We start from the raw sequence: 130,649 nt of genomic DNA, 5'->3' as shown, positions 1-130,649 counted from the left end.
CTGTCGGGATCTGTGACCTCAGCGCAGCTGCGGGACACTTGTCTGTTTCGCTCTGCAGGGCCCGGGCGGCCCCTTTGGATCTGACCCAGGTGGGTCTTGCTTCCCCCCTCCCTGAATGTTTTGCTTGGAGCGTACGGGGTCTGAGCCAACCCAGAAACGCCGAGTGAAACCCGTTTGTCATTGCAGCCGTCAGGTGGCTTTTGATGTGAACAGTCAGCTGAGAGTCCCTCCTTAGGGCCATGGCCTCTAGGGGGACCTTACCAGGGACCTGCTCTGACATCTTGTAATGAAACTTGAAACAAGGCAAGTCCGGGGTGGAGGGCGTGGTGAGACAGGGACGCACCTGCCCACTCACCTGCGATGGGAGGGACTCCGACTGCATCTCCTCCCTCCCCTTCGACTGACCCTAGGCCCCACCCCCTTCCCTCCATCCTCTCACTGAAATGACTGGCTGCCTTCGCTCTCAGAGGGTCACTTGGATCTGCTCCATCTAGATTGGTGCCAAGCGACCTGCTGTGAGCGTCACATGTATCCAGTCAATGGGCCGTTGTTCCCATGCGAGCCCCCGAGTCCAGGGTTACCCCAGATCCTCACTGATTGGATCAGCCCTTCTCTAAATTCATTGTTAGGTTAGCGTGGGATCCCTCTCATCGAGTGGGAGAAGCCCCAAGTGCCACAGGCTGGGCTGGGTCCCCTCAGAGACCAACTGCCCCGCCCCTTCTCCTTCCATGGTAGATTCTGGGAACAGTGGATGAAATCTGGGATTGCCAAGGTAGCGTAAGAGAATTCTGAGTGCGCTGTGCCTTGTGAAAACCAAGCCGTTAACTTCCACTGTGCTTCCTGTGAGGTGGGACTAATACCCGCTTCCATGCCGTGCTTTGGGATCATCTGACGGGCAGGGTCTTAGCGGTGAGATCTGGACCATTATCCATGGCGCTTGGTTTCCAGGATGTGCCCATGGCTTGCAGACCACTCTGGTTCACCAATGTTGCGGTGCTGGTCGCTTATTGACTTGCTGCTTTCTGATTGGCTTGGCGCATATCATGCTTCAGCCAATCAGAGACCAATCATCTGCACACTGTGAAACATACAAATTTTCAGCTGTAATTTAAACTTAAACCTGCTAGTCGGGCACTTAGTGTGAAAATTGTCAAACTTGGGTGCCTAGCGCTGCGCGCCTAAATGAATATTTATGCAGCTAATGGTGGCTTGATTTTTTTGTTTTTGTTTCAGATGTTGAGTGTGCCCCGCACCCTCTTTGAAGTGAAAATCAAGCCACTCATAGGTGCCTAAAAATGTGGATTTGGGTGGCAAACCTGAGCTACCAGAGTTCAGAAATTTTGATCTAATCTTACTTTATTTTTACTCATAGTAAGATTTTCAAAATCTGGCAAGGTGTGCTTATCTGCATTTTTAGGGACCTAAATACCTCTGAAAATTTGGCCTATAATAACTAGTGGCTCTGCCATGTAGCAACCTTGTTAGCCGCAGATTCCTGTGTGTGTGTGTGTGTGTGTGTACGCGCGCAAAATTCCAGAGGGGAAGGGGAAAGTAACTTTTTATTTCAATCTGTCCAAAATTCATCTCCCCCCCCCCCCCCCGCCCCCCCTGCAGAAAGGCTTGTTTGGATATCCAAGTTTTCAATATTTGCAGAACAGCTGTTGGTCAACGGGTGGAGAATTTTGTCATGTGCCATCCCATTACATTCTCTCTTAAAAATGGAAACAAGCACATTTTCTTAACCCCTTCTTGAATGCAGCTTCTCCCTGCCCGGTGAGAATGCCAGACGGAGCCTGCAACGGATGCTGGGTAGGTAGAGTCCTGTTCACATCTGCCCAGGTGGCTCTCCTTGCAGGACTGGAGCCTGAGGTATCGTAGCCAAAATGTCCACTAATGTTAACATTAAACACTTTTTGTTGGCTTTTAATCTAGCAAAGGGGTTTAATGCTGCCCAGATACTACGGTGATGGGCGGCACCTTCCACATAAAATCGATAGTAGTAGCTAAGTCCTTAATGGACCTTGTGGAGTCTCTGATTCTTCTCCCTTTTTGGGGGTGAAAACTCTGCTAGGGGGAAAGGTTTTGATTTTGTTAATTTGCCCCCTTTTTGTGTGTGTTTGGGCATTTAGGGGTGGAAGAGGGATGTCCGTGTACAGTCATTCTCGTGGTCAGACGCTGGATTCGGCTGATCTCCTTTCTTACCAGCCCTGCCTTGGAGCTCCCACATCTAGTGTCCCCGTCTAGGGGAGCGCGCAAAAGTGGGAACTCTCCAAAACGGGGTGTGACGAGCTGGGGGTGGCTTTGCTTGAGACGGAGAAAGGGTGGGCTGGCTCATTCGAGCCCCTTCTGGACAGGCGTCTGATTTAACCAAAGGGATGAGGTTTTCTGGCATCTCAATCCACAACTGTCCCGGGGAGCTTGGCCTCCATCTGGAGGTGGCGGTTGTGTATCTAAACACTGTTGCTCTGGCAGGGGCTCTGTAGACCTGGTTATTCAGGGAGCATCTGTGAAGAGGAGAGACTGAGCAGCATTCGTGTGTTCTCTAGAACAGTCGGTTTTCCTAATGCAACCATGTGCTATGGGGATCTCCCCCGCTGAATAATCCAAGTCCCACCCTGCTGTAAAAGTGACTGTCAAACCAGCATTGGAAGCGGCATGGCTGCGTCTCGAACGTGCTCCTTGGGCGAGTAAAGATACGGCTCTTTGAACTGCAAGCTCCCCCTGGCATTGGAGAGGCCAACTGGGTTCTCTCCTTGCACGTCCTCCCCGGTAAGAGAGGTTCTGCTGGCCAGGTGAGGCCCACGCCACCCCGTTGTCCTGTGGGTTTGTACGGGGGTCACTGAAGGGCTGAGCTGCCTTGTCTGCAGCGGGGGGGTTGCCCCAATTCCAGCCACCTGTGACTAGCAATTGGTGTAGCAGCACCATGTGCGCGCCCTTGCTGGAAGCTGGGGTGGGGTGTGCTAGTGCCAATGGAAGCTGGTAGCAGTTGGCCTATCGACGAGGAATTTGCAGGCAGTGCAGCTGAATTGGGGGCAAATCCAGTGCGCACAGGTCCTTCGTTAGCCGCTCTGATGCACAAGGGAGACTAGAATCCAGCTTCCCCCTCTCAGAGCAGCACTGGGAGCGGGGCAAATAGGAGTGAAGTGTGGTCAGATCTAGGTCACAAGGTGTTGCGTGGGTTGAATTGACAGAGGTGATGTCAATTGGATCAAGCCAGCGACCAGCTTCCAATACTCTAGACAAGGCCAGCTGTATTTTAGCATGTGCTAAGTGGGCAGAGTTAAGGGTAGATTGAACTAGCTAACACCATCTTAAAAACCATTGCTAAATCCTCCTCTAGACAAAGCCAAAATGGAAGACACAAGACTCCGGTCAGGTCTATGCTAAGCACTTCTGCTGGCCTAGCTTTGCCACTAGACGCCTCGAACGTAGAAGCAGCGATACTAGCGAAGTTTCTCTTTTACGGGTATAGTTTCACTCAGGGTGGTGTGATTTCACAATACCGGTGCAGAGCACAGCTTTGCCAGTGTAGCTGTATCCACATTAGGAGCCCTTTGCTCGTATGGTAATGCTGGTTTGCCGTAAAGCACTCTTAGCATAGACATGTGTCCAAGGAGGAAACCTGATGTCTAAAAGGCATCACTGGAAAATAGTTCACTTTCATGGCAGAGCAGCCTGAGAGGTGTGTTTCTGTACCAGTTGAGAATAAGCTCTTTTTTTGAAATAGTCAGGGGTATTTTGTTTCTGTTTTGTTTTTTTAAAGTCTGATCCTGAACTTGCTTTGTACATAAACCGGAAGTGTCTGTGGGTTGAGACCAGTATATCGCTGCCTGCTTTCTATAGAGTTAAACATTAACCTAATCATTTGGGTTTGGAATCCTGTCTGTTGTGGAACAATTCTCATGCCGGTTGGTGGCTTGACCTGGCTTCCCAGGTGAGGCTGTTAACGGGAGATGAGTCTAGGCCAAAAATCTCTGATCTGTACTTTGCAGCTCGGTCTTGTTGTGAGTCTTAACAGAGCATGCTCAGAAAGAGCACGTCTACATGGGGAAGCCATTCTGGAGTAAGCTAGGATCTGAATTTAAAGCCCTAGAGCTGTCCTGGGATAGCTACTCTGGTCAGTTTCCCCACATAGAGAAGCCCTAAGAGAAGTACCTGGGAGGCCGTCTTGAATCTTCAAATCTCTTTTGTGACTTGCATATGAAATCCTTCAAAGCTACTCGCTCTGGGTGTGCCGCTGGCTTTTGTCTTAACCTTGTAAAATTGTACAGAATTATTGCACTGTATTTATAATGGGAGCCACCTTTTTACACTTTTATTATTTTTTTTTTTAAGTGAGTGTATTTAAATCATTCCTGGGGTGGTTCTCCTGAAGTCCAGCTTGGCGGTGGTGTGGGTGTGAATGTGTTTCTTTTGTAAACTTGCGGCACTTGAAGGTTTGTGAGCAAAAAGAAATGAATAAAAATGCTTTTTTGAGCCGCTGTTCTCTGTAAAGCAACCAAGCCAGTTGCATTTGGGTTTGGGTTTTCCCCCCCCCTGCTGTTCTTGATGTGAAACTCATCTGTTTCCAGCCCCCCAGGCTGGCAGAGATCGAGGACGCTGCAGATTCAGTGTGGCCTTCAGGTGAGGGTGGAGAGAAGGTTGGGCTACTGGGGGCTTTCGAAGGATGCTGCTAAGAAGTGGAGTTGAGCTCCAAGGCCCACCTGTTTCAACCCAGCCAGAGAGAGGGCCTTGTCAAAGTCAGATTCAGGGCTCACAATTTGTTAGACCACTCTTTATTAGCACAGAGCTCTGCTAATACACCCAGATAATGTGAGCACCATGCAAGACCCACACTACCTTATTTTATACAGATAAAAAGGGTGTGAACTTAACAAGAGGACAAAGAAAGCAGAACTGACCAGTTTACCTGAGGCTAGACATACATATTTAATTTCCTTACTAACTTTTACCGATCTCCGGTTAATGTTCCAACATTAGCTTAAGTGGACTCATTGTTTATGCCTTAATGTTTCTTTTCCTGACACCTGTATTTCAACATTCCTTATTTCTGCTTAAAGGTACATACAGCATTTCTTTAATCCATTCTATTTTTACAATATAATTAATTCTACTTTCACAGCCTGGCAATGAATAGATGGTGGGAGAGGGGAATAGAATGGGGCAGGGTTGGGGGGTGACTGTCCCTTCTCTTCCTAGATTCGGTCGTTCACGATTCCAGGGTGATCTGTGCTTCTTGCGAGCAATCCACTCCACACAAAGCACCATACGAGCTCCTTCATTGACAAGAGAGATCTGGCTCATGGAGAGTGTGTGTTTCCCACCTCCGACGGTCTGGGGGATGGGGCACCCCATTGTCTCCCTGGGCTAGGACTCCACTGCAATGGGGTGATTCTAGCTCCCCCTAGGTTGCAGTTGGTGGGTTGAAGCAATGGCCAGAGCTGAGGTGGAGAAAGGATTGTCTCCTTTTTCCAGCTCCTTGCCTGGGCTGGTGGCAGGCTTCACAATCACCTTCCGAGGGGAATAACCACCCTGGTGCATCACCAGAGATTGCAGGGAAACATTGGCGTTAAAGCCATCCGTCCTTCCTCCCTGACTCCGTTCATGCCTTGCTCAGGGCAGGACCCGGAATCCTGAGTTGCTAGGCTTAGGGTATGTCTACACTACGGGATTATTCCGAATTTACAGAATTTGGTTTTTGGCAACCGATTGTATAAAGTCGAGTGCATGCGGCCACACTAAGCACATTAATTCGGCGGTGTGCGTCCATGTACCGAGGCTAGCGTCGACTTCCGGAGCGTTGCACTGTGGTAGCTATCCCATAGGTCCCGCAGTCTCCCCCGCCCATTGGAATTCTGGGTTGAGATCCCAATGCCTGATGGGGCCAAAACTTTGTCGCGGGTGGTTATGGGTAAATGTCGTCAGTCAATCCTCCCTCCGTGAAAGCAACGGCAGACAATCGTTTCGCGCCCTTTTCCCTGGATTGCCCGGGCAGACGCCATAGCACGGCAACCATGGAGCCCGTTCAGCCTTTTTTCACTGTCACCGGATGCTGCTGACAGACGCGGTACTGCAGCGCTACACAGCAGCATCCCCTTGCCTTTGCAAGTTAGCAAAGACGGTTACCAGCCATACTGAGCCATCTGCTGCTTTGCAAGTTGGCAAAGACAGTTACCAACCATACTGTACCATCTGCTGCTGTCATGGGTGCTCCTGACGGTCTCGGTGAGGTCAGTCGGGGGCGCCTGGACAAAAATGGGAATGACTCCCCAGGTCATTCTCTTCAAGTTTTGTCTAATGGAGAGTCAGTGCTGCCTAGAATATCAGGCAAGTCTACTAAAGAACCAGAGGCAAACGGCCGTTCCGGGTCAGAGCCCCAGACATCCCACGGAAATGATGAGCTGCATGCCATTGTAGGGGGTGCCCCTACAACAACCCCACCCGTTGCTTCCCTCCTCCCCCACCCCTCCTGGGCTACCTTGGCAGTTATCCCCCCATTTGTGTGATGAAGTAATAAAGAATGCATGAATTTGAAACAACACTGACTTTATTGCCTCTGCAAGCAGAGATCAAAGGGGGGAGGGGAGGGCGGTTGGCTTACAGCGAAGTCGAGTGAACCACCATTCTGCACTTGCTCAGCCTATAGCTGAAAATGGGACTCGGTGATGAGCACTAGGATAGAAGCACAGGCAGGACTGAATCTCCATTACACAAAACTTAAAGAAGAGAGTGACCTGCAGTCATTCCCTTTTCTATCCAGGCGCCCCCGAGCGACCTCATCAACGCCAGCCGGGAGCACACCCATGTCTGCCCAGGCACCCCCGACCGACCTCACCGAGGCCAGCCAGGAGCACCCACGGGACAACGATGACGGTTACCAGTCATACTGCACTGTCTGCCATCCGCAAGGCAAGGGGATGCCACTGTGTAGCGCTGCAGCACCGCGTCTGGTCTGCCAGCAGCATCCAGTAGACATACGGTGACCGTGAAAAAAGGCGAGAAACGATTTTTTCCCTTTTGCTTTCACGGGGGGGGGGCCTGACGACATATACCCTGAATCACCCGTGACAATGTTTTTGACCCTTCAGGCATTGGGAGCTCAACCCAGAATTCAAATGGTTTTCGGAGAGTGCAGGAACTGTGGGATAGCTACAGTCGTCAGTCGCCCCTCCCTCCGTGAGCGTCCATTTGATTCTGTGGCTTTCTGGTATGCTTGTCTCAGCTCCTTAAATTTCACACACCACTGTGTTGAGTCCCTGTTGTGGCCTCTGTCCAACATGGCCTTGGAGATTTTTTTTTCAAATGTTTTGGCATTTCGTCTTTTGGAACGGAGTTCTGATCGAACAGATTCATCTCCCCCTACAGAGATCAGATTCAGTATCTCCCGTACGGTCCATGCTGGAGCTCTGTTTTGATTCTGGCTGTGCTGATGAGCTCTGCATGGTCACCTGTGCTGATCAGCGCTCCACGCTGGGTAAACAGGAAATGAAATTCAAAAGTTCACGGGGCTTTTCCTGTCTACCTGGCCAGTGCATCCAAGTTCAGATTGCTGTCCAGAGCGGTCACAATGGTGCACTGTGGGATAGCTCCCGGAGGCCAATACCGTCGAATTGCGGCCACACTAACCCTAATTTGAAATGGCAATGTCGATTTCGGCGCTACTCCGCTCGTCGGGGAGGAGTACAGAAATCGATTTTAAGAGCCCTTTATGTCGAAGTAAATGGCTTCGTTGTGTGGACAGGTGCAGGGTTAATTCGATTTAACGCTGCTAAATTCAAACTAAACTCCTAGTGTAGACCAGGCCTTAGGGACATAGGAATGGTCAGATCTCTCTCCAACAGTGGCTGGTACCAGCTGCTCCAGAGGACGGTGCCATAGCACTTACGGTAAGAGTTATGGGAAGCTTTTTCCCTGATCCCAATAGTTAGAGATCGCCTCGCCCAGAAGGCTGGAAGGATAAATTCCTTGCTTTGAACCCCAGCGCTTTTCATCGGTTGATGGCCGAGTGCTTTATAAAGGTGGTTAGTAGCATTATCCCTGTTTTACAGATGGGGAAACTGAGGCACGGGGAGGCGCCGCGACTTGCCGAAGGTCACCCAGCTGGCCCGCGGCGGAGCTGGGAGTAGAGCCCAGGCACAGTCAGATGGGCCACGGCAGCTTCTTACCACGGGGTGTGGATTCTGTGACAACCAGCCCCGCATGTGTCTCCGCGTTAAGCTGCGTGTGGAGGGCTGGGATTAGGAATTGGCAGGGAGGGTGCAGCGGCTCTAAGGAACCTGGTTCTGGTCCAATCTCTGGGCTGGCGTGAGGGTGGGACGGCTGAGCCCTTGGACTGCAGTGGGACCTCCCCTAGGAACCTTGACCTTAGGGTGGGTGGACTAACAATAGAAACCCCCGTTCCTATGGGTGCGGCTCCCGCCCCAGGGCTAGGGTTCCTATGAGTAGGGCACTTGGAGTTTGCTCAGTACCTCCGGAAATCAGGCTATGTGCTTTAGGCCAGGGGTTCTCAAACTGGGGGTCGGGACCCCTCAGGGGGTCGTGAGGTTATTACATGGGGGGTCACGAGCTGTCAGCTTCCACCCCAAACCCCACTTTGCCTCCTGCGTTTATAATGGTGTTAAATACATTTAAAAGTGTTTAATTTATAAGGTGGGGGTGGCACTCAGAGGCTTGCTGTCTGAAAGGGTCACCCGGACAAAAGTTTGAGACCCACTGCTTTAGGTTTGAATAAAGTTTGAGTCAGAGGTTTTTTTTTTGCTTTGGTGGTTTAGCCCCTAGCGCCACCTAGTGGCTAACCGCTGAAATTGCAAGGGGGGGGCAGAGGAACAAAACAGATTCTGAGCCCTAGCAGACTGTGGTGGCATTTGGAGCTGAGTTTCTCCAACTCTTCAACCCAGGCAGGGAGAGAGACACATGCCCCCTGCAGCGCCAGCGTCCAGCACGTGCTCGCGCCAGCTGCGTTCTGGCAGAAAGGCCTGGAAGCTACTCTTTTTAAGGCCTTGTCTTTACGCTTTCAACAGAGACCTGCCGTTAGCGCTGGGCCGGCATGGGCAGCAGCAGGGCAAGTTCCTCCACCCTGCCTGGCTGCCTGACCTCTGTGCTCAAGTGGCCCCCCACTGACGTGAGAGGGGTCCTGTGTCTCCATGCCCCACCCCGCTGCTGAGAGCCCCTGTAGAGGGCAGCCAGTGGCAGGAAGGGCTGAGCCCCGGCACCTCCGGGCCTGGCAGTTCAGAGCCCCGGCACCTGTGGGCTTCCTGCATCAGTTATGAATGTCAAATAATTGCTTGAGCCTCGGCACCTCTTTCATTACAAATTAAGCACTGAGTAAGGGTCTCTCTCCCCACAGAGCACCCCCCAACCACCTTCCCCAAGAGAGAGTTTACATGGATGAGTGACTTAGAGGGGAAAGGCAAAATGCCCCATTCTCAGTCCTTCTCTCAGCCCAGTTAACCCCATGAAGCCTGCGATGTTCTCTAACTGGACACCCTGGTGTCTTATTGCTGGGCGGAGGAGTGGGGGGGAAAACCTAGGGCCCGTTTAATCAATGTCAGGGGCTGAGCTCCCTTCCAGGCAACTTAAACATGCCACAGGTAATGAGGTGGTTAAACTGCTGAAGGCTTCCTGCCTCTGTTGTGTGTGGGATTGTAGTTCTGAAAAATCTAGGAGTTATTGTACCCTTTTTCTCCCTCCACCCGACTGCTCCCAGTAATCCCGGTGAATGGGCTGGAACAGTTGGGGGGGGCCAAGATCCCTTATAGGATATGTTTGCCTGAGACCATCTTGAGAGAGCAGGGGAATTTGATCCTGCCTGTTGTAAAGGACGTGCACTTGGAGGGCAGCGTAGCAGCAGCAGGGCCAGGTCCTAGCAGGAACTGCTACAAACTCTGATTTGTACCAGTGCAGCCAGCCATAGTTTTAAGGATGGTTCCTTTGCTCTGTGGTGCAAATCACAGCAGTATCTGTGCTGGGAGTTTGCATCCATGCAGATGGCTGGATGCTCTAGTGTGGCCACAGCATCTAGTGTCCTTATGCTGTGGATGGGACTACTAGAAAGAATCCAACAGTAGAGGAAATGGCTCATTAACATAACCCTTCCCATGAGGCAAAGTACTGGCTAGCTCCATTTTACAGATGGGGAAAACTGAGGCCCGAGGTGAAATGAGTCAGCCTGCGTGTCTCAGAGAATCAGCAGCAGGGTTAGGAATAGAATCCCAGAGTCCTGACTCCCAGTCCAATGCTCTCTCCACTAGACTCTCATTGCTCCAATTTATTTTGAATCTTGCCATTCCACAGCAAGCATTGGATCCCAGAGCGAGTCAGTAGCAGAATCCAGGGCCCCGACGCCTGGCCTAAAGCTCCCCTGTGGATGAGATACCTTATGCTTATCAGTAGATGGCAAAGCCCTTTACAAAGAGGGTGGGTGTCATTATCCTTGTTTTACAGATGGAGAAACTGAGGCACAGAGAAGGGAAATGGCTCACCCAGGGTCACCCCCACAGGCCAACAGCAGAGCTGGGACTAGAACCCATGTTTTCTGAGGCCCAGGCCAGTACGCTATCCATTAGGCCAAACACTGCCTCCCCAATTGGCTCCTGTCTTACTGATGGTGGCACCCGGGGATGGAGATGCTTTAGTCGAGCGAGAGGCATTTGGCGCGTGTGAGGGAGGATGGGCGTGAAACCCTCTCCCCCCATTCCTGCACTGCCTGCCTCTGCCCGCACTCCCAGTGGTGGTGGAGGGCGGCCTAAGTGGTCCCCAGGAGAAGCTGGAATTTCCCTCCATTGCTCCCTGCTGGGGAGCATGCAACATTCCCGGGGGCGGGAGGGGCAGGGGGCGGGGCTCAGCATTTGGGCACCTCCCCTTCAGGCTGTTTTGAGGTAATTTTATGCATGAATCCAGGAGAGCCCTTGACCACTCCTAACCCTCCTTCCCCCCCCCGCCAGCTTCAAATCCTGCCTGGAAAGGCCCTGCCATAGGGGGTGGGAGGGCAGCGTTGCCTAGAGGTTAGGCGCCTCTGTTCTGCTGCTCCCTGTGCCTCATTTACCCATCTGCAAATTGGTGCGATGCTAGTGCTTGACAGTGGGGGAGGGGGGCCTGTGCTGGCAGGCGTAATACATGCCTGTGAAGTGCTCATGGTCAAGGTGCGATTTGGGTTCCCCTGCAGGCCCTGCCACTGGCTGGTGAGGTCAGTCCCCTGCCTGTGGGCGTTCTCCTGGCAGAGCAAGAAGCCGCTGGGCTCTGCTGCCGCATGCGGGCGTCTGAAGACCGGGGACAAAGTCAATGTTGGGAAAGCGTGGGGTATGCGGGGGTGGGGTGGGGGTGTAACTCCGCACAGGGAGGCCAGGGCTGGAATAACCGGGGAGCGGGGGGGCTGCAGGTCAGCCATGAGGTGCATTGGCAGAGTTGGATTGGAGGCTCCGGGTCTGGAAGAACAGGGACTGCAAATACAGCTTAGCAGGGCTGTGTTGTGCGAGGTGCCTGGGGCTGTGAGTTGGAATTGAGGGACATCAGCAGATCCGTGTGCGCTTGGGGGCCATGGTGGGGCGGATCAGGAGTATCAGGACTGGCTGGGGTTGGCAGAGCCCCGGGTGGGCCCCATGTCTAGAAGAGCAGGGAACACCACAGATTGGGATTGAGGGGCATGCTGGAAAACTGCTCAAACTCTTGGGCTCCGCTGATTCCAGAATTGAAGGCTGGCACTCAAATGGCCCCCAGCCCTCGCTGCTCTTTACCCTGCGTGCTCCATTGCGGGACACCTCCCAGGGGAGCTGGGTGGGAACCGGTTTTCTCCTCCTGTGAAAACTGAGACTTTGAACAATTTTCCCATCTCACAGCCGGATGGAAAGTAGAAATCTTGAATATGTTCAGGAACCAAAAATCGGGGGGGGGGCGCAGTTCTGGTCAATTGAAACGTTTTGTTTCACTTTTGACTTTTTTATTTGTGATTTCTTTTGCTCTAATGAGCTGAAATTAGCTTAATGTAATGAGCTGAAATTAGCCAGAGCCTTTCATTCAGAAAATGTCCAGATGGGACAATTGGCCAAGCTTCGGGGGGGAAAATTCCAAAATTTTCAAGTCAAGAAATCTGTCGAAGCCGCCCCTCTCTCGGGGATAGGTTTGGTTTTGACAAATCACCTTTTTTTTTTTTTGATGGAAACACCTTTAGTGGACAAGCTCCCAACCAGCTCTATGCCGGGCCTCCTTCTGGCCTGGCCTGGGGTGGAGACCACCGGTGTCTCTTGCTCCTGGGTGATGCAGGGAGAGTGGCTACTGCTTCCTGTGTATTATTCCAATCCTTTCTGCCTCTGGCAATTGACAGCTCTGAGCGACTCCCACCCTGTAGCCTCCCTCTCCTGCCCCAAAGAGCTTGTAGGGGAAAAATCAAGTCCCCTGATTGCCTGTTCTGGACTTTGCTGACTATTGGCAGCTGCAGGAGGAAATACTTTGTCAGATGGCCCTTGCAGGGGGTAAAAGCAGCCATGCATCCTACCAGTGAGTCTCAAACTTTTGTACTGGGGACCCCTTTCACATAGCAAGCCTCTGAGTGTGGACCCCACCCTTATAAATTAAAAACACTTTTTTTATATATTTAGCACCATTATAAATGCTGGAGGCAAAGCAGGGTTTGGGGTGGAGGCCGACAGCTCGCGACCCCCTGAAGGGTCCCGACCCCCAGTTTGAGAACCCCTGGCCTAGACCCTTAAATAGCTGTAACTCCGACCTGCCGGAGGGAGAAGGCTGCCTACACCCAACCACAAGCTGATGTTCCCCCTGTTCCATTAAGATCAGAGATCTTTTTCTAATGGGGCAGCATTAGCTGCACTATCGTTAAAGTTACAGAGTTCAGCTTTAGCTCTTTCTTCTGTACAAATCTCACTGAAATGGCAAAACCCGAGGCACAGACCATAAACTCTGCGGCCGGTTTGAAGTGCTTACGGCACAGGGGTTCGATGAGACACACACTTTTGGTCGCGAGCACTTTGGAGGACAGGATTAGAAATCGAAACGACCTTGACATGCTGGAGAATTGGTCTGAATTCCACAAGCTGCAATTCAGTAAAGACAAGGGCCAAGTCCAGCACTTGGAAAGGAAAACGCAAATGCACAACGACAAACTGGGGACTCACTGGCTGGGGGTGCTACGGCTGAAAAGGATCTGGGGGTTCTACTGGAACGCCCGCTGAATATGAGTCAACAATGGGACGCAGTTGCAAAAAAGGCTAATATCCTTCTGGGTGTATTAACAGCAGCGTCCTGCTTTGTCCAAAATGTTTGTTTTGTCCAAATATTTCAATTTTTTATTTTTTTTTTGGAATTGCAGAAAACTAGAAAAATGTGTTATTCACTCAGCACTAACCATGAGTTCAAATCTCACCTCTTCGAAGCGCTGTTTCAATTCCCGCCTCTTTCGCAGTTCCTATGAACTAAGACCATGAACCCCACCTCGAAGACTGTTAGGGAAGAGCTCCTGACCAATCCTCTCCTTCCATTTTTTAAATAAGCTAGCAGAGAGTTTACGCAAGGTCATGGCAGGCCCACGACCCAGTGCTCTAAGAGGAGACCTCCAGTGTTATCTGCTGCACCATGCTGCCTTTCAGAGCATTGGTTGCCCTATCTCTACCCACACGTCTTCCCCCTAAGCCAAGAGCACCAGAAGTTGACTGCTGCCTACGAAATGATGGTGTAACCCGTGAGTAATATGTGGGTTACATCCTCCTCCAGCTGCTGGTCTGGAAAGGGGCTAACTGCTACTTCTATAGCTCAAGTGGTAAGGGTCAAAGCCAGGGAATGGACAGGCAAGGGGGTTAAATCTTGCTGCTGATCTACAGGGCGGGGGGGGGGAGGAGGGTTGTATCTGATACCGCTTAAAAACAGACTTTAGCCTGAAAAATGACAATCTGTAAATTACGGGGTGCATCACTCTCAGGCCCACATTTCAGTTTTTGTCACACATTTTGCTTGTGTGATCCACCGGGTTGCGGGGGGGTCGGATGATTATCTACGGAGGATGTGAGTCTGTGACACCTCTCGGCTTGAGAGCCTGACTCTTTTGTACAAGCTGTACAGACGCGTGCTGTTCGCTCAGGAGGTCATTGGTTTGCTCCCTGCTGCTGGCCAAGAAGGCAGCTGCCTGTGTCCTACTGGGACGTGGTTGAAGGCGCAGGGAGACGGCTCATAGGGGTAGGGAAGGAGGCGCGCGATAGGCTGAGCTGCTCCTGCCTGGGCCCAGTCCAGGGGAGGCCGTGGAGTATTTTGGAAGATGAGTGCTGACGGGCTCCTTCAGGGACGTTTCCTCCAGCGGATGTTCTCCCTGCTAGCCGTGAAGGGCTGGTCTTACTTCCAGTCATTTTTAAACGGGGCTAACACGTTACAGACGCACAGATCGGTCAGCAGGGCTGTTTCACCTGCTAATCCCCAGGCCGGTGCAGCTCCCCTTTCTCCTGGCCCCAGGGGAGCCGTGCACGGAGGGGCACCGAAGCAGGATAAAAAACTCAGATGTTTGCTGATGACGACTGGGTTTAGTGATGCTGCCGCTGGCAGGGACACGCCCCACTCGCCCCCTGACCTTTAAAGAATGGAAATAAGCCGTTAAAGTCTCATGTACTTCTTTTCCCGGCTGCAACGCTGGTGCCAGCCGGCTCCAACCCTCCATCGCCAACAGCCATCCAAAATATTCCCCCCCAGCCCTCCAGCTTTGCAATCTTGAATTCTTAATGCAAAGCCCTAATGCCACGGGTCAGGCGGACTAGCCACCCACCTGCATGGAGTGCGGGAGGAGCAGGACGTCACTGACAGACAAGCCGATGAGGAAAGACGCCTACCTGGCAGTTTGCCTCCTGCTAAGGTGCTTACTCAGTTCCCTGACCAGCAGGTGGCAGTGCTGAGGTTAGAAATCAGGAGTTCCTGGCTCCGTCCGCTAGACTTGGCTGAATTTTTAGCCCCTGGAGTGATGAGTTGAACTGGATGCTCTGGGTTAGTTGTGCTGAGGTGATGCTGAGGATCCTTTAGTGGGTGCTTCCTCCCCATCTCCACTCATGCTCTTCCCCCGCCCTGGTGTCCAACCCACCTCTGCTAATGGAGGCTGGCAGAACAGGCCAGACTGGCAGCGCGGGTTCCTATCCGGCCTGGCTTTCGGGACGGGGATGGGGCTGCCGGGCTGGATTCCATGTGGTGACGGCTTACAGCAATTACGGCGCAAAGCCGGTCTGGAAACCCTCGATTCATCACATTCTTCTGGTAGCAGCGAAGGGGCTGGAGAAGAATCCCTTCCCCAAACGCATTCCTGCCAGAGAGCGAGCCCGTTAACCCCGTGGCTGCCGGGCTGCACTGCAGCGCTGGGGGGAAGGCAGGGGGCTGGGGGAGGGGGGTTTATCAGACGTTCCAGTGGGCAGTGCCATCCCAGTGTTTCTAGGTGACTGTGTGTGGTGCAGGCACTAGGGATTCATTACGAACTCCTGGACCAGCTCCATTAGGCAGCACCCCAAGGGTTAACTTGAGCGTCCTGACATCCCTAAACTGTAATAGGGAGACTTCCCTCTCCAGCAAATTAGAAGGAAAATGTGGTTTGATTTTTCCAGCTGCTGGGCTAACCCCCTAGTCTAATCGCTAGCAGGCCCAGCGACCCTGCCTTGACTTCTTCCTCTGTTTGGGGAAGGGTTTGTTCAGACTTGGGGCCCTGGTCCGAAGTCACTCGGCGTCCTTCCGCCGACTCTGGGGGGCTTTCGCTCGGGCTGGGAAGTTGCAAGGGTCAGAAAGCTGGTGGGGGGAGAAAGCGGCTGCGAGGGCAGACGTATTTCACACCCCAAAGAATAAACATAGGAGTTAATGCTGCCGATTAAAAGCCACAACAGTGGGTCCTATAAACAGGATAGAGTTAGTCATCTCCACGCAGGAGAAAGAGAGCAGATGGGCCAGGGGTTGGGGACTGGAGTGGGAGGAGACCATGCTCTGCTGTGGGGTTCGTTCTGCTCTTAAAGTGGAAGCAACTTGGCTGTTTGAGGCTGAAAGAGCTGAGACTTAGGCCAAATCTCTGAAACCTGGAGGCCAGCAGTTTGGCTAAGGCTACAATTTCCAAAATGCGGCTAAGTCCCACTGACTTTCAGTGGGAGGTGGGCTGCTGGGGCCAAATTTTGACAGGTATTTAGATGCCTAAAGATGCAACTTGCCACCTGGGGGATAGGGGATTCACAAAGGTATTTGGGTGCCCAACCCCCTCTGAGTTCAGAGTTAGGCAGCCAGCCACTTCTGAAAATCCCATTAGGTGCACAACTGCATCTTCGGGTCCCTAAATACCTTGGGAAATCTGTCCCTAGGCTTCTAATTCACTTAGGGTAATTTTTTCAAAAGTTCCTAAGTCCGGGGTTTGGCAGCTAAATCGGCAGCCTGATTTTCCGAGATGCTGGCCCCACCGCTCCCAGGGCTACGCTTTGAAAATCAAGTTGTTATTTAGGTGGCTAAATATGAATGATGGGGCTTAATTTGAGATAGAGTCCTTGCTGTGCTGGGTGTAAGAGACGGTCCTGGCCACAGAGCGCTCACTGGCTAACTAGACGAGACGAACAAAGGGTGGGAGAAAGGAAGTTGAACGATCCCCATTTTACAGATTGGGAAACTGAGGCAAAAAGTGACTGGCCCGAAGGAATTTGTGACCGAAGCAAAACTTGACCCCATCTATCCTGAGTGCTAGGCGAATACCTTAATCACACAACCATCTTTCTGCTTTGAAAATCTGCGGCTGTAGGTGAGGAGACACCCCGAGTTTCTACCCGTGCCAAGGCATGGCGTAACATCCTTCCAGCACGAGGCAACAGATATTGTGGGGTGGCAGTTGTTTATTGTTTTAACCAATCCTGCGACTTTAAGAATGGCCCGGTCAAAATCAGGGCATTGGCAGCTTTGCCAACTCTTCCAATTAGTTTTTGGGCTTGCCGAAAAGAAAAAATGGCTGGAGTCTGTGTTCTAGTCTCATGACGCTGCCATTTAAGCCTGTGTTAAAACCGGTGCATGAATGAATCATAGAATATCAGGGTTGGAAGGGACCTCAGGAGGTCAGCTAGTCTAACCCCCTGCTCAAAGCAGGGCCAATCCCCAGACAGATTTTTGCCCCAGATCCCTAAATGGCCCCCTCAAGGATTGAACTCACAACCCTGGGTTTAGCAGGCCAATGCTCAAACCACTGAGCTATCCCACCTCCCTGACAAGCTCCCCCTGCGCTCCTGAGGGGAAGAACCCATGTACCGCCGGTGTAATGAACAAGCTTAGCTGGAGTGTGTGAGGATCCATGAATAGCACCTGCTCCCATGTGTGCAACAGAGCCTAACTCAGGGGCCTGGCCCGCGGTTGTGACTATCCCGCCTGGGTTTGACACGGGCCCTTTGGCTGCTGTGGTTTATCGGGTTTACGACTCTGTGCTGAAGGAAGAGACTCAAGGAGCCTAGCGAGTGACTCAACCCAGAGGAGGGCTAGGAGCCCGGAGAACGTTCTGGGGTTGGAACCAGCTCCCCACGGGCAGGAGGAAAACCTTGCTGGGGGTGTGGGCTGGGCTCGCTGCTTTGACTGATGTTTCTCCAGGGATCCTATGGGAGGTAGGCGGGGGCCTGATTCTAACAGAGGTGGCCTCTGATTTGCAAATGAAGCATGCAGGGCGGAGGTGATGGGGGCCAGGTTTGTGCTGCAGCACGTGGGTCCACACCCGGGCACCCCCCTTCTCCTTAACATGCAGCACAGGTCCCTTGGCACTGTCCTGCTCCTTTCATCCCTTGGGGCAGGTCGGCGTGCACACTGCAGGGTGTTCTACACCTAGGAGATGGAATGCAGGTGTTAGGGTCCGAGCAGCCCCATGGAGCTGTGACCAGCCAGGAATCCAGGCTGGGGGGCAGGGAAGAACAGCCAGGGGCTCAGTGGGGCTGGAAGGAAGAGGCAGTGCTGGGTGGGGAAGAGAAGAGTTGTGATTTTGATTTTGTTGTGGAAGGCTTGGTGGATCTGGGCCCTGCATAGTCTAAACAGCCCCTGCCCATCCTCCAGTGGAAATGACCAGGCAGTGCTGGGTGAATGATGTCGGCCCAGCTCTCTAATGATCCTCAGGGCGGTCGGGCAAAAAATACCAACTGGCGTGACCACAGTGGCGTCAGAATCCTTGGACACTTCTGCTGCCTTCAGGGGCCACGTCAGCCACACCAAACCTGGATGTTCGCTTCCTTGGTGGGGAAGGATGGAGGGAGGCACCTACTGGAGAACCCAGAGCGAGGGCTGGGGGCACTTTCTCTGCATGGTCTTAGCCCCGTGGGCCAATGGCCAGCCATGTCGTCTCTGAGATACGCTGCTGGAACACCGTGAATTGCACTGGTGTAGCTGAGATCAGATTCTGGCCCGAAGGGAGGAGACCGGCTGCTTTGTATTTTCTATGCATCCTACAGCAAAGGACACTGGCTGGACCCCCGAGTCAAGGAGAAGATGGGTGGAATTTAATGATTACGTGCTGCATGCCAGACACCAGACTAGCTCTCAGCCTGCAAGTGTCCTGTGGATACTGCATGGAACTGAGACCCGGGTTCTAATTCTGTGTCTGCTACTGACTTGCTTGTGACCCGGGGCCAGTCACTTCCCCTCTCTGAGCCTCAGTTTCCCCACCCTCGTGCATTTATCTTATTACATTGTAACTTTTTCAGGGTGTATGCCCTGCAGCCTGAAGCCTAGTGTGTAGGGAGCTTGCTATTGCCACCTGTTGGTGAACAGGCAGAAGAGCGGCTCAGAGCTGCTTGAGAACTCCAGGTGGACAGAGGCGCCACAGGAGAGGGTGCTCTCTGCTGCCATCTATTGGTGAGCAAGGGGAGATGTGACTGGGCCAGGCTTCATTTGCATTTGTTATGTGGCCGAATGGGGCATTTTGATCAAAATACAGTTAAATGTTGAGTTTGGGGGCAACATAATGTTATTGTCCATCTTTGGGAATGACAGGACAAAAGAACTGCACCGAACGTGAGTGGGGTGAGAGGTCACCCCAAGAGAGAGCATGGTCCAGCACAAATGGGTAGTAGTGCCTAGACAAAGCCCCAGTAAGGAGAGGAGAATGGGGCTGTATCTCTTTCTGGAAGTGCCATTGCTTCCCTACGGACAAGGACTCTGTTAAGCATTCTATGGGCCACTGAGTTCTCTCCAAGACTTTGCAGGGGTAGCTCTAAAGTAGCATGTGGTTTGGAAGCTGGAGGCAGAGCTCAGGCAGGTGACGGTGCTAAGGAAGCCGGAGAGAGCAGCATGAGCTTAGCTGAGGGACGCTGGTGTGGGCCTCCCAACCCAGCAAGTACAGCTGCAATCACGTCCCTGGTGCCAAGTGGGAGAGCTCTCCAAGCAGCATTTCCCTTCAGGTCTGGACCCTGAACTACCAGAGTTCTTGGGCCCTGGCCGACCAAACCGTGAGTGGGGAGCTGGTGAGGAGGGAAATGGCTAAAAGGCAGTAGCCTCTCCAAACCACCAGAGAAGGACTCGGATTGAGGCTATTGCAAAGATACCCCGGGTTGTGTGTGGGGAGGGTCCTACCTAATAGGTGTTGCTCATTTATTAATTGCTGGCTTTCCACAATTTATCCTGTATCCTCCCCCCCCCCCAATAAAGTTCTTTGTTTTTAAACCCCTTGCAAGGGGGGAGGTATTGCCGGGCTATCCCAGTGTGGTATAGATCGTTTCCCAGGTTTCTGGGTGTTTAAGTTTTCAGAAGCGACACCTAGGAAATTCATCCCGGCCCTTTTTGCTGCCAGCAACCCCTGGCAGAAGGATTCCAGGGGCAGGGACTGTCTCTTGGGCACGGGCAAGGCCTGGCCCAACGGGACCCTGTTCTCAGTTGGGGTTCCTAGGCGTTGCCATAATACAAATAGCTACTGAAGCAGGATGAGCCAGCAAGCAGAGAAGGGGTGAGAGAGCACTGGAAGCCCGTGGGCAAGCGGAGGAAAGCAGAAGCGGGAACAAAACCCCTTCTTCAAACACAAACATGCTCAGGGAAAGCAGAGAAATCACAGGGAAATCAATCCAGCCCTCGTCAGTTTCTTGCTCTATAAACATTCTCTCCTTCCAAGTTGGCTTCACTCAGAGCAGCCTGTTCTGCTTGCCCGGACAGGGACCCGAGGCCTGGTCATTTGAAAAGGGAGGGAGAAATACCTGGTCTTGGGACATCTCGCTGATTACAGTCCCCCATTTCACAACCCTTCGCGTCCCATGATCCCTTCCCAGAAAGCTGGTGAGTCAGGGCGAGAAAGCTGCAGGCCGTTGCCAGTGCAGCTAGAAAGTGATTCAGCAGGATTTGCTGCGGACAGTGTCTTCCTCCCCGCAGTATGGAACTCGCTGGCAGGGAGCCCAGTTCTCCTGTGGGCTGCAGCAGGGACATTTGGTTCATTAACATACAAATGTCAGAGCTCTGAGTCCTTCCTCCTTGGCTCTGCTGGGTGGGAGGAACACACGCTACACAGCTCCCTCGTGCCCTCTGATCCCGCCAAACGACTCCCCGACGCCGGGTCCCTCCACCCCCTTTTGATAGCCTCAGGGGGCAGCAGGCTCCTCAAAATGGGGCAGGCAGGGGGGGAACCAGTGCTCGTTAATAACACACCCCCCCCCCCGGGCTGGATCCACAGCAGATGAGGCCCAAGATGAAGGACAGAAGCAGGACCTTCTGCCTGGCTCTATCTTGCTCATGTGTGGTTGTTTTTATTAAGGGGTGGGGCTCCTTTGTTCCAAACTGGGGGACCTCTTTGGGTGCACAGGGCCCCATTAATTCACGCATTCGATCTCGCCACATAAATCGCTGGGATTAACCTGACTTTAGAAGCTTTGTAGAGGGGAATGGGGCAAATTCAGCCGTGGTGCAACTCCATTGGTTTCAAGGGGAGCTACCCCAGAGGTGAATTTGGTCATCTGCCCTCCTCTTCCCTCCCCTCCCCTCCCTCTGGCCCACCAACATTCCTGTGCTGCTGATCAGGATCAGCAACCTGTTTGCTTGCTGATGGCAGCATTGCGTCCCCAGCTCTCCGCGGCTGGGGCCCAGAGAGGTCACCGTGAAAAGAACAAAAAGTCACAGCAAAGGGCAGAGAGAACCCATTTAACCACCAGTTATTGCTCAACGCAACACGGGCTATCCAGACCACTCGGCACTTCCAGGCAGCAGTGGGGTAAGAACTCACATCCTCCTGCTCTAAAACCAGAGTGTGCTTCTACTTGAGCTAAAGGAGAATCCTCACTAGCCAGCTTGGGTCTTTGATGCACATGTAAGCAGTCCTGATTCTCGCCAGTAGAGGGCAGTGGTGTACACACACCCTAACCAGCTCATCATCCTGTTATTGTCATTGCCACCTTGCAGGTGAGGGAATGCAGGCAGACAGGAGAAGTGACTTCCAGAGGGAGTTGGAATCAGCATTAGGATTCACACTCAGGACTTCCTGGCTCCTAGCCCTGGGCTCAGACCATGTGCCTTTCTCATATGGACCAGGACATCACTGCTCACTCTCTGGAGGCTGGGCACAGATGGGAACTACCCTGAGAACGGAGGTCACCGGGGTCCAATGGCTTATCCCCTACCACATAGCTTGGCAGCACGTTCTAGCACTGGGCTTGCTGCTCCCCTGCTAATGGTCACGAGCCACGTCAGGTTCAAGTCTTTGGAACTGTTTTCTATTGATTTTAAACTTCCTGAACAGTGTGTGTCTCCCTGCACTCCCGGTTTTCTGACTGTACGGTGCGTGTGGGTATCAGAATGACTTTTTGATCCGTTCTAACAACTCTGACTCCCATTATAAAACAAAGGTCCTGTCCGTTCACGGCCAGTGAAGCACTTTTCCTAGGAGCAAAGGTGTTAACCCTGGTGTCTCAGCCAATACCAACATGGGTAATTACATCCTTGATTTCTCCACTGCAGTTTCTTCTGGAGATGGGCTCCTCCTTCATTTCCTGACCCAAATTGCTGTGTAGCCCTGGTGCAGGCTGTTAAACGGCTGCCGTGCTCCACTCCAGAGATGGCTGCATTTTTGCAATGTTCTGTATTCCTAAAGCATTTATGTGGGGCCATATCCCTTCCCCCCTCAGCGGGGTATTGTGAGACTTGATTAGTTAACTGCTGCCCACGGTGGGGCAGTGCAAAATACTGTCGAAGTACTAGGCCCTTCCAGGCCCATTTCTGTGGCCAAGGGGACCGGTGAGACCCAGGGCTGAAGGGTCTGAAGACATACGGGGTGGAGCAGCCCGTCCTTCTGGAACCACAGCTGCTGCCACCGCTATGTGATTCCACATCTTGGTTCGATTTCCACAGCGGGGCTCCGTGTTGCGACATTGTGGCTTGAAATGAGCTCTGGCTATAAGGTGGCTCCTATTCGCCTCGGCCCAGATCCACAAAGGGAATTAGGCTCAGCTGAAGTTAGGAGCCTAAATAGCTTTGGATCTGGGCCGTCCTGCCCTTTGGTTCCTAACACTGCTGAAGTCCTTTATAAACTTCTTCTTTATAAGATTGCAGGTTCCATAGCAGTGGTTTCATCAGACTTGGGGTCTAGGGCTGGCTCTGCCACTGACTTCCTGGGTCATCTTGGTGGGGGGGGGCTCTCTTTGCCTCAGTTTCCCCCTCTGTACAGTGTGGATAATGATATTGACCTTCCTTTATAAGGGCTTAGCTGCACAAGGAAGTTACTCTGAAATAAGGTAGGGCGTGAATTTAAAGCGCTAGAGTTATTCCAGAATAAGTGTCCATAGAGGGCGCTTCTCTGGTCAATTTCCCCGTGTAGCTAAGCCCTTCAAATGAAGGGTTATTATTCCTCTCCTCCTGCTGTTGTCTTCGTGCCTGGCTCATGCTGTCCCTTGTGGTCTGGGCCCTCTTCTCCTTTTTATACCCCAAGCAACCCCTGCTTTCATCATTCAAATCCCACCTTGAATCTCACTTCTCCGGTGGCTCTTTTCAAAGTTAAACCGCCAAGTATAGCATTAAAACACACAACACAGCCATAAAAAGCTGCTTTCGCTTTGGGCCGTCAGCATGGGTCTCCGATAAACCAGATCTCTGCCATCTGTATTTGATTTAGACTCTGACCTCCCAGGGGCAGAGAGTGCCTGCGTACAGAGCCGAGCATAAAGTCATTGCTTATCATATCCCAAGGAGAGGAAGGACCAGCCGGTGGTTCAGGGCTGCGGATTCAACTCCTTGTTCTTCCACAGACTTCCTGTGTGGCTTGAGGAAGTCACTTGATCTGTCTGTGCCTCACTTCCCTAGCTATGAAATGGGGTAATAGTCCTCTCTTTCTCACATCCCCTGTCTTCTCTATTAATCTTGCAAACTCTTTGGGGCAGGGACTTTCTCACCAGGACCCCATGCGTGTAAAGAATCACTTGTTCTCACAGCAAGTACAGTAGAACCTCAGTTACGAACCCCTCGGGAATGAAGGTTGTCTGTAACCCTGAACAAAACATTATGGTTGTTCTTTCAAAAGTTTACAACTGAACAGTGACAGTACAGCTTTGAACCATCTTAATTTAAATGAAGCAAGCACAGAAACAGGTTCATTGCCTTGTCAAATCTTTTTTTTTTTTAAACTGTCCCTTTATGTTTTTAGTATTTTATGTTTAATACCATAGTGTGCTGTACAGTATTTGCTTTTTGGGGGTCTCTGCTGCTGCCTGATTTGTGTACTTCCAGTTCCAAATGAGGTGCGTGGTTGACCAGTCAGTCCGTACCTCTGGTGTTCCTACCTCTGAGGTTCTACTGTACTGTTGCATCTGAAGAAGTGAGGTTTTTACCCACGAAAGCTTATGCCCAAATAAATCTTTAAGGTGCCACCAGACTCCTTGTTGTTACTGTACTATTGTTGACTTCTGTGGGACTACTCGCAGTGTATGAAATTAAGCATGTGTGTCACTAAGCCTTTGCAGGCTTCAGGCCTACGTGTATAGATGGGACCCTGATCGCAGCTGGAGTGGGGGGGTACCCTAATATAAATAAACAATCATAAAATGTTGGAAAGAGCCTTAGAGAAAGAGTAATACTATGGTGTTAAAGCACTGCAAATTACTCCAGGACCTGGCCAGCAATCTCTCCGATCAGTGACTCAGCCCTGTCATATGCAACGTAATGAGAAGTCCATAACAGCCGCCTTAGTGCCTGACCTGGGCTGTTTCTTTTCCCACACTCAGCCGAGTGTAACATGCTCTGTCTTTGAGGGGAGGAGTCAAAAAGTGTTTTCTCTCCGGAGTCTGGCTTCTTTCAACTGGTCCTGGGTTAGTGCTCTCCCCTCCTGGCCCCTCACCCAACTTTATCTGTTTAACAGCAGTTGAGATCAAAAGCTTTAAGGCAACTTTGTGCAGGGCGGAAGAGAGACATTTGACTGGGGAGAGAAAGGATTCTAGCTTCTTCCTACAGGAAGGGCAGGCGAGAATGGGGATTCTGCTGTACATAATGACTGATCGTTAACAGACGCTTAGCGAGGCAAGCAGCATCTTTCAATGGGTAGGGAATGCATGACACCTATACAAGGCAGGAAAAGCAGAGATAACAGCCATCGCTCCAGGCCCCCCATGCGAACAGCAGTTTGCATTGATGCGGGGGGAGACCCAAGGGGGGGGGGGGGAATTGGATGCACTTTGCCTTTAACAGGCTCTTGGCCAAAAATCCGAGCTTGCAGGCGCATATATGCATTGGCTGTGTAACAATATCCCCACGTGATTGCAATGAAAGCCTCTGCAGGGAGGGAGGGAGCAGGAGAGAGAAACTTGCAAGAGAGCTCCTGGGCGTCTCTAGTCAATTGCGCAGAGAGAGCAGCAGCTGCGATGTGAAATTGACCAAAGTGGTGCAAGACTCTCTCTCTGCCCGTCCCGTCCCCCCCCGTTCTGCCCCTCAGTCCTTCTCGCCCGTTCCCTTTGCCATCGGATGAGTTTCCAGTCACCCCCGGTCGCAGGGCAACATCCCCCAACATGCCTGAGCAGATCAGCGTCTCGGAGTTCCTGGCGGTGACTTCTGAAGACCTGAACTCCCCGGCGGCTTCTACCTTCTCCTCCAAAATGCAGAAGTGCCGGGGGGCAGTGGCGGTGCTGGAAGAGGTGAGTGAGGGGCAGCAGCAGAAGAGGGGGAGATGGGGAGAGTGGTGTCCTGCCGGGGTTCTCTCTCTTGAAACTGGGCATTAGGCGCTTCTTCACCTTTTGTTGATGGGGGTGTCTCCCTTTGTTTTGTGGTAGGTATTGTTACTGTAGGAGGCAGCTTGGATCTGTTCCTTGTGCCTCGTTTATTCCCCCCCCCCCCTTGACCCTTTTCTTGCCATCTTTCCTAAAATCCGACGTGATTTCTCTTAAAGAAAAGGCGCTTTGTAGCACGCGTGCAAAGGGCGGAAGAGTCGGTTAAGATCTTGCTAAATTGTTTAACAACCTGGCCGGCTGAGTAAGTTACTTGCCTCTCATTGTGTAACCGATCCTGTCCATGCTCTGTAGTTCATTTCCTTATTCTGGATCCGGACACTCTTTATATAGCTGGGAGCCCAGCAGGGTTGTGAAAGATGCTCTTGGTTGAAAAACAAAACTCCACACTTAAAACAAATGCATTTCCTTATGTTGACTACTAACAACGCCTTCGATTATTGAAAAGTAATTTACAGTCTATTGTGGTTTTCACTGTTTATGCTGTGGTTTCTGTACCTCCAATTTGGACAATGGGAAATGAATTATCTGTATAACAGCAGCACACAGAGATCCCAACCACCCTCTTTTCGTGGATATACTGTACATAAGTCTAAAAAGACACTGCCTTCTCTGAAGAGCATATACAAGGCCCCGATCCTGCAAAACACTTATGCACGTGCTTAACTGTAGGCTTGCGAGTAATCCCGTTGATTTTTCAATGGAGATGTTTATACGTTCAAAGTTAAGCATGTGGGTTGAAAGAGTTCAGGCCGAAATAGACAAAATCAGGGAAGTATCTTCTGTTTATAGTCAGTTTCATTTTCTGGTTCTTAATGCCATAAAGTGTGTGGGTTGTGGTGTCTGCAGAGACGCTCTGCTTGTTTTGAAAGTATCATTTCCCTGGGAATTTTAAGAAATAAAATCACAGAAATGTTTCAAATCCTGTTGGTTTTTTTGTAAAAGCTTTTTTGTACCAAATGGAGTCATAGACTTCAAGGACAGAAGGGACCATTAGGATCATCTAGTCTGACCTCCTGCACAACGCAGGCCCCAGAACTGCACCCACCCACTCCTGTAACAAACCCCTGACCTATGTCTGAGCTATTGAAGTCCTCAAATCGTGGTTTAAAGACGTCAAGGTGCAGAGAATCCTCCAGCAAGTGACCCGTGCCCCCACGCTGCAGAGGAAGGCGAAAACCCCCCAGGGCCTCTGCCAATCTGCCCTGGAGGAAAATTCCTTCCCGACCCCAAATATGGTGATCAGCTAAACCCTGAGCATGTGGGCAAGACTCACCAGCCAGACATCCAGGAAAGAAGTCTCTGATACTCAGATCCCACCCCATCTAACATCCCATCACAGGTCATTGGGCATATTTACCGCTAGTCGTCAAAGATCAATTAATTGCCAAAATTAGGCTATCCCATCATATCATCCTCTCTATAAACTTATCACAGTTCTGGGGCAGAATTTGAGTTGATATTGTATCTTTCGGGTTAGTAAGAACCAGACAGAATTCTGCTACAATAACCGTTCCAACTGCTGGAAGCTGCAGTGTGTTGCACCATCCCCGTGAATACTGTAGTGTATATGTTTTGAATAAGGGCAATTAGCAAAATACACCGGACCAGCTGCAGAGTCCTCATGGCAGAAGGAATGGACTTGAGGAACTGGGGCTAGATCCTGCAACTGGATCAGTGTAGGGATTACTTCAGACCCTCTTCCTCTCTCTGTATGATAGATCAGACCTATTGCATCTGAAACTAGGATGGTGGAGGATCAGGCTGGCATCCCAAGTGCATACCCAGAGGGCATGGGCGAGTTTGTATTCAGGTGGCTAGCCCGAGCTGGCATCCATCCTACCCCGAGCTATGCTGCTATTTGGAGCACGGGAGCTTGGAGCAGACCTACCGCGTGTCTGTCTGCCCGAGCCGGGAAGCACGCTCCCAGCTGCAGTGTAGACGTACCCTTTGTGGGCACTGCCTGGCGCAGTCTGACTTCTCCAACAGTTCTGAAGGATCCCACAGCTCTTCCTTTGAGGCCTGAGCCGACTCTCATTAAAGTCAATGGCAAGACTGTCATTGACTTCAACGGGACTTGGATCAAGCCCTGTGGGGAGAAGAGGATCCCATTTCCCTGCCATGTCTTGGTGGTATAAGTGACACCACGGAGGCTGAGATGGGTGCTGCCACGTGGCTTGTCTGGCCAGGAGGCATTGAATGGCCGTTTTCCTTGCTTCCTCAAGTCCTGTTACTTTCAGAGACAATATCTTATGGTATCTGGTGCCTTTTGCCCACAAGTAGTGCTTTAACAATCTTTATGGGGGTGGGGGTGTGTGTGGATTCGTTGAATTCATTGATTGTAAGCTCTCCGGGGCGGGGATCGTCTGTTCGGTGTTTGTGCAGCACCTAGCCCAGGGATGACCAGGGTTCCTAGGCGCTACAAATCAACCTGGTGGTGGTGGGGGAGCGAATGTATGGCTCTGCCAGTGGAATGCGGCGGGACTGTTCCATCCCAATCCTTAGGAAGAGGGAAGCAACGAATGCTTTTCCCCCAGTTGGAATAGCTGGGAGGAAATTCAGAATAAACTGACGCAAAGCTGGCCGGGATGCTAGGGTTAACCCCTCTTTTCCCCCCCCCCCCCCATCTTACAAGCAAAAAACCAACTCCATTAGCTCGTGATGAAATTTAAAATCACTCACTGGAAAAGTAAACTCAACAGTCGCTGATCTGTGTTTGTGAAGAATGGGAGCAGCCATCAATGTCGAGTAACAGTCCCGCAGATGCCCCCTACCCGTGCCAGATCCCCTATGGCTCCTTGTGAGAATCCCAACCTCTGTTCTAGCACGTGTGGGGCTGCAGACACAGGGTCTGGCATTGAGAGCTGTGATCAATGGCTTGATGTCCTATGTACATTTGGGTCATTCTGTCCAATTCCTCACACATCCATTTCCCCTGCCCCAAGCCTGTTCTGAGACTTTATTTAGGGGTGATGTCCCCCTGTACTGTGACTAGCTCGTCACACTCTGGCCCCGGAGAAAACTCTAATAGTGCAATACATTCTAGCTCAGTAAATCTGCTTCGCATCTCTTCTCTCTCCCACAGCTGGCCAGAGGCTGCCTCGGGGCAGTGATGGGCTGCCAATATTTTAACAAGGGAATCCCACAAGATGATTCTCCCCCACCCTCTGCCATTCGCTTGTGATAAACCCCATGTCCCGGGGTGCACGTGCTGTAGAGAAGGGAGGGTAAAGGAACCGGGATTCCAGTTAGACACAAATGCTCTCATTCCCCATAAGCAAGGAAGAAGCCAGCCCCATAGGGAAGCATGGGCTTTGATGCTGCAATCGCTTGCATGTGTGACTGAGTTGAGTGGGACACGTTGCATATTACTTGCCTGCGGAGCTGTTTGCAGGATTGTAGGCCCCCATCCTGCTAGTGATGCCTTCACCCCATCCCGAGCCGCCCACTGATGTCAGCTGGTCAGGGGTCTGCCTGCGTGGAGTCGCTTGCAAGGTTGGGGAGGGCCATAGTGAGCGCATGAGCGGCGGCTGCTGCTGCTTTGTCTCTGAAGACTCAACTGACAGTATAAAGGGTGTTGCCTGCCGTGGGGCGTGGGGCTCTAGAAGGGGGATTCTGGGGAGAGAGATGGTCTGTCCCTGGGGAAGGGTGTTTTGGAGAGCGGTGGGAGGGGGATCCTCGCTGGACCATAGTTGGCAGAGAGCAGGTATTTCCAAACAACCCTGATCCATCAGCATCCAGACACGGGGCTGAGCTCTGTCGACTCTGCCTGCCCTTCAGAGAAAGAATTGTACAGAGACTCTCTCCCCTTCCCCCCCCCCCCCCAGCGTAATCCCTGCCTCGCGGTTGGGCAGCGTGGGCACCAGCCTGCCAGGCGATGGGGAGGGGCAGGGGTCTGGGGAAGAGAGAAAGGAAGCATCTTTTAAAAACATCCCTTTGGTGCTGTGACTCGCCAGTCAAGCGCGTGTGCTCGCCTCTCTCTGAGCTGTCTGGAATAGCTTTTTCATTTGATCTGGCCCCCGACTTACAAACCAGTGGCCCCGGAGCCAGCCGCGCTCGGAATACAATACCAATAAACGGCTGATGTATGTACCGAGGGCCTGTTGGTTAACTCCCCAAAGCACTCTGGGGGCTCGCTAAACTGCCTTGCTCGCTACAGATGTGCAGCCACCTCTGGGGTGGATGGCGGCAACTGTTCTAATGGCTTGCGGAAATACTAGGCAAATGCCTTAGGACAGGAAGTGAAGAATTATTTTCTCCTCTTGATGCTGCAAAGAGACCAAGTGTGATTGAGGTTTTGTGTCCCATCCAAAGGATGGAACTTTTCAGCAGAGCAGAACCTTCCGTCCCCACACTGGTGCAACGGCTCTTCCGTTTGGAGCCTGTACTGAGAGGATCTGTTGAATGGCTTCTTGCAGGACCCTGGCTTTGCCTTGGTCTCTCATTCAGGTACCAGCCAGGCCTGACCCTCTGTGGTGTTTAGATGCTGCTTGTATTATTAGAACTGGGAGCACTGACTGTTGGGAGTCTGAAAGGACAGGAAACAGGAAGGAGAGGGGAGGAGTTGAGGAGGCGGCGTGAGAGTTACAGAAGGTGCAGCAGCAGCTTGGTAAAGAGGTTTCCACTGTAAAAATAAAGTTCTGTTGACATTTGTTAGTACCTTGCCTGGTTGATACAACACCCTCCTTAGCCACCGAGATCTATCGAGCTCCCGGCCTGCTGCAGTAGAGTTGGAGAAAGTGCTGTTGTGTAGGAGAACATGGTCAGAATCCAGGTGTGGAAGTTGCTATCTAGCGTCTCCTGTGTCGGTGTCTTCAGGCTTTACATGGTGGAGCTGTGGCTGCAGAGGAGAAGGTCCAGGCCATTGTGTTGGGGGAGCTGGCTGTCGGCATAGATTGTGTGGGGCGGTCATTGATCACTAGGGCCCTACCAAATTCCCGGTCCATTTTGGTCAATTTCACGGTCAGAGGATTATAAATTTCATGATTTCAGATATTTAAGTCTGAAATTTCATGGGGTTGTTACTGGAGGAGTCCTGACCCAACGCTGAAGGCAGGAGTGCAGAAGGAAGGGTGGCATGGTATGGTATTGCCACCTTTACTTCTGCACTGCTGCTGGTGGGGTGCTGCCTGCTCTCCGACCACCCAGCTCTGAAGGCATCGCAGAAGTAAGGGTGGCAATACCGCGACCCCCCCCCACAATAATCTTGTAAACCCCCCACATTACAACCCTCTTTTGGGTCAGAACCCCCAGTTTGAGGAATGCTGGTCTCTCCCGTGAAATCTGTATAGAATCATAGAATATCAGGGTTGGAAGGGACCTCAGGAGGTATCTAGTCCACCCCCCTGCTCAAAGCAGGACCAACACCAACTAAATCATCCCAGCCAGGGCTTTGTCAAGTCCGACCTTAAAAACCTCTAAGGAAGGAGATTCCACCACCTCCCTAGGGAACCCATTCCAGTGCTTCACCACCCTCCTAGTGAAAAAGTTTTTCCTAATATCCAACCTAAACCTCCCCCACTGCAACTTGAGACCATTACTCCTTGTTCTGTCACCATTACTCCATTGTTCTGTTCTATATTGTAGGATAAAAGTACACAAAAGACCAGATTTCACAGGGGATACCAGATTTCACGGTCCGTGATGCGTTTTTCACAGCCGTGAATTTGGTAGGGCCCTATTTATCACACTGGGCTGTGAGGAGAGGGGACCAAGGACGATGAACAGAAAATCCCAGCAGAGTCTTTGCCCAGAAATCCAAGCACAAGAGCTCTGGGGCTTGTCTTGGAAAGGGGATCTTCCCGTGACCCTGTCTGAGCATTAAAGAGAGGACTCAAAACCCAGTAGAGACTAGAAAAACTCTAGGAAATTCTTGTATCAATGGACTAGAGGTGTTGCTGGCTGGGAACCCAGCGTACCTCATGACCTCTCCTTGAAACGGACTCGAACGTATAATTAAAGCTGGTTGAAAAATGGAATTCCCCTGCCATGGAAAATCCAAGATTTCGGAATCGTATCCCCAATGAGGCCGAAAAGCAGATATCGTGGTATCGTCTATGACGTGAAATGGCCCAAACCCAACAGTTGGGAATATTGTAAATGTTTTGTTTGGCAAAGGTCAAAACACTTCAACTTTCTATTAAATCAAAATATTTTGACTGTTGAATTCTAGTATAAAGACAATCTAAAAGTCACGGTGACATGTGCAGACAATTCCCTGGCTAAAGCTTTGATTAAATTGTTACGATCCCTGAAACGTTTCGATTGAGTGGAATCAGTATTTTAACTGTCGGCCAGCTCTAACGATGATCTACTGACAAGCAGAAAAGATTGAGAGGAGCTGTTGTGCAGGGGAGAGGGAGACAGCATGTGTGTGGTTCTGTTCCCTGCTCTCCCATTCATTCGCTATGTGACTTTGGGCAAGTCACTTAAATGGCTTTGTGCCTCAGTTTCCCCACCTGGAAAAAAGGGATGCTACTATCTGCCACGGGGGCGGGGGTCTTGTGTGGCTTAACTGGGGAAGGTCCAGGGTTTTAGCCACTGGGGTTAGAGATGTTAGGTGAAATGGTTAAAGTGAGTCAAATTTATGGCCTTGAACGCTGCGGGAGTGTTCCTTTGAGTGAATGAGATTGATAGGGGAGGAGCAGGCACCCTTTCAGAGCACCCCCTAAGCACCCCACCCTTTCAGAGTCCTACTATGCAGGAGAAGGTGTCCCCATCAATGAAGCTGCTAAAGGTGGTGGCCCTACCTTGCTTTTAGGTGGCTTCCCTTCCCTTCCCTTCTGTTTGTCAGGCCACAAGCTCTGTGGGGCAGCGACTCGCTATGTTTCTGCACAGCACCCGATGCCCTGGGGCCCCCAATCTCAGTTGTGGCCTCTAGGTGCGACCGTAATATACCTTTGCTTCATATCCCATGGCCGTGCTGTGGTCGGTGGCACCTTTCTGGTGGTCAGGAGAATGCAACCGCTTCAGAGACAAGGACTTGGAGTGAGCGGGAAAGAGGCAGGCGAGTGGGGGGATGGTGGAATGGAGGAATCCTGCTGGACGACATCGCCTGTCTCCTAATTAGGGGACAGGGTCAAGCACTGGTCAGCGTTCACTTTACTCTCCATAATAGTATTGGGGTTGCATCTAGAGACCACGTTGTGCTAGGAGCTGTACATAGTGAGAGAGAGTCTAAATAGACAAGACTATTCTGCCCATCTTTAACTTAAGAACAGAGACCCAAGGTGGGTCAAGTGACTTGCCTTAATCACAAGCCCACCTTTCCCTGCTGTCTTTCCCTTTCCAGGCTAAACAATCGTTTTGTGCACTCTTCTCCTTATCTGCCACGTCCTTTATTCTCTGGGCCGGACTCTGAGCTTGGGGGAGTTACTCCAGATTGACAGCGGCCTAGTCCCTGAGATCGGAGTCTGGCCCTGCATCCGGTAGCCTCAGACTTTCCCCTGTCTCCCGTGCAGCACCCCAGGCCCGGAGATGCCTGTGCCCTTCTCGCTCAGTATTGGCTTTGCTGCTGCTAATTGAAATTTCACCGCTGTCGCTCTCCGCTCTGGCACTCCTGCCAGTTGGCCGCGTCTGCGGTGCCAACCGTCTCCTCCTTCATTGAACGATGGGGGGTGAAGAATGGCTCCCATTGATGGCTCACAATAAAGAGGGAAGTTCAGAGGAGAAGCACCGGAGACAGTTGGTGGAGATGCTGCGCTGCCCTCTCCTCCCTCCTGAGGTGGGAAGTGAGTCAGGGTCCTCCGGCTGAGAGCTGAAATGCCCAGGGGGGATGGGAGCTCCTTGGAAGGTTGGCTGGTAGCAATGAAGCAGTGTTGGATCGAATGCATCTCTGGGAGGTTGTTGTTCTCTCTGCAGGTGCAGATCTGTCTCCTCCCCGGCCCCCTCTCTCCCCCAACACACGCTTTCCTCTTTCCAGGGAAAGGCTCCTTTATGGGAATCTCTGCGGCTGATCTGATCTTCGTGCAGGCACCGGGGAGGGGGAAGCCAACCTCATCCGGGTGAGAAGCTGAAACAGCTAATCGCGTCCCTGGGGAGAGGCCAACCCGGGAATCCGCTGAGCAGGAGCACAACTGGCTGCATCTCTCCTGCCTGTGGCTTCTCTTCCTGGAGCCAGGGGGTGTCCCTCCTTCCTTCCCCGCGTCTGGACCAGCAAGTTCAGACCTGACAAGTTGGCTGCTGTACCTTCCCCTGCCTCTCCAGCCAGGTGAGGCCTGTGCGTGCCGGGCAAGCGCAGTCTGCACAGGAGCGCTACGTAAGGTAGCTTGTAGCATCTGCTGTTGATACAGTCAGAGGCTGAACCGGGCAATTCCGAGGGCTCCTTTGTTAGAGTCTGTCTCATTGGCTCCTTTGCCTTGTCACTCAGGCAGAGCCAGCTGCTGCCTGTCCTGCCTCTAATGATTTCTTCTCTGTTGACCCATCTCCCTGTGATGTGGTTGTGCAACTTTGTGCTGTGAAAACTCTGAGGCCGCCAAGTCCGTGGCCAGCAGGGACCATTGTGATCGGGTATCTGACCCCCTGGATAGTACAGGCCAGAGAACTTCCCCAAAAGAATTCATTTTAGTAGAACGTCTAGGAAAACCACCTGTCTTGATTTAGAAATTGTCCGTGATGGAGAGTCCACCACGACCCTTGGTAAATTGGCCAACGGGTTACTACTTTCACTGTTAAAAAATTTACATCTTATTTCCAGTCTGGATTTGTCTCGCTTCAATTTCCAGCCCTTGGATCGTGTTCGACCTTCCTCTGGTAGCTAGAAGAACCCATTATTAAATATTCATTCCCCATGTAGGTACTTACAGACTGTAGTGAGTCACCGCTTAACCTTCTCTTTCAGCTAATTCGATTGAGCTCTTTGGGTCTCACTATAAGGCAGGTTTTTTTTAAGCCTTTAATCATTCTTGTGGCTCTTCTCTGACCCCTCTCCAATGGATCAACGTCCTTCTCGAACTGTGGGCACCAGAACTGGACACAGGATTCCAGCAGCGGTCACACCAGTGCCAAATAGAGAAGTAAAATAACCTCTCTGCTCCTACTCAAGATGGCCCTGTTTATCCTCTCCATCCATAGGAGTGGGGTGGGTGATCTGGCCCAACCAGTGTTTACTCTGCCGGGCGAGCCAGCAGTAACCCCTGTTTCATCAGCAATAAGTGAGGCAGCAGGCAGAGGTGTAGAAAAGATCCTTCCTAAGTGTGCCGAGCGACCAGTGGTACGAGCTGGAGACCTAGAGTTTGCCAGTGAGCCGTCTGGACATGGCTCTTGGCTTGCACGTGAACCGAGCAGTAGCCTTGTTTGGGGGAAAGCCCAGGGCCAGAGTAGCCGCTCCTCATCTTTGCTGGACGTGCCGGTATCCCTAGAGCAGGGGTAGGCAACCTATGGCACGTGTGCCGAAGGCGGCACGTGAGCTGATTTTCAGTGGCACTCACACTGCCCGGGTCCTGGCCACCGGTCTGGGGGGCTCTGCATTTTAATTTAATTTTAAATGAAGCTTCTTAAACATTTTAAAAACCTTATTTACTTTACATACAACCATAGTTTAGTTATATATTATAGACTTATAGAAAGAGACCTTCTAAAAACGTTAAAATGTATTACCGGCACGCGAAACCTTAAATTAGAGTGAATAAATGAAGACTCGGCACACCGCTTCTGAAAGGTTGCCGACCCCTGCCCTAGAGCTTTCAGGAGTGCCCCGGGGTCCTCTGGGCGTGGTGGGAGTGGGGTTGGTTTGTCTGAGCTAGGATTCAGCTGCATTTTCAACGTGTGCAGAGAGTGACTGTGTGCTCTCAGCGGCGTCTAAGGCTGGGTGGGAAGGGAAAACCACGAGAGCGGGAAAGTAAAATCTCCCTGAGCGTGCGAGTCCGCCATGGAGCAGGCCCCTGAATGGTGGGTACGTCTTCCCAGCCCGCGGCAGTGAGCCTCCCAGCCCGGGTCGACCGCCTCGGCTCGCGCGAACGCTGAAAATAGCTGCGTTGGTGGTGCTTTGAAGTTGCGACTCAGGCTCCGAAGGGGGCTGGCGTCCGAGCCCAAATCCCGCCCGAGCTGCAGCTTCAAAGCACTTGTCTGCACAGCTGACGTTAGCAGAATTCTGGGACGCTTTAAAGGGACGGGAGAGACCAAGCGAAGACCTCACGGTCGCAGCCGCTACCACCGCGCAGTGAGTCACGAGAGAGTGGCGCCTTTATCCGGGAGGGTAAAGTTTGACAGAGGGGGACCACAGATACGGAGAGAAGGAAGCTGGGCGCCAGCCAGCCAGTCTGCCTCAGTCACAGAAGTCTGAGACGGACAGGACCTATTCGCCTGTCCGTCTGTAGCCAGTGCATGAACATTTCGTACAGTGCTTGTTGTCCAGCCCAGCTACTGGGGCTTCCATCATTTTCTTGGGGGGGAAGGATTCCCTGTGAAGAAGTCGCTCTGAGAATCTTCTCTGCCTTCATGCCATCACCGCCAGTTCTGCTGCTGGTTACGCCCCAAATGATCCCTCTCTCTCCTTGATGTTCACGCCCTTCAAATATTTGTCGACTGTTCTCATGCCTGCCCTTGGCTGACACCCAGCCAAGCTACGGTTAACTCTTTCCCGCCCAGGGATCAATCTCTCTGATCAGTTCTGTTGCGCTGCTTTGGGCACCTCTCTGGTTTGCCGATATCTGATTGGTAGCGAGGGGCCCAGAGCCGAATGCAGGAGGCCAGGGAGTGGTTGCACCTGTGCCGTCCAGGGAGGGACTGTCCTGTCTCTCCCCTGTGATCAGTGGCAGATTAGCTATGGGGCCCGTGCCCAGGGGCCCCAGCAGGCGGGACGGGGAAAGCCCCCATGCCCTGATCCCACTCCCCAGCAGAGGAAGCCCCCAGTGCCCCCCGACCCTCTCTCCAGCAGAAGCACTGGGGAAGCCCCAGCACCCGGACTCCCGCTGCGGGCCTGGGACTGACTGGAGGAGCTCTCACTGCATGCCATGGCCTCAGGGCTGAGGAGCTCTCATTCCTGCTGCGGCCCGGGGGCCGTGGCACAGGGACTGAGCTTCTCTGGTCTTGAGGCTGCAGTGGGGGCAGGGAGGGGCGGGGGGGAGAAAGTAGCAAATAGGATGCGGGGCCGCAGCAGGGGGCAGAATGGGGGGGACCCTGGGTGGAACAGGGACGAGGTCCAGGGGAAGGAGTAGAAAGGGGTGGTGCTGTGGGCGGAGCTGCAGGCAGAGGGGGCAGAACTGCTGGTGGAAGGGGTGGGGTGCGGCCCCCACTTGCTCTGGCCCAGGGCCCCAGGAAACCTTCATCTGCCTCTGTCTGTGATGGCTCCGACTGGCCGGTGTTGGCTGTCATCTGACCCTGAAGGTTTCTGCCATCATGAATTGTTCCTGGGTAGAATGCAGTGCCCGCACCCGGGCTCTGGGTATAATCCCCTGAGGAGGGGGATGAGCATCACTAGCTGAAGCAATACCTATAGGTCCCAGTGCTGCTCTAACTGGCAGATTCTCCTTTAGCTCAAGGGAGTTGAGTCCTCACTCATTACTGCAGAGTCCAGAGGGGCACCATGGAGCAGGATAGGAGGACAGGAGAGTCCTGTGTCTCCACCGTTTAATTTCCTTTGTGTCGTTCAGATAGCAGAAGTGGGGTGGATGTGTGTGTTTTTTTGGGGGGTGGGTGGGGGTGTGAGCGCCACTGCCCCTTCCTGACTGTTACAGCGTCAGGTTGTCTCAAATCTCCGTCCCTGCTCTCTAGTGCCCACGTGCTGGGTGGCACAGGGCTGTGCGGAGGAGTAGGTTCCGGGCAGAGCCGAGGGCGGGTGAACGGTCTCGAGCATTGGTTCGACTTCTCTTTGGCTGGGTCCGGGAGGTTTGAGTGTCGGCTTTCCCCGGGCGTTCGCCCTTTGCGAGTGCAGGCCTCCGAGGGGAGCGGACTCCGAGCGCCGATGCTCGAGGACCTGCTGGAGTGGGATTTCAAGCTGTATGTTTGTCAAATTCAGAGCTCTGGACTGCATTCGTTAGTTACGTATGCGTCCAGCCAGGGGCCAGGAGTGATACTATGTGACTTGGGGAACTGACAAAGGCCAGGTTGGAGAGGAGAATCCTTCATTGATTTCCTCATTTCCCCCCCCCCCCTTTTTTTTTTTTTTTGGAACCATGAATGAATCTGGTGACATCCTGGCCACTAAATGGGGGTGAGGGTCGGAGGCAAAACTTGTCAGACAAATAACTTGTGTGACCGATTTATCTGGGGAAAGGGGACTTGTGCAAGTGTTGTGCCATGGGGATATTGAGGTGACACCAGGGGTGAAAGTAACTTAAGGGACGCAGGGCCGGGGTCCTGAGCAGGTAGGGGAGGGGAGGTCCCTCGGGCGGAAGGGCCGGGTCCTCGGGCAGAAGGGGCGGGCCCTTTAAATCACCGCTGGAGCCCCATGGTAGCAGTAGCTGCAGTGGAGGCTGGGAGCCCGGGGGCTCTGGCAGTGATTTAAAGGGCCCGGGGCTCCGGCCGCTGCCAGGAGCCCAGGGCCCTTTTACATTGCCCACCTGGGGAAACTGCCCCCTGCTGGTACGGTCGGCTGTGTACTGGCTCTTGCCGGTACACCTTACCGGACCAGACCAGCTTACTTTCACCTCTGGGTGACACACACACCAACCTAGGTACGTAGATGCTGTGAGAATGTAAGTAGCTGCTGAGGGGCCGTGCCTCTGTATCTGGAGAAGGCTGACCCTGTGGCTAAGGGACTCTGGATATCGGGGTGCAATTTCTCTCTCTGCTGCAGATGCTGGATGACCTTGGTCAAGTCACTTGCTCGCTCCCTGCCTCTGCTCCTCATCTGTACAATGGGGATAATGAGACTTTCCACCCTCCCAAGGGGGGTTGGAAGTTGCTCTGATACTCTGGTGACAGAGTCCATGTAATTAGAGACAGAGTATCTGGCTGTGCTTCGTCTCCCTTTATCCCACAAAGCACCACCCTGAGACAGGCCCTCTGGCTCTAACAGGCTCTAGAGCTTGCTGGTTTCAATGTACCTGTCTGGCCACGGGAGGGTCACGGCTCCTGTGTATAAAATGAGCCAGGATCTGGCAGAGGCTCTGCTGAACTCCGATGCCAGTTGGTCTAGCCAGAGCCCGTGGCTTGGGAGTCCTCCAGCTCCTCTCCAAGCCTGGGGTGTGTTGGCAGCTGCCCGGCACATCTGCATGACGAAGCGTCGGGCGCTTCAAAGGGACTTTGTGCAGCGGTTGGTGGAGAGGGGAAGGGGGGGGAGCTCGGCATTGCCCGGCGAGTCTGACAGTCTTTTGTGTTTGCTTTGCAGAGCCTGGACGGTGACCAAGCAATTCTCCAGAGGATAAGGAAATATGTGAAAGCCATTCATGTCTCCGGGCTCAGTAAGTTCTGCTCCAGCGGCGGTGGCACGCACTGGTGGGCGAGGGGCGGCGGCGGGGGTGTGACTGCCCTGAAGGGGGAGGTTTCTGACCAGCAGGTGCTTGCAGCACTGCCTGCCATCTGACGCCGTGCAATCCTCCTCTGTGATGGGCTAGAAGAACCTCCCCCCACTCTCCCCAGGCAGCTTGCTCTGGCGTTAACACGGGGCTGCCCCTGGTTTGCTCATCAGGGCATTTTTGAGCGCTCAGCTGATGCCAAGCGCTTCCCCGGCGTACAGGCTGCAGGTTAGGATGTGCAGTTGTTGTATTGTGGCTGCTCCTGGGGCCCAGTCATGGCCCGCTGTGCTAGGCGCTGTACAATCACAAATGCAATCAGGCCATCCATTCCTCGAGGCGGCTATCCGGCCTTCGGCAAGGACCTGAACCCGCTGCTGCATGCATCTTCTAACTAGACAGGTGCGTCTATGGTTCTCATCACGAGTGTCCGAGTACCTAACTGTGCCTGATGAGAGTGCAGGGTTCCTTCCCCTGCAGATGATCAGCTGCTGCGAGATCTGATCTCAGCAGTAATTCCAGAGCAGAGAATTATTCGAATCCAGCTGCAGTGCTGTACTCCGGGACTCCCGATGGCAGGGGACTGCACAGGCAGGCTACCAGCTGAGTGGAATAGTGTTTCCATTTAATTTGCTCTAAATAGAGGGAGCCCAGTCTAGTGGTTAAAGCAGTAGAATTGTAATCTGGATATCCTGTATTCTGCTTCCCAGCCCTGATGTTGTTTCTGAGACGCCCTGGGCAACACGCGTCTACCCGTGCCTCAGTTTCCCCATGTGTAAAATTGGGGGAAATCTCCACCTTGCACAGGGGCATTAAATGATGGCATAAGGCAGGGAGGAAATGAGTAGAAGACATGGATTTATTGTCTGTTCTGGTAGTGCCTAGGGAGTATCCAAGATTAGGGCCCTATTGTACTAGGAATGGTACAAACCTAGGTTGTAGAACCCAGGTGTCCTGGGCTTCAGCGCTCCATCCTTCCTGAAGGAGGAATGATTCCCATAGCTAATCACCCGTAACAGTTACCATCCAGTGGCACTGGGAGGTGTAATTCTTGGCCAGGCACTGGGCCTGTGAACGGAAGGCCAAGTGGTAGAACTGAGTTGACGGGCCGTTACTCTAACGGAACACGCGCTTGTTCCCACGTGACAGGAGGGGGTAGACTAGAGACACTGATCGGTGATCCTGCGTCCCTTCACGTCTCAATCCCGTCTCCTCCTTTCAAGACTAAAGAATGCCAGCTTTTGCCATCTCTTGTCATGGTGTCTTGAAATGAGAGAGGGCCCTATGCCCAGCTGGCAGGAACGGATTCACCCCAGCTCCAGGTCTGGGCCAAAGTCCTTCATCCATTTCTGCTCTCGCAAGTCGCTGTCTTGGCTCTGCATTAACATAGTCCCCATGCTGTACACCAGCTGTTCCCATTTGGCTTCGATACTCTCTTAGCGGGCAGGGGAGGAAATGTTCCGCTGACTCTAAAGCATCTTTAAATATTAAAGGCGCGAGTTCGGCTTTTGAATGCTAAGTGGGCTGGAAAGTGCTTTGTAGTGTCTGGTGCTGGGTTCCTGGGCTGGCAGTGTCCGTCGAGCTCGCCCCTGGGCAGCACAGCTGCAAACAGTGGGAGGCTGGGAAATCCGATTTGAATTAAACAGCTTTTGCTTTCAAATAAGTCCCCTGGTTTCCTGGCAGTGAGCAGTGAACTTTGGAGAATCTCGCTGAGCCAAATCCTCCCCCTTCCCCAGAGTTAGCCTGTTCCACAGAGCCCTGGGGCAGTGGGGGAGAACCTCTAGGTCAGGGATTAAAGGGAGAGTGGGGTGGGTGGGTCATAGGGCAGCTTCAACAGGAGAGATTGAGGGAACCCCAGTGTGACCGGTTCGGTCACAGAGATCCCCTTGGGACTGTCACCTGATGTGCTGAAATTACCTCTGAGCCCATTTTCCCTGCCAGCTTGGGACTCCAGAACCCTGCCTTGTTGAGCCAGACACACTAGCCTGCTGCAACACAGCCCCAGGGTCTGGACCACGCCCCCAAAGCTGCAGACTTTAACTAAAAACAGCTCAGCAGGTTACCTGTCTCCAGCACCCAGACACCCAGCTCCCAATGGGATCCAACCCCCAAATAAATCCATTTTACTCTGTATAAAGCTTATACGGGGTAAATTTGTAAATTGTTCGCCCTCTATATCACTGATAGAGAGAGATGCACAGCTGTTGGCTCCCTCAGGTATTAATCACTTACTCTGGGTTTATTAATAAAAAAAGTGATTTTATTAAGTATAAAAAGTAGGATTTAAGTGGTTTCAAGTAATAACAGCCAGAACAAAGTAAGTCACAAAGCAAAATAAAACAAAACACGCAAGCCTAAGCCTAATACATTAAGAAACTGATTACAGGTAGTATCTCGCCCTCAAAGATGTTCCAATCAGCTTCTTTCACAAACTAGACGCCTTCCTAGTCTGGGCCCAATCCTTCCCCTGGTGCAGTCTTTGTTAGATCCAGCAGACCTCTCAGGTGGTAAGCAGGGGTTTTCTCATGACTGGCAGCCCCTTTTGTCCTGCTCCACCCCCTTTTTATAGCTTTGGCACAAGGCCGGGAATCTTTTGTCTGTGCTTGTCCCCACCCCCACCTTATCAATGGAAAAGTACAAGGATTAAGATGGATTCCAGTATCATGTGACATGATCACATGTCACTGTAAGACCCCTAGTCTCCATTCTTCCAGGGTTGGCCCTCATACACAGGAAGGCTTGCAGGTAAATAAACCATTTACAACCAATTGTCAATGGGAGCCATCAAGATTCTAAACCACCATTAATGGCCCACACTTTGCATAATTATACTAGGACCTCAGAGTTATACTTCATATTTCTAGCTTCAGATACAAGAATGATACATGCATTCAAATAGGAGGAATATATTCAGTAGTTTATAACCTTTATGATGCCTTACAAGAGACCTTTTGCATAAAGCATATTCCAGTTGCATCATATTCACACTCATAAGCATATTTCCATAAAACATCTGGAGTGCAACGTCACACCCAGGTCAGACTATCGCGTGGTTATGGCGTTCCCCCTAGAGGTGGCAGATCCCACTTCAAATCCCTCCTCCCAGTGGTTGGAGCGGAGGACTTGAACTGGGGGTCTCCCCAGGAGAGTACCCTAACCACTGGGCTACAAGAGAGGTCCTCTCCCAGCAGGGCCGGCTCCAGGCACCAGGCAACCAAGCACATGCTTGGGGCGGCACCTGGTAAGGGGTGGCCAATCTTGGGGTGGCGGGGGGCAGCGCAGCGCAGCGCGGCATTCCGTGGGGGGGGGGCGCTCCAGCGGCGCGGCGCTCGGCGGGGGGGGCGGGCTCCGGCGGCCGGCGCAGCGCTCGGTGGGGGGGGTTCCGGGGGCGCGGCACGGCGGTCGGCGGGGGGGGGGGGCGGGCTCCAGCGGCGGGCGCGGCAGTCGGCGGGGGGGGGGCGGGCTCCGGCGGCGCGGCGCTCGGCGGGGGGGGGGGCGGGCTCCGGCGGCGGGCGCGGCGCGGCGCTCGGCGGGGGGGGGGCGGGCTCCGGCGGCGCGGCGCTTGGCGGGGGGGCGGCGCGGGGCGCAGTGCTGGGGTGGGGGTTCCGGCGGCGCGGCGCTCGGTGGCGGGGGGCTCGGCGGGGCGGCGCTTTTTTTTTTTTTTTGCTGCTTGGGGCAGCAAAAAAGTTAGAGCCGGCCCTGTCTCCCAGCCTTGGCTTCTTGCTGAAACCCCAAGAGAGCTTGTCGCAGAGAATCCAAGCAGAGGGAGGGGCCTGTTTCTAAGAGTGGGGTGGGGCTTAGCACATGCCTTGCGCCTTGGCCCCTCCCACTGGCCATTTTCGGCGAGGAGCCAGCTAATGCGCTGGCTTCTACGAATCGTGTTCTGAGATGCCAATTCTCCCCGGCCGTTGTACTGGGAGCCCGGCTCCGCCTTTGTGAATCCAGTGCCTACCCGTTGGGCTCAGTGATGCTCAGTGTCCCCACGCCAAAGCCTCTGTGTGAATCTAGCCTTGGGTGACCTTGGGCACGTTACTTAGATCAAGATTTTTAAAACAAGCGGCTCGTGTCTTTGGACGCCCAGCCAGAGACGTCTTAAAAGGGCCTGACGTTCAGTTTGGGCCTCTGAAAACCAGGTGCTTCCAGGTGGGTGACCAAAATCGCCCTTCGCCCTCCTCCCTCAGTTTTCCCCAGGGTGGTGACAAGGGTGACGTCCCTCCCAGGAGTGGGGTGAGGGTGGAAAGAGGTTAATGGTTGTAAATCACGGCTGGGGGTTTATTTTAAATTTAAAATAATGTCCTTTAATGTGTACTCTTGGGTACAACATATGTGAAAATCCTACTGAACCCCCCCCCCCCCCCCTTCCCCATTCGTATTATTACAACCCCTCAGTCGATGCAACAGGGCAGTTCAGGGGTGGAGGAGGGCAGCAGGGAAGCCTGTACAGCTGTCCTGGGACTCCAGTACTTATCTGTATCTAGTTTCCTGCTTTTCTGATTACCTACCTACCTAGATCTCTTCTGTACTTGCAACCCCTGGTGCACCTGTGAAGTACTTGCATCTTCTCCAGTGTGTCCATCCTCACGCCACACCCGGGAAGACAGGGAAGTGCTGTGACCCCCCGCCCCCAATCTGCTGTATGGGGAACTCAGGCGCAGTTTAGGGAGGCAAGATTATCAGACACTCCTCAATCCCCAGCTAGTAGGAGCAGCTGCAGAAGCAGCCAATGCAGGCACTGCTGCGCAAGGGGCAATACAGGCTCCAGCTGGGACCACCATGCATCCCCGGGACCCAGACTTGGGTAGGAGAGACCCCCCTCTACTTTAGGGCACAAGGACTCTGGTGGTGCCTCCCCTTCCTCCAGCCATGTGTGGGGTGGTGATGGGGAGCTGCCGGGAGGATCCAGCCAGAGACTCCAGCTGGTGGGAGCAGCTGCAGAAGTAGCCAGAGCAGGGACCCTCAGACCTTCTGATGTCATTGCTCAGTGACCTCAGACCCTTTGCGATGGCCTTGACTGGACTTTCTCTGCACTGTGACTGGCTGGTTTGCTCCAGCACCTCTCCCCGCCCCCACATCTCTTCACCACAGCTGTGCTCCACACCTGCCCCCTCACCCTCCTCTTCTCCCCTGCCCCACCTCCATCTTCCCTTCCCACGTAGCTGACCCCTCTCCTAACTAAATCACCCATTAAAAAAAACAACAACAACGGTGGCACTAACATGCCATTCACTCCCATCACTGGGTCACTCTGCTCGTGAGTTCTACCACGCCCCCCCCACCTGTGTCTGTCTCGTCTCCTTAGGGCAAGGACTGTCTACTACTCTGTTTGTACAGCGCCTAGCGCAATGGGACCTTGTGCTTGGGTGGTTTTTGACCGGAACACCCAGTCGAAAAGGGACCCTGGCGGCTCCGGTCAGCACTGCTGACTGGGCCATTAAAAGTCCCATCGGCGATACTGCAGCGCTAAGGCAGGCTAGTTCCTACCTGTCCTGGCACCGAGCTGTGCCCTGGAAGCAGCCAGCAGGTCCAGCTCCTAGGCAGGGGTGCCATGGGGCTCCGCGCGCTGCCCCCGCCCCGAACACTGGCTCCGCACTCCCATTGGCTGGGAACCAGCCAATGGGAGCTGGGGTGGGGGCGGTGCCTGCAGGAGAGAGCGGTGTGTGGAGCCTCCTGGCCCCCCGCCTAGGACCCGGACATGCTGGCCACTTCCGGGGTGCGTGCAGCTGCAGTGCGGTGCCAGGACAGGCAGCCTGCCTTAGCCCCGCTGTGCCGCTGACCCAGGTAAGCCTGAGCCCCCCCAACCCAGAGCCCCCTCCTGCACCCCAACCTCCTGCCTCAACCCGCAGCCCCCTTCTGCACTCGGAATCCCATGGCCCCAACCCTCAGCCTGGAGCCCCTCCTGCACCCCAAATCCCTCATCCCCCCACCCCAGAGCCAGCACCCCCAGTTAGAGCTCTCACTCCCTTCCGCACCCCAACCCCCTGCCCCAGCCCAGTGAAAATGAGTGAGGGTGGGGGAGAGCGAGCCATGGAGGGAAGGGGGATGGAGTGAGTGAGGGCGGGGCCTTGGGGAAGGGGCGGGGCTAGGGTGTTCGGTTTTGTGTGACTAGAAAGTTGGCAACTCCAGCACAGACCCAGCACGCGGTCTGATCAGCCACTCTGAGACCTGGCAAACTTGTACCAGTATCTGGGGGGTGGGGTTAGGGCACTGCTTTTAGCTACCTCTTTTGGGGCACCGTCTCACAGCAGTGTTGCAAACTCTACAGTCTTGGCAGGCTTGACAGAAGGCCAAAAGTTTTTTTTGGGGGGGGGGAGAGAAGAAATAAGATGGGGGGCTAAGAAAAGGACACACTGGGTGTGTGTTTGACAAAGTCTCACATCCCAGATGGTGGTTGGGAATCAGCTGGAGCTGACAGTGGTGACGATGTGATCTGGGGGTGCCTCTCTGGCCCGCTGTGGTCAGGAAACCTCTCAGATTAGGCTGATGAAGGCCTGGGGTCCCAGAAGATGGAGGGGTGGCGGCCATGATGGTGATGCTCGCTCCAGTAGCCAGTTTTTCTCCCCAAAGTCTTTCTCTAAAGACCTCAAAGGGAGTGTGGGTGAACTAGCCCCTCCCCGTCAATTAAGCCTAATAACCCACAAACCAGTTTTGGTTCATTTAACTTCCGGTCCCATGTTTTGTCATTTGCCAGGTGTGATCTGAATGCAGGCCTTGAGTTCTAGCAGGAGGCCTTTTTGTTTGGACTAATTCCATTTTTCTGTCTTGCTTTTGCATCTTTTCCCATCAACACCTGGGGTTGGGCCATTGGGACGTCTCGTGAACTTTCACGCGCTCTTCACAGTGGAGCTCATAATCCCTAGCTCCTCCCCCCTTTCCCAGTAGGAGGTGCTGTAGAGAACGGCGCATGAGCACTAGCTGCAGGGGGCGCTAGAGAGAAAGGGCGTAGGCGCGTTGGCTGGATCTGGCCATTCACAGCCTCTCCCAGCAGGAGGCGCTGTAGGGAACTGAACAGTATTGCTGTCTGGGGGGGAAGCGTCACAGTTGCTCTTTGCCGGCACGAGGAGTCTCTGTAGACCTTTGTCCTGGTTTCACTGGTGTCCTCTCCTTCCGCCCGCAGCACACGTCGAGAACGAGGAGCAGTACAGCGAATCTCTGGAGAACTTCGGCAACAACCACCTGTCCCAGAACAATCACGAGCTTTCCACCGGCTTCCTGAACCTGGCGGTCTTCACCAGAGAAGTGACCGCGCTCTTCAAGAACCTGGTAAGGAACTGCTGCTCTCAACTCCTGCACCCCCTGTCTTTCACAGACTCCCCGTCTCGGTGACCTGGGAGGAGGCGGTGTGAACAGAGTGATCTGCGTGAGCGCTTCCGGCTAAGGAACCAGGAACTAGAGGGAGGGGTGTGATACCAGAGAGAGCATACAATGATGGGCGGGAGGATGTTAGAGCTGTGACTTGGGGCGACTCTTCTTTTGGGGACCCAGTGTAGGATGGTGGCCTTTTAGAAGTCTCCTCCCCACCTCCATCATGACACTGGGGTGAGTCTCCTGCCACACCCTGTAGCCGCATCATGATGAAACATCTCTATGCGATAGCCCGAGGGATATGCTGGGGGGCTTTCCGCTGCCTGTGATGTCAGGGCCTGGTCCCGCTTGGGACCCTCCTGGATCGGACTGAAACAAGAGATGAGCCCCAAGCAGGACAGGGCTTGGGGGCAGTTCCAGTCCAGAAGCTGGGCCACAGCCTCTGCTGGTGTAAACTGGAGTCGCTCAGTTGAAGTCTGTGTAGCTCTGTTGATTTGCACCAGCTCGGAGTCTGACCCTGTTTCTTCAGTGACCCTGAACTGGGGCCCTGAATCCAAGCACTTCACCAAGGCCAGTGAAGGCTGAGAAGCTTTCCATCGACTTCAGTGGCCTTTGGGTTAATCCCTGAAAGCGTAAATGTTGGGGGTGGGGGGATGACTTGAACGTTCCTGAGTTCTGGGCGGGGGGATCTCTGTCTGGGTCTCACTCTGCGGCTCAGACCCCCGGCTGCTCTAAAATCATTTTGAAAATTGGCCAGTTTTGTGTGTCTCCCCCATAGAGATCGGACGTGCTCCAACGTCAGTAAAACCGAGGGGGAAAGTGTCTGTCTTGTTTCTCAGCTGGTGGCAAAACCCTACTTCCTCTTGTAACCGACAGCTCTCGCTGCAGGGAGGCCTGCTCCACCTGTGTCAGGTCATGTTAACGTTAAATGTCGTATGCATGAACAGACCTACAGGGGTAGGGAGACCTCAGACACGCGTGCGCTTCCCTTGGGGTCTATGTGCACGCATCCTGTTTGTACGAGTACTTGCCTGGGGCGTGAGGGTACCGTTGATGCGTACGCACTGGCTCATGTAGCTGCGTGTCCATCTCTGCGTGTCCAGGCAGGAACGTTGAGTTCATATCATATATAATACCAGGGTTGGAGGGGACCTCAGGAGGTCATCTAAGCCAATCCCCTGCTCAAAGCAGGACCAAGCCCCAGACAGATTTTTGCCCCAGATCCCTAAATGGCCCTCTCTAGGATTGAACTCACAACCCTGGGTTTAGCAGGCCAATGCTCAAACCACTGAGCTATCCCTCCCCCCAATACAATGATGTGGAGGCAGGTCTATATGCCCAGGGCAAAAGGCGCAAGCACACGCTGCACGGACAATACAGGAGCCGATCTCGGGCTAGCCTGCAGCACGACCTTTCCGGTATCTGAGCATTTGTGACAATAGGGCATGGTTTGGCAGTGCAAATCTCCTCGTGAGTTTAGCTTAAGTTGGGCCCAACGCGGTACTGCTGAACCCAGAGAAAGGTAATTAACCAAATGCTTTTCTTGGCCGTTACTGTCGTTTTAAGCTTGAAAGCCATCGTGGTCCAATTCCCTGTCAGTCTCGCAGGCATCCTCTCGTGGCCTAGCTGGAGGAAAGTCTCCATAACCCTCCCAGCCAATTCCGGGTTCGGGAAAGATCAAGGACCCCATTGATGCTGTCACCTCGTCGCTCACTCAATCGAGCAGTGTAGAATTTGTTGAATATCCTCTATCAGAGGCTTATCTCCTACCCTGGCTGGGACATGGACTCGGGGCAGGAGGAGGCCGATATTTGTTTCACATCAAAAGCATCTATGATCCTGTTTGCCAAGAAGGGAATCAAAACACAGCAAGGCCAGTTGGAAGGAAGGAAGGAGACCAAGGGAGTGGGGACAATTGGTAGAATATCAACCCAGTTAAACAGGGAGGGAGTGGGGAGTCTTAATGCCAAACTGCTTGAGGCCAAATTAACCTGAAATCTGGTTCCTTCAAGACCTCTCTGTCCCTGCACGGTGGAATCTGTGCTGAGAAGAGACCAGATCCCATGAGGCTTTGGAATAACAAGCCCCCACCCCGAGGAAGTTGGGTCAGTGAGAAATCCGGATGCAAAGCCCTAGGGCTTGCCCGTGGGAAGAGCCTGGTCTCTTGCCCATGCGCCCTGGTTGAAGTCAGTGCGGTTGCATTGGCGTAACAGCTCCGGCAGCATTCCCCCTAGGTCTGTTAAAGGGAAGATTGAAGCAAAGGCATCCAGTAGCACTGGTAGAAAATGTGGGGGGAAGAGGAGGAGAAAAAGCTTTGTGAAATTTTCCTTGGTTTTGGGTCAACATTTCATTTGGCTGGAAATTCTCCACCCCCTCCTGGTCTTCAGCAGAGCTCTCCTAAGCCGAGATCTGCTAGGAGCTGTCCTGGGAAAGGCGTAGAACTGGTTCCCCCGGTTAGCGGGAGGGCTCCGCTGTAGAGTGAGTCTCTCCACTCAGACACAGGCACTCCTCGCTTGTCACACGCTTCAGGGGTGTGAAATAGACACACAGTGGGACCTTCGTAATTGCTCCCTTCCCCGCTCCCAATGCTTTTCCAGGCAGGTGAATCCCTGCAGGCCAGAGAAGCGTGTGTGTGTGTGTGTGTGTGTGTGTGTGTGTGTGTGAGACAAGCGAGCACCCAGATAGGGTACGAAGGTTACGTGCTGGCACCTGGATTCCCTTCAAGACGGGAGGATGCTGTTTGCTCCTTGTTGTCCCCTGGGCAATCCAAACCCAGTTGCTCAGCAGGCTTCCCTGGGCCTTCCCCAGCTGCATTCCCCTGTTGTGGCCACGTGGTTGTGTCCTGCTGCTGACCCTGTTCTTTGTCTGCTGCCGGGTGTGGTATAAATGCTTAGACGGGGGGAACGTTGCCTCTCGCCCCTGCAAGAGGGGTGAGCCACTCCCTGGCACCCTACCCCCTACTGCATAGCACTCTGCAGGAAGGCATGACCCCTCCGTGGTACCCTGTGCTGTCAACCGGTGCCAGGAGGGCATTGCTCGCTCCAGCTGGCTTGAGCCAGTGCACTGGGGTGGTCCAGGCCTTCTTGGCACATGGGTCCCCCGGGGTAGACTGACTGGGCAGGCGTCAGTGCCCTGATGCCAGGAGTCCTGGTCTAATGGTTTAAAATGGTTCTAATCCCATCGTGCCCAGTCGCGCCCCCCCCTTCCCCCCGAGACCTCCCCTGCGGGGAAGCACAAAGCAGGGGAGGTCGTCCGCCCCCCCCAGTTGGGCCAGGATCGGGCAAAGCGCCAGGTGTTTCTGCCTGTGGGGGAGGGGATGCTCTTTAAAAATTCATCCGTTTGTTTACGGGCGGGGAGAGTGCAGCGGACGCGTGGAGACTCGGGCGGGATCCTGCTTCTGCTGGAGTCTATCGCAAACCTCCTCTGACTGCCGCGGAACCGGACTGGCCCCTCTGACAACCGGTCGCTTGGTGAAAGCCGGGTTACGAAACGGGGGTGAGAGCTTGAGAGCCACATACTGGGCGGATGGGGCCATCGACGCCCCCCCCCCCCCCCCCCGCACTTTGCAACAAGGCCCTGAGTCCTGACCCCGAGCGCTGGGCTTCCCTCCTCACCCCGACCCACACAGCTCTGGCCATGCCCCTCACTCCCGACCCGCAGCCCCCCTGCTATTCTAGCCCTGGGCTTCCCCCTCCCCCGACCCACACAACTCTGGCCATGCCCCTCACTCCCGACCCGCAGCCCCCCTGCTATTCTAGCTCCTGGGCTTCCCCCTCACCCCGACCCACACGCCCCTCACTCCCGACCCACAGCCCCCCCATTCCAGGCCAGAGTCAAGTGTTCAGGGAGGGGAGGGGGAGCAGTGACTTGAGCCAGTGGAGCAGATTAAAGAGAAAAGTGCTGAAATAGGGTCCTGGGGACCTTCCTGGAAAGCCGGACTACTCCTGGGCTCCAATCCAGGCCTGAGCCTGGGCGAGTGGGGCGGCACCTGCAGTGATCACTGCAGGTGTGTTCAGAGTTGCCCCCTGCAATCAGCCCCCCAGAGCCTCGGAGCGCGATGCTTTCAGGCCACGCTCTGCGGGTGGGTCGCAGCTCAGGCTCCGGTCCCCGGCTGCGTTCCTTGGCCTGGCTGGGCGTGTGCAGGCTTGTAACTTTCAGCAGCAAATCGTGTTTTCTCAGTGCAAAGTATCCCACTCCTTTCTAGATTCCTGGCAGGGTTTATGTACCTCCACCCCGGTCTCCCTGTAGTATTTCCTCTTCCCCACGTCGTCTTGGAAAGAGACACAGATTCCACAGACTCCGTGAGCCGAGGCCTCTGGGTTTGCTTTAACTTTCTCTTTCTGCCAGTGTTTCCCTCTTCCCCCCCCATCCAAACCTTGGCCAATGGTCCCCCGCTCCCCTGCCCCGAATCCCACTTCATAATGGGGCGTGGTGGTTTAGTGGCTAGAGTAGGCAGGGATTGGGCATCCGGACACCCGGGTTCCATTCCGATCTCTGGGAGGGAGAGTGGCGTCATAGTTACCGTGTGGGAAGGCTACTCTGGAGACCTCGGTTCTATTTCCCAGCCCCGCTGCTGACTCTCTACAAACGTTCTCAAGTCATGTTGGCTTTCTGTGCCTCAATTTCCCCCCCTGTACAACATTTGTGTCTCTCCCCAGGTGTTGTGAGGGTTAATTAGCCTTTGTAAAGTGCTAAATGTCAAGGGGGGGAATCAGTGGTGGCTATCCGAGGGGGCGGGGGAAATCAGTGGTGGCTATCCCAATGGGCCGGCATCACGTGTTACTCTTTGGTAAGGGTTCAAAAGGCACAGGCATTGGCACTGGGGCTGTGGGTAAGAACCCCCCCCAAGTCGTGGGTCAGGGCCCCGTTGTGCTAGGTGCTGTACAAACAGACGGTTCCGGTCCCAAAGAGCTTAAAATCCAGGTTGCGTGAGCATCTCCTAAACACTCAGGAGTTTATCCTCCCCCTTGGAAGTAGGGCAGGATTGTGATCCCTGTTGTATAGATGGGGATCTGAGGCACAGGGCGTTCCAATGGCTTGGCCAAGATATCACACAGTCTGGGCTGGGACCAAAGAATTCACCCCGGATCTCCTGAGTCCGTCCTCCCTCTGCAGCTGAGCTTCCTGGCTGGCAGTCAAAACACAGCACCAAGTGTAGAATGTTTGATGGCCTTTCGTGCCTGCTCCCCATCTCTGAGCTTCTGGAAGTTGCTGTCCTAACCCTCCCATTCCCCCGTCCACACCCCTGGGAAACACCCCATGTGGGACCAGAGCTGTGGCTTCACGTTCCAGCACAGCTATCCCCCCACTCACGTGAGAGATGCTGGTGAAGGATACACTGGAACCCCAGTGATGGTTTCACGCTGCCCCCATTCCCCCTCCTGTCCCCCGAAACTCTCCCGGCTGCAGGGAGCTGGCGTCCCGTCGGAAGCCTGCCCGGAGGGACGTTCCAGGTTCCGTCCGATGCTGGGAAGTGGCTTCTGCAGCGGTGCTGGCAGCTTCTCGCTTTCTTTGCTACAGCGTTTAATTTTGTGCTGATTGCCGCCGCTGGAGAACTGCTTTGATGGTGGCATGGGGGTGGGGGGGCTGCTTGGACTAACCTCCCACTGATGTGGTTTGTGGTAACAGCCCCACATCTTGCAGCCATCCCCGGCTAACCAGCTACATCTGGCACAAAGTGGGCCCTTCCCCTCATCTTAACGGTTAAATCCGTGCCAGCTCTCCAGGTGGCCAGAGCCTGCCTGGCTCTTAACGCTTAGCAGGGATGGGACTTGCTTGACATGTTAGATCCTGACGCTGCAGGGTGCAGTGTAGCCTGTGTGTGTCCTGTCCTGGGAGGAGAAGAGGGTTGTTGCGCTGTGGTCTGGTAGGGACGGCACTGGATTCAGACTCGGGAGGCCTGGCTCTGCCACTGACCTGCTGTGTGATCTTGGGCGAGCCCCTTTGCTGCTCTGTGCCTCTTTTGTCGGACCATTTCAATTGTGAGCAGTTTGGGCAGGGACTGTCTGTTTCCCACTAAGTATCTGCGCAGCACCAAGCATAGCAAAGCCATGATCTTCATAATGCCGAGAGGCCCCGATTGCAAGACAAATATTTCCTTTAAACCCACTGCTGCTGTGATGCCTCCAAAACGGGTCTAAAGTCAGGCTGCTGGTATGCTGTGAGCACTGCTTATTACACTGATGGTAACTTGCCATTAGCCGGTGTTTCTTCCTTGTCTGGCTGCTGTATCCCTCTGTTGTCTCTCCTCTTGGACCTGGCTGGTATGCTCGTCAGGGCGGGGACCTTCTTTTCAATATATGTGTTTGGCATTGCTCTAATCTGATTGTGGCCTTCAATCACTGCTCTGATACAAAGAATGAATAGCCCAGAGCAATATTTTCTTGTATTAGTTGCAGGGTTCAGCTGGCCTACGGAACAACCTGCCACAGGGAAGTCATGCCGCCAAAGCCTGGTGGCTATGCTTTTTAAATACAGCTCACGTACTATCTCAACAAGAGGATGTCCTTCCCCAGGTTGAGATGAAGGGAGTATTGTGCAGTGGGTCCACTAATCGCCAGCTACAGGTTCAGCAGGGAACGTTCGCACTCCAGGACCCATCAGCAGGGGCGGTTCCTCTGTAGTCAGTTGCACACACCAACAGGCCCCTACCCAGCTTGAGTACCAGTTTTGTCTCCCTTGTTTACCAGGGGTCGCATCCTGCCTGGAACTCCAGCGCATGGGGGCACCTAGTGGGTGAATAAGGTACTGCTGGTAAACCAATTGTCACATGGGTGAAGTGACTGGGCAGCCGGTGCAGTTAGGGCCTGAGGGGCCTGCACCAGCCGCTTTGTAACCACTCCTTGTTTCGCTGGGTTTTCCAGGTGCAGAATCTGAACAACATCGTTTCCTTCCCCCTGGAGAGCCTGCTGAAGGGGCAGCTGAAAGATGGCCGGCTGGTAAGATGCCACTCAGGTGGTGGGCCCTTGATGTGGGAGGTGCAAGATGGCAGGGGGGAGCCCAGGAAGGATGGCTTCCGTCCAGCTGCCGTTTCATGTTGCTGTGTCCTTGTCTGGGGTTGACTCTTGTGTGTCCAATCCTGTGCCAGGAGCGGGTCCTTCCGCCTGTGGTAGGTGGCTCCCCTGTGTTTCCTCCTTGGTTGATTGCAGCACCTCTGTGAGGGCCTGCACTGGTTCGGGCAGCCTCCTGAACCCCGCGGGAGATGGGCTCCCCTCCTGAGGGAGACGCCCTGCTGCAGATCTGGGGAGGCAGGAAAGGAAAGGCCCGACCCTCCTTAGCTCCCCGTCCCCATGTTACGACGAGGCATCCACCGGGGTGGGGATATGGCCTGCTCAGAGCAGCCCCCTCCCCTCGGCGCGCCCTGCCTTCCCCCTAACAAAGGGTCAGGGTTCCCATCTCAGCCAAAGCACTTTCCTTCTGTGCCTCGATCACCGCAAGGAGACAGAGCTGCCTAGCAAGTCACGCGGCCCATCGGCCACAGCCAGCCCTGCAGCGGGGCCCGCAGTGACCAGACCAAAGAGCAGCTCCCGGACGTGGGGTTAGTAATAGTCTCGTGTGGTTTACACGTGCCCGGAGATCCCAGCTGAGAGCCGGGACCGTTGTGCTGAGCGCTGCACAGACACGGAGCGAGAGACCCATGGGGGAAATAGAGCAGACTGGTCCCCGGTTTGGTCGGGGACGCTGAAGCACGGAGCAATTTAAAGCTGGCCAAGGTCACACAGGGAGCGGCAGAGGCAGGGATTGGATGCTAGTCCAGGGCCTTCCCCACGAGATGATCCTTCCCCCAAAGCAACCTCTTAACTCTTGTCTCTTCTCCTGTCGGGGCCTCTCCCCTGCTGGCAGGTGTTACTGGACTAGAGCCTGTGAAGGGCTGTTGCTCTCTCCTAGTTACAGCTCCTAGCAGGCCCCAGTCTGCTAATACCTGGGGAAGAGGCGACGCGTCTTCCTGTGCCCTAGGAACCTGTCCCCCTTCAACCCGCGCTGTGTCACGACAGGCATGGGGTATCCTGGAGGCCAGTCCTGCACTGGCGTTCTCCGGAGGGCAGCTCGGAGCTGTGGCTGAAGCAGCTGCAGCCCACGGGCGAGTTGCAAATGGCCCCCGGGGTCCGGCAGATCTGGGTGCTGTCATGTCTAGCGTCTTGTACACCTGGGTCAAGGGGGGAGGCCTGGGTGTGCAGAGCCTTCTCCCTGGGGGTGCAGGGTTAGGGGGTGCAGGGAGGGGCCTAGGGGAAGAAATAAGGCTGGCAAAACAGTAACCGCAACTCCCGCCCCCATCCCTGGCTCTCTGCTCCCATCTCCTTGGCTCCTTCCCAGCTGCACCCTGAGAGAACCGGCCAAACAGGTCCCTCTGGGCTGGGGAGTCCGGCTCTGGGGTCTCCTGCAGCGTGAAAAGCTGGTTGTCCCTCAACAAACCGCTTCTCCCCCGACCCGCCACGTTTTCCCATCCATCCCTGCCTTTGCCTTCCGCTGCTGGCTGGAACTGGCCCGAAGTGCAGAGGCTCGCGTGGGTGTCTCTGCAGGTTCCGTCTCTCCCCTGTGATCTGATTAAAGCGTCTTCCTTCGTGTGACCCGGTCTGTACCTGGTGGTGGGGCAGGGCTGGGGACCCCATGATCTTCTCCCTCCCCACCCTTTGGGGAAGGGGGCTAAGAATGCCAGGCAGTTTCTTCTGACACCTGACCGGTGGGGGTATTGAGCAGAGGGGCTTGTCCCTACCTCTGTACCCCCTGACCATGGGGTGGAGTGGCCTAGGGGCTGCAGTGCTGCTGGGTCTTGCCTCCACGTCTGTGCTCTGCTGGAGTTAGAAATGTGTGGGGAGCCCAGGACCACAGTGGTAGGGGGCCGGCAAGCCGGGATGGAGGTGAATGGATGGGGCTGTGTGTGATGTTGCACTCCGTAAGCTTTATAAAAATATGTTTACAAGTGTGAATGTAACTGGAATATGCTTTATGCAAAAGGTCTCTCAGTGGTCACAGAGACCTCCTTGGGACTGTCACCTGACGTGCTGAATTTTCCTCTGAGCCCGTTTTCCCTGCCAGCTTGGGACTCCAGAACCCTGCCTTGTTGAGCCAGACACAGTAGCCTGCTGCAACACAGACCCAGGTCTGGTCCACGCCCCTTAAGCTGCAGACTTTAACTAAAAACAGCTCAGCAGGTTACCTGCCTCCAGCACCCAGACACCCAGCTCCCAATGGGATCCAAACCCCAAATAAATCCATTTTCCTCTGAATAAATCTTATACAGGGTAAACTCATAATTTGTCTGCAAGTATAAAAAGTAGGATTTAAGTGATTTCAAGTAATAACAGACAGAAGTAAGTTACCAAGCAAAATAAAACAAAACACACAAGTCTAAGCCTAATACATTAAAACAACAAGGAGTCCGGTGGCACCTTAAAGACTAACAGATTTATTTGGCCATAAGCTTTCATGGGTAAAAAACCCACTTCTTCAGAGGCGACCCCCTGGTACCTAATATATTAAGAAACTGATTACAGGTAATATCTCGCTCTCGAAGATGTTCCCATAAGCTTCTTTCACAGACTAGACTCCTTCCTAGTCTGGGCCCACTCCTTTCCCCTGGTAGAGTCCTTGTTAGTTCCAGCAGACATCTTAGGTGAAAAGCAGGGGCTCTCTCATGACTGGGACCCCCTTTGTTCTGTTCCACCCCCTTTTATATCTTTGGCACAAGGCAGGAATCTTTTGTGTCTCTGGGTTTCCACCCCTCCTCCTAAATGGAAAAGCACCAGGTTAAGGTGAATTCCCGTATCAGGTGACATGCTCCATTCCTCCAGGGCTGGCCCGTCCACAGGAAGGCCTGCAGGTAAATAAACCATTTCCAACCAATTGTCCTAGTCAATTGGCGGCATCAAGATTCCAAACCACCAGTAATGGCCCACACTTTGGATAATTACAATAGGACCTCAGAGTTCTACTTCATATTCCTAGTTTCAGATACAAGAATGATACGTTCATACCAATAGGATGCCCACACTCAGTAGATCATAAACTTTGTAATGAGACCTTACAAGAGACCTTTTGCATAAAGCATATTCCAGTTCTGTCATATTCACACTTATAAACATATTTTTATAAAGCAGATGGACGTGCAAGGTCACACTGTGTATAGAGCCTAACCCAAGAATAGCAAAAGATGCTCCAGTGCTGTCCAGCCCTGCTCTGCATTGGCGGGAGGGGGAGGGAGGGAGCCCTGCCTGTGCCATGTAGAATCGGTCCCTGACTTCGCTAACTGCTGCTCTCTCTGTGTCGCAGGATTACAAGAAGCAGATTGAGAAGGCCTGGAAGGATTATGAGACCAAAGTGTAAGTAGTCCCGTTGCCTCTGGCAGGAACAGGCTGATCCTCCTCCTCTAAACAAAGGGGTTTTGTGTGGGGGCTGCGGCTTGGGAGGTGGCTGGAGCCTGGCAGCGAACGAGGTCGCTGGCTGGAAATTAGTGCACTCCCGACCGGCCGGGCTCCAGCGTAAGTCGCTGGTTAATGCCATCTGGGTGTTCAGCACGGAAAGGAGATTGGGGCAGGAGTGCTGGCTTGGGGGAATCTCCCAGCTCCTCCCAGCAGGAGGCGCTGTGGAGAATGAGCCTGTATCTTGTGGTCCCTTCTAACCCCATGGTTCTATGATGGGGCTGCGTGGACAGGTGCGGGAAAGTTGGCTGGGGGGGAAGCTCCGAGTTCTGCCTCTCCCAGTGGGTGCCTCTCCCGATTGGGTCTTGCCAACAAGAACTACGGAGTAATTCAAGCGGACAAGAGGTCGGATCGGTCTTGACTCTGGCTGTCCTGCCTCCCCAGAGCAAAGATCGAAAAGGAGAAGGAGCGCGCCCGGATAGCGGGACTCATCCAGGCGGAGCCGTCGCCGGCGGAGATCGCCGAGGAGACGCAGAAGGAGCGCCGGATGTTCCAGCTTCAGATGTGCGAGGTGACGGGCCTTTCCGTGCCGGAGAACGGAGCTGAGGAGGGCGGTAGGGCCTGGAGCAGCCGTGGGGGCTTTTCTCTGGAGAAGCTGTACCAAGGCGCTCTACCCTCCTGGGGTCCCCATGGTATCTGGTCCCTTCGCGCACGGTGATGAACGTCACGGCCTTGTCAGGAAGGGAAGGATTAATTCAGATGGGGAGTTGAGGTGCGCAGAGAGACTTGCCCAGGGTCTCACTCAGGGAGTCTGTGACAGAGCCAGGAATTGAACCCAGCCTTCCTGAGTTCCAGTCCAGTGCCTTAACCACTGGGCCATCCTTGCTCAGCCCTAGCCAGGGCACTTTCTGCTGGAAGAACCTAGTGATCTGTAGAAAACAATCAAAGCGGATGAAGGAGTAAATGGGCCGTCGGTTACCCTACCCAACGGCCATCATTGCTTAGATACTTCAGGGATGGGTGGTAGAGAATTATGCCAAGGGATCAACTCCTGCATGTCGGGGTGTGTGGGGCAAGGAGGGCTTAAGCCCAGGTCTCTCTTAGAACCAGGATACTCCTTGTCTGCAGAGTCTGCAACAGCCGCTCCACCCCGCAGCGCGCTGCTAGCCTGCGCCTCTCAATCTGCCTCCTGTCTGCCACCCTCTGCCAGCCTCGCTAGGCCTTGTGCCCGCCCTGCCTTGCCTGTAGCCAGCCCACTGGCTATAATTCGTGTCCCTGCCGTGGGGACCTGGCAGCAGGGGGCGCTAGGAAAACAGGCCGGGGGCGTGAATGGGCAGGTTCCCATCTCGCCCTCCTCCCAACCATCAGCCCTGCTGCTGGGGCCTCCCTCCCCCCCACCTCCACCCCCTTGGCCTAAGTGCTGGAGCATCCCACCCTGGCCAGGGGTTAGGGAGCCTCACGGCTTCCCGTCTGAGGATGGAGCCCCTGGGCCCTGGCCTGCCCTTCCCAGTGGAATGCTGCCTCTCGGCTGGCTCCCAGCTTGAGCAGGGTCAGGATCAGCAGGAGCTGGGGAGGTTTGGGGGGGATTGAGGGGAGAAACAGGGTGGGATATTGCCCATAGCTGGGCCTTACTCAATCTCTCCGACACGCGAAACTTCCTCCTGCAGCTGCCCCTCTCCCTGCCCCCCCCCAGTGGTCTCCAGCCAGCGCTAGGAGCCTGCCTTGACCTTCCGCTGTTTAACCCCTTTAGAGCTGGCGTGTGTCTCGAGGGTTAATGCCAGCCCCGTCTCGCTCTGGGTGCGGAGTGTCAGCTCCGCTTGAGTTGCTACTGTTGCCTTTACCTTGCAAAGCCCATCGCAAGCTGAGTTGCTTCCCGTTCACTTTGTCCCACAGTAGGGACTGTTTACAAGGGGGGGGGGGGGGGGGAATCTCGTTGGGGCCAGACCCTCCCCAGAACCCTGGGCCCGGTGTTGGACCGTGGCACCTTGCTCGTCTCTCTGGGAAGATGCCCTGCGTAGCCATGGCCAACAGGCTGTGTCCCAGCCGTTCCGGTATCTGCAAAGCTGGAGTTAGTGCTGCTACCGGCTAGCTCGGCATCTCCGGAGCCGCTCGCACGGCCCGGGGCCACGTTTGTGCTCACGCTTGTGAAGCTCGCACAAATGCAGTTGTGCCCTATTTTGGGGGGGCATGTGTGGATCTGTCGTTTTGCATGTCCTGGCCAGTCTGTGACAGAAACCAGAAATCGGGTGAGAGCGAGAGCTTCCTGCTCCAGCCGGGGTGGAAGAGCCAGGGGAAATCCCAGGAGTGATGTACCGAGAGGGGAGGATTTCAGCCTTGTGCAATAACACATTGCATGTCTGCATTGCCTTTCATCGGCGTTAGAAGCAAACGTTAGTGAGTCATGCCTCAAGCCAGCCCTGCCAGCTAGGGGATCGTGATTATCCCCGTCTAACAGCTGAGCAAACCAGGTTACGCAGCAGGTAAGCGGTGGAATCCAGGATTCCTGCTTCCTAGTCCCCTGCTTTAACTACTAGTCAGTATTGCCCTCCTGGAAACAAGAAAGGAACCCAGGAGTCCTGACTTCCCAATCCCTGCTCCAACCACTAGAGCCACGCCCCTCCTAGCACTGGGAGTAGCACACTGCCTCTCCCATCCCTCCCCATCCACTAGGAGACAACATCTTCACACAGGACATGTCTGAAGAAAACTGCAGCTGGGAGAAGGGTCCATGGTTAGCGTTTGCACCTGGAGTGGGTCCCCAAGGACCTTCAGCCGCTGTAGCCAGAACTGAGAGTCCAGCTGTGGCTGTAGAGTGGGCTGCCCGTGGGGCCAGCTCCTGGCAGGGCTGGAGAGCGGAGGGGAGGATCCCGCGAGTTGCTGATGGGGGCGAGGGGAGCGTTAAAGACCCATGGAGCGGCAGCAGCTTGCCTTCCTTGTTGTGGTTTTGGGCTACGTGGACGGGCTGGAGCTCTGGGGGGTGAGCCAGGGACTGAGTCATCCCTTTGAATAGCTTCACTGTTAAATAAATAACAGCACATGGAAACACTCAGTGTTCGCAGTGCGGCCGTAGGGAAGGGCTCTGTTCCAGGGGTGGCAGTGGAAAAAGAGAGAAGATGTGTGCACGGGATCTTGTGTGTGTTCCCCCGTGTGCCTGCTGTGCTACATTAGGGCTATTTGATTTCGCCCTCGGCTCAGTGCTCAGTTCTATCCCTGGGCGGGTTTATGTTCCCCTCAGCTCTGTAGATCGGTCTATCTCATACCCTTGGGAGCACCAAAACCCCCACGTAGTCCAAGAAATCTCCACTGCCGGTTAGCTGTACAGGGTCTATGACATGCAGCCAGGCAGTCCCCATTCCAGTCTGAACCTCTACGTGGCTTTTCTAGCCAGTAATTTATAAGCCAGCGAGGCCAAACGTTCCAGTGTTGGCCCCCAGTTTGCTCTGGGGGTGGATTGAGAGCACTAGGCTGGGATCCATGGCACCCGTGCCCTTCCCCAGGCTCCTGCTTTCATCAAAGAATTCATTTAACCTCACAAGGCAGGGAAGTATCATTTCTGCTTTGTGGAGGGGGAAACTGAGGCACAGAGCGATGATGTGATTTGCCCAAGGTCTCCCAGGAAGTCAGTAGCAGAGCCAAGAATAGACTCTTCCCCCCCCCCCGAGTCCTGCCTCCCCTTGCTCTAACCACTAGGGACACCACTCCCTTCTCAGAGCCAGAAATAGAACCCAGGAGTCCCAATCTTCTCCTCTGACCACTCCACAGCTGTATCTCCGGTTAAAGCTATATTCCCTCTTTATCTCTCGCTCACCCCCACCCTACCTCGAACAAAGGCTCTATATAGCTCTGCTCTGGCCTATTACACCAATCCTCCATGCCCCTTTTCTGGGCTCGCGACTCATTTCTCCAGCTGTGCTCCTGGCAAGGAAGGAGAAATAAAAATCTCCCCGCCCTTGCCCGACTGTAATGCTCTACTGTGCAGCCGTCTGGGAGACGGTATAAAAAGAGAACCCAGCTCGTCACACAACGCTTTCCCCCTGGCCTCCTCACGCTCCTTGCCTCCAAAATACACAGACACAGGATCTTCCTAATGAGAGCCACGTTAACCCCTTCGCTGCTGCCTCGTCTTCCAGGGGTGTGAACCAAGCCCAGTGCTGGCTTTGCCGTTGCAACACTGCGCTACTTAGAAAAAGGCCAGTGAACCCAAGCGCTCTGCTGGATTCTAAAAAGGATTGAACATTTATATGGACAATGAGACCATCCAGAGTGTGATGAGGATTTAAATCCTCATGCTTCAGGGCATAGGCCAACTTCTAACTAATCAGGGTCAGGAAGAAACCTCCCCTGGGGGCCAGGTTATTCATGATCTACAGGGTTTCTTGCTTCTCCTTCTGATGCTGCTGGTGCTAGTCATGGTTGGAGACAGGATAGTGGGTTAAATGGACCATGGTTTGATCCACTGTGGCCATCTCTATGAGAAAATAAAATTGGAGTGGAAGAAATTAATCATCAGCCCAATTCTGAGAGCCACTGGCAGCTGCGTTAGCTGAAAAGGAGAGAAAATGGGATTGTGTCCTTCTCTTTGCTTTTGCATGAAGAAAACCTAAAAGTTCTTGGGTTTTTTTACACACACACTCACTCACTCACTCACTCTTTCTCTCTGTCTGGATGACTGAAGAACTATTGGGTTAATGCCACTCCAGCTACTATACAAGTAAAACCTGATTAATTGAGAGGAAGAGTAATATTTTTATGTGGACTGTTTTAAAATTGTATTGGTTTTGGTTAACGTAGTATTTAATTCAAAACTTACCAAACACTTGGGAGAAAAGCTCTCGTTGTTAAAATCCCGTGGACCCAATCCTTGACCTTTGGGTGCTGAGAGCGCTCCCAATCCACATCTTTGGGTTTTCCAAGGGAAAGCACAGCAACCTTCAGAGACATAGGTTACAACTTGACCTGCTAAAATTGAGTTAAATGTGTTAACGCTGCACTAGGAAAAGCAATTGTGTTTAGGATGGGCTTATCGAGCCCATGTTAGTGAAACACAACCGCTTTTTGTAGCTGAGACCAAGTTTTAGAGGCAGCTGTAGTGGATCTCGAACTGATCTGCAAAATGATTGTGATCGCTTTCACTGTGCGTGACACCACTGATCTGGCTGGGCAAAGCCTAGTTTAACTGGCTTCTTTTTCATCTGGCTCTCAGAGGGTTTCCACCGGAGATGGGACCTGAATCAAAACGCTCTGGACTCGGGGGTAAGTTCACACCCAAATCTGGATCTGAACTTTGCAGTTCAGGTTCAGCTAGAGGTGTTACCATTTCCAGACCTGAATCTGACCACTAAAGAAATGGCCATATGGCAAAAAGGAGGCTTGGACTTCTGAAAAATCTGTCGTCTTCCAGTTCTTTCCTCTGAGCTAGTCCAACATTTGAGGAGTCCCTCAATGACATCCTAACTCGGTGTCTCTTCTCCCTCTCTAGTACCTGCTGAAAGCTAATGAGAGCCAGACGAAGCAAGGTCCGGACTTCCTGCAGAGCCTGATCAAGTTTTTCCATGCGCAACATAAGTAGGTACCGCCCCACTCGGCACATCCTGTGAGATGATGATGTCACTTCCTGGAGCAGAACTCTAGACTTGCCAGTTTCCCCTCATTTGCTTAACTCCCAGTAGCTCTGAGTGGTCGCTAGAGAGAAACGAATCCGCATGGAGTTTAAGCACATGCTTTTGCTGAATATGGGAGACATTAAGCATGTGCTTAAGGGCCACAGAAAAGGGTATTTTACTGGTACTGTGTCCAGTGACTGGTTACTTTGTTTAGTGTCACTAGTCCATTACTAAAGCAATCTCTCTCCACAGAGAGAAATTACCCTAATAGCAGTTAGTTTCATTGATGTGTAATATTTTAATATTAATTGCATTAATTCCAAACTCATTTTTGTATTGCATTAATGATACTTGGAAGAGCACTCTTCATCTGAGGATCTCAGTGTGATCCTCCATTTTACAGATAGGGAAACTGAGGCACGGTGAGTGGACATGCCCAAGGCCACACAGTAGTTCAGTGGCAGAGCTGGGAGTAGAATCCATGGCAGCTGACCTCTAGACCCTGTCCCTGTCTCTAGTGGAGGCTGCTTCAGAACAATATAGGAGATGAGCCCGTCATATAAAACTTGCATCCAGTCCTGGATTTCAAACATCCCCAAATTTGGAGGTGTTCAGATCTGGGGCTCTGGTTTTAGCCCAAATCTGTGCCAGATTCTGGAGTCACTCCGCAACTAGGCTAGAATAACCGAGTGGAGTTTGATCCTATATGTTTTGCAGGGGGATGAAGCCCTGAATGATGAGAGGTGAGAGGCTTCGCCTCAGCCCCCCATGCTGGCTGATTGTAATGAGAGGGGAGTGATCTGGTGATCCATTTCAGGGAAGGGGAGGAGAGCTGCCCATTCTGCCCCTGGGAAGCACATTGGGCACATAACAATCTTATACCCCAGTTGCTATAGGCACAACGTGAGAGTGACCATTGGGTTTGGAGGTGGGCTGTGGACTCTGAATCCCCTCTCCTTCAGGCCATCAGGCAGAGTGACCATGGCTCATTGGGAACCTTAGCATGACCTTGATTGATGGTGTTCTTGGTGTGCGCTGGCTCAGAGGGCCAGCATGGGACCTCCCGAGTGCCGACAGCAGGTTTCTTGTTGCTGGTTGTGAAGGACCTGGCCACGATTGATGAACGGTGTTGCAATGCCTTTGGATGACATTTTTCTCTCTCTCTCAGTTTCTTCCAAGATGGCTGGAAGGCTGCTCAGAATCTCTACCCTTTCATTGAGAAACTCGCCGCATCTTTACATGCAGTAAGTGTTCTCAGTCAGGGATCAGGCCCTTTACTTTGTTCCCTACAGCGGACTCCAAGGGATCTATGAACTTTCAAGAGACAACACACTGGAGTCCAGCTACCTTTCCAAAAAGGTGGTGTGGGTGGCCCTATGAATCGGAGTAGTGAGCCTTACTGAAGTACTAGGAAACCTGGATGAAGTGGTAACTGGAACACATTGCTAATAGGGGCTGTAGGGGGCTAGTGCTGTATGTGCACAGTTCTTGCCGGAGCAACGTAGGGGGAATTTTTAATCATCCAAATGGATATAATACCATAGCATAAACCAGCATGACTTCTGTAACAGAAAACCAGACCTCTCCAATCTACTATACATCTGCGAGCGTGTCTGTGAACGAGTGGATTCGTGAGAACCAACTCTGCCACTGTCCCGTTTCGGAGATGGGATACCAGGTTAGATGGGCCCTCTTCTGATCCAACCTGGCAGTTCCTATGTTCTTGCCCTACTTTAGAGAGATGACCCCCCCCCCCCCCACACACACACACACACACTCTGCTCCCCCTGTTGTTGAAGACAGAGAGGCTCATGATGGCAGTAACATGGATGATCATATTAATGTCTTCTGCTGCTGCTTTTCTTTGCAGCTGCACCAGGCCCAGGAGGAGGAGGTGAAGGAGCTCACTCAGATCCGTGACTCCCTCCGAGGCATCCTGCAGCTGGAGAACAAAGAGGTGAGGCTCCTGGCCTATTCCTCCATGGTGCTAAGCAATGAAGGGGCCTAGCACCCTGGGAGAATAGCCAACAGAGTCGGAGCTAGGCCTCCTGATGTGTGTCCTACCCTGGATTTTCTACAGAGAGATACAGCCCTGTTACCCATGGACTTTCCTCAGGGTAGCCAGGAGCAACCAGAGTTGAGGCAGGTGGGTAGATAGAACAGGAACTGATCCAAAGCCTACTGAAATCAATGGAAGGGCTCCCTTGGCCTTCAGTGGGCCTTCCAGGGCGCCAGAGACCAAGCTGAGCTTAGCGACCTACAGAGAAGTGATGGCCAGAGCTGAAATGAACAATGGGAGATGCCGAAGGGGGACAAGAGGAGAAGGGCTGAGGGCTCAGCATTGAGAGTGTGATGATGCCGTGTGGGAGGAGAAGATCCACGACTGGGAGCTGGTTTGCGTCGCTAGCCACCTGGGTGGTGCTACGGTGGTGGTAGGAAAGGGTCAGGAACCGAGCTGCAAGCAGCCAGAAGCTGGGTGAGGCTGGCCAGAAGGGTAAGACAAGTGTCCCCGAGGTTCCGAAGGAAAGAAGGATGGTGGGAAAGGAGAAGTTAGCGATCAAGGAGAAGGCCCCGGGAAGTCAGGAAGGTGGAGTTCTAAGTGATTCTCCAAGTGGCCATAATAAAGTTGGAGGGCGTTTGGAGATGCTGAGGACAACATAAGAGGAAGGTCTGGGGCGTTCCCTGCTGGCCCAACCCTGCAGGATCAGGCCCTGGCAGGGCAAGAGGGCCGTGACACAGCAAAGAAACAGACCCTGAGGCCTATGCTTTGAATATATATATTTATTTTTTTGTTCTGTCCTTGGTGAGTTCAGGAAAACCTGCTCAGGAAGAACTCTGGCAGCGGCTACAGCATCCACCAGCACCAAGGGAACAAGCAGTACGGGACGGAGAAGTCGGGCTTTCTGTGCAAGAAAAGCGACGGGTGTGTACGAGCTGGCTCCTGCTTGCTCCCGTTTCAGATAGACTCTTCACATGCTCATTAGGAGTGGACGTTCTCTGGGAAGGCCGGGGGCCATAGGACGAGGCTGTTGAAGGATCAAGCGATGCAGGAATTACTGGGAGAGGTTCTTTGGTACAGGCCCCACAGGCGATCAGACCAGATGATCCGAACGGTTCCTTCTGGCCTTAAAACTATGAATCCTCAAAAGCCCCCATCTCTGCCCAGCCCACGCGCTTGCACGTAGGGGACGTCCTCACAGCAGCTGGGAGGTGGACTTCCCAGCTCAGGTCGTTGTAAATGCACTAGCTCCGCTCGAGAAGCGTGGCTGCGTTGGCGTGGGCGAGCTACCCAAGCACCGTCCCGCCCGACCCTTTGGGTATGGAGTCGGGCAGCTAGCACAAGCTGCCAGCCGTCAAAGCCACGCTGCTATTGTTAGTCACTTGCTTGAGCAGAGCTAGTGCGTGTGCACCCGTTAGAAATTACGCTGGCCAGCTGCTGTGTGAATGTACCTGTAGCTGGGATCCTTTGGGGTGGAAAGGAAAAAAACTGGAACGAGGGGGCTGGATGGTTGGCGGGTTGATAAGATATGGAGCCTGGGACAGGACTCTGGTTTGCAGGTAGCCCAGCTCAGGGGTGACCCCTCCTGTTGCCAGCTAATGTCTATTAGGAGTCCGGTTTGAAATGATTCGGTGGCGTCCATCCATTTCCTAGCGGATAGGTGCCCACATCCCACACGAATCCTCTCCAAGCCTGGCACTTATTGCTACCCACATTGGGAGCCTCAGCAGAGAGGCCAGCGCCTGATGGAGATGAACTGTTCCAAGATGTGGTCCTTGCAGCGCAGGACTGGTAAGGAAGCCTACGCTGGAAGCATCTCTCCTGGACTTCAGTCTCCAGGGTTACCAACCTGGCACCAAATTCCCTTTGATAAGGAGGAAGGCCTGTTCTATGGGCATAGCAAGCCGCTTCCTAATGGGAGCAGCACTCTGCCAAGGAGAAGGAAGTGTTTCACCTGTGCACAATGGGCCATGTAGGTGTAGGACATGCCTCAGGCACTGAGGCAAGAAGGCGTGCGTCAGGATTAAGGGAAGGGATGAGGCACTCGGAGCGAAAGGAGACAGGGGACTGAGAAGACTGGGCAGTCAGAGGGTTTGAGCAGGGGTATTTCTCCATCGGGTGAGTTAAAGGAAGCGCTATGTTCACCCAGGAAGCGATACTCCCCACTAAAGCCCATCAGCGAGATGAGGGGCCATGGGGGTCACCAGGGCTGTGGGAGAAGCTGGGTATCAGGGGTACAAAGTGCACCCTCACTCCCTTCTCTCTGCCTGACCTAGAATCCGGAAAGTGTGGCAGAAGAGGAAGTGTGGCGTGAAGTATGGCTGCCTCACCATCTCGCACAGCACGGTAAGGCCGGGTGCTGGCGGATGGGTGGGGCTTGGGTTCAGGCTGCCCCGGAGCCATCTCAACAAGGGATTGTTTATGGGTATGGAGCTGTAGGTTAAATCCATTCAAGCCTGTGTGGTGAACTGCACCTCCTATGAATGGGTCTGCGGACACCCATCCAAATCGCAGCCCGAGAGCATGTGCTACTGATGGTAACCTTTTAGTTTAAACTAAAGGATCAGTCCGCACCTCTTCATCCCCTGCTCCTCATGTCTCTCTCAGCGGGAAGGGGAGCTGCCAGTTTGTTATCTCAAAATGCCATACAGAGCTGTGCAAAGGTCGGCGGCTTTGTTTCCCAGGGGTCCATCTGGCCCCTGAATCTGCATCCTCCACATGCAAGTCCATAACTCTGCCAAGGTTTGCTTAGAACTCTGGTGTATTAAACTTTTGGTAAACCCCACCCAGGCTTGGGATTTGTAAAGCAACCCCAAACTGGGTGCGTCATAACCACTTCCTCTTACATAAACAAATGAGACCGAGCGAGAACATGCTGGAGAAGGTTTTCTAGGACCTTTTCAGGTAGGGAGCATAAGGGACACCTTGAGGTTCCAGACTAGACAATCGGTAGACACTTCAGGTAGAAAGAATGGCTGCCCTCTAGAGGTAGAGGGAGTAAAATGCAGCTTAGAAACTGCCTTGGCTTGGATTCTTCTGCAAAAGAAGATTCAGCAAGATTCTAAGAGGGCCTGGGCATTTCTGTAGATAACAAGAATATCCAGAGTTAGCATAGTTAATGCTGGCCTGAACGCTGGAAAACCTCGTGCTCTTTTGTAATGCCTTTTCATCAGTAGATGAGCTTATTATCCCTATTCTACATATGGGGGAAACTGAGGAACAGAGGGGGGGCAGTAGTGACTTCTCCAGCATCAGCCAGCAGGCCAGTGGCAGAGCTGGGAACAGAAGCCGGGTGTCCTGAGTCCCAGTCCAGTGTGCTACCACTAGGCTGTACTGCCCCTCCCATCTTGGACTATTAGAGATGATAGATAATCCCACATCTCTCTAATGTCGGGTTCTTGCATCTGGTGCCGGTCACTGCTGGAGACTAGATGAAGCCTGGGTCTGATCCTGCCTGACAATGGCTGGGTTCCTAAACAGCGGCTGGCAGTCCTGGCTCACTTCACTTCCCATTTCACCTGCCCGCTCTCCTCCTCTCCCAGATCAACCGGCCTCCCGTGAAGCTGAACCTGCTGACCTGCCAAGTGAGACCTCACCCGGAGGAAAAGAAGTGCTTCGACCTTGTGACACGTGAGTAGGGGAATGTGAGAGAGCCCTGATTCCAGATTTGGAAAGGTATTTAGTAGGGCTGTCAAGCGATTTAAAAAAGATTAATTGCGCGATTCAACACTAATAGAACACCACTTATTTAAATATTTTTGGATGTTTCTACATTTTCAAATATATTAATTTCAATTACAACACAGAACACAAAGTGTACAGTGCTCACTTTATTTCTGGTTACAAATATTTGACTGTTAAAAAAAAAAGAGGATTTTTCAGTTCACTTACTTACAAGTACTGTAGTGCAATCTCTTTATCATGAAAATTGAACTTACAAATGTAGAATTATGTACAAAAAATAACTGCATTCAAAAATAAAACAATGTCAAACTTTAGAGCCTACAAGTCCACTCGGTCCTACTTCTTGTTCAGCCAATCGCTCAGACAAACAAGTTTTGTTTACATTTGCAGGAGATAATGCTGCCCGCTTCTTGTTCACAATGTCACCTGAAAGTGAGAACAGTTTTAGCCGACGCATGTTCATTTTCATCTTCTAAGTCAGAGGTTGATTTTATTTTTTGGTGGTTTGGGTTCTGTAGTTTCTGCAACAGAGTGTTGCACTTTTAAGGCTTCTGAAAGCATGCTCCACACCTCGTCCCTCTCAGATTTTGGAAGGCAATTCAGATTCTTAAACCTTGGGTCGAGTGCTGTAGCTATCTTTAGAAATCTCAGATTGGCACCTTCTTTGCATTTTGTCAAATCTGCAGTGAAAGTGTTTGTAAATCAAACATGTGCTGGGTCATCACCCGAGACTGCTATAACATGAAATATATGGCAGAATGCAAGTAAAACAGAGCCAGAGACATACAATTCTCCCTGTGGAGGGTTCGCGCCGGGGCTCGACCCTCCTGGGCAGGAGGGGAGCCACACTGACTCACTACCGGTGGGGCAGCGGTATAGTTCGCTGGGTCAGCGCTCCGACCCTTTGGCACAGGACTGAGTGACACCCAGTTTAGGGAGCTCGGGTCCTCTGGTGCAGGGTCTGAGCAACAGTACAACAGTTAGGGGGCTCAGGCCCTTTGGTGCAGGGGCTGAGCAACAGTACAACAGTTAGGGGGCTCAAAGGGGGAAGCCTGCCACCCGTGAGTGGGGGGTGGCAGGGGGGGATGCAGCCCCACCCACTCCACTGCGTCCCAGCCCGGGGCCCTAGCAGCGGCCACTGCCGCTGCGGGTCAGTGGGGTGTCCTGACCGAAACACACTGACATCGGCTCATACGTGGCTACAGCCTGACCGGGATCGGCTACCTCCTGGCTACTCCCGGGTTCCCACTCAGGGCCTACCTCGTCCGTGGCACCGGGCCCAGTCCAATCCACCAGCATGGGTTCCTCCCGGCCGGGGCTCGGTGGCAGGTCCGGCAGCTCCTCAGGGAAGTCCGGCCAATTGGACTTGGGCGGCTCCTCCGGGTAACAGCAGGGGCAGAGGGGCCCTGGTGGCGTCTCGCCTTCGGGGTTGGTGTGAGGGAGTTCCAACGGCTCCTCCCAACGACGGGAGCGGGCGGGCTCCGGTGGCTCCTCCTCGTAGTGGGCTCGGGGCAGCTCCGGCCAGTTAGGGCAACGGCCTCGGAGGTCTCCCGGCCGTGAGCTCCCAGCCGCACGTAAGCTCCCCGCGGCGGCTGGGGCCTCACTGAGCTCTGGCGGCCGGCTTTTATACTTCCTGTCCCGCCCCTTGACTTCCGGGGGGCGGGAACAGGCGGTGGTGGCTCCGCCCACTTGGGTGTCTGTAAAGGGGCTCCCTCTGCTGGGCAGGAGGGGAGCCACACTGACTCACTACACTCCCCCAAGGAATTCAGTCACAAATTTAATTAACGCATTATTTTTTTAATGAGTGTCTTCAGCCTGGAAGCATGTCCTCTGGAAAGGTGGCTGAAGCATGAAGGGGCATACGAATGTTTAGCATATCTGGCACGTAAATACCTTGCAATGCCGGCTACAAAAGTCCCAGGCGAATGTCTGTTCTCACTTGCAGGTGATGTAAACAAGAAGCAGGCAGCATTATCTCCCGTAAACGTAAACGAACTTGCTTGTCTGAGCGATTGGCTGAACCAGAAGTAGGACTGTGTGGACTTGTAGGCCTTAAAGTTTTGCGTTGTTTTGTTTTTGAGTGCAGTTATGTAACCAAAAAAAAAATCTACCTTTGTAAGTTGCACCTTCACAATAAAGAGATTGCACTTCAGTACTTGTATGAGGTGAATTGAAAATTACTATTTCTTTTATCGCTTTTAGAGTGCAAATATTTGTAATAAAAAATAATATAAAGTGAGCACTGTACACTTTGCATTCTGTGTTGTAATAGAAATCAATATATTTGAAAATGTAGAAAAACATCCAAAATATTTAATACATTTCAATTGGTATTCTGTTGTTTAACAGTGCGATTAAAACCGTGATTAATTTTTTTTTAGTTAATCGTGTGAGTTAACTGCGATTCATTGACAGCTCTAGTATTTAGGCATTGCTTGCGCTCAGCACCGCAAGGCCTGACTGACTTAGGAGCCAAAATCCCAAGTGCCTAAATCCCTTTTGAAAATGCACGTAGGCTCCTAAGTCAGTTAGGCCTTGCGGTGCTGAGCACAGCAACGCCTAAATGTGGGCCTCGGTATCTCATGCTCTCGAGGTCCAGGATAGGACATTGCATCTGCTCTACAATTCTGAGCTCTCCCCGTTTTTGGGTCTTGTAAATCGATCTCTCTGGCTAGGACCCCCGCTCCCCGAGCAGTACCTGGGCAGCCCCTCAGAGTTATCCTGGAAAGAGAACAGGGAAGGTGTATTTTTAACTGGGGTGCAAACTGAGAGATGGCCATCGCGGGCTAGAGGCAGGACTAGCGTAACTGAGCTCTGTGCAAAGTTCTCCCAGCTCTGAAATGGCCTTCATTCCTCACCTACATCCTAGCTATTCTGATTCTGATTTAGTTGGTGCTGGTCCTGCTTTGAGCAGGGGGTTGGACTAGATGACCTCCTGAGGTCCCTTCCCACCCTGTATATTCTATGATTCTGCTCACCCACAGCTCTACCAATGCATCTCAGCCCTCCTGAGATATAGACACCCTTCTCCCTCCTCCTGCCCCTTTTTTCAATTCCAGGCCTCCCCCAAGTGGAAGGTGCCTATCATAGGATCCTTAAGTAATGAGTGTAAATGTCCCCTGTGGAGTGAGGCGAGATCTACCAAACTCATGACACTTGTGGCCCAAGGTTGGATTTGAACCAGGTCTCCAGAAGTACAAGTCAAAAGCTTTATTTCACAATGCTGCATAGATCGTCCTGCTAAAATTATCCAGCCTCTTGAAGCAGCTGGCTTTGTGCTTCTGACTTGGCCAGAGATCATGGGCTTTCCCAGATATTGAAAGCATCCCTTTCACCTGTCCCCTCTCCCCCTCCTTGCAGATAACAGGACATACCACTTCCAGGCTGAGGATGAACAGGAGTGTGTTGTGTAAGTGACAGCAACCGTCCTCTCCGCCCATCCTCCCCTTTCCCTGAGTGGGAATGGCTACTGGCCTTGCAGGAGAGAACAGGACAGCTGCCTCCTCTGCATATGCAAATGTGGAGGCACAGGCCCCTCCCATTTGAGATCCAGCAGGCTCTGCATTGGCTGGCATCAGGATTGGGGCTCTGAGACATAATTGAGCAGTGGGGCTTCTGCCCACAGAGCAGGGGGGCACAGATGTGCGAGCCAGAACGTTGCACTGAGTCTGGGGGCCCCTTTCACCACTGCAGAATACAGGGCCCTCAGTTCCCATGGCAGGATGATCTGCTTTGTAGGTTTGCATCCTGTGCCTGCTGTCTGGCTCCTGGGGCCCACAGAGGTGGTGAGCACCACGTGTGAAGACACTGTGCTTGGCCCCTGCAGGGCGGGAGCACCTTGCGTCCTCACTCTGCAGTGTGGAGGCAGCGGGGTCTGGTGGGCAGAGCAGCGGCCTGAGAGTCAGGAGACCTGGGTTCTGTTCCTGGCCCTGCCACTGGCCTGCTGGGTGACCTTGGGCAAGTTACTTCCCTGCTCTGTGCCTCAGTTTCCCCCGTATGAAAGGCAGACAATGATACTGTCCTGCTTCGCAAGGCGCTTTGAGATCTGCAGAGGAACTATGCTATATATGAGCTCAGGATTGTTGTTTGTTATTACAGTGCCCTCTGTGCTCAAGATAGGCGCTTTGCGCAGAGGCAGGGCCCTGTTACCCACCGTACTGTTTCTCTAGCCTAGAAAGTCTTTTTGTTTCTCTTCCTCCCGTGATCCCTCCCTCGGTTTCCATTCCACTTGTCCCTCGCTGTGGGGTCCCTGTCTGAAGTCTCCCCTCTTCCCCCTCCCTGGCCAGCTGGGTGTCCGTGCTCCAGAACAGCAAGGATGAAGCTCTCAGCAACGCCTTCAAGGGTGACCCGAGCGGCTGTGCGGCCTCCGCCGGGGGGGTGACAGACACTGGCCTGCAGGAGCTCACCAAGCTGGTCATTGGCGAGGTGAAGGGCATGCCAGGCAACAAGCAGTGCTGTGACTGCGGGGCCCCAGGTAGGTCGGTGATGGGGGGGACTCTGACGCTGTTGCAAAGGGGCAGCCTCGGAGGGTGCATGGGCCTGGTGCCCTTAGCCTGGCACTGGTCACATCACTGGCATTGTGAGCTTCGCTTTGCCTTGTGGCTTTTACCTGTGGCTGGCTCAGACCGGGATGCACACGCCGTCTCTTTGGTCTAGTTGGACACGGCATGAGCCTGTGAGCATTCACACCCAGCTGTTGTTGGAAGCTGGATGCCAGCCGGGAGGGGTGGCGATCCCGGGACAAGGCCGGAGGTGAGGGATTTCTCCAGTGATGCCATACGGAGATCTGGGTAGAAAAGGACTAAGCGGCCGACCTGCAACGGGCCAGGAGGTGCCAGAATCCAGAGGTCAGGCAGGGATGCGGGGAAGGATGTGCCGCCGGGGGGCTGTCACAGCTCGCTCACCGGGGCTGTACGGCTTCCTTGCAGATCCCACGTGGCTCTCCATCAACCTGGGCATCCTGACGTGTATTGAGTGCTCGGGCATTCACCGGGAGCTGGGGGTGCACTACTCCCGCATACAGTCCCTGACCCTGGACGTTCTCAGCACCTCTGAACTGCTGGTAAGCGGCTCCTGTGCGTAAGGGACCTCCAGTTCCTTCCTCCTCTTTTCTGCTTCTCCTTAGCGCTCCGTCCCCTTCATCAGAGCCCCAGATTCACAGGCGTGGCCATGAAAGCTAAGCCTAGCGCAGCCCAGCTCAAGAGCCGGTCTGTTCTGTGACACTCCGACTAGATTTCAAAGGTTCCCATCGTTCTAGAGGGCAGAGATCTTGCAAGGTCCTCTCACAAATTCTCCTGAATCCGGCCCTGAAATGTGGCTTGGCCTCAACCCGTCTCTAGTGAAGGACGGATGTATCCGTTATAGTTTTTCTTTAGCTTCTTTCTCTTGGCGTTTCTCCTTTCTCCGGGGTGTGATGCAAACCGCTACTAACCGGCAGGCAAGTCAAGCCACGGGGCTCCCAGGCACAGAAGCACCTGTGCTTATGGGGCTGGTTTCCCCTTCTCGTTCGTAGCTGGCGGTCAGTATCGGAAATGCCCGGTTTAACGAAATCATGGAGGCCACGCTGCCGGCGCAGGGGAATCTGAAGCCTTCGTCAAGCAGCGATATGTGAGTAAGACACAGGGGAGCGAGCTCATGAGGCGGTGTGTGTCAGGCCCAGACCTGCTCACTCTCATGGGCTCGCTTGGGAGGAGGGTGGAGGTGGCACCTTCCTCTAGGTGGGGCAGGGCCGGTGCAACCCATTAGGTGACCTAGGCGGTCGCGTAGAGTGCTAGCATTTGGGGGGCAGCATTTCGGGTCCTTCGGCGGCGGGCGGATCTTTGGCCGCCCCGGTTGTCATCGGCATTTAGGCGGAGGGAGCTGGGGCAGGGGGATGCGGGGAGGGCCGCCTGCAGCAAGTAAGGGGGGGGGGGCGGCCCGCAGGGAAACCGCTCCCCGCCCCAGTTTACCTCTGCTCCACCTCCTCCCCTGAGCACGCCGCCCCGCTCTGCTTCTCTCCCTCCGAGGCTTGCGGCGCCAAACAGCTGATTGGCGCCGCAAGCCTGGGAGGTGGGAGAAGCGGAGGGGGGGAGCTGCCGCAGGGGGGCGCCTCAGGGCGGGGGGGGGGGAGCTGCCGCGGGGGGGGGGGGGGTGCGCCTTAGTGCAGAGAGCTGCCACAGGGCTCGGGGAGAGGGGGGTCGCAAGGTGGAAGTTTCGCCTACGGCGCAAAACGTCCTTGCACCCTCCCTGAGGTGGGGCCATCAGCAAATAGCTTCTCCAAACCCTACCTGCTGTCTCATCCCTTGTCTGGAGGTGTATTTCCTACTCTTGCTTTGCCCCTGTGCTCCCTGTCCAAAATCCACCAGCTCGAGGAGTCAGTCCAGAGGTGACGGACGGTCTCTCTCTCTAGCAGTGCTGCAGGGCCAGCCACGCCTTTCCTTTCTGGTGGGGGGAGAGAGAGCTGTTTGGTCCGGCGTGCTGACTTCGTCTCCGCTCAGGAATCTGCAGCGAGGCTGGGTGGGTGGGTGTGACCTCGCTGACCCAGCTCCCTACCTCCCGCCCGCAGGAGCGCCAGGAAAGAATATATCGTGGCCAAATACATGGAGCGCAAGTATGTCCAGAAAGCCGGCAGGGATGAGCCGCACCGGCTCTGGGAAGCCATTCGCAACCGGGATCTCTTTGCCTTGTTACAAGCCTTTGCGGAGGGGCACGAACTAGCAAAACCCCTGGCTAGCCCCGACAGCCAGGTGAGCATTGCTTGCATGTCTGGATCCGTCTCTTGTCTTGTACTTGGATTATCAGCCGTCCGGGGCAGAAGCCATCAGTGACCACGTTTGTTCTGCGTTTGCCCAGCGCCTGGCATGTTGGGGGCCTGGTCCATGCTTTGGGCTCCTAGGTGCTACGGTTATACAAACCATAAATGGTGCTGGCTGGCAGCGCCATCCTGCAAGGGGTCACTCTCACCGCGCTGGCTGAGTTCTACAATCAGTGAGATTCATGCTTGACGCCAGCTGTGACCCCATCTCCATGCTGCGGTGCGGCTCACAGACCTTGCCAGCTAAACCCTGTTGCTGCAGCGCTGGCTTAGCTGAGTTTCATAGCGTCTAAGGCTAAAAGGGACCCTCTGATCGTCTAGTCTGACCTCCTGTATATCGCAGGCCATTAAATATCGCCCAGACGCCCCTGTGTTAAGCCCAAAGCATTTCAGTCCTCAGGAAACTAAACTGGTGCATGCCACAGGCAGAGAACAGGAGAGACCAAGGTGCCACCAATACCCAAGGCCCCTGCAATGGCAGGGAACTGGTCAGGTTAAGACGGGCAGGCAAACTTTTTGGCCTCATGGCCACGTCGGGTTTCCGAAATTGTATGGAGGCTGTGCCTCCCCAAACAGCCACGTGTGGCCCAGCCCCTGCCCCCTTTCTGATGCCCCCTGACAGCCCCCCCCGGCCTCCTGCCCCATCTGACCCCCCCCGTTCCCTGTCCCCTGACAGCCCCCCCAGGACCCCTGCCCCATCCACCCCTCCTCTTATTCCTGACTGCCCCCCAGGGACCTCTGCCCCATCCAACCCCTCTGTTCCTCGCCCCCTGACCACCACCCCAAACTCCCCTGCTCTCTATCCAACCCCCCCTGCTCCCTGCCCCCTTACCGCGCTGCCTGGAGCACCGGTGGCTGGCGGCGATACAGCCGCGCCCCCCCAGAGCACCGGGACAGGCAGCCACGCCGCCCAGCTGGAGCCAGCCAGCGCGCAGCACAGAGCACCGGGTCAGGCCCCGGCTCTGCAGCTGCGCTGCCCGGCAAGAGCTCACAGCACCGCCGCCCAGAGCATTGTGCCGGCGGTGCAGTGAGCTGAGGCTGCGGGGAGGGGGGAACAGCAGGGGAGGGGCCGGGGGCTAGCTTCCCGGGCCAGGAGCTCAGGGGCTGGGCAGGAGGGTCATTGAAAGGTGAAACAGGTTCTTCTAACTTCCGCCCCAGGATCCCCAAGTACTTCTTCTGCCATGTATTAGCATTTCTGTTGGGGCCTGCTGTGTGCTTGGGGCTTTCCAAACACATGCAAAGGGACAGGCTCTGCCCCGAGGGGGTCAGAGGCTGAGAATGGACAGACAGACAGGTTAGGGGACAGGAAACAGTTCTGTTGTTGACTCTTATACAAGTCAATTAGGTTCACTGTAAGCAACACAGCAGAAGTGGGCCTGAAATGTGGACGGGAGAGGGGCCTTGCAGATGAGCTGGGGATAGAGAGTCCCATCACAAACGGGGCTGCTGGGGGTGAGAGTTCCTGCCTACGTAGCATTGTGAAGAAGTGACGTGCGAATGCTGATGTTCTTGGTTTGATCTGAGCATTCATTGGAAAATGGGCTTTGGAAAATGTTGACTAAATGGGGGGGGGAAAGCATGTTGTTTTGAAATTTTCCACTGTAAAGTTCAATTGTTTGGTGGGGGGAAAAAAAAATTGAAAACTGAAATTCTGATTCTGAAATGCTGCCATGGTGCCTCATGGGAGTTGTACTTTGAGTACCTCCTGCTCCCATTCTCCTCCATAGGCTGGGCTCCCTGCTCAGGCTACATTCTCCCATCTGAAGAAGTGAGGTTCTTACCCACGAAAGCTTATGCTCCCAATACTTCTGTTAGTCTTAAAGGTGCCACAGGACCCTCTGTTGCATTCTCCCATGATGCATCATGGGCCTATCTCATGGCAAGTTGAGGCAGTTGCACCATGGCCGGGGACTCTGATGATGCATCATGGGATATGTAGTTCAGCTGGGAAACCTGGCTTATAGAGGAGAATGATGACATAAAGAAACCAGACTAAAATTCCCAAGAGGCACTGCAGCAGGCTGTCTGAACTGAAATATTCACTTTTTCGAGCATTTGGCTTGTTTGATGAAATATTGAAAATTTTCCTCTTGAAAACAGACACTTTTCATGGGAAATTTTCATTTTGTCAATGGAAAATTTTCCACCAGCCCTTCTGAGCAGCTCACAGCTGAGAAGGCCCCGACAGGATTTCCCTTGGATCCTGCTGTCCCTTGCCTCGGCAGTTGATGCTAAGCGACACCAGATGTTCCTCCTCATCTCTGGGGTTGAGGACACGTCTTCTGCAGGGTTCTCAGGAGATGAGTGGCCATCAAACCCACAACCCCTGCTGGGACGCTGCCCGATCAGGGCTCAAAGAAGAATTAGATAAGTTCATGGAGGATCTATCCTCCATTAGCTAAAATGGTCAGGGATAGAACCCCATGCTCTGGATGTCCCTAGCCTCTGACTGCCTGAAACTGGGAGCGGATGACGGGATGGATCACTCGGTGATTGCCTGTTTTGTTCATTCCCTCTGAGGCACCTGGCGTTGGCCACTGTAAGAGGACAGGATACTGGGCTAGATGGACCCAGTATGGCCGTTCTTATGTTCTCTTGTGAACCGAATGTGCCATGCCAAGCTGCGCTGCAGTGGAGAGAGGGTTAATGTTGCTTCTCCTCCCCCCTGTGACAGGACCGGGGTGAGTTGGCACTGCACCTCGCTGTGCGTTATGCAGACAAGACCTCCCTCCCGCTGGTGGACTTCATCATTCAGAATGGGTAAGCCTCACCCAGGGAGGGGGGCAGGCGGCAGGCTGACATCCATAGCATCTTGGGCTGGGAACGTGTCAGGTCTCATAAGCTAAGCAGGGGCAGGCCTGGTCAACACTGGGAGGGGAGGCGCCACACAAAAAATCCGTGTGACTTAGGCCTGGTCTACACTACGACTTTAATTCGGATTTAGCTGCTTTAATTCGAATTAACGCTTGACCCGTCCACACAACGAAGCCATTTAATTCGAATTAAAGAGCCCTTTAATTCGATTTCTGTACTCCTCCTCGACGAGAGGAGTAGCGTCAAAATTGGTATTGTTAATCCGAATTAAGGTTAGTGTGGCCGCAATTCGATGTTATTGGCAATTAGATGTTATTGGCTACCCACAATGCAACGCTCTGGAAATCGATGCTACTACGGTAGCTTGGACGCACACCACCGAATTAATGGTGCCTAGTGTGGCCGAATACATTCGAATTTATAAAATCGGTTTCCTAAATTCGAATTATATAAATTCGGATTAATCCTGTAGTGTAGACATACCCTAAGAGCTCTCCTGCCTGGGAGACCCACTGTGCTGCTGGAGGTGTATTCTCCGCTGGGTTCAGGCTTTCATCACCTGCCTTTGAAGGCGGTTAATCAAAGAGCTGGTGGGATTTGCAGCTGACCCTAACATGGGAGGAATTGCAAGGACAGAGGATTAATCCAAAGGTACCAAGTGAGGTTAGAAATTGGGGTAGAAAATAACAGAGATTTGATTTAGAACAAATCACGGGGGGGAGGGACTAATCCAAAAGGCAGATGATAATGCAGGGAAGGGGGAGATGTCTGGAAACTGGGGGTGGTGGAAGAGAGACTTGTCATAAGGTCTATCCAGTAAGCTGTCCACTGGCCCGTGTAATTATGGGCTGGCTCCATGGCCGTATTCTACAATGGAGCACAGAGGTAATTGCTTTTCATGTGACCCCAGCTGGAATTCCGTGCTCCTCGTTCTCAGCATGAGAAGGCTGAAGCCGGACTAGAAGGAATTTGGAGAACAAGGATGTTGTCAGGAACTGGGGAGGGAGAAGGACTCTCTTGACATAGTTCCTCTGTGTGGGAACAAAAATCTCTCTGCTGTTGACTGGCAGCGCACCTTTCATACACGGATCTCAGTGTCACTGATTCTCCCATCCCCCACAAGAGGCAGGTCAGGAGCCTTCTCCCCATTTTAGAGATGGGGAAACTGAGGCACAGAGTGGGGAAGTGATATACTCAAGTTCAAGCGGGTCAGTGGCAGGGCTGGGAATAGAACCCACATCTCCTGACTCCCAGACCCCCAACTAGGCAGCGCTGTCTCTCTGGTGGGAGATGTTCTTTGCTGCTGCCTGCGTCTTCAACTGCCTTTGCCTGACTGTGCAGGGGGAACGTGGACAAGGCAACTCCGGACGGGAACACGGCTCTGCACTACAGTGCTCAGTACAACCAGCCCAACTGCCTCAAGCTGCTGCTGAAAGGGAAAGCAGCCATAAACACAGGTAGGGAACGTGGGGTCGACGGGGCAAGGAGCGCAGCCAGAGGGAGGTTAGAGGGGAAGCCATGCGATGCTCCAGCCCTATGGAATTGTGGTGGGAGGAGGGAAATCGGAACAGATTTTAAAATGGGGCTATCTGGATTGCTCCCAAAAATTTTATGGAAGAACAAAGGGGCCGGGGCCAGCCAGTGTCTATCTATCTGTCCTACGTCCTTATCTGACTCCCATTACTGTTGTATCTGAGCGTGTCAAAATCTGTAATGTATTTGTCCTCATAACAGCTCTGTGAGGTAGGGGAAGTCCTGGTATTCTAATTTACAGGTGGGGAAATGAGGGACAGAGCAGGGAAATGACTTGCTCAAGGTCTGTAGCAGAGCAGGGAATAGAACCCAGGTCTCCCAAGTCCCAGGCTAATGCCTTAACCACTAGATCATCCTTCCTCTGTCTCTTGTCTTAATACACATTCCACCCTGCAGGGAGACTGGAAAAACTACAAAGATTATCTTGTGCTTAACACAGCACCTTCCATCGGAGGGTCTTCATGCACCTTATTAACTAAGGAATACAGTGCACAGGGAGGAGATAAGTAGCATTATCTCTGTGATACAAATGGGGAAACTGAGGCACAGAGCAGGTCAGTGGCAGAATAGAACTTGGGTCTCTTGACTCCATGTCCAGTGCCCTATCCACTACAATGATTTCTCATTTTTATTCTAACAGGTTATGCATAATCCTTCTCTACACATTAGAACCAAGTCAAACTGGTTTTGTGTGTGTAATAGAGAAGCTAACCCATATTTACCACCATTGTGGATTTCCTAACACCTAGTCACAACCAGTTTTGGAACATTTCTTAGTTTTTAAACTTTTAATTGACTTAAATCACTGTAAAACCTTTAAAGGCTATTATGCAGTGATCGGTCTTGTATTGTGGTGTTCTGAATTTAATAGGACTCTTTTCAATCAATTCCTCATTTAATTTCAGCACTGGTCTAATGTCATTATTCCCAATTCAGTCACTTAGCATTTAGTTAATGCCACTTTTACAATACCTTGCACTTTATTCAATATTGTCGACTTAGAAACATTTAAGGAATTTTCCTGTTCCCCTTCAGCGTCAATCTTTTATTTTGGTTTCTTTTTTAATCATTGATTAGACTAGAGGTTAATGACCAAGCGGCTTGCTTTGTGGAGTGTGTGTATTTGGTGAGCTGTAATATATGGCTGTGTCTTCACTTCACAGTTAGCTGCGGCTTTTTCCTTGGGTGTTATTCTAGACTCCCCCCCACCCCCACCCCCCCTCACACACACACACACCTACCTCTGACCTCAGTATGCTTTAAACCCAGGCTTTCTGGCCCACCTGGGGGTGGGTTAGCCCAGGCACTGCTTTCCCTCAGGCTGGAAGGGTAACCTTCCCACTTTGCAGTATGGATGCAGGCTAAACCTCTGGAGTGCTAAGAGTCCTCCAATGCCTTCCCACAATTGCCCCCATGTGCCTAGAAGGGCAGACAAGTTCTCCCACAGTTCCCAGGGAAAGAATGGTAGAGCGGCTCAGCTTACTGCAGCATAAAGAACCATGGGATGTGCTCCCAGAAGTCGCAGGTTGCGTCTACACTGCAAAGAATACCCTCGCACCAACCAGTCTGAGACTGGCTTGGCACTCACGCTATGGGGCTAAAGATAGCAGTGTAGATGTTCCCACTCGGGCTGGAGCCCAGGCTCGGAGACCCTCCCCCCCCCTTAGAATCATAGACTATCAGGGTTGGAAGGGGCTTCAGGAGGCCATCTAATCCAACCCCCTGCTCAAAGCATGACCCAGACAGATTTTTACCCCAGATCCCTAAATGGCCCCCTCAAGGATTGAACTCACAACCTTGGGTTTACAGGCCAATGCGCAAACCACTGAGCTATCCCTCCCTTGCTGGGTCTTCTCAGAGCTCGAACCCTAATGTCTACACTGTGATTTTTATAGCCCCATGGGCCTGAGTCAGTTGTCCTGGGCCAGCCACGGCCAGGCCATGGGCCTTGTATTGCAGTGAAGATGTACCCGGTAACTTGGGCAGGGCTTTGCAGTGAGGCTGCTCACACCCCAGGTTAAGCTAGCCCGGGTGCTGATCACCTGCGTTAACTCTGAAGTGAAGACTTTGTGTGAGTGAGGGAGACCTGCACTAAAATTGGTCTACCTGCACTTGTTGTACTGGTTTAATACTATTAGGGATATGATATTTGTAGAGACATAATTAGACCAGTACAACCCCTAGCATGGTGATACTGGTATAGAGGTGCCTTATGCCGGTACAGCTTATCCCCCTTCTTGTAGAGGACCAGTATGATCGCATCTGTACAGGTATAAGTGCGTCCACACTATGAGGCTTGTCCTGCTTTAACTATACTGGAATAGCTAAAATTGTGTATATCGACAAGTCCCAAAGTTTGGCCTATCCAGAATTCTGGTACCCGCTGAACTATTTCAGATTGGGGTCTGATTTTATTTATTTATTTATTTATTTTTAACCAAATTAGCTCAATTGATCCAACTCTTCGTGTGAACGCAGTTATATCAGTATCCCGGTGCCGTTACACCGGTATCGCTTATTCCGATTTGGGAAGAGGAATGGCTAGGCTGGCGTGAACGCCTTTTATACCGGTATGACTGCCGCGACCACACTGCTACAGCATTATTGTCACAGAGGTACAGTTTTTTGGGTGTAGACCAGCCCTGATCGTATCTCGCGTGTTAGCCAGGACTCAGATGGAATGACCATACAGGAGATTCTTTAGTGAGGCTGCAGGACACAGATAGACCCTGTGGTGCTCTCTGGCGCTTTAATTTCTAGCCTGTGCTGCCTATTTCCCGCTAGACAGGGTGTTTCTAAGTCCTGGCCTGGACCACCCAGCTGCGGATGGGAATGCTGACCACACAAACATCCCTTCCCCATTTAAATTGATGTTAATAGTAAAGGATTTAAACAGTATCCTGGCGATTTGTGTGAACGTGTGAGAATAGGGGGAAATGTTTACATGGGAGGTGGGTCTGAGCCATGAAGTTCAGATCCAGAGACGTAGTTTGAGGGTCAGGGTTGCTGGAACAGGGGGAGCCAGGGGGCCATGGTCCTATCACGTTTTACCGTCTGCAAGCGATGGGGGGGAGAGGGGGGAGAAGGTGGAGAGGAGCAAGCTGGGGCGGGGAAGGAAGAGGCAGGGCGGGGCCTTGGGCGGGAAGAGGCGGGGCCAGAGTTCGGCTGCCATTAGCGCCCTCAATTTTAGGGAGCTTCCTCCACTCCTGTTGAGGGTGGGAAGGTTGCTCAGACCTGGGGATCCAATTCTGGCCCATTCTACAGAGTCATAGAGTTTAGGGACAGAAGGGACCCCCAGATCATCTAGAGAGACGAGGCTTATTTATAGAGCTGGGCAGGAATTTTTCAGCAAAAGCCTTTTTCATTGGCAAATGACAATCTGTCAAAACCAAAACGGGGTGTGGGAAAGGGACGGTTTCGATGACGTTCTTGTTTCAAATTTTTTTTTTTTTTGAAAGTTGAAACATCGCATTTTATCTTTTTTTAAACCAAATTCCGTTTTTCGGGTCCTGACGCCTATTTTGTTCAGAAATTTAAGTTAATTTATTGCCTTTTAAAAAAAAAAGGAAACACTTTTTATAAAAAGCTCGAAAGAGAATCAAAACATTTCTCTTGCTCCAATCGGAAGTATTTTTTTGGATTTTCAGTCTGTGGAAATTTGAGATTTCATCCCCCCCCCCCCCCCCCCCCTTGATTCGGGATGGGGAATTTTTTTTAAACAAAATCTCAAATTCTCCTGGGACGTGAAACTCGTTTCCTGCCTGGCTTTAGTTATTGACCCCAAGGCTGAGTGGAATGGAGCAGGAGCGAGCTCATGCAGTTACCCACTCACTGGAGCGTGTTATGGGGGTGCAGAAGAGCTGGGCTCGGTGCAGGCTGGTTTAATCCTGCCCGCCGTCTCCGGACAACAGTCCAAGCACAGAAACGGCCCTGAGCCTGGTGGTCCGATCTGGGGCCCTCTCTGATTCAGGGAGCGGTGGCTCAATGGGGCTTTGGTGCTCACTGATCTGCGTTGGGCATCCCTTTGCGCTGGGGGGTTCCCTGAGGGGGCGGGAGCGAGGGGTGCTCTCGGGGGGGGGCCCTGGTAACTCATCCCTGGCCTCCTCTGCAGTGAATGCAGCAAGCGAGACGGCCCTGGACGTAGCAAGGAGGCACAAACACCTTGAGTGCGAAGAGCTGGTAGGTCGAGCGCTTTGTGTTCACGGTAACGTAGGCCGGTTGCTGCGGGGGGAAGGGGATCTGCTGTCGGGGTGGGGAACAGGCGCCTGGGACGGGGTAAGGATGGAAGTGGGCAGAATGTGGGGTAAGGTCCTTTCCCGGGCTGGAGGTGGGAGGAAGCAGGGTCCCTGCTGTCGAGCCCGGATGACTCCTGCCACGGGGCAGAGAAGGGAGGCAAGTTTGGGGGTACTGTGCCGTGGGGGAGGGGTGGGTCGAGGGCATGCAGGATGGGAGAAGATCAGGGCTCTGCCGAGGAGCTGAATCTTCCCCTCGCACCCCAAATTTCTGGCAGCTTGAGCAGGCACAGGCCGGGAAGCTAAACCTGGAGGTGCACTTGGAGTACAACTGGGAGGCCTCTCAGGAATACGCCTACGACAGCGAGGACGAGCTGGAGGAGAAGGTACTGCTCTCCCGAGCAGCGTGTGCGTGCGTCCCTGGCCTCCGCCAGGCTGGGGTTCTGGGATGGGCAGAGCCCTTCCTGCCAGGCCCAGGGCCACCTCCCTACAGGGGCAAGCGGGACTCCTACCCTCGTGGTGGTTCTTGGGGTCCCCAGCAGTGTGAGTCCCTTCGTTTCTCCTCTGCCTCTAGCGTGAGGGAATCTTGCTGGTGGTAACTGCCACAAGCCTCTCGAGCATTCCTCGCCGGGCACCCGAGTCCCCTTAGAAGCATTTGACTGTGACACCCAGCCCCTGACGCTGGCTACTCGCAGGAATCCCAGACGCTCTGCCCCCAGAGAGCAGGGGGCCTTAGTTTTACCTTAAACCACTGCCCCTGTGTCACACACGCAACGTGTAATGGAACCAAAGCAGGTTTATTTGAGAGAGAGAACGGAGATTCCCCCCTGGAAACAAGAGCGAGGGATCGAAACAAATGGTTCCCTTGCAAAACAAAATCAGCAAATGCAAACCAGGGCCTCCACTTCTTAAGAGTTCCCTTTCCTAGCGAATAAAGGAGATGTCCCCCCACCCCACAGAGCTGGCTGGCTTCACGGGAACCAGGATCCAAACTTTCCCGAAAACCAGTCTGGCTCTCTGGCTTGCCCACTAGCCCTGCACATTGCTACGTCAAGCCAAGAGCAGTGGAGGAACCCGGCACCTGGATGGCCGGACAAAGAGCAGCAGGAGCCAGGTTCCTTTAACATAGTTGGGGAGGTGATTATGCTGAGCACCTACCTGATGGGCACCAAGCTACCGAGAGGGGTGGTTTTGCTGAGGGTCTCTGGGCAGCAGCAAGGAAGCAGTGGTTGTTTTTTCCACCCCCATCCAGCTGAGCCCGCTGCAGCGATCCTTCAAGTCCACGTCGGCCCCAACTACGGGCCAGCCCGCCCTCGTCCCCCAGAACCGGTGGAGCTGCACTGGCATGGACATCAGCAACAAGACCTACGAGACCATCCTGGTCCCCTCGCGGCCCATCCAGCGGCGGTCACAGAGCGAGGAGATCCCCCCACCGCTGCCCATCAAAAACCCGACCAGAGGTGGCTCCAGAACCAAACCGGGGCAGAGCCCAGCAGGTGAGCTTGTCTCCCCCTCAGCCAGGCCAAGGGAGGTCGATCGCGCTGGTGAGAGCAAAGCTCTGAGGATCCGTTCCTATTGAGAACAGGATTTATCCTCCAGCCAAGCTTCCTGCTTTGCCTCAGGCCTGTGGGACTCTGGGACCAGCTGGCCCAGGAAGGGTGGAGGCAGCCCGGACACTGGAGAATAACCAGGGATGTTAGTTCTCTTGTGTCCCAAATACAGCTGAGGTTTGGGGGGAGGTTCAGGGCTGGGGAGAAGGTCCCGGCTGGTTCTTACTCTGACCTGGCTTGGCCATTCCTGGAAAGGGCTCTGCAGGCCACGAGTGCCATGACTCCACTCCCCAGTGGGAAATCAAAGACCGCGGGGCACTCAAAGGCCAAGGAAACGCATGGGGAGCACTCTGCTGGGGCACATCACTTCCTGATCTCCCGTACCTTCTGTCCCAGATCGCCCAGAGCTCCCGCGTCAGGCCTCCGAGCCCCAGTTCTCTGCGTCGTCAGAGGCACCTGCCTGCCGACACCTGTCCACATCCAGCGCTCCCAGCACCTTGGACGGCTGTGCTTCCCGGCCGCCGTCCACCTCCCGAAGCCCCCCGGAAGCCAGACGCACGGTCTACTGGGAAACCCGCTCAGAGACAGAGAGCGGCAGCCAGCGGAGGATGTCGGAGACCAATCTGACAACAGTCCAGCAGCCTGCCGCTGGGACGTCGCCGGAACAGGGGCAAATAACCCCAGTCAAGTTCAGGTAGGAAGTGGACCCCGGAGCCTGCGGCTGAGAGGAGGCCCCCCTGTGGGATAGGAGCGCCTCCCAGTGGCGGGAGAGGTGTTGGATTACCTCGGCAGGGTTTTGCACCATTGACAGGGGGTTTGCACAACCTGCTAGATGTGATGGCGGTGATCAGCTCAGGAGGAGCCCAAATTGCACCCCAAGGGCCAAACGATCCAGGGTTTGGCCCTTGGATGCCTTTCCACCACATGGGGAATTCTTCACGGGAAAGGGACGAAACAGGCGAAACCCTCTGTCCGTGCAACTTCCATATCATTGCAAATATTCAGCCCTATCGCTCCCCTGGTGTAACGAAGCTGGTTCTGGTGGGACCCAACTGAGAATGTCAATTCAGGACAAATTGCTTTGAGCAGGGCAGTTACAGCCCAAGGCTGGGGTTCCTTTGCTATTAAGGCAAACCAAACCAGCCAAACAGAGAAGACTTCGGTTTTACCCCGCTGGCTAACCACTAGTCACACAAGCAGTTCCCTTAGACACTCCAGTTTCCCAGTATCACCACCAGTGCCACTCGTTATGGGGACAAATGGTTATGAAAACCAATACCCCAGTAAAAGAAAAGAGGTTCTCTCGATCCCAAAGAACCAAGCCCCAGACCCAGGTCAATACACAAATCAGATTTTACCCACAAATCACGCTGTTGCCAATCCTTTAGAATCTAAAATCTAAAGGTTTATTCATAAAAGGAAAAAGAGATGAGAGCTAACATGGGTTAAATGGAATCAATTACATACAGTAATGGCAAAGTTCTTGGTTCAGGCTTGTAGCAGTGATGGAATAAACTGCAGGTTCAAATCAAGTCTCTGGAACATCCCCAGCTGGGATGGGTCCTCAGTCCTTTGTTCAAAGCTTCAGTGTAGGCAGCAAAGATCGTCCAGAGGTAGGAAACAGGATTGAAGACAAGATGGAGATGAGGCAGCTGCTTTTTATAGTTTCTTGTCATGTGGCGTCTTTCTTTGTTCCAAATACAAGCATTTGGGCACATGGCAAGAAAAAACCTTAGAGTTCTGTCCATAGGCGTGTCCCTGCATACCTTGCTGAGTCACAAGGTGCATCTGCCTTCTTTCAATGGGTCAATTGTATCTCTGATGGCCCTTAATGGGCCGTCAAGCAGGCTAGGCAGAGCTGACACTAAATTGTCTGGGGTGTCACCCAGAAGCATAGCACAAGTTTGAAATACAGACAGTATAGAGCCAATATTCGTAACTTCAACTACAAACATGATACACACATACAGATAGCATAATCAGAAAATCATAACCTTTCCATAGACCCCTTACACGACAGCCTTTGTACAATATTTGCTGCAAATATATAACAATGGTTGCAACAGTGATCTATACGGTTACAGATTCTGTCAATAACGTCCCACCGGGCGGCTTGTTTGACCCCTGGCAGTCCTGCAGCTGGTGCTGTTTAGTGGGGAGCTGGGGTTGAAGGAGGGGAGAAAAAGCCATTGTGGAGGGGAAGGTGTGGGGGCGGGGGGCTCTGTGGAAGAAACCATTGGCTAGAATAAGTCCATGCTTTGGAGGGGGAGCCCACTGGGGTCTCGTAGTGGGGGGAAAGGGTGGGAAACCACATCCCATCTTCCTGATGGTTTGAAGCAACCCCTCACCCCTCTGCCCTCAGCTCAGAAAGCACCCGGTCTTACCGGCGGATCAGCGGCGGCTCGGTGGGGAAATCCTCCGGCTTGGCCATCTCCCCGCAAAGCTCGGGCTGCCCCGAGGACTTGCCTTCCAGCAAGGCGCCGAGTCCAGTACAGAACACTCCCCCTGTACCCATGCCCAGGAGGTTTGCTCCGGTAAGTCCCACGGGAAGGGGGCTGGTCCCTGTCTCTCTGTGGCTTCGATTTTTTTTTTTTTTCCAGCTACTCTCACGTTCCCTTGCCAGCTGTGAAATTTCCTGTGACCACTCCCTCCCGCTGCAATGTATGTGCTCATCCCCCTGCTCTGCCTGTCTGATTTGGGCTCCCTGTTGGAGTGAAGGGTGCAGCTGTAACCCATTGATCAGTGTATGTTACGTGTCCCTGATCTACAGAGGATATAGATCTGTCTCTCTCTAGCTCAAGTTGCAGAGACTCAGGCTTGGTCTACACGACATACTTACTTCGGTAGAACTACGTCCCTCGGGTGTGAAAAATCCACCTCCCTGAGCAACGTAGTGAAACTGACCTAACCCGCTGTGTGTATGGTGCTATATCGGCAGGAGAGCGTCTCCCACCGATACAGCTACTGCCTCTCGCGGAGGTGGCGGTGTTAAGCCGAGGGGAGAGCTCTCTCTCACCAGCCATGCTGTCAATTCGGAGTGTAGACCTGCCCTCCCAGGTTTAGATCCGGAGGTCCCCGGTTCAGTTCTCCTATGTGTCCGTTAAGATCGTGGCCATCACAGCGATTCCAGATGTGTGGGGGGTGTTTGGGGCTGGTCCTCACTCCAGCAGATGGGCGTGGCTTGTTAACGAAGGGCTGGTGGCCGGCTGCGTGACTCCTGGGAGGAAAGAAACTGGTCCTGCTGGGCCTACCTTGGAGGATGAGGCTGGGGCACTTACCGCCTCAAAGGGAGTAAAATCCCCATGTGCCGTGGGGCTTGTGGAGCAGATGCTTCACCCATTACGCTGGGGCTGTGGAAATCCTGGCTACAAGGGCCATAGGCTGAGCTGGGAATCTTCTGGGCACAGTTGTTACTGTGGCTACAAACCGATTGGGAAAGGATGGGTCAGGGAGGAGTGGGCAACGGTGAAAGAAGTGATAGGTGGGTGGGGGGAAGTGGGGGGCAGGCAGGGGCACGGTTCTTTAACCCGATGTGCCCCCACACCATGGACACCCCCCACCCGGTGATGCCTTGGAGCAATGCATAGCGAGGGGGGGGAGCCTTAGCAGCAGGCGTTTCCCTGAGCCAGGACTCTGGAGACACGTGCCACTTGCTTGCGCAGGCCAAGGTGAGGCAGAAGAGGGCGATGGCTCTGGTGGACTGCAAGGGGGAGAGGGCCCGGGAGCTGAGCTTCTCCAAGGGCGAGGTGATCGTGGTGACCCGGGAGGAGGATGAGCAGACCTGGGTGAGTGCTGCTGCTCTGCGAGCTCCTTGGACTACTGGGCTAGGCCCCGGCTGGGGAGCCCAGGCCCCGGGTTCTAGCCTTGGGGCCGAGGCTCTTGTTCCTCTGGGATCCGCTCTCGTACTGTCCCGGTCCCCTAGGAGGGTGATAGATCAGGGCCCGGGGGGGATTAGATTAATGTTTAGGGGATGCTTCTGCTCCCATCTCCACTGACCCCTCTGGTCTAGGGTGACCAGGTGTCCAGTTTTCGACCGGAACACTTGCTCGAAAAGGGATCCTGGTGGCTCCGGTCAGCACCACTGACTGGGCCATTAAAATTCTGGTGGTGCTGCGGCGCTAAGACAGGGTAGTCCCTACCTGGCCTGGCTGGCACCAGAAGCAGCCAGCAGGTCTGGCTCCTAGGCAGGGGGCCATGGGGATGCGCGCGCTGCCCCCGCCCCGAGCACCGGCTCCGCACTCCCATTGGCTGGGAACCGGCCAATAGGAGGTGGGGGGAGGACGATGCCTGCAGGCAAGAGCAGCGCATGGAGCCTCCTGGCTCTCCCCCCCCCTTCCCCCCCCCCCCCGGCTTAAGACCCAGACCTGCTGGCCCCACCCCAGATACCCCCAGTTAGAGCCCTCACCCCTTCCAGGGCGTGTGAATCATGGTGCCAGGGCGGGCAGGCAGGCAGCCTGCCTTAGCTCGCCGCTGACCGGGAGCCGCCCGAGGTAAGCCCATGCCCCAACCCCCTGCCCCCCCCCAAACCCAGAGCACCGTCCTGTACCCCAATCCCCTGCCTCAACCCGCAGCCCCCTCCCACAATCCGAATCCCTCGCCCCCAGCCTGGAGCCCCACTCCTGCACCCCAAACCCCTCATCCCCAGCCCCACCCCAGAGTCCGCACCCCCAGTCGGAGCCCTCACCCCTTCCCACACCCCAACTCCCTACCCCAGCCCGGAACCCCCTGCCACACCCTGAACCCCTCATTTCTGGCCCCACCCCAGATACCCCCAGTTAGAGCCCTCACCCCTTCCTGCACCCCAACCCTCTGCCCCAGCCCAGTGAGAGGGAGGGAAGGTGAATATAGTGAAGGTGGCGGGCCTCGGGAAAGGGGTGGGGCCTCAGGGCAGGGGTGGGGCTAGGGTGTTTGGTTTTGTGCGACTAGAAAGTTGCAACCCTACTCTGGTCCCTGGGGGGCAGAGCTGATGCACTCACAGTCCCCTCCTCACAGCCCCCAGCTAGGAATTGTATTGGGGGCAGAGATGTGTGGTCTCAGGATCCCACCTGGGGTGCAAAGGCCACCCCCATTCCCTGCCTTGTATATCTGTGAATCTTCACACTTCTCTCCCCCACTCCCCTAAGCTCTATAAACCAGGCACCCCAACTCCTTCCTGCACCTTCTGAGTGGGGAGCCCCCCTCGGCACACCTCGGCTCTCATCTGCTGCCTTCTGCCCTGTCTCTCAGGTCGGCTTCATTGAAGGAGATGGCTCCAGGACGGGCGTCTTCCCTGCCAGCTCCGTCCACCTCTTGCAAGAGTGACTGGCTGGTTTTTCCTTTCCCCTCGGAGCCGGCGCGAGCTCTCGGCGAGCGTGTGGGGGGCAGGGCTGAGCGCTCGCTGCCCCACCACCAAGGTGTCAGGACTTTGTGCTCAAGCAGCTCCACAAGGGCATCACAGGAGCAGAGGCCTGTTTCTTGCTTCCCTTCCCACCCTCCAGTCTGGACCTTGAGGGTAATGGACGCTAGGGCACGTACTGTGTTGAGGATTTGGAGCAGGGGCTCGGGTGGAATCAACATCCCCCACCCTCCCACCATGTGCTGGTCCATTTAGCCTCTTTACCCAGACTAGTTCCTTTTCCTGGACGGAGAGGCGGCCGGGCATCCCGCCCACCCATCGCACCAGGACCAGTGTCTGTCTCTACACCCCCGGGGAGGCCAGCTCACCCCAGTCTTGCAGCTCACTGGATGAGCTGGACAACGGGATTCGTCGTCTTCGCTGCCTCAGTCGGGGGGAAGCTGAGCACCGGGGAAGGCTGGAGGATCTGGTGGAATTTGCAACCTCCTCCTGCAGAGTTGGGGACGGGAAGGGGCAGAGGAGCCGATAGGAAATGGACAGAGAACGGACAGCCTGCTCTCCGCTCTGCACGCCTCGGCTTCTGCCATTTGTCTGCTCCATAACTTTTGTGGGCTCTGTGGGGTCGTCTCCTCCTCGGGGCAGGGGTAAGGTTATGGCTGGGCCAGGGAAGGGAGTTCTGTTTAGAGCCTGGATGCCTCTCATCCCGTTCCCCCGGGATAAAAGTGGGAGCTGGGAGTTCCAGCACTCCAATACTGGGCAAGGGGTAGGGGCCGGGCGACGCTCCACTGGCCTCAAATGTCTGTATTGAAGGAAAGAAAGGGGGAGGCAGATCCCAAACTGTGTGTTCTTCTTCCCAGGCCAGGAGAAGGCCACTTCATCCCATTCTCTCCTGCCTCTTCCTCCGGAAACGACCCCTCTCCGCCCCTAGCGTTGGCACAGGGCTGGCTGACTGCCCCCGGTATGCCTCAGGGTGTTCACCGTCCCTGCCCTTTAATAACAACAACGAACGCCTAACGCTTTTCATCGCTCAGTCTCAAAGCACTGTACAGAGGAGGTAGACTTCATAGAATATCAGGGTTGGAAGAGACCTCAAGAGGTCATCTAGTCCAACCCCCTGCTCAAAGCAGGACCAATCCCCAGACAGGTTTTTGCCCCAGATCCCTAAGTGGCCCCCTCGAGGATTGAACTCACAACCCTGGGGTTTAGCAGGCCAATGCTCAAACCACTAAGCTTGAGTAGCATCATCCCTGTTTTACAGATGGGGAAACTGAGGCACACAGCAGGAGTAGTGATTTACCCAAGGTCATCCAGCAGTGAATTCTGTTCATGTGTTTCCTGGACTGCTCCGAACCCTCAGGTTCCGCTTATTTAAAAGTAATTGAGACAGTTGCTTTTTGGCCTGTCATTCTGAATCTCTGCGTTTCCCCATCTGCATAATTTGCAGGTACCATTGACGGCCGCCCTAGCTCAGCACACAACTAGCATGATACCTGGCCATTCAGTAGGGCTGCTGCTTGCATGCCTGAAGTGATTTTTTTAATAGCATTTAAGCCCGGAAAGGAATAATAGAATATCAGGGTTGGCAGGGACCTCAGGAGGTATCTAGTCCAACCCCCTGCTCAAAGCAGGACCAATCCCCAACTAAATCATCCCAGCCAAGGCTTTGTTAAGCCTGACCTTAAAAACCTCTAAGGACGGAGATTCCACCATCTCCCTAGATAACCCATTCCAGTGCTTCACCACCCTCCTAGTGAAAAGGTTTTTCCTAGTATCCAAAAAGGACCATTAGATCATCTACTCTGAGCTCCTGTGTATCCCAGGCTGTCAGTTTTCACCCAGCTACTCCTGTGTTGAGCCCAATAACTAAAGCATTTCAGTCCTCAAGCATCTAAGCTGACGTGTGCTGCGGGCAGAGAACAGGCAGGACCGAAGTGCCCCAGTGCCCGTGGTGCCCTGCAATGGCAGGGCATTGGTTAGGTGGGAGAAGTGCTTTAAGTCTTGGCAGGATCGGGGCCCAGATCGTCCGCTTGAGAAAACCTAGCCCTTGATGGTTGTTTTTTAAAAAAGGGGTTAGAAACGGTTCCCTTTTGCAAATCAAGCGAAGGGGATCGGTAGTGCAGAGGGCTCATTCTGGGTCAGACCTGACCCACAGACCAATTTACACCAAGGGTTTACACACACACACACACACACCCTAAAAGCCCCTGTGACTTGACTGTCGCCCCCTTCAGCTTTTGTCTGTTTCCCGCTTTAGGAGATGAGGCTTTGCTGGAGTCTCAGTGAATCTTCTGTCCTATGGGTTTCATCACCCGCCTGCTTCACAGAGACCCACCTCTTCTTGGGAGGCCGCTCTATTTCTTTGGCTCCGATACGGCTTTCCATCCCCTTTCCCTTACAGGAAAATACTTGAAGGAAATAAAGGGAGCCAGATGGATGCCTTGTCCCCGACCCTAATAGGAGTCCAGTCCCTGGATCTCTCCTTGGTCCCCTATCCTTTGTCTATAGCAGGGTAGGAAATCTCTAGGCAGAAATCCTACAGCAGGAGACTGTGGTGTTCTGATGGGCACGGAGAAGGAAAAGCTAGTTTGTCAAGTGGCTTTTCCCACCTTCTTCCTAACCCTGAAACTGTGAAATATTTTTTTTTTATAAATAGGAAAGAGGTCTCTATTGGCCCGCCCATGTAGTGCCGGGCTCGAATTGGAGGTAGGCCAGGTAGATTCGGGTCTAGATTTCAATCACCCATAACGCCGGGCGGACTTCAGATCTGGTTTGGCCTGACCTAGACAGAGGCCATTGAGTGCAATGACTAGAAAGAAGGCCCTTGATGGAGGTGGCTGGACAAGAGATGGCCCCCTGTGGTTCTCCCCGGGGTGCCTAGTCATTTAGGTGTCGGTTTAGATCTGATGAGGACCCCACTGCCAAAAATTGTGGCGGGGAAGGGAGACGAGTGTAATTTTGGGGCTCAGGCGTAGGCCCATCTCTGCTTTGAATGTACAGATTTTTGGTTTTTTTTGCCTCTGGCTCCTTTCCCGTGGGTCTAATGGTTATACAGAGATTCATTCTAGCCTCTGTCAGGAATACATTTTAAAGGGGGTGGGCTGCTTGTTTGGTTGGCTTCTGCAATGGTTTACCGGGACCAATGCTTCTGACCCATATGAGCCTCCCTTGTGATTTGTTGTCCCCTGTGATCAAGTTGCGTTTTATAATTGTCAATGGGTTTTTAGTGGAATATCTCATCTCAAGATGGTCTCTTTTTTTATTTCCCCCCCCCTCCCGATTTCTAATAAAATTGATTTTTTTTTTGGTAAGTGGAAGTGGTTCTGTGTGATATGTGACTGCAACAGTGGTTTTCCATAGGTATTAATAGACAGTCCAATGATGGGTGAGGTATGAATATTTATATACAATTAATAATATCGTAGTAATACAAAGCCTCATCCCAAAGCGCTGGACACACTAGGTATAGAAATCGCTTCACCCATAACTGAAATGCAGCCACTTCTGGAGTGGAGTCTGGCAGCTGTTTAACAGTGCACAGCACTTTGACAGGAATGGGAAGCATGTTGTCTTCTGTTGAACTGTGGGGGCGAATAGAGGGAAGAAGAATGGAACAGGCTGGAGTTGGAAGCTGGAATTGGGCTGGGATACTCTTGTGGGATTTCTGATGCCCCCGAGTGGTTTTATATCCCCTCCACTGTGACAGCATCTCATGGGGTGTTAGTTCAGTATTGACTCTGAGGTCAGAGTGCCCCTTATGTACCATCAACACCATTTCCTACAGCAGCTGAGTCCTTGGTGGACTCTCTCATCTAGCTATAAAGATGTGGCAACTCTTCCACCCAGGACCTTGCTTCTAGGTCACGTTGTCCCCGAAGCACGGGTTGTGGGTGGCAGCATCTGAGCACAAAGGTGTGTGAGCGAAGGGCTGAAGAGACAGCCTTACTCCTCTTTCCTCCTATGATGCATTTGCAATTGGACCCAAGTAAAGGGTTTATTTTAGTGAATATTCAGATTAGATTCCTGCCGATGTGAGTTTATTTTCCTGGAAGTGGCGGAATCCTTCCCCTTGGCCTCCTAGACAAAAGTACGTGAAGGAATTTTTGAATCGTCTCTCCGTATAATTCTTGGTGTCAAATTGCATAAGGGATCCTGTCCAGGGCAGCAACTCTGTGTGTGTTCCCACCTGCCTTTTTCGATTTGGATCAGCCATTTTATACCCAGCCTTCCTGACAACCCGGAAAGGGACTGCTTGGCTGCACTTTGCATTTACCCTCAGGAGTAAAACTAAAGATTTACAGATGGGGCAGGTATAACTTTTTACTTAAAGAGATACTCCTCTTTAAAACAACACCAAATCCTATTTCCAACAGCCCGATGGAATGTTACCCCTAGAAAAACTTTTGAACATCTTGACTGAGATTTAAAAAATAAAATCCCCAACATTCAGCTCCTAAATTTCCAAAAGCAGCTAGCAATTTTGCATGCCTGTTGTTATCTGACTTGAGACAGCTGAATAGGGGCAGAACTTAAAAAAAAAAAAAAAAATGCTAAGCACCCACCCTCTGAAAATCAGGGACCCTTTTGAGGTCTGTGAGGGTGGCCGCCCAAAATCACTAGTTACCCTTCAACATTTGGACCCCAAGGCCCCAATTCAGCAAAGCATGTTTTGAGTCCCCTTCAATGAGATTTAAGAATGAGCTCAAGTGCTTTGGAGAATCCGAGCTAATATCTTCATTAAGGGTGCATCTGCGCTTCGAGCTCGGGGTGTCGTTCCCAGCTCAAAGTGCAGATTTAGCTTCAGCTGCCTGACTTTCAAAAATGCTGAGCTGCCCACTGACTTCAGCGGGGGCTGGTGGGCCCTTGGCACTTTTGAAAATTAGGCTACTTCTATAAGTGGACTTAGGAGACCTTGTTTTTTTGTAAACTTTGATCTGACTTGAATTCTCACTCTTGATGCTGTTTTCTTTCTGCAGTTCCCTCGGCTTGAATGCTATACATCAAACAGATCTGTTCCTAATCTGTTTCTGTTCCTAATCAGTTTCATTTTTACCCTCTCTAGTCAGTTTCATTTTCTGGTTCTCTTGCTGCAGCCCAGTGTTGTTGTTTTTCAACACTGCAGCAACCTCTAACTCCTCCCCCCTGAATTGCTACATGAAAATGTTTCTAGTCCCATATGTCTGCCCTCCCCCACCCCCATCCCTGCCTCCCCTTTTGATAAAAGAAACCTTACATTTTGAGCCCTGATGCTACCTCCCTGTGCCTCTTTAAGCACTAAGGCATGGGACCGGTTTTCATCTCATACATACACCCCCCCTCCCCTGGGCTGGTGTTAGGAAGCTGGCAGACTCCAACGGCCTAAGCTGTACGCTAATTACCTAAAAATGCTCAGCCTGGAGGGTCATTACGAACTTGAATTTGAAAAATAAACACGGGGAGGGGGGAAAAGTCAAACCAGAGAATTAGTGGCACTGTCTAAAACCCCTGGCTAGTCCTCCTCTCTCTGTTTTGCACACAGACCACCATCCTGTCTCCACGGTGAGCTTATGCTTCAGAGCTAGGAGAAACCCAAAGTTGGCCTGTGGTTCAACACTGGCTGTGGAATGCAGGACAATTCCTTCCTGACCCCTCATAGCTGATCAGTTTGTGCCTTGAAGCATGGGATTTAATTACCAGGACTAGTTAAAAAAATTTCCCCTAAAACTCTTTTTGATGGAAAACTGGGTTTTTGGCTAAATGATTTTTTTTTCACAAAAGGTGTCCGCTTTTTGAGGAAATTTTGGATTTATTTCTTCAGGAAGCCCAAATACCCGACATCTGAACCATTTCAGTTTTGATACACTGCCATCGTGCCTCATGTGAGTTGTAGTTTGTGCGACGTGCTGCACAGACTCATTGTAATGGTCAGTTCCTGTCCCAAAGACCTTAAACAACCTAGTTATTTACATACGTAACTGCAAATGTCATCATTAGCCTTACAATTAGGCTCTTTGAAAGGATTAGCTGCTACTTTGAATAAGAACAGCCTGCTCCCTGGGCTACAATAAAATGACATGCATCGCCAAACCCTCATGCTTCAGGACAGATGTTGGTCACCAGCTGTGGTCAGGAAGAAATTTCCCTTCTCTCAATGGGAGAGGGTTACACAGGGGCCTTTCGCTGAAGCACCAGGCCTTGGCTCTGTACGCTGCAGGATCCTGGACTAGAAGATCCATTGCAGTGTGGCAAGCCAGTTCGGGGGGAAATTTCCAGCCTGGGTTTACGTCTCCACGAGCCCAGCGGTAGATGGAGTGTGCCAACAGGTGGGGGCTTGGTACAATGCAGACTTTGAGAAGCAGTGAAGGCCATGCCCTACCCGGACTGTGCACAGACCCCCCCAGCTCTGTTCCCAAAATTCCCATGTCCTGGTGGCATCTCTGGCAGCTCCTGCTCCCCTCTGGTGCAGGCCAAGTGTTTTGTCCGTGTGTCTGCTGTAGCCTGCGGGGAGGGGGGGCGGTGAGTCTGGCCCTTGGGCACCGCTCCTGACCCGGCCGCTCACACACGAGGCCACCGCCTGCGTCCAGACCCGGGCGAGCCCCCAGCGTCCACACGCGCCGCTCCCAGCCCCGGCTCGGCTCGCTATATTTAGCCCGTCCCCCTGGTGCTGTTCCGGCTGCATGTTGCAGCCCCGCGGCCACGCCCCCGTCTTTGCTTTCGCTCCTGTTTCTTCTTTTTCCGCCCCCGGCCCCGCCAGGCTGTCAGCGGCCCCGCGACCGACACTTGGAGCAAAAGTTCGGCCAGCTCGCCCCCCCTACACACACCCACTTCCCCCCCACACACCCACCTCCCCCCCTACACACACACACTCTCCCCATCCTCCATACACACCTCCCCCACCCCCCATACACACCTCTCCCCCCTACACACACACACACTCTCCCCCCACCCCCCAGGCCCTGATGAAAACAGATCCCAGTTGTCCCGGGGGCGAGCTCCTGGCTGCTTTTGTGGTTTAACGCGCTCCGCCCCCCCCCCCCGTTCCCCCCCCCCTTCTCGCTCCTGAACGCCAAAAAACTTCGGGGCCGCGATCATGGGGCGAGCCGAGGAGCTGGTGAGGATTGCAAAGAAGCTGGATAAGATGGTGACCAGGCAGAACACGGTAAGTAAATCCGAAAGTGTGTGTGTGTGTGTGGAACAGGGGTAAGAAAAACCCAGCAGTGTGTGTGTTTAAACTTTCCTAGCTTGGATCGTGTGTGTGTGTGCGACACACACATACACACACACTGTGTACGAGCAGGGTAAGAAAAACCAAAACAGTGTGTGTGTGTGTTTAAACTTTCCTTGGATCGTGTGTGTGTGTGTGTGTGTGTGTGTGTGTGTGTTTGTTTAGTTTCTCTACTTTGCAGCTTGGATCTGTGTGTCCGGGAATGAAGGACAACCCAAACGGGGTGTGTGTCTGTTTAAACGTTGCAACTTGGATCTGTGCAGAACAAGAGAACCTCCTGGATAAATCCTGCTGATAGAGGGAGGAAGGGGCTGTCTGGCGGGTCTCTTCCAGCGGATTTGGCCTAGGGAACTGCTGACAGCACTTGCTAAAACAGCCCGATTCTGATTTGCTCGGGGTTCAGAGGCTGTTGTCGCGAGCTCCCTCGAGGAAGGGGTGCTCAACACCTCTGAAAATCAGGCCGTCAAAGCTTTGCTCCCCCAAAATGTCAACTTTGGTGGCGACATGTGAAAACGACAAAGTCTCTTATAGCCTGATCCTTTGGACTTCAGCCCTCCAGTCTAACCCAATCCTCCTTGATTCCTCTGTGCATTTGAGCTGTTGCTTTCCTTGGTCTCCTGACTGTATTTTCATGTTGCCAGGGTTTGGTGGCATGAAAAGCGGGTTTTTCAGCCCCACCCATGTGTGGGGCTTTCTGATTGTCCTTCATGGCCCTCTCCCTGCCCCCAACACCACCCCGGCTCCGGGGCCGCGTTTGGAGAGGGGTAAAGAGTGGGCGAAAGCGACAGGAATCTGAACAGGGCAAACCCAATCTCAGACTGGGGCTTGTCCAAAGAGACTGGGCTGGGGAAAAGCAAAAATATCCAGGAAGGGCGGGGAGGAGGGGAAGGAACTGGGTGTCTAAACCTTTTTCACAAGAGAATGAAATCGCGCACCAGATTTCAGAACAGGGCCTTAGATAAAGTAAACCGTTTAGTGTAGGGACAACCGGCCTGATCCTTCCTGCGCATCCGTCTTGTCCTGGGGAAGGTCTCCTGGCTTCCCCTGATTTACTCTTCGGGGCCAGCGCCTTAGCTGGCGTAGCTCTCGGTTGCAGTGGGGCTACCCCCATCACGCTGGCAGGGCATCTGTGCCCTGACTGGCACCCGTGCAGTGCAATCAGGATCTGGTGCAATGTGCAGTGGAGGAGGGGCTGGTGCATGAAGTTAATATTTTACTTTCCTTGCGACCTTTGCCTCAATGGAGTGTAATTAACCCCCTCTGGCTCCCCCCACCCCCCATCAATGTGTACATTCAGCTGGGAGCATTAGCGCTCAGCTGTAAGGTTGGGCCTTGCATTGGCTCTAGGGCAATCAGGTCCCAGAGCACGGCTTCCCATCGCTGGATGGAGGGCACAGGCCCTGCACGCTGGTGAAGTATTGCACCCAGCAGCGCTGTCCTTCCAGCATAATACCTGGTGGGTGTGGCCCTGCCTGCAAATGGGTGGGGGGGGCTGTTTATATAAGGGGAAGTATGTTAAAATATTTCCCCACGTGATATGGGTGGCACCACAGAATCTGTTAAGGAGCTGCTAATTGCTGCAGAGTCCCTGGAGAGTTTCTCTCTCATTGCCAGTGCGGGCTGAGGGCGTTGCTTTCTCCTTTGCACTGCAGGGCCTGATTCTCCATTGCCCTGCTCCTGGTGGTGGTGTTTTACACCAGGGCAAAGTGGGTGTAAAGGGCCACTCCGAATGGTAGTGCTTTGCCTTTGTTTTGCACGCGGGCAAATGGCTGCAGAAGGCCTGCTGACCGGGCCCGCAGACCGGGCCTGCAATCGGCACCTTCTCCAGGTCTCCCACGGCTGTGGTGGACGCACCAGAGTAGCCAGCCTTTTTACCCCCATGTTGTCTGGAGGGGACCACGAGCCATTGTCCCAGGCACCTTTCACACTCTGAGGCTGCTCGACTCCAGCACTGAGTGTGCCTGGCCCAGGCTGTGGGCGTATGTTCCCTGGGATACCTGTGGGGTCTGTATCATTTCTAGCTGGGGACAGACCACGAGCCACTTGTACTGTTCAGGAACAGCGAAGCCAAGGCGCCATGTAGCTGCCAGTGGTATCTTATGTGTCTAACTGAGAGAAAGCTATTGCTGATACGTACCTTAGTGGCAACTTGTGCCTTACCTTCAGGGCCGGCTCCAGGCACCAGCTTGGCAAGCAGGTGCTTGGGGCGGCCACTCCGGAGAGGGGCGGCAGGTCCAGCTATTCGGCGGCAATTCGGCGGACGGTCCCTCACTCCCGCTCGGAGCGAAGGACCTTCAGCCGAATTGCCGCCGTAGATAGCAATCGCGGCTTTTTTTTTTTTTGGCTGCTTGGGGTGGCCAAAACCCTGGAGCCGGCCCTGCTTACCTTGGAGCTCCATCGACCCCCACAGATTGTTCAAAGGCTTTGAGAGGCCATTCTAGTGCCAGGCTCAATGCAGAAATTAGAGGGACTGAAATATGCCCCAGTGCTGTGTGCAATTGCAATCAGTATCCAAGGGTGGCCCAGTTATCTGGGCTCCCACAGCCAGCTTGTGACTTCTACACAATAAGAGAGGAGACCTCTCCAAAGCCAAACATCTGAGTACATGTTGCAGTACCTTTTAGGAGGACATAAGGGAAAGCGTACATAAGGAACCGTGACCATCCGCTGCTGGGAGCAGCCTAGATGCGCATGGGGTGAGGCATGAAGCAGGTGTGAAAACACAAGGTAGATGCCTGGGTGTCTTTCAGAAGGACCAGAGAGACACAACTGAAAGGACCGCTCCTACCCAAAGCGTTAGCCAATAGGCCTTGGAAGTGAATGTCACTAGATCTGCGTGGAAAAAAGGGATTTGGCTTTCGAGGAGCTGCTCGCCAGTCCAGCTTCATAGCAGTCTTCTCACTAGACCAAGAGGTGACAGAAAAAGGGGTTTGGCCCCAGAAGAATCAACCTCCTCCCACAGCTCACACCGTGCCAGCTCCGAATGCCACGCTTTTGGCATGCCATGATTTCAGGCGTGTTGCTTCCAGGCTCTAGCACCAACAAATGAATGGACTTCTGGTTCGGATTGCTCTGGTGGTTACAACAAAAACGACCCCATATTGAGTTCTGCTAGGCTATGGGACAACCCCTGTCAGTGACCAGAGTAACTCAGTTGCTTATGGGTTGACCTCTCAGAACAAAGCTGCCCCATACAGGTAAATCTGTGTCCTCACTGGCCCTGCTTGTAAAGATGTGAAGCTTAGAGATGCCATAGCTAAGAAGTCTCGAAGCTCTCTTCTCTAACCTTGAAAATACAGCTGAAAACTTAACCAAGCTTAAACCACAAGACCCAGTACTACTGATAAGACTGGATGGGGGAAAAGTTGGACAAAATTAATGGAGATATCCCATCTCCTAGAACTGGAAGGGACCTTGAAAGATCATCGAGTCCAGCCCCCTGCCTTCACTAGCAGGACCAAGTACTGATTTTGCCCCAGATCCCTAAGTGGCCCCCTCAAGGATTGAACTCACAACCCTGGGTTTAGCAGGCCAATGCTCAAACCACTGAGCTATCCCTCCCCCCAACCTCCTCCCGCAGCTCACACAAGCAATGAATCTGAGCCCCATGATCCTACCTGCAGGAGACTGATCAAGGGGCCCAGCACAGAAGAAATAGGCAGTAGGATGGTTCCGTGTGACCCCAGTAGTGGTGGTACCTGTGTCATGTACATCACAGCCCTAGTGAAAGGAGAGAATCTTGCGGGGCAGAGACCTAACCCCATTGAGCAGGACTCTACACCTTTGGGATCAAACCGTCCGTAAGGGCAGGGGACGAGCAGATCTGCCTGAGTTGCACCTAGAAGAGGAAGCCAGGCCGGGGGAGAAAATTTTCCCACCCAAAAATGAGCTTCCATCAAAAATATTTTTTTCTCCCTGGGAAAATCTCACTTTTAATGACATTCTTTGGTGCGGGAAATGTCAGTTCAAAATGAAAGAAAAATGTTAATTTTGTTCCATTTTGAAATGTCCCGTGTAAATTCATAATTTTTTCGTTAGAAATATTTTCCGGGAAAATACACCTCTACCCCGATAGAACGCTGTCCTCGGGAGCCAAAAAATCTTACCGCGTTATAGGTGAAACCGCGTTATATCGAACTTGCTTTGATCCGCTGGAATGTGCAGCCCCGCCTGTCCCCTCCCCCCCCAGAGCGCTGCTTTACCGCGTTCTATCCGAATTCATGTTATATCGGGTCACATTGTATCGGGGTAGAGGTGTATGTTGTTGGTTGTAGGTAGATGCTGTATGATAGAGAGGAAGACAGAGCAGCTTTAGGGATAACTCTGTATTAATGCTAATAAAAGTTCCTTGTTCAGTGTTAGGAGAAGGTTGATTCTTTATCGCTCAGAGACAAGGTGGGGGAGGGAATATCTTTTCTTGGACCAACTTGAGAGAGAGACAAGCTTTGGAGCTTAAACGGAGCTCTTCTTCAGCGCTGTGTAAGCTCGAAAGCTTGTCTCCCTCACCAACAGAAGTTGGTCCAATAAAAGATATTACCTCACCCCCCTCGTCTCTAATATCCTGGGACCATCACGGCTACAGCACGACGGCCATCCTAACTTGTCAGTAGTGCTTTGAACTGCCATCTCGTTTGCAATTCACTGAGACACAAAGAGCCTGATTCTCCCCAGCTTTGCACCTTGGGTTGTCCTACAGCACCAATCAGGGCACAAAACTCTGCCCAAGCAGCCGTTCCCATTCATTTGCCCTGACAGCGTTTTGCACCCAGGGGGCACTTGCTTTGCACAGCTGGGTCCGTTCCATGGGGTGCAAGGCAATGGAGAATCTGGCCCCGGGGCACAAGACCTCACGAGCCAACATGGAGAAGCTGCAGCAGAGGTGTAGTTAAAAAGGCGGAATAGCTAAACACAGGCTGCTTTTGTAGGGAAACCATTACCTCTCTGGTGGCTTTTTAGGGGGCCAAGAATGTTGGCGAAGGGCATCACGGCCTGGTCACCTTGTCAATGTTCGGAGTCTGGCATTGCTCTAGAACTATGACTTCCCTGATTTTACCCCAGGCTGAGTGTGCAATAGGCTACCGGGGCATCTAGGGTTGCCATGCTCTGGGCCTGGTACTGCAGCCTCAGAGGTGCTGGAGTAACCCAGTGAGGGGCAGTGCTAATGGGTCTATTCAGGAGGAGGATGCACCGGCCCATCCCTTGCTCTGCCCCTGCCCTCAGACTCTGTAGCAGGGTAGAAGGAAGCCGTGCAGAGCTGGGCCCCGTGCCAGGCTGGGTTTGTGGATTTCCTGTGCTGCTCCCGCGGGCTGCCCCCATTCTCTGTGCTCTTCTCCTACATAATGTAACTGCTACAGCAGCACCTGGGAGCTGTGGTTATATCCACATGCATGTAGACGGGGGGCTAAAAATAGCCGGGAATGAAATCGCACTGGCCTGGGGTGAGGGCTGGGACTGGCTATATTTAGCCCTGAGTTTAGTGCAACAACCACAGCTAGATGGGGCCGGCTGTCCTGGGCTATGACCCATAAGTGCTTCACGCTGTGGCACTGGGAACGTGGGCAGTGCGGGGTGTTGCAGACCTGGCAGAACAGATCTTTGTAAATGGAGCCGCCGGGTTGTTGAGGGCTGTACTGCCCTCAGAGTATAATAGACACCCCCCCCCCCCCACACACACACACACTTTATTCAGATAGCTGTAAGCCCTGAACCTGAGATCCCTGCCTTTCCAGCCTCAGCAGGCCTTGTCAGACAGCGTAAAGACCTGGCATTCCCAAGGCCGCCTTGCTTCTGTGTGTTTATTTTTGGTTTCTTGGGTTTTCTTTCTCCCTCCATCTCAACTCCACACGGCCCTAGGTGTCCATTTCTGGGGGGAGCATTTGAACTAGAAACCAGTGCTCTGTACGGGCTGAAAGTTGGGCGTCCCGGTTTGGAGACGGTGGTCAAAAGCAAATTCTGCTGCCCCTTACGCCATCCCCACTCCTGGGATGTGTTGGATTCGGGTAGAATAGATGTCCCAAAGGTGCTGATATAGCCCAGTGACTGTCCAACATTAAACAGACTTAAATAAGCTTCCGGGCTTGGTTTAAATAAGCTTCCGGGCTTGGTTTGCAGAGACTTCCGCCTGCTTAGTGCCATGGGAAGCGTGCCATTCAAAATCCTTGCAACTTTTTGGTAAAGACGCCGAAAAGAAGGAAAAACCGCTAAAGCGCTGGAAACGTCAAGTATTAAATAAGGCTTCCATTTAACAGCATCCCCTGTTCCCTTTCCCGTGAGCTGGAGAGGGTTTTTAGAAAGGAAAACCCCCTTGTCTGGCAGTCTCTTAGATGGCATTAAAGATGGCATTAACTGTCCCTTGGGAAAAGAGAAGAAGTTCGTTGAGGTGGGCTGGAGCTGGCGTTGCTGCTGCTGCTAAGGTCCGATCCCGTTTTTTAGAAGACGCAACAAGACAAACACACGCAAGACAAGAACAGCAAAGGTAGAAAATGCAGCGTCTGTCTGTGGGGTTGACTTTCTCTTGCAGACTCGCTGCTGGAGAAATGCCAGCACAATGCACGAGACCTGGGAAACTTGTACCAGCATTGGGCTGTTTAGGGCATTGCTTTAAGTTGCTTTTCTCTGGTCACAGGCTTACAGCAGTGTTGCAAAATATACAGCCTGGGCTGCTGGCTAAACCAGAGTCGTCTTCGATAGAATTAAAAAGGAGGGGGATGGGACAGGGAAGAAATAAGGTGGGGAAGGAAAAGGACACGTGATGGGGAAAGAGACAAAGTCTCAGATCCCAGGTGGTGGTTGGGTCCCTCTCTCTGGCCTGCTCGGGTCAGGACATCTCTCAGGATCAGGATGATGAAAGCCCAGAGTCCCAGGAGATGGGGCGGGTGGGAGCCAGGGTGGCCAATTTTTCTCCCAAAGTCTCAATCTTTTTTTTTTTAAAGGATCCCTGAAGGGAGACCTGGGCAGAATAGCTCGTCCTCTTATTATTTCATCCACCCGTTCGGCTTGTTTCCGACACTCCAAGCTGGTTCACTGACTTCGGGTCCCACGCTTGGCTTGTTTACCAGGCACAATCTGAACACAGTCCTTGAGTTCTATCACGAGGCCTTTTTGTTTGGACTAATTCCCTCCTTCTGTCTCCCTCTGGTGCCTTTTCCCATTGACGTTTGTTATTACAGGGGTTAGGGTGACATCGTACGAACGGCCATGTATTTTTGACCGTTGAGCTCACAGTGTGGGTAAATCTGGAGCCCCAGTTATTACAACAGATGGCACCGGTGTAACTGACAGCAGGATTTGGCTTGCTGGGTCTAACTGAACCCCCCCATGGAGCCCGCCTAGCTGAATCCAAGTTTGTAATCAGATTACAGCAGTTGCTGTATCAGACTGGAGTTTGGTGTCAGCAGCTGCCTCGTACTCTCAGAAAGCTGGGGCGGAACGAAGATACACACCAAGATGCAATCTGGTGCCAGCCTGTTCCTCTCCTCTCGCTCTGGGGCGGCTGCCTTTCCATATGTGATGTACTCTTCTGCCTTTCCATGTGTGATGTTCCACATGCAGAAAAGAGCCAGGACTCTGCTGTTGTGACCATCAAGGGGATTCTTATATTGAGACTCCTGCACACAGACAAGCCCCGTTCTCTCCTCTGGCTCTCTGTGCTGCCTAGTTTCAGAGTAGCAGCCGTGTTAGTCTGTATCCGCAAAAAGAACAGGAGTCCTTCTGGCACCTTAGAGACTAACAAATTTATTTGAGCATAAGCTTTCGTGGGCTACAGCCCACTTCTTTGGATGCATGTAGGAAAATACAGTAGGAAGATATATATACACAGAGAACATGAAACAATGGGTGTTACCATACACACTATAAGGAGAGTGATCAGTTAAGGTGAGCTATTATCAGCAGGAGAGAAAAAGAACTGTTTGTAGTGGTAATGGAAATGGCCCATTTCCAGCAATTGACAAGGAGATGTAAGGAACTGGGGGGGGGGGAAATAAGCATGGGGAAATAATTTTACTTTGTGTAATGGCCCATCCACTCCCAGTCTTTATTCAAGCCTAGTTTGATGGTGTCCAATTTGCAATTTCCACTACATGCATCTGACCTCTTACTTTATCCATCATCTTCTGTGTATCATAGAATCATAGAATATCAAGGTTGGAAGGGACCTCAGGAGGTCATCTAGTCCAACCCCCTGCTCAAAGCAGGATCAATCCCCAGACAGATTTTTGCCCCAAATCCCTAAATGGCCCCCTCAAGGATTGAACTAACAACCCTGGGTTTAGCAGGCCACGTGTAAACTAAAACTAAAAAAACTCATGGCAAGAAAAAAGAACTTAAGAACTATAGGTCAAGGGAAGAGAGAGGTTCTCAGCTGAGAACTGAAATGAGAGGGAAGGTCAATGGGGCAATGAGATCATCGAGGTTCTCCAGATGGCAGGAGCTGCCGAGATGAAGGCTATATCACAAAAAGCAGTGAACGGGACACCAAGGGTATGTCTAAACTACGGGATTAATCCGAATTTATATAATTCGAATTTAGGAAACCGATTTTATAAATTCGAATGTATTCGGCCACACTAGGCACCATTATTTCGGTGGTGTGCGTCCAAGCTACCGTAGTAGCATCGATTTCCAGAGCGTTGCATTCTGGGTAGCCAATAACATTGAATTGCCAATAACATCGAATTGCGGCCACACTAACCTTAATTCGGATTAACAATACCGATTTTGACACTACTCCTCTCGTCGAGGAGGAGTACAGAAATCGAATTAAAGGGCTCTTTAATTCGAATTAAATGGCTTCGTTGTGTGGACGGGTCAAGCGTTAATTCGAATTAAAGCAGCTAAATCCGAATTAAAGTCGTAGTGTAGACCAGGCCCAAAAGTAGTATCTGTCTGGCTATGGTACTTATCTGTCCCCTATTCCTGGAGCATCTGAGCGCTTCACCATCTTCAATGTATGTCTCCTCACACCCTCCCAGGAGGCAGAGGAGGGCTCTTATCCCTGTTGTACAGGTGGGGAAACTGAGGCACAGAAACGAAGTGACTTGCCCAAGGTCACACAGGAAATCTGTGGCAAAGTAAGGAATTGACTAGGACCTCCCACCCCTAAGGTTAGTGTCCTCACCGCTGGGCGACCCTTCCTCTCCTGGGTTGAGGAGAATAGAGACAAGGGAGCAAATGTTGCTCTGTTATGCTAGCATAAACGCAGAGTCATGCCGCTGGCTTCCAGAGTCGGTCTGGGCGTATGCTGGTGTAGCTAGCAAAAGAATTTGGCACAAGGCCGATGAGATAAGCTGGGGTCAATCTATGGAGGGTTTCAAAGACCCGGGCATTTTAAGGGAGGATGGCCTTGTGGTTAAGGCGCTTTATCTAGGTTACAGTCTCCCTGGATGCGCTTGGGCCAGTTGCTTCGTCTCTCTGGGCCTCGGTGCCCAGGCTACAGAACAGGAATAATACTTTTTCTCCCACCCTTTCGTCTGGCTTCTTACCTGAGGAGGTTGTGAAGGCTAGGACTATAACAGCGTTTAAAAGAGAACTGGATAAATTCATGGAGGTTAAGTCCATTAATGGCTATTAGCCAGGATGGGTAAGGAATGGTGTCCCTAGCCTCTGTTTGTCAGAGGGTGGAGATGGATGGCAGGAGAGAGATCACTTGATCGTTGCCTGTTAGGTTCACTCCCTCTGGGGCACCTGGATTTGGCCACTGTCGGTAGACAGATACTGGGCTAGATGGACCTTTGGTCTGACCGGGTATGGCCGTTCTTATGTTCTCTGCGCAATTTGGGGTTGTCTCTCGCTACATGTCTGTGCAGCGCCCAGCGCCATGGGGCTCCCAATCTCAGTCCGCACCCATGGGTGCTCCGGTGATAAAATAATGCATTCTTTTCTCGGTTGCACCAGTTCCGTTCTCCATGAAGCGGCAGGGGTGTCACTGGGGGGCACCGTTTGGCCAGGGGGGGGGCAGTTTAGAACCGGGTTTTGGAAATGTTGCCCCTTTCCTATCACCCCTCCGATGCTGAGGCTGTTTCCAGGGAGTTGTTTTCCACGCTGATGTTTCAGGGCTCACTGCGGCTTCTGTTTGCCCTAGGACGGAGCTCTGGATCTGCTGAAAGAACTGAACAGCTACACGATGACCATCGAGCTGCTGCAGGTGAGGGGGAGCGGGTGGGAGAGAGAGAGGCGCGTAACTCGGATCTGAAGAAGGGGCAGGACACGGCGGGGAGGGGGAGGTAACATGGAATTCAAGGTATGTTAAAAGCAGTCGGTGTGGTGCTTTGCCCCCCTCTGGTTGTGGCTAGGCCAGCTAGAGCTGGCCGAGCCTGCTACAGCCTGGGCTAAGGGAGCAGGGTTTTTGAGCTCCGGCAGTCCGGCCTCATTGAGAGGTCCCAGGTTCGATCCCCGTGGCTGACAACCCACCCAGAGGCGTCGGCGAGACGCGCAGATTGGGCTGCCTGATGTCTAACAGGAGAGACGTTCAATCCACTTGAACTCCAGCCGTTTCCTTGAAGAGGCTGTTACGTTGGGCCGGACGCGAGGGACCCGTCAGTTTATCAGAGCAGCTCCTAAACGACCGCTCTTGCTAGTGGTAGGGAGGGTCCCACCATGTCACCTGTTCGTCCGAGATGATTTCAAAAGCAAGCTGTGATTGAGTCTTGTCCCCTCTCTGGGTCCTTCCTCCACCTGGGAAAGCAGGGGGCTGGAAGAGTCTGCTGTCATGAACTCTCCTGATGGATTCCCTTGGCCCCCCACCAGAGGAGCAGGGGGAAGAGGAGCCATACCAGTTTCTATCCATCCATTATTGTATTTATTCATATTATTTATTATTTGTATTATTGTCACACCTAAGAAGCCCGTCACGGACCAGGGTCTCACTATCCTAGGTGCTGTACAAACACAAAACAAAAAGATAGTCCCTGCCCCATCCAGCCAAGGTACTTACATAGCCCCCCATTGCTGTAATAATTGAGCACCTCACCACCACCCTCTGGGGGAGTAGGGCAGTTCTATTATGCCCATTGTACAGATGGGGACACTGAGGCACAGAGTGGTTAAGTGGTTTACCCAAGATCACACAGGGAGTCTGCAGCAGGCTAGTGCGTTAACCACTGGGCTACCTTTCCTCTCTGTTCTGCCTTCTGCTTTGATCTGCTTAATAATAAACAAACGTCCGTTCGTGCTCCCAGTCCACGAGAATTGGCGTGGCCGTCAATGCTGTCCGGAAGCAGTGCTCGGATGAAGAGGTGGTGGCCCTGGCGAAAGTCCTCATCAAGAACTGGAAACGGCTGCTAGGTGAGAGATTCGGAGGCTGCTTCAGCCTCACAAGGAAAATGCCAGCTGGCCCCAAAACCTCCTTGGGCCCTCTGATTCTACACAATCCTTAGGGCCCCTTTACTCCTCCGGGATACAAGCAGCTAACGGGCCTGGTTGTTGGTTTTAATTTGGCAGAAGGATCATTTGGTGGCTTATTGGTGAGAAGATCTGGACAGAGCCGTGTGCAGAGTGGGCAGGTTATGTTTAAGCGACACTCCCGTACCTGGTCCTGACTTTCAGGACAGCTCTGTCCCGTGCACCCACCAATCACAATAATGCCTAGATCCTATATAACACTTTCCATCAGTAGATCCCAAAGCACTTCCCATCTTTAATGTATTCATCCTCACACTCCACCTGTGTGCTATTAGCGAGGGGAAGCTGAGGCACAGAGAAGCTACATGGCTGCCCACGATCACACAGGAAGTCCACGGCAGAGCAGGAAATTGACCCCCGGGTCTCCCATGTCCGAAGACCACCGGCCCCTCCTCCTCACTGTGCAAACCCTCCATGCTGTTTCAAGTCGTAGGTCCACATGTGAGTTCAGCCAACTCAACCTTGACCCGCATCTCTCTCTGCGGGTCCAGTCCTGGTTCCCCATGCTCTGCATCTCAAGCCTGACCTGCTTGATATTCCAATCCTGGATCTCTACGTAATCCCTGCCAGTGCAATCCTGACCAGAAACGAATGACCTCGTCTGTAGTTGGGTGGCCTGGACCCAGTGGTCATTTGGACCCAAGTCTCAAAAGATAACAGGTTAATGCACTAATCTTCTGGGCCACCAAGTCCCCTGGTAGCAGAGGATTGGATTATGTGGGCTGCATATGGGTCCGGAGTCTGCTGTCATGCAGAACGATGTAAATCAGGAATGATGCCACTAAAGTCAGTGGAGCAATAAAGGTGGAAAATTGCTATAAGGGAGATCTGAACGTGGCCCTTTATACCACTGCTCTGAATGCCCAAGTGGGCCACTGATTGAATCTCCCCAAGCCAAGTGCTCGTGGTGGTTGTTTTTTTCTGGCCAGTATGACATTATTACCAGCTTGGTGAATAGAAGTGCCCCCCCACTCGCATTTTCGTTTCAGTCAGTGTCTGAGTGACAACCTGATCTGTTCTCCTTAGAGTCCTCGGGGACCCCGAAGAGAGAGAAGGCCCTGGAAGGGCAAAAGAATAAAAAAGAAAAAAGTCTCGACTTTCCCAGCTGGCAGCCTGAAGGGGCGAATTCCCATCCAGTGAAACGCTGCAAAAGCCCAGCTGAGAAGCACAGGGAAAAGGACAAAGAAAGGTATGAGCTGGCCCCTGGGGTTCTTAGACCGTCGGGTTTTGGTAGCTGTGCCCTGGTGATAGGAAACCACAATAATACAGGAACTCCTCGCTTAACGTTGTAGTTCTGTTCCTGAAAAATGCGACTTTAAGTGAAACGACGTTAAGCGAATTCAATTTCCCCATAAGAATTAATGTAAATGGGGGGGGTTAGGTTCCAGGGAAACTCAGACAAAAAACTATATATGATATAGATATACACACAGTATACGTTTTCAACAAACAATTTAATACCGCTCACAGCTGTGGTGATTGTGAAGCTTGAGGTGGTGAAGTTAGAGGGTGGAAGAGGGTGGGATATTTCCCAGGGAGCCTTGCTGCTAAATGATGAACTAGCACTCGGCTGAGCCCTCAAGGGTTAACACATTGTTGTTAATTAGCCTCTCACACAAGGCAGCACGAACACGAGGGAGGGGAGACAGCATAGCAGACAGAGACAGACACACACCTTGTGTGTTGGAGAGAGCGAGAGATGCACACTTCCCCTTTAAGTAAGCTGATCCACTCTTAAGTGCACTGTCTTTTTAAGTGGATCAGGAAGTTGAGACAGCAGCTGCTGCCCCAAGCTCTCTCTGTCTCTCTCCCTCCGTGTCCCCTCCCTGCTCTATATGGAGAAGGGGTAAGCGGGGTGCAGGAGCAGAGGGGAGAGGGACACCCTGACAGCCCCCCCTTCTCTCCCTGCCCAGCAAGCAGGAGTCTTGGGGAGCAGCTCCAAGGCAGAGGGCAGGAGCAGCATATGGCAGTGCGGGGAGGGACAGCTGAACTGCCGGCAATTAATAGCCTGCTGTGCGGCTGCAACACAGGGAACATAGGGGAGAGGGGAGCTGATAGTGGGAGCTGATGGGGGGCTGTCGATCCACCCTGGTTCCAAGCCCCCACCAGCTAGCTGCAACGGGCTGCTCTTCCTGCAAGCAGTGGACAAAGCAGGCAGCTGCCAAACGACGGTTCGGAGGGAGCATTTCACAACTTTAAACAAGCACGTTCCCTAATTGATCAGCAACGTAACAACGAAAACCGGGATGCCTTTAAGTGAGGAGTTACTGTAATAAATCTGTCACTTAGCCAAGGCATGGGAGTAGTCACTGGTCAGACTGTTGAGGCAGAGAGAGGCAAAGGGCCGGATCCTCAAAGGTATTTAGGCGCCTAACTCCCACTGATCCTCTCTGGGCCTCAGTCCCCACCTATAAAACAGAGGAACGAGCACTGACCTGCCTCCCAGGGAAGGTGTGAAGAAAAATGCATTAGGATTGTGAGCGCTCCAGTACAACAGTGATAGCTAGTAGTCATGTGTCAGACTACATCTCCCATGATGCACCAGTCTCCCCTTTTAGAGAGGGCAGGTGGTGCATCATGGGAGTCCACTCAGCAGCCTAAGGCTCAGATCCTAAAAAGTATTGCAGCACTTAATGCCCATTGATTTCAGAGGAGTTCCTGGCTGCTGTGGTGCATCACGGGAGACGCAGTCTGGCCAGGGAGCCCAGCCCATGTCAATAAGAGCTTGGTGCCTCAATACCTTTGGGGATGAGGGCATAAGTGACTGGCCCAAGGTCACCCAGGAAGTTTATGATAGTGTAAGGCATTGAACCCCCATCTCCCAAGTCGTGGGCTAGTACGCTAACCATTGGACCATCCTGCCTCTCTGCTCACCATGTGGCATCTACACGTCCATCCCTTTTCTCCAGCTAGGTGTAGCCTGCCTGCAGATCATCCCTTTGGTCCCACTGAAGTCAGTGACAAAACTGAATGGAATTAGGATTTGGCCTCTAGCTTCTTAATGGTTCATCCCTTTATTCTTTAGGAGTTAGTAATTTGCTGCATCTTTTCCCCTTCTTTTAAAGGGACTTTCCCAATCATAAGGCAGTGGGCCCTCTTCCTGGCTCAAAGAAACATTCATCGGATCAGAAACAGGACAGGTAAACTCCCCGGCATCCTCCTTATTGCTTGGATCCAGGCGAGGGGAAGACATGGCGGTGTGCAATTTTTTTTTTTTCCAGCCTGATGGGTGTGGACACCTATGGCACTACCCGCCATTGTGTATTTCAGCTAGAGCCGCCCAATTCCAATTCAGGCCACTGCAGCCGTTTCTACCCCCAAACGTATCCATGGTGTAAAAATCCTTGTGAATACGTGCGCCTTCCTCCAGCAAATCACGGTGGCACAAGCGGGAGAAGTGTGTGTTGAAGGAGGGGATGGATGAGGGGCAGAAGTGCATGAAATCAGAGCTGGGATCTAGAGTTGGAGTTCATCGATTTGGCTGAACCAAAACCACCCACCTGAACAGCCCAGGACTTGGATGTGTTTGAAATCTAGGACCTTGACTCGTCTCTAGTTTGAATACAAGGGGGTTGGGTTTGGCCCATCGCCGCTGATAAGGTTTTGTTTGCTCTTGGATTGGACAAATGGCTTGTCTGCAGGGAGGCGAAGTTGTAAATCTGCAGGGCTGTAGCCTGCTGCGCAGTGACTGGCTCCGTGGACTCGGCTGCAAAAAGTCCTGGAGTGCGCTTTGCCAAAGTGCTTTTCAAATGGGGCGCACCAGGGAGCATTTAGTGCACGGTGGCCAGCTAGTGTTGTAGATTCACACCCCAGCCTGCCACACGGGGAGTCTCCGTGTAGACAAGCCCTTAGTTGAAAGATAGGGGAGCTTTCAGGGGAAGGAATATGGAGAAGACTGGGAAATGAAGGGGGTCGCTCGCTTTGTTTTTCATTTCTTTCCTCTTGTCTAGTGTGTGGGCTCGGTTTCTAAGACAAAAAGAAGGGGGCGGGGCGGAAATCTGATGTGCTAAAAATAGAACTGTGCTGAAGAGCAGAAACCCCTCTCCCTGAACCCCATTTCTCCCCAGGAAATCCAGCAAGTCCGGCTCTCACACGGCAGCCCCAAAGAGTCACTCTGCAGACTCCAAGCCAGACAGGTACTTGCTTATGTACCCCCAGATCCTTTATTTGGGGAGCAGCAGTTACAGGGCAGGGGCAATGCGAATGAAGTCGCACAGGGCTTGAGGTGGACGGAAAAGACTCCTCTTGACTTCCAGGGTCTCAGATCAAACCTACAGCGAGTCAGTGGCAGAGTTGGGAATAGAACCCAGGAGTCCTCCAGCAGCAGAGCTGAAATAACACTCTCCAGGCACAAAGCCTTTATACCCGTGTGAACACATAACAATACCTGGCTCTTTTATCTAGCATCTTTCCTCAGTAGATCTCCAAGTGCTTCGCAAAGGAGGTCATATCACCATCTTAAAGATGGGGAAACTGAGGCACAGAGCAGTGCAGTGACTTGCCCGAGGTTACCCCGCTGGCCAGTGGCAGGGCCAGGACTAGAACCCAGGTCTTCTGAGTCCCAGTCCAGTGCTCTGGCCACTAGGCGGCGGTGCCTAGAAGGCAGGCTGCATCACTGTACTGTTATCAGTGCGGTTACCCAGACCCATTCGCCACGTGTGAGTGATACGGTTCAGCCGTTTCCCAAGGGTTTATAATCGGTGTTTGGCGTGTAGCAGGCGTGTAGCAGGGCTGTTGAGACTGCTCCGAGCTGTGCCTCCTGTAAAGCACAGTGGGGCCGGATAATCGCGCTGCCCATGCTATGTCGAACGTGGCCTGGCCACTCGCCTCCAGCACCGCCGTGAGTTTAGGACAGGATTACAACAGGCTAAAGGCCTCCGCGGCAGCAACTGAGGCTGTCAGGTATTTCTAGACCCACCAAGATTCAGAGCCAGGTTCCGATGGATGCAAAACTCTGAGGGGCTTCCAGAACGGGGCCTGTGGTTTGGCCGGTTATAGAAACACAAGCTAGTTGGGAAGCTCGGAGCTGGCTCCCAATTCAGAATTCTGCCAAAGTCAGGGTCGGACCCGGGGTTTGGGCTGGGTTCTGTACAGAGAGAGCAGCCAGCTGCTGAGATCAGATCCCTGCTCCGGTGGGGGCTTCTCATTCTGTGCAATTGACCGTGGTGCTTTTGTTGCTGGAAGGGTCTTCTAAGCTTAGGAGGGAAGAGGGCCGGGATTTGGCTCGTTAATTACACGGGAGATGGTGGATTTCTCTATCCCCTGCAGTCCCAAGGTCGAGACTTTCTAAAAGCTTTGCTGTAGCTTGTGCGGAAATGACAGAGTGAGGTTCTCTGGCCTATGTAACGCAGGAGGTCTGACGAGGTCCCTTCTGGCCTTCAAATCTATGAATTTAGATGTTTTGAGTTATTCTTATGCTTTACACGTCTCAATACAATAATTATACCTTCAGAAACACAGGCATTCAGTCTGCCAGGCCCCCGCTCTAACCATCACACCGTACTCCCTCTCAGAGCAGGGAACAGAACCCAGGAGTCCTGACTTACAGGCGTTTGCTCTAACCACTAGGTGACACTAATGACTAGGGGGTCTGGCATAAGGGTTCCCTTTTATGCTTGAATTCTCCAGTTGCAAGAGGGGTGAATTGGGGGGGCATGATGAACCTGCTGGGTTTGCAGGAGGCTGACTGGGTCTGGGAGGAGTCCCCAGACATACCAGTATCTGTGGATAACCGGTGAACAGTTCCACTGGGGAAGAAGCGCCACTGCGACTGGCACGTGGCCCTGGGCAGCTGGTCACCCCCACAGATGTCAGCAGAGAGGGCTTGGGGGTCCGGTGCCGGGATCTCAGTTGAGCTAATCTCTCTCCTCTCTGTGTGTTTTCCCTACGAAGGGAGACCAGCGACTGCAGGGCTCTTCCTGCCACCTCTAAAAAGTCGCACTTGGACGGCAAGAAAGAGAGGTAGGTGTTTTGTGGGTGGATTGTGGCACATTTTGCTTCTCTGTCTTTGGACGAGTGGTATGCCCAGCTCAAAACAAGGCACCTTCCATCTGCCACCACCTCCTCCACATGGCAGTGACCTGCTTTCTCCTTATGCTTTCTTGCAAGCCCCGGACAGGATGCCCCATTCACCAGTAAATGCCCTCTTTAAGGATTACCAGGCCCCGTGTGCCCCCTGGTTCTCTGGGTGTTTCCCTCCTGAACCTGTTCTCTGCCCTTTATGACATGGCCCTTCCACCCCCACTTCTCTTTCAGGAGAGATTCTGCAGACTCAAGATCTTCCACCGTCACCACTGCCTCCTCCTCTTCCTCCCCTCAGAAGAGACCATCGGTGGAAAGGTAAGGGGGAGGCTCATTCTTCCAGCTATCCCACTGATGGCTGGGATCTCACCCTGCTGAATCAGACAAATGCAGGGCTGGAAGGGACCTCGAGAGGTCATCAAGTCCAGCATCCCTATGCAGAGGCAGGGCCAAGTAAACCTAGACCAGCCCTGACAGGGGTTTGTCTAACCTGTTCTTGAAAACCTCCAATGACGGGGATTCCACAGCCTCCCCGGGAAGCCGGTTGCAAAGCATAACTCCCCTTGCCGTTAGAAAGTTCTTCCTAGTATCCAAGTTAAATCTCCCTTGCTGCAGATTACGCCCCTTACTTCTTATCCTACCTCCAGTACTTCTTGTCCTCCGGGGGATCTACTGCAGGAGAAGGAAGGTGGGATTCTGAGGTCCTATGTAGGGGATGCGTGTCCCCTGTGCGTTATGGAGCTCTGTGCGCCGGCTGGTCACTCTGCCCTACCCGGGACGGCTCCAGAACTGGAGTGGGTAGGGTGAGTTAGAAGACATCTGGATGGAGGTTCCTTGTTAGAAGGCTCTTGGATACCATGTGACTGGGCCCCAGCCAGAAGTCTAGAAAGAACCGGAGGAGGCAGGGAAGCCGCGATGAAGGTCATGACTTGCTGATTCCCCCAGGGGGCTCCGTCTGTCATGGCAGAGCGGAGCTCTCAGCCAGCAGGAGGCCGTACACATCACACAGGCCTTGCAGAGTTGGGGCGTCCATGACCTGTACCCCTCTGTTTCAGCATTGTCTGAAACAGCCCTGGCCCTGGGCCTTATCCCCAGGGGTATGCCTCCACTGTGTCAATGGAAACACCTGCAGCTGGCCCATGTCCGCTGGGTGGGGCTGCGGGGCTGTTGGATTGCGGTGCAGACGTTTGGACTCTGGCTAGAGCCCGGGTGTTGGGACCATCTGAGGGGATGTCCCAGAGCCTGGGCTCCAAGCCAAGCCCAGACATCTATACTGCAATTGTATAGCCCCGCAGCCGAGCCTTGTCAGCTGACACGGGCCAGCCGCGGGTGTTTATTTACAGTGCAGACCTGCCCCAAGAGACCCAACGCCCTTCGCCGAGGGCTTGGAAGGCATCGCGTGCTGGCCGTAGAAGGCTGTCGCCTCAGATCCCACAATGCACAGGGGCCTTTGCACACTGAGGGTCTGAGCCAACGCCAATGCAAGTCAATGGAAAGACGCCTGCTGCGTTCGGAGGAGGTTGGAGCAGGCCGTTAACGCTGAGCGTTTGATATCCCACCAGACGATCTCATCCCTGACCACCTCTGTCCTGGGTGCTTAGACCATGCCCGTCACCGGGGAGTCCAGGCACGTTACAGATCTATTGCTGGGGTCCCCAGAAGAACCTCAACCCTTGCTCCTCCCCTCTCTCTGCTGGCATCACACACACTGTTGCCTCTCCCTGTTTCGATTCCAGGAGGCCCTCTACAGGCTCCAACCCAGCAGCCTCTCCCCCCGGCTCTCGGAAGAACTCCAGTGATGGCAAAGAGGAAAGGTAGGGGAGGGTGGGAAAGCCTCGTGGAGATGACGCTGGAGCCCAATGCGTAGAGCAGTAGCCTGGGACTCAGGGTAGCTAGGATCTTTCCAAGGCCCATGAGCAGGAGAACGGTCAGAAGACGTCCCCAGGCCACTGTGGGATGGATGGAGTTTGCAGGGGGGTTAGTGGTATGGGGACGGCCCCATGGCAGCATGGGATGGAGGGGCCGTGGGGCTTGGAGGTCTGAAAACACTCCCTCTGCCCGTGTGGGGGAGAGCAGCACCTGGGGGCTACAGGCAGCCAGTGGGGGGGGGGGGGGGAGGGATGAGTAGAGAGGCTCCTAGGGAGTGGAGGTAAGTGTCACACAGAGGGACCCCTTGCAGGTGAAGATGCTTCGGGTAGTGCCGGGAGCCCCTCTGGTTAGGGCTAGCAAGGAAGGTGCCTTTTCTTGTGGCTTCCCGAGGTGACAGCCTGTCTGTCCTCTCCAGACCCAACAGCGCCAAATCCAAACCCGAGACCCCCAAGACTCCCAGCAGCCCCTCGAGTCCCACGTTCGCACCGACCATCTGCTTCCTGGCCTCCTGCTACCTCACGGGAGACTCGGTCCGGGACAAGTGCGTCGAGATGATCTCGGCCGCCCTGAAAATGGATGGTGAGAGGGGGCTGGGGCTGGGAGCGGCCCGGGAGGGGAAGGGGCCGTCACCTGGGGCAGCTCACAGGGAGGACTGATTCTGAGGTGTCCCTTTCGCTGGGTGGGGTCAGAGCGGGAACAAGGGCTGGGATTGTGACCCGAGTAGGAGCCAGTCACTGCTGGGCGCTTTGGCGGTTTTGATGATTGATTTAGCTGCTCATTGCAAAAAACCCACTGGGCCAAATTTCTCCCGGGTGTAACCCAATCGGCTTCCACCAGGTCATGCCTTGCCATGTGCCTACTGCTGGTAGGACCGAAATTTAACCTCCTGGCTCCTTTCTTACATCTCTGTGCAAACTGCAAACACTGTGTTGTTTGCTTTATGTGTTTAAAACAACCCAGTGGGTCAGCCCTTCTCAGAGCAACCCTACAATAACAACCCAGTGAGCGTGGCCTGGAGTGCATAAGCAACCCTACAATAACGCACCTGCATGGTACTTGTGAATAAGCCTATGATAATCATTTATCATTCGCTGCTCACGAGCGACCCTGCATGAACAAATTGGGTATGGCCCAGTGGCGCACAGGCAACCCTACAGTAATCAACGGAAGGGATACAAATCGTTGTGAAGGAATTCGTTCTCAGTGTCAAGCTTGTTATGTCGATAATTAGTGATTTCTTTTTACTCTGCTTTGATTTCGGCACGTTCTCTGGGTTCGGAAGTGTGCTCACCCCCCCCTCTCTCTCTCTCTCGCTCTCCCCCGCTTTAGATGATTACAAACAGTTTGGAGTCAACTGTGACAAGATGGCCTCTGAAATCGAAGATCATATCCTTTGGCTGTCCGGGCTGCGGCTCGGTTCGCCTGCCTGGCTACTGGGGACCGAGCCGGAATCCAAGGGCAGCCCTGCTCCTCTGGGCCTGTTGGCGGGGCTGCAACCCACGGTCTCCCCCACTGCATTTAGCTAGATATAAATGAACAAAGCCGATGCCTGTCCCGGGCTCCGGAGCGCCGAACGCACCACTCACAAAACGATAAACTCCAGCATCATTTCGACAGAGACACAGCCGGCCAGACACCTCCGCAGGCGCCTTCCCTCCCTTTCCTCGCGTACCCTCAGCCCTCTCCAACCGGGGAATCTTGCTGCGTGCCCAAAGTCAGGCTGTTTCAGACCAAGGTGGGGAGCAAGATCCAGAGTCTTGGAGCCCCCGCAGGGAACGCCCTGCCGGCTGACCTCTCCCTTTTATAAGGAGGGGAGCCAGCTCGGGAGCCCCCGCTGATGGCAGCTGTGACTGCGTGACGCTCTAAGCAGGCACCGCGGCTAAAGTCGCCGGGTAGGTCTCCGCTGCACCCGGGAGGTGTGACTACAGCACCTGGAGACTCACCCAAGGCTCGAGTAACAACAGGAGGGAAGCCGTGGCAGCCTGGATGGTGGCAGGAGCTATCCCTGCCCACCCAGTCCCCTGGGTACATACCCAGGCCACTACCCAGGCGGCTGGGGCTTCGCTGCTATTGTTATTCTACTAACTTTGATCCAGGCTGGCTCGGGTCTGGGTACACGCGCTGCACTCACACCTCTGATTGCAGGGTAGCCAGACCCATACACCTGCAGGGGGGCATGTAACACACAAGTGGGTTACTCCCGTGCCCCCAGAACTCTCACTGTGGGTACTCAGTCCCTCCTAGAAGCTGCCCCCAGGGCGCTATCGGGCTGTGGATGCAACAGTTCGGCTGTGTTGGCGGCTTGTCATATAAAGGCCCGTTGCAAGCCGGCATGGAGGTAATCCCAAGAGCGCCTTCTGTCATGTATTCCCTGTCGCTGGTGGCGTGCGTGAGTTTCCAGCGTGTGCTGTCCCAGCTCTGTGCAGAGACCCGCCACAGCAGACCACCAGCGAACTGCCCACAAAGACCACAAGACTGGAGTTGTAAGCGAAGGCGCCCGGCCAGGTTTATTGTCAATGAAGCCCGGTCCCCGGGTCAATGTCTACAGCAGGGGTAGGCAACCTATGGCACACGTGCCGAAGGCAGCACGTGAGCTGATTTTCAGTGGCACTCACAGTGCCCGGGTCCTGGCCACCGGTCCGGGGGGCTCTGCATTTTAATTTAATTTTAAATGAAGCTTCTTAAACATTTTAAAAACCTTATTTACTTTACATATAACAATAGTTTAGTTATATATTATAGACTTATAGAAAGAGACTTTCTAAAAACGTTAAAATGTATTACTGGCACGCGAAACCTTAAATTAGAGTGAATAAATGAAGACTCGGTACACCACTTCTGAAAGGTTGCCGACCCCTGGTCTACAGTGACGCTAGCACATGTATGCCCAATGCAATGGACTCAGGGAGTGCTGGGACTTTCCATTCCCCTCTTGGCTGGCCAAAGACACACCCTCTGTGACCCTACTTTTATACACCGATAGAAACAAGTTACGGAGTGCCCCTCTGACGTGGTTAGTTCCCACCCTTTGTCTTGTACACCTGGGTTCGATCAAAACATCTCTATCCATCACACTGTCATCCTAGCCTTATCTTTAAGAGGGGGTCAGGGTGACCCTGTATCATCTTTGCGGAGTGTGTTTGCACCATAAACCTGTATCGGGGTGGTCTGGTACCACCCTTCCGGAATGTGTTTGGGTGAGTGTCTGTGCCTGGCACTTCCTAGGAATGTGTGGGTTTTTGCAATGCCAGCCCTGTTCTTGCCAGGTTCTGTGAGCTTGCAAGCAGGCATGTTTTGTAACAGCGCCTGACTTCTGCTCACAGCCCGACTTTTGTTTCTAACTTTGCTTTGTATCAGCAAGGCTTGACCACGACTTTAGTTCAGGCCTCGTGTTTCAGGCTCTCTCTTTCTGCTACACAAAGTCGGTTGCAGAGCTGTTATTAGCCGGTCAGGCTTCTGTACTGTCATAAGCTTCCTTCCCAGGGAGATCCACCACGTTCACTGTAACGTCCATTAAAATAGGGGTTCTCAACCTTTTTCTTTCTGAGGCCTCCCCAATGTGCTTTTAAAAACTCCACGGCCCACCTGTGCCACAGTAACCGGTTTTCTGCATAGAAAAGCCAGGGCTGGTGTTAGGGGGTAGCAAGCAGGGGCCATTGCCTGGGGTCCCATTCCACAGGGGCTCCCACAAAGCTACATTGCTCAGGCTTCTTCAGCCCCATGTGGCAGGGCTCAGGGGCCCGGACTTCAGCTCCATGCGATGAGGCTTTGGCTTTCAGCCCTGGGCCCCAGCTAGTCTAACACTGGACCTGTTTGCTGGACGCCCTGAAACCTGCTCGCGGCCCCGCAGGGGGCCCCGGACCCCTGGTTGAGAACCACTGCATTAATGCACTCAATGAGCTCAGATGAGGTATGTTCCACACATCGCCACCTCGTGGCTGAACGGTGCAATGCAGTTTAGCATTCCATTTCAGCGTCAGCAGGGTGAAGTTAAGTGGCTTGCCCTCTCCTGCACTTGCAGTGGAGGAGAGGTTGTACCTTACAGGGAAGCTACTGTGTAATAGACAAGAGATTAGTGAGAAGCGGGAGGACTGGATCCTGCTGGCAAAACATTCTTGATTTCAACAGGAGCAGGGCCGGCCCCAAAATCACTGGTCTCCAATACAAACTCAAATCTCAGTTGAGGTTTAATGAAGGCGACTCTGGGTCCATTTCCTAGGGTGCCTGGGGTCCAGCCGGGGCTTGGCATCAAAGCCACAGGAATCTAAGGAGCTTTGCCTGAGTTCTAGGGGTTGTTTGAATCCAAACGTCCAAAGCAAAACCTAGGGAGGTAGAAACCCTGGAAGATGTTCCCACGAAACCCTAGAGCATGGCCTGATTCTCTGGGTGTCCCAAAGCCCAGATGGGCCTCTCTAAGGGTATCCACTGATACCTGTACATTCATAACCCACCACTGCGGTGTCCTGTTACCCTTGGGCTCTTATTCCTTGACGGTGCCACATATCTTCCAAGAGCTGAAGAGCACGGACATGAAGTACCGCAACCGCGTGAGGAGCAGAATCAGTAACCTGAAGGACCCCAAGAACCCCAACCTGCGGAGGAACGTGCTGAATGGAGCCATCTCCCCCAGCCTCATTGCTAGGATGACGGCAGAGGTGAGTAACGGGGTGGGAGGTGTGAAGGGAGGGGGATGCCCGGTGACTGACTCAGAGAAGAATTGGGTCCGTGAGAGATCGTTTCCGCTATCGCTGATGGGAATCGGGCAGAGCTTAGCAGTAGGGGAGGAAGCTGCTGAGATAGGAGGTGGCAGGCCCGGGGGCACTGGGGGTGCTGTAGGCTAGTAGTAAGAGTAGGGAGGCCAGCGCAGTACACGTCACAGGTAGCATTGCTGAGTCTGGCGGAGGCAGCCTGCCAGAAGAGGTGAGAGGGAGTTGCCCACGTCGCTCAGCGGCATCCCCCATGCAGATCGAGGACAGTTGCAGAGGGGGCGGGGGAGGAGGGGGGGGAGATGAGCAGCACCCTCTCCCCTCTGGAGCTCAGGCTGGAAATCCCACGTTCGGTGGAAACAAGGCCGATTGTCATTGTACACGCTGCGAAATCCAAGTGTAGTTTGCTTTCTCTGCCCAGGAGTGTCACAAGGCCGGAATAGTGGGGTTGGGGCTGCAAGGCAGGGTTCAGGGGCATTGGCAGAGCTGTGGGGGGAGCCCAGGGCTGGAATAGCAGGGGGGCTGCAGGTCAGAGTTGTGGGGCATCAGCAGAGCTCAGGACTGGACTAGCAAGGAGGCCGGAGGACAGGATTGAGGAGCGTCAGCAGAGCGGGGCGTGAGGAGCCCCAGGCTGGAATAGCAGCGCGTGGCTGCAGCTTGGGTTGGAGGCACGTGCGCAGAGCTGTGGGGAAGCTTGCAGGACTGGGACGGCCGCGGGAGTGCGTTGGGAAGGGGACCTGGGGACCCAGGACTGGGATAGCAGGGAACGTCACGTGTCAGGAGTGAGAGGTGTCGGCCCAGCCAAGGCTCTCGGGCTCGCACTTGCACAGGCCCTCAGTGAGGTCGTGTGGCTGGTGGATTGTAAGAAGATTCCCGTCTGACTTCAGATGCCAAGATGGTGGTTGGGCCTGGGGTGGGAGAGAAGCTCCCCAAGGGACTCTGGGAACCTGGGAGTAAGAAAATGATGGGAGTAGAAATACCTGTTGGCCTCTGTAGCTCTGACCTGGGTGCTGCGACCCATTGCAGGAGATGGCGAGCGATGAACTGAAGGAGCTGAGGAACGCCATGACCCTAGAAGCCATCCGGGAGCATCAGATGGCGAAGACCGGGGGCACCACCACGGACCTCTTCCAGTGCGGCAAGTGCAAGAAGAAGAATTGCACTTACAACCAGGTGGGCACCTTGGGCAGGGGGCCTCCAGCCCAGAGCGATGGCTTTGAGCGGCCGTCTCCAGGGTCAGTGCAGAGAACTTGGCTAGCCCACTCTGACTTGCAGCAAGTTCAGAAGATGCCAAGGGCCATCAATATGCAGCCATAGCTAAGGGCTCTTAGCCACCTGGAAATACAGTGGGGTCCTGCTTACCTGAACCCCCATTGACAGACCTCCCTGTCTAATGGTCTCCAAGCTGGTCTCCTTCCCCATCGACTTTCTGGCCTTCGAGTCTTGCTTGTCTGATAGTCCAGAGAAATTTGGGACCTTCCAACCAGGATTCTACTTTACTGTGATGAGTCATGTCCCTACACCCTAAGGAGGCTTAGCCCAGAGATCAGCAGAAGACCATTGCCCCTCATGTCACTCAACCCCTGGACTGCATCTGTTTCCTTGCGGGGAGGTGGCTCCTGGAGGTTCAGCTCGCTTTGCCGTACCGCCCCAAAGCGCAAGTCCTTATCCAGGCCTCTTGCTCCTGCAAGGCTGGGCTGGAATTTAGGGGAGGATTCTACTTTCCTGTGGGATTTCCACTACTTCCTGCGTCTGCTTGGGGCCGAGACGCAGGGAGGAGCAGAGGCAGCATGTGCAGCACGATCAGAAATAACAGGGAGGGAGGAGAAGATGAAAGGAACTTTTCAGATATGGGAACTGGTTTGTGGTTTGGTGGGGGACTGAGTTTTGGGGACGGTCCGGGGCGGTTCTCATTGCGTCTGCAAGGATTCCCTCCCCCTCCATCCCCAATGCCCATTCCCTCAGAGGACTGAGAAGGACTCAGCGCAGACACTTTCATGCTTCCTGTTGAGTCTGCGTGGCTGGTTTTCTCCGTAGGTCCAGACGCGTAGCGCCGATGAACCCATGACAACGTTCGTGCTGTGTAACGAGTGCGGGAACCGCTGGAAGGTCTGTACTCATGGCTCTCCCTCGCGGGGGGAGACAGAGCAATTGCTCTAGAGCATAGTGTCCGTTTCACCCACGCCCACCACGGTGTTCTAGAATGTACATCTCCGCCCTATGAGTTATATGTTCTAGACCACAGCGCCCATTTCTCTGGTGCCGTGCTCTAGAACGTTGTCTCCGCAGCTCCTCCCTGTGTAGCGTGTGCTCTAAAACACAGCACCCATTTCTCTGGTTCTGTGCTCTAGAATGCCACATCCACTTCTCCTTCTCATGCATCTTGTGCTCTAGAACAGTGGTTCTCAACCAGGGGTCCGGGGCCCACTGGTGGGGCTGCGAACGGGTTTCAGGGGAGCCGCCAAACCGGGCCACTGTTAGACTTGCTGGGGCCCAGGGCAGAAAGCCAAAGCCTCGCCATGCGAGGCTGAAGCCCGGGGCCCTGAACCCCACCACCCGAGGCTGAAGTCAAAGCCTGAGCAACTTAGCTTTGCGGGGCCCCTTGTGGTGTGGGGCCCTTGGCAGTAGCCTTGCCTGCTGCTCCCTAACGCCGGCCCTGGCTTTTATATGCAGAAAAAAGTTGTTGTGGCCCAGGTGGGCCGTGGAGCTTTTATAACCTGTTGGAGGGGGCCTCTGAAAGAAAAAGGTGGAGAACCCCTGTTCTAGAACACAGCACCAACACAGGCCTGTGCCTTGTGTGCTCTAGAACCCAATGCCTGTTTTTCATCCCCCTCCAACCTAAAATACACCAACAAGCGTCCTCCTGGATTTCTGAATCGCTCGCTCTCTCTGCACCCTCCGTCAACGTGAGCCCACTCCTGAACCCACCCTGGTCTCTTCAGTGGCATCTTTGCTAGAAGCTTAGATAGCCCCAGCCGGAGAGGAGTCACTAACTTGTTTCCTCCTGTGTTGACTTGCTTGTCTTCCAGTTCTGCTGAGGCCGCTCCTGTTTGCACCCGGGCCACCCGCGGAGACGATGCAGCCTGACGGCAAAGGAGAAGCTCTGACCGTCCAAATTTGAAACTGAGGGGTGGGAGGGGGGAGGGGAAGGGAAGGGAAGAGAACTAACCTGTTGAGAGAGGAGCTGAAAGTCCCTCCCTATTGGCTCCCGCGAATGTAATGAGGGTTCACTCAGTGGCTAGAGGGAGGGATTGTTTGGCGTTAGGGGTACCCGAGCCTCAAGCCCAGAAGGTGCGATACCAGGGTGGCAGCCACTAGGAGACTCCTCTGTGCTGATGTATATATTGTGACTGGAGTGATCATTGGAACCCTAGACTGGAAGGACCTGCTAGGTTGTTCTAGTCCATCTCCCTGGAGGAAGCAATGGGTGCTTGGAGCCTGGCAGAGCCCAGGGGAAATCTGCCCTGCCAGAGGTTTTGGGGTGTTGTTCTTTGAGCTCCCAGGAAGTAACCTAGCAGCAGCCGAGGTGCCCAGCCCAGTCGCACGTGCTCGGCCCTTTCGTTGGCCGGGTTAAGCGGACCCCGGTTTGTTTTTATGAGCGTCAGTCCAGGTGGATCTCCCTGTTCCACGCGGGGGCGTGGCTAAGACAATGAGGCTTTCCGAATCCCAGGCAGCGTTCGCTTTCGGAGCCAGAGGCTTCCCGCCATCCCCTGCCCAGGGTAATCCACAGGCTGGTGTGTCTCAAATCGTCATTCTCGGAGGGAAGACGCCCAACTACCCCCCTCTGCCCACTCCGATCTGGAAGGCAGGCTCAGCACTGCTCTCCGGGGCTGCGTCAGCCTCAGTCCTCGCACAGGCCACCGAAAGCCCATTGCACTCTGCCCGTGACAGCACCCTGGAGATGCTCCGCTCCGTGGATGGAGCAGGTGCTGTCCTGCTGGCTGAGACCCGGGTCCCCGGGCTGCGACAGGGGCATGCTTGGCTTCTGCCGTTTGTTTCTCATGGACGTATTTGTAATGCTGCACTTACGGGGCCCGGCCGCTGGGAGGGCTGGTCTCGTAACAGATGGAGTTTCAGCTCCGGGATGGGGGAAGTACCATGAGAAGAGACCAGCTCTCCCCTTATTTCAGCCCCATTATAAAGGGCTGTTGGGGGCAACAAGCGACACCCACGCAGGCAAATGCCACGCTGTTTGGGCTCCCCCAGACCCTTAGGCACAGCCTTATAGACTGCTCTCTGGCTCCCCTGGGCAGTTGTCCATATAGGATCCACTAGATATGTACACCCTGTATAGTTCGCACTCAGCTCCCCTTGTCTTCACCAGGCTCTCGGGCTGCTTTGTGGTGTGTGGATGAGGGGAATTGTAATGGGGTTGAAGGTGGCTGGGAATCGGGGTAAAGGAAGCAGTAGAACAGCGGGAGCCTTCTCCCAAAATCAGGGCAGATACTTCTCTTTACGTGTGGGTATTTTTCCCGAGTGTGGTCACAACACAAAACTCCCCTTGCAAAAACAGCTAACGGAGGGAGATGGGCTGCCTTTAACCCCTCCTCCACTGGCATTTCGGTGGTGGAGTCCTGGAGTATTAATCCTCCGTCCAGCCAGTGAGGGATTTCCTGCCCTTCAGTGGGAAGTCCATTGAATGACAGTGGGCTCCTGTTTTAAAACCAGTGACCCTCCTTTCCTGCCCGAGAAGATGGGAGCTGAAGCTGCACAGGGCTTTAGCTGCACTGGTTTGTGGGTGTGTCTCTTTCCCATTGGTGACTTGTTTTCTGCGAGCTGGATATTACACAAAGATTTGACCCCAATTCCCTGCTACACTTGATCCTGGAACCTGATTTTAACCCATATCACGACCCCCCTCTCTCCCCCCCCCCCCCCGAAGTTCAGTTACTCTTCGTTGTAAATAATTGTGCCCTTTCTTGGTAGCTGCCTCTGTGTATCCTGATTCCAGGTGGGACTGGCCATGGAAAATTCCATGCGAGGGAGGCTGTTCTTAACGGTACACCTGACCCGACTGGAGCTGGGATTGCATGGGGGAAGCTGTCATTCAGTGCCACCTTCTAGCTTCAGCACCAAACTTTTGGGGGATTAACCACTCTGAACTGGGGAGACTTTTGAGCATCACCTAGCGAGAGTGGAAAGCACCGGGGCACATGCTTACAGGCTGAAGGAGCAGTTAGAATGGGGTAGAGGAGCGGCAGGATGGAGAAGAGAAAGCACGGGGGGCGGGATGGGACAGAGGGTCAGAGCTCCTGCCACCTCAATTCTGCTCTATGACCCACTTCAGGCTCGGTGCAGGCAGGGTTGGGTGCCTGCCTGCTCTCATCCTTTTATCTCCATCAGTCAGGGCCCCATGGTGCTAGTCCCCTGCCATATGCAGCGTGTGGATCAGCCAGCTTTGTTTGCTCTCTAGGATAGAACGTATCCCTGCTCCCCCCCAAAAAAGGGGGTGAAAGGGAGAGAAAATCTGCAGCTAGAGCAATAAAGGTGTAAAAAGCGTGGCTGGGTATCCTTGCTTTCTAACGCCAGCATGCTGGGGACTTAGCCGTTCTTACTGTAATGTTATACCTCTCTAGTGCCTTTCTGCCCAAATGCCTTCACCAACTCTAGATAGCCTAGATAGCAGACAGGCAGCCAGCTCTGGGGTGGAGGGTAGCAGCCACGTGGCACACAGCATTGGGAGTAGGGGTCATTTAGGCCAAGGTCTTCAGAGCAACGTCTACTCCACTGTGCAGCAAAGTGCCCTGGGATCTTGACTGTTCACGCCGAGCAAACAGGCCCTAGGGTTGCCATTTTTGTAAGTGACTGGGGGTGCCTCGCTTGATGGTGTCTGCTATGGGGCACCCGATTTTCAGAGGTGGGTGCCGAGTGCTTTCTGAAGGGTTCTCAAGCTGAGCACCCCAAAAATGGAGGCATCCGAAACCACAAGCCATTTGTGCCTTCATCTCTGTTAAGGAGGCTGCGATACTTAGGGGATAGAGCACTGGACTGGGGCTAATGGGTCCTGCATGCTATTCCTGGCTTTGCCACTGGCCTGCTGGGTCACCTTGGGAAGGCACGTCCTTGCTCTGTGCCTCAGTTTCCCTGCTGGCAAAATAGGGATAACGCTACTGACCTATTTTTGTAAAGTGCTTTGAGATCTACTGATGGGAAGAGCTGGGTATTACTAGTGTTAAGGTCTCATCTGGCAGAGACATCATGTAGCCCAGCAGGACCCCGGGGACACTACTGGAATTATGCTGATATAAGTGAAAGGGAATGCTGGAGCAAAGGTGTCAATGAACGGAGGCAGCATGGTCCCATGGCTAGGGCACCAGAGCGGGAGTTAGGAAACCTGGGTTCTAGTCCTGGCTCTGCTCTGCAACCTCGAGCAAGTCACTTCTCTGCTCTGTGCCTCAGTTTCCCCCCGTCTTCCAAAGCAAGGCTAATGGTTCTGCTCTTCCTCTGTCAAGCACTTGGAGCTCTATGGATGAAAGTGAGAGATCGTTATTAATGGCACCTGTCTCCTGAGGGAAAAAGATAGATTTGCTGACTCATTTCATACATAAGCAGCTCTCTTTATGTATAGATTTATTTATAAATATATATATATATACACAGATTGCAGAGACAGTCACTGTCCTGTCCGCTAACAAGAGCCTGGGCATTTAGAAGTTGCAGTCTCTTAGAATGAGGTAGATAGGACTGGCCACAAATCATAAAACACAAGTGATACCTTGGCTGATCTTGTAGAGCCAATGAGAGGAGCTGTTAAAATAGCCAACATTTTCAGGCAGGATTTTTTGGAGGGGGCAGCTTCATTTTGGGGCACCTAACGCAAGATGCCTCTGAGACGCTTTTCTGGGTGCATGTAACTCCCATTAGATTTGTGGGGGCTCGCTGCCTCTGAAAGTTATGTCCAAGGTGGCTAAAGGCGGACACCCAAAACAAGTAGCCACCTTTGCATATGTGGTCCTAAAGACTAGCAAGTGGCTAGTAATGTCTGGTATGTACCAGCCAAGTCATTGCCCAGTAATTTTTTTTAATTAATCCCCGGTGGATTTTTTTTTTGTTTTTGTTTTTTGCATTCACTGGACAAAATATATGTTTGCAGCCCCAACTGATAAATAGAATAATGTTAGTCTCTTCTCTAGTGACCATCTAGAGCTGGGCCTGTGAGCTACTTGGCCAGATTTTAAATGTGCTGGCTAGCTGCTTCAGTACTAAGTGACTAGCTGAGCCGTGTTGACTCGGCTCAGAGAAGTGGGGAAAATGCTTACGAAACTCTTAGAAATTCTGAAATACAATTAATTTTGGGTGGAGAATTTTTCTTGTCCCTAAAACAAAAACACGCAGCTTCAAGCTCTAGAAGATTCACGATCCTAAAAGCCCCCACAGTTCTAGAAGGCTCCACAGTCTAGAACCCATCACAGATCAGATGTGATCTTTGTTCTAGAAGCCCAGACTCATGTACAAGGCATGTAGTAGAACCCCTAGATCAGACACAAGCCACACTGTAGATCCCACTCCAGCTTGTGACCATCCACATTCTAGAACCATGGTCCAGGCCACACATACCACCTGTGCTCTAGAACCACGCCAGCTCAGATACCATCCAAGTTCTAGGACAAGCAATGCTCTGAATTCTAGGACCCCGGGCTCTCCCATCTCTACAGGCCCTAGTGAAATCCTCCCAAAACCCAGCATGAGTTACATCTTGTTTGGTTCAGACAGACTAGAATAAGTTCTAGATCAGCGTCGCTATCAAAACACCAGTGGCTTCACCCACGGAGAGAGAGAGAACTGAGGCTCTGTCCCGTCTACCCCGGTGCCTTGACGAGCTGGCAGGAAGCTGAAGCAGCTGGCCGTATCCTGAAATGGGTGTGCGTGCGTGCAAGGGGCTTTGCTATGTGTCACAAGTCAGGGCAGACAGTCTCTGCTCCAGTGACTTGTACAGGGGTGAGCTCAGGAACCTGGGGTAGGAGTCTCGGTGCATGAGGGCATAGACTTGTGCCTGGGCCTCGTTGAATATGTGTGCGCTGGGCCTCGCCAGGGAACTGTTGATTGACTCGCGCACGGTAGCATCGATGCTGACCTGCAGAGGGCGATGAACAAGGTTCTTGAAGCAAGGGGCCAGGACTCCTCACGCAGCGGCGCTGCTGGGATGCCCTGGCTTTCCAGGCCCCCGCCAAGAGCCCTTTGGAGCGACCCCAGCCTGTCTCGGGCACTTGCGCAGATGGTTCCAACGTGCCCAGCAGCTAGCTGCGAGGCTGGGAGACTGTGACAGTTAACTCAAGGACCTGCCCGTTCCAAGTAAAGTAGGGGCTAACTCTACAGCCAGGAGCAACTGCGGCAGGGAAGCTCAGCTGCCTGATGTCAGAGGACCACTGGCTGTGGGGCTGGTCCCATTGCTGGGGTGTCAGGTGCGCGGCTGCAAGGAGACACCCTATGCTGCCCTCCCCCAATATTCAAGGCAGTGCCCTGCATTTAGGGCCTTGTTTCCCTGGCTGGTGCATTACGTTGCGAGGTGACAACAATGGGAGGGCATCAGCTTGGAGCGATGTCCCCTGAGCTGCCTCCCAGCAGGGCTGTGGCAAACCTACCTCCTTTGGGGACAGGATGGAGATGTAATCCAGGTAGATCTTCTTGGCTTTCTCGCAGACCTGCTCCTGGCTCTGCTCCCTCTTGAGCTCCTCGCAGGCCAGCCAGAAGGCCATGTTCTCGTCGCTGTGCTCTGTCTGCAGAAACTCTACGAAGACGCTCCGGCCAGCCGGGCTTGCCAATACGCAATCAAACGAGCGCTTCCAGGAGGACGCTTCTTCCAGCGTGAGCCTAGGAGACGAGAGAGACGTGACCTCTAGACAGAGTCCTGGCAATTGCTCAACACGTTCCCTTTTCAGCACCCCACCCCTCCATCCCCCGGCCGCCATCCATCCCTGACTTATCTCTGAGCAGAACCTGCCCCAACTCCCTGTCTAAGCCACCTGCTCAGATGCCTATCCCAACTCCTGGGCTGACCATGTGGTACTCCCTGGCCCTGCTGCCCCAGATCATCTCCAACTCTTTCCCGTGGCAGAGCCAGAACTAAGGAGGTGCACGGGACAGTGCTTCTGGGAGATCAACTTGACCTCAACCTTTGGACTCGATCTGAATGTTCCCCACATCCCACGTGTTCCGACCCAGGGGCTCGGCTCAGCCTCAACCCTGGTGACTTTAATTTTTTTAAAAGAGCCATTTTCCTTGTGCTGCAGCTTTTGGCCATCCCGTCTTCCTGCATGGTGCATTTTGGGTGGCGCTCAGACACACCTTTCCTCGAGGGGCGGGGGGATCTCCAGCTGGGAGACGCTGGATGTCTTGTGCCCGAACCCGTCTCTTCGTCTCCTTCTCACCGTCCGACTCCTGAAACAGACGGACACGGAATTTGCGGTGGAGAGCGGCGGGGGCATTTTATCTGTGTGAACAAGGAGGATCCAAGCCCTAACCATGGTTCCCAAGTGGACCAGGAACCATGCAGATTTCTATGGGTGGAGTAACAAAACGGTGAGAATCACTCTGTTGATAAGGGAAGTGGGCTGGCTTGGGGGTGGAGTCCTGGACGGGATTGGGGAGGCGCAGGAAACCTGGGTTCTACTCTTGTCTCTGCTAGGTCACCTTGGGCAGGTCACTTCCCTTCTCTGTGCCTCAGTTTCCCCATCTGTTAAATGGGGTAATGATATTGATTCCCTTGGTAA

At 53.4% G+C, this 130,649-nt stretch overlaps 3 protein-coding genes across 3 annotated transcripts; 2 read left to right on the top strand and 1 right to left on the bottom strand.

Moving 5' to 3' along the window:
- The first annotated feature begins 24,929 nt into the window (after positions 1 to 24,929).
- Positions 24,930 to 89,708, top strand: ASAP3 (ArfGAP with SH3 domain, ankyrin repeat and PH domain 3). The gene is made up of 26 exons (XM_065421811.1): positions 24,930 to 25,055; positions 38,416 to 38,488; positions 45,654 to 45,799; positions 52,705 to 52,779; positions 56,111 to 56,160; positions 56,644 to 56,770; positions 61,679 to 61,764; positions 62,971 to 63,046; positions 63,673 to 63,759; positions 64,616 to 64,725; positions 66,078 to 66,147; positions 67,344 to 67,431; positions 70,846 to 70,894; positions 71,772 to 71,959; positions 72,414 to 72,547; positions 72,998 to 73,092; positions 74,030 to 74,210; positions 76,953 to 77,038; positions 78,434 to 78,549; positions 82,737 to 82,804; positions 83,136 to 83,243; positions 84,110 to 84,353; positions 84,804 to 85,101; positions 86,770 to 86,941; positions 88,070 to 88,192; positions 89,634 to 89,708. Exons 1-26 carry the CDS (start codon positions 24,930 to 24,932, stop codon positions 89,706 to 89,708), a joined length of 3,051 nt encoding a protein of 1,016 aa, XP_065277883.1.
- Positions 89,709 to 96,707: 6,999 nt separating this feature from the next.
- TCEA3 (transcription elongation factor A3) lies at positions 96,708 to 124,921 on the top strand. The gene is made up of 15 exons (XM_065421812.1): positions 96,708 to 96,877; positions 107,025 to 107,087; positions 108,121 to 108,226; positions 109,370 to 109,532; positions 111,409 to 111,483; positions 112,411 to 112,479; positions 114,236 to 114,304; positions 114,599 to 114,682; positions 116,101 to 116,178; positions 116,649 to 116,812; positions 117,563 to 117,619; positions 120,734 to 120,888; positions 121,966 to 122,112; positions 122,977 to 123,048; positions 123,969 to 124,921. The coding sequence occupies exons 1-15, from the start codon at positions 96,809 to 96,811 to the stop codon at positions 123,975 to 123,977; spliced, it is 1,380 nt and encodes a 459-aa protein (XP_065277884.1). The 5' UTR covers positions 96,708 to 96,808; the 3' UTR covers positions 123,978 to 124,921.
- A 3,087-nt stretch (positions 124,922 to 128,008) lies between these two features.
- Positions 128,009 to 129,848, bottom strand: LOC135893927 (regulator of G-protein signaling 19-like). Its single transcript, XM_065421896.1, has 2 exons — positions 129,522 to 129,848; positions 128,009 to 129,013 (listed from the first exon to the last, which is right to left on the bottom strand). Exons 1-2 carry the CDS (start codon positions 129,846 to 129,848, stop codon positions 128,825 to 128,827), a joined length of 516 nt encoding a protein of 171 aa, XP_065277968.1. The 3' UTR covers positions 128,009 to 128,824.
- Between the last annotated feature and the right edge of the window lie 801 nt (positions 129,849 to 130,649).

The sequence above is a fragment of the Emys orbicularis genome, chromosome 23 (genome assembly GCF_028017835.1).
Source record: "Emys orbicularis isolate rEmyOrb1 chromosome 23, rEmyOrb1.hap1, whole genome shotgun sequence".
Lineage (NCBI taxonomy): Eukaryota > Metazoa > Chordata > Testudines > Emydidae > Emys > Emys orbicularis.
The sequence above is the reverse complement of the archived record's forward strand: the minus strand, read 5'-3'. Positions and strand labels throughout refer to the sequence as shown.

Coding starts and splice junctions, on each gene's coding strand:
- ASAP3 (XM_065421811.1), top strand. CDS start 24,930: ATGCCTGAGCAGATCAGCGTCTCGGAGTTCCTGGCGGTGACTTCTGAA. Junction 78,550..82,736: donor GAAAGCAGCCATAAACACAG/GTAGGGAACGTG, acceptor CCTCCTCTGCAG/TGAATGCAGCAAGCGAGACG. Junction 82,805..83,135: donor ACCTTGAGTGCGAAGAGCTG/GTAGGTCGAGCG, acceptor AATTTCTGGCAG/CTTGAGCAGGCACAGGCCGG.
- TCEA3 (XM_065421812.1), top strand. CDS start 96,809: ATGGGGCGAGCCGAGGAGCTGGTGAGGATTGCAAAGAAGCTGGATAAG. Junction 107,088..108,120: donor TGACCATCGAGCTGCTGCAG/GTGAGGGGGAGC, acceptor TCGTGCTCCCAG/TCCACGAGAATTGGCGTGGC. Junction 116,179..116,648: donor AGTGATGGCAAAGAGGAAAG/GTAGGGGAGGGT, acceptor TGTCCTCTCCAG/ACCCAACAGCGCCAAATCCA.
- LOC135893927 (XM_065421896.1), bottom strand. CDS start 129,848: ATGGCGGCCGGGGGATGGAGGGGTGGGGTGCTGAAAAGGGAACGTGTT. Junction 129,014..129,521: donor CCATCCTGTCCCCAAAGGAG/GTAGGTTTGCCA, acceptor CGCCCTCTGCAG/GTCAGCATCGATGCTACCGT.